This window comes from Coloeus monedula (genome assembly GCF_965178545.1).
Source record: "Coloeus monedula genome assembly, chromosome: 1".
NCBI lineage: Eukaryota > Metazoa > Chordata > Aves > Passeriformes > Corvidae > Coloeus > Coloeus monedula.
In genome coordinates, this window is record NC_138781.1 from 46,016,386 (window position 1) to 46,140,915 (window position 124,530).

Genomic DNA, 124,530 nt, shown 5'->3' on the forward strand with positions numbered 1-124,530 from the left:
TACTAGTCACACACACTTAAAACATTTGGCTTATTTTGCTCCCTTCTACCAACTGTCAGCCTTCAAATGATACAGAACCAAGAGGAATGTCCAGCATTTAGACAACATATAACTTTCAGATGATCTGCATCTCAAGATCTGGAAATCTGGGATTTGGTGGAAAGGTAAAAACTTTCATGAAGTTCCACAGTGTATGCAAATTCCCTCCAGAGTCTAAAAATACAAGGGAGTTTTTCCTTGGAGATGACTGCTTCAGGGCAGGAGGATTTCTCCTGTAGACTGATGGAGTAATCCAGGACCTTCTAGCTATAGCCTGAGGGCCTCTTATTTTATTCGCATGCAAAATTCCCTTTGATTTTTATGTGGCAAAGAGAACATGCAGCATGAAACCCTTACTGGAGCGACCTCATTACTTTTGGTTGAAATACAATGGCCAAAAAAAAAAGTAAAACTGGAAGGAATCTGTGGAAAACCCCTGGTGCAATTGTAAACATGCAAAAGTCTCTGTTAGAAGAGATCTCTCACAAACGCTTTGTAGAGAATTTATAGGGATTGCCTCTTCTTTGGGCAACCCACAGCTCACCCTTGACCAGCTGTAGAAGGATCAGCCAGGCTATGGATTCAGCACCTCTGTTCATGAGGTCACACACTGGCCACTCAGACCAGGCTCTACCCTTCCTGAAACCCTGCTGCTGGGCAAAGAAAATTTCAGGGTTTGGAGCCAAAGAGAGCACACAGCTCTGGCATCTCTGGCATCTCCGGCATCTCCAGCTATAATCTCTGCATGTGATGAGATGAAGTTTCTGGTGTTAGGACTGGTTCTGTGTTTTAGCGAGTGACCCTTTAATGAAGAAGAATAGGTACAGGAGCAGGACACAAGGTACTGTGCTCTGTGATGGTAGAGCCACTTCTGAGTAAGAGCCAGATGTCCCTGGGCTGTCACAGGCCAAAAGCCAGATGCTGCTAGAAACGGGCTGAAATCACACAGGGAGGGCTGAGCAGAGGGAAGTCTGACGTGGGGGATTTAATGGCAAAGCTCAAAGGGTCTGCTCCAAAATGAGCTGAAGACATGGGGAATATTTCCACCGGTGTCTTTGGGTTAAGATTTGGGAGATATTTCAGGAAAATGCATCAGCACACAATAAATCCAACTGAAGTTGATGAAATTTAACCACATCCTTAATTCTGACTTCACGCTTACATACATACTTGTATAGGAGGTCAATAGCAGGGTTCTCACTAACTTTCACTTTTCAAACTTTCCAGATGATCAGATCCTTTACATTGCCAGGATTGCCTAATGGGGCTGAACAACACACAGGTTGCCTGTCTAGACATAAATCTATTCCATGAAATAAAAAAGGGAAAAAAAGAGGGGGAGAGAGGCAAAAAATGAAATTCTTTTAAGTAATTTTCACATTCTTTTTCATACCCTTAAATAATGTAATTTCACAGCTGATTTCGGGTTCCGGTTTTGGTTTTGCCAACAAAGCAGATATATGATATTTAAAGCCATTTAAAGGGCCCCTCTGAAGCAAAACTCGAACTGCCATGCTGGGCTGCCATCCTGGAGGATCGGGCTCGCCAGCGGAGCAGGTGGTGTGGGGGTCATCCATGTCTGTGTGACAAACTGTGATAATTGGATTGTTTGAGGAGCGGGGAGGGATGTGACCACTGTGTACAAACCTCGGAAGGGAATTAAAAGCAAGTCTGCATCCCAGTTAATAGTGCTCTATAAAAATGCAAAGTGGCTAATGATAAGCAAAGGAAGTTCCATTAAGCCATGTGCCTGGCGTAAAGGGGCATCATTGACCCCGCAAAGGATATTTGCTGGGAACAGTCAGGCAGCAGAAACAGGTGCAGAAATAAAAGCAAACTAATGGCTTGTTTTAAACTCCCCAATCTGCAATGTTAATGAACGTGAAACCAGGGACAGCCAAAGAGTCTAAAGCGGCCAAAGCATGATTTTTTGTACCCATTAAAGTCACAGGCATGCTCAAAACCAGAGGAAAACTGGGAAATGGCTTTCCTAGCACTAGTCATTCATTAGCCTTCCACAGCAGTATGCTGTACCAAGAGCTTACTGAGGTCATTCGGGATGGAGTAGGATGGAGGGCAGGGAAGGAACACAGGGAAAAAAGTTCCCCTCAGCGCCAAGCACCGTCAAGCTGCGATGTGGTCAGTGGGGAAAGGAACTCTCGTTGGGCCGATAATGAGCTGTCCTCATTATAAGCTTAGATGCCAGAGTGAACAACACCCTCTTAATAATGCACACATCACTATGACAACCACAGAGTTTGATACCTGAGGACAACTTTATTGTGCTTGTGAAATTTCCTTATTTTAAAAACAGTATTTATAGTTATCAGACATTGAGTCGCCATATACAGCCTCCTCCTCATCTCTTTGCCTTCCTTATTTCCGAGGCAGGATCAGCCAAAGTGTTTATGTGCAGCTCCTAAGGTTAGCAAACTGCTGTCAAGTATCAGCGCGGGAGTCTGCTGACATAATTATCCTGCTAGCCCATACATAATTAGTAAAGCTAAGCCCAAACTATATTAATACCAGGATTAATTACGGTGGAAGCATAAACAAGGATATTAATGCTATGAAAGTAGCAGTACGGCTATTCGACAGCCCATATGCTTGTCTGTAGGACCACTAGGGATTGTGTTGAATCGGGAGCTGTGCGGTGCCCTGACTGTAATGAGAAATGAGAAAACTGCTGAAAAATTGATGCCGCCTGCAGATTGCACAATCCGCTGAACAGCAGGGGGTCGGCTTCTTACATCTCCCACTCTCGGTACAATATGCTAATTTCTGCATGCATACGAGTGTAAAAGGAAAGAAGAAAAGATTTCACAAAAGGAAAAAAATGCAAATGACAACCACAAAGATCACTGCAGAGAAATCCATGAGCTTTATATGGATTAACTGTGTTGGAGCTAGTGCTCGTCTGAGTTTAACTCTTTCTGTCCTAGACCCGTTGGCAGGTCCTTTTTGTGGTGCAGAGGAATACTTGCAGCTCCTTTGTGGGAAGGGGGGCGGGGGGAAAGGCAGCAGGGAGCTGAAAGGATGGAAAGGATCTTTTTTTCTCTTTTCCATGCTCTTTTCCACTCCTCTTGCTTTAACATTGACAAAGAGATAAGGGTCTGGAAGCGGAGAAAAGTGGACTGGGAGGGGAGTTGAGACAAGGAGACTAACGAAATGTTGGTAGTGTTTGAGAGAAGACCACTACAGCCCAGTTTTATCCAGCTTTGAATGTGGGGAACAACTGGTAACAGACCCTCCCTAGTCCTTCAAGAGCTCCTCTAACTCCCAGTGCCCCTCAGAGTGTGACTTTGCAGCATGTGGCCAGGAAGGTCTTCCTGAAAACGTGCTACAAAATCCTTGTCAAGACAATAGTTTCCCCGTGATTATTTTCAACTCTGGATTTACCACCTCTTCCTCCCAGGTGAAAGAAGCAGACATGTTGTCTGCATGAGGAGCCCATCCCTCCGCTGGAGACAGCCGATGTGCTGGTGGTCCTGTGGTTCCCTGGCGTGCCCAGAACATGCAGCATGCCTGCAGACAAGCAGGCTCCAGCGGTGCCCAGACAATCCTGCAGCCATTTGCATTTGCCTTGCTCCTAGAGAGATCCTAACCCTGCCCTCAGCCTGTCCCCTTTGCTGCCCATGGGACCCAAAGGAATTGACTCTACCACAGTTCCAGGGAGAAAACTGGCCCCTCTGTCTTGCATGTAGTGGTGACATTGTGGGATAAAACCCACGGGTGCCAATCCTCATATAGATAATGGAATGGTGGGTGTCCATACAGTCCTACTCTTCCTTTGGGTGCTGCCGCTGGAGGTCACCCACCCAATGGTTTAAGCCCCTCACTCATGCAGCAGAACAGGAAGAGCATCTTCTCCCCTGCCTGCAGGGGGGAAAAATAGCTATGTTTCTGCAATAAGATAAATCAAAGCCTTAAACCTTTTCTGATAATTAAAGAGATTAGTTGCTCTCTCTTTAGTAGCAGCAGGAGCAGCAGCAGGTGCTGTTACGCTCGGTCCAGTGTGTGCATAATGCAGCTTCTGTATGCAATTGCTGTGTCCAAGCATGAACAGAAACCTCGGGAAATACTTGTCATTAAAAAGTTGGCACTGGCCCTGTGTAATACAGTAAGAGCTTGGCAAAAAGAAATTGTTTGTTTATTTGTTTTAAATAGTTCTGGCAAGAATTTAGCACTCCTGGAAAAAATATTACTGCTCTGGCAGCCCAGAACACAAAGACCAAAATGTCCATCCCACATCCAGCAGGAAGAGAGATGTGCATCTTAAGATGCTCCAACCTGGACAGATGTTTGTAGTGAAAAGGAGACGTGATAGAGAAGAAAAATATGAAGAAGCTCATCCCCTCTCTATCTGAACATGGCAGAGACTGTGAGACAGAAGGAGGACAAATATTTTGGGGGCTTTTTTTGTGGCATAAATTTACCACCCAAAAGTGGGACAACAACCAGTGAACACCCTGCAGATTTCAGTACCTATCTGAATCTTCAAGTGAAAGATGTTTCTACCCCACTGGAAAGTCTCAATCACCTTCTGAGTGTACTTCCATCCACTAACCTTCAATATATCAACTCCCTTTCTCCTCCAAGCCTATTTAACCCCAGCACTGCTTACATTAATTGCTGGTTTGTTTTCCCCATTGAGACTTATCAGCTTGATTTTAGCATTTGTATCTGTGATTGCTTGTACATGCTCTTCTTCCTGTATTGAGTATTCCTGTCACCGAATGATATTGAGTCTCTTTACTGGTCTAATGCTGGAACCTGTAAAAGCAGGGGAGTTCTCACCTGGGAAACCTTCACAGCAGATCCTTGTTCCCATAGGGTCGTACAAGGCCTTGTAGATCCTACTGCTGACTTGCAGAGTTAGATCACCTAACTTGGCAAGTCAGAATAGCCCTCACCCAGGTCACACAGTAATTGTGCCTTATCTGAGACCTTCTGACTCTGTAGCAATAGGAGTAATAACAATAATGGATGAAAAACAGCAGTTGGAAAGCAATGAGGACATGCATTTCTTGTCTTTTCTGAAATACTTTTGCTTGAAACTGAACAGGGCATTGGTACAAAGAACAGGCATTCCCCTAGTATTTGTGCAAGAGAAGTCTCTTTAGGTAGATGTTCAAATAGCAAACAAATAAGTAAATAAAGTATGAGTTGTTGCTGAACAGTCATCAGTTGGAAAGCAATAAATATTTAAAAACAACATTTCTACTGTATTTGATCAGCTTTGCCATTACAATAACCATTCAGAAGTCACACAGAAAATCTAGGATGGCACTAAAATTTCTTCTTTTTCTTTTGCTCTGTTTGCAGCAGCCTGACAGACAAAGAATATGAATGCCAGGCTTTAACCTTGTTGGAGCTAAAAGGTGTTTGGGGAAAGAAGGAAGCACTGGGACAGCAGAAAGTCTGTCCCCCTAAATGACAGAGTAGCACAAGAAGACACTACTGTGAATATCATAGGAGGGAAAACCCACGACAAAAAACCCAGGCTGGCAGTAATTTAGAGCTGCTACGTTTCAGGAAACAAAAGCTGCCCATTCCTGAGACCCCCTCAGACAAAGCTGTTAGTCAGACTGAGCCAGCTGAAGAAAATGTGGGGAGTGGAAAGAGTAGAGAAAAATACCAAGTCAAATGGGGCAAGTGAGAACCCACCAGCCAGGTGTGCTTGCAACATCCACGGGGCACACACCCACACACGACATCAGCACCAGGGGCACACGGGTTCTGCGGGGGACAACAGCACACAGCAGATCTCATCCCCCACACAGCACAGCAGCGCCTGTGCCAAAGCCACCACAATCAGTTGAACTACGTCAGATTAAACCAGCTCATTAAAGTGGCCTCTCAGATTTATAATGAAGGTTTCTCCTTTATATGAGCTAAACTGGCACTCCTGGACTATACACCCATTTGATTTGAAACAGAAACAATGCCTAATTCTCCTGTCTGCACTGGTGTGGTTGACAAGGAGTTTAATTTCGGCTCCTACTGCAATTTAATACTGTGGCGGCAAATTTCATTTAAAATCATTTTTACCCCTCTTCTGCTATTTTCCATCCCTGCATCATCTATGGGTAAAATTGTTTGCACTCTAAAACCAACCCTGCCTTTTTTTATTATTTCAACTTGGATCAGGTCATTAACATAGTTAAAAGCTCAGCACCACAAGCAATCAGGTTGAAGGAGAAGCACAGATGCAGGGACAGAAGGCCTGAAAATAAACATCACTTTAACAGGGACTGAGAAGAAAGTAGGAGGAGCCACACATCATCAGAGTGTTCTAGAAACACCAAATACTGTTTCCACTGGGGAAAGTAGTATTTTAAAATCTGCAGCAGGGCAATGAAGGACTTACTTTCATGAGGGCATGTCCATTTGAATTTGTGCTGAGCTCAGGAGGACCAGGTGAGTTTGCATAATTAACAACCTGACTGTGCAACCTGAATGCAAATGCAGATCCCAGTGAAGTCAACAGGAAATTGTTGTGTGTGAAGAAACTGAGGATCACATATGAGCTTCACATGTGGCAGTGATTAATTCAGCCATAAAAATATTTATGGGGTGGTGATAGTTCTTTCTTTTTTCCTTTTTTTAAAGCTGCTGAGAAATTTGTGATGGTAATCAAGTACAGAAAGTCAGTGACCATTCCTATGACAACACCTTGCTGCTGATGCAAAAACCACTCATAACTAAGACTTTGAAGAGCATTTGTGCTGCCACGAGCCCCAGTGAAGGTTTCAAAGGAGAAAAAGAGTGAGAAAATGGCAAGATCCCCTTCTGGAGGCTGTGGCAAACAACTTGAGCCACGTGGAGACACGAGCCCTACCTCAGATGTGCTAATGTTCTGGCTGCCATCCAGGGAAGCTATGGTACCACCGAGGCTCCCCTGCCCTCCCTCTTGCCCAGAAAGTTGTGTAGTGCTGCTGCACGAGCTGTCAGACAGATGCCCCTTGCTGCTCCAGCCCAGGGAAGCCCTGCATGGCATGGGGATGCATGGATGTGCACAATATGCTTCTGCCTGTGGCTTGGCTGTGGTGGTGCTTTGAGTTCTGGAGGGTGTTTTCTGGATAAAAGGAGCTCTGTGAGCATAAGTCCTGGTTGCTACCCTGGGTTGCGTGCAAGCCCTCTGAGCGGGACTGATCTGTCATAGTGGGCAGTTCTCAGTCTGATGTGACCCGAAGTAATTAAAAGTGGCCCAGCAGGCTGGTGCCTCCCTCCCCCATCTCTCCTCTCTCTTCTCTCGCTCTGTTTGCTGGCATTTACCCAAAACAACAGTGACTGATGGCTCTGAGAGGGCTGTCACTGTTTTCCCTGCCATGATACAGCCATTGATCCGGCAGCATCTGCCAACTCATCAGCGCTTACTCTAATTCCCTGCCTCCAGGTTTGGGGGTTTGTTTCTTCCATTTCCCTCCCCTCCCCCAGACAATAATTGCTGAGAAGTAGAACTCCCTTTTCACCAGCCCAGTGAGATCCAATTACCACCATGTCAGCACTCAGCCTTGGGAGCGCTTGTAACCACACACACTGACCTTAATAGAGGATGTTCAGCAGAGGGGCAGTCATTTAGCTCAACCCCTGACTGCCCCTCTACTTTGGGTCCAACACCAGGAACCCGCCTTGATGTTAATTCATGGTGTTACTATAAATATCTAATTTCTCCCCACATACAAGGCAAGGGGGAGAACCACATCTACCACCAAGATGGAGTTATACTCTGGCATTGCAACAGTTGCACCAAAATCTATTATCAAGAGATTGGGCATGGCCTTTTTTCAATGCATGAGTGAATGCCAGGGCAAGAAGCACCTGCTGTAGCTTCAGAGATGTGAAGTGGGTCTGCCCTGAGTCAGCTCAGTGTGAGAAAACAAGTGTGAGCCACTGCCCACAGATTTCCCTGGCAGCAAAGTAATCGTCACCATTGGAGCCAAAAGAACAACCACAACCATGGACATGCTGCCTTTCACATGGTCAGTTTATTACAAATGAAGCCTTAGACCTGCAAGTTACATAAGCAGTACAAAAACTGTGATATGAATTGGCCTGGCACCAAAGGACTCATTACAGCATTGGGAAGCATTGTGGATCAAGAGCAGCCAGGGGGGAGCGTACAGACACCACCAGTAGGGAAGCCAGCATGTTTTTGAATGTCCAAGAGTACCTTTTTTCCTCTCTTCTCTGTTAATGCATGATATAAATATTACTGCCCACAAATAAAGAATATTTCACTATGGTTTTGAATTCATCACTGGGCCAGACTAACCAGAATCCTCATAACATTCTCATTTTTCCTTTTTTTCTTCCTATTATTTTTGTTCCTCTTGGCTCCTATTTTCAGGCGGAGGCATGCGTGCACCAAGTGATATCGCTTTCATGTCATGTAAGTGCATGGGTGACTGCTCCAGCAGGCACCTCACTGGGTCCTTGTGCATCCTGGGATGGAACCTATAGGCCTGCTAGCAGCCCGATGCTCTCCCTGGGAGGGGCAGTCAGGGGTTGAGCTAAGGGATTGCAGCATGCCAGGCTGCCCAGACTAGGCTCATACACTGCCATGCACCCACCACTGGTAATCACATCCATAAGCTGCTCTGCCCTAGGGAGAGGGAATGACTTTTATCTTCTCACTAAACACCTAGAAAAGTATTCTGGTCCAGGTCTTCCTTTTTCAGTCTCCATTCATCCATATGACCAGCCTACCAACTTCAGCTGAAAATATCTGATCTTCCTGATGACAGGCATTTAAATATTGTCAACTGGATACTCAGCTATCTTGAGAGCATCTTAAACATGCTGGGATTTGGGAGGAATATTGCAGCAGGAGTTTTCTGCCAATAGGAAGCTCTGTTTTCCAGTGGGGAGGAGAATCAGGGTGCTTGGTGATGTGTCCTCTGCTGCTTTTGGCTCTTCCTCCTGTGCCATGATGCCATATGGAGCAGAGGGAAGGAGGCGAGGACACATCTGGCTGTCACGCTTCAGCTGCACTGGGGGTTTTCAGCAAGCACCATGTGCAGCAGCAGCAGATGCACTCAGGAGCTGCATGTGGCCCATCAGCTGCACTTTTGTCACCCTGCATGGTGGCTTGTGTTGAAAGGAACAGTGAGCCACGCCGTTATCTTTGGGCTGAGAATGCTCCATCAAATCTGAAACTCACGTTTCCTCCAGATGCTCCACTGCTGCTACTGAGGCAGGCATGGCAGATGTGGCCCCAGGAGGCTGGTGTAGCCCCACAGGCATCCTGAAGGCTCCACGCTGGCAGACCCAAACTGCAGCTCACCCTCTGGACCCAGAGAGTGGGCTGAGCAGAGATGAGCTGGAAACACAGACTGTCTTGCCTTTAAGGGCCACATGGAGGCCTCGGACAGCAGTCAGGAGGACTCCTGACCAGCACCACTCTCTGATGAACTTTCTGATGAAAATTTGAATTTTGAAGCAAGTATATAGAGATATACTTAGAGGGGATGCAGGAGAGAAATAGATTTTCTTGCCCTCTCCTCACATAGTGTTTTGGCTCTTAGACTAAGCTGACCCACATGCAGAGAGCCCCCAAAAGAAGTGGAGGGTCCTACCCTCAGCCCAGTATCTGTATTGCTTCCCTTCTACTAGTGTGTGTGTTAGTGAGGTCACACAGAGCAAGGACCTAATCTACCTGGACACTACTCCTACCATAAAGTAATGATGGCTCTTCTACTGGGTCAGTCCTGACAGCAACATGTGTCCCTCATCCCAAATGAATGTTGCTGTAGAGGTGTAGAGACAGGGAGAGTAGAACAAAATCTTCCACATGCACAACTTGGAAGAGGAAGCAAAGAGCTTTTAAAGAAATCAAGCCATACTTATCCAAATATTTCCTTTTTTAGTTTCCGCCCTTTCACAGTCTAACAACTCAAGTGGTAAATGTTTCTTAGGATTGCTTGTGTGATCCCCTTATCTAGGGATCACAAGTGTCCTAAGATGGTATCAGTTTCACCTGAGGGGAAAAAAACCTTCAATTTATTTTCTATAGCTGAGGCAGAGGCTGCATTTTTTATAAAATTCCCAAAGAGTATTTGGAGACATCCCCAGTCTGGTTAGATTACAAGACAAACACTTTGTTCAGAGCCAGAAGAAGAACTCTGCTGACTCTCAAAAAATAATACAGTAATAATGAATAGCAAATGTGGGTCAGATGCTCAGCTAATAAAAATGATCATTGCTTGTTAGCCCTTTGCAGAGCTCAGGTGGTTTACACCAGAAAAGACCAGGGTTTCTCACTCTATCTGAGGATATCTGTAGAGGTTTTCCTATTTGCTGGGGTGGCATAAAGCTGTTATTGACATGAATTTGGGATGCCTGCTCCACTCATGATTAATGAGGCCACAAGTGAGTTACATTAGTCACCCTGGCATGACTGACACTGGATTTTTACTGTGCCATACCACTGCCTCTTGTTTATGCCAAGGAATTTACAGGCACAAACCCTAAATCTGATACTTTATTAAAGTTTGCTTTTTTAATGTCCTGACCTATACTGCTAATTTGTCTTTGCAGAGACCTGGAAGGGAAAATAAATATAAATGGTGCATTTTAAAATGTCTAAGCAACTCCCTAAAGCAGCAGTTCTTTCAGTCATTATGACTTTAAAATCTTGTTTATTCCAGCCTGCTACAATTTGAAACACTTGCTGAGTTCCTCTGGAAATCCTCAGCCACCCAGTAACAGAAAGCCTTCTTTTCAAGCACTCATAATGATATATATTGATAATTGTTTCTTACAAATGTCACTTTTCAGGAGATTTCATATTGTACATACAGCAAAACCAGCAGACAAACTAATTGACTGATTGGATGGTTGATTTTTGAGTGGAAGCAGGATTTTGTATTTGAAAAGGAAATTTTTGCTCTTAGCCACTGTGCAGAAGCTTAAAGGAAATTGTCTGAGGTATGAAATCTCAGATATATGTTCACATTTACAAGTAGATAAATTTGTTCTAATTAGAGTTGAGATTTCCAGCTATGTAATGCCAGGGGAATTCACAACCAAAAAGTTGTTCTCGAAGAAAAGTCATCTCAAGCAACCAGGGCTAAGGACTGAGGTGATCAGAGGTGAAAAGTTAGATTAAGCACCATTTAGCACCTGCTTGGGCAGCTTACCACATGGGTATATGAGGGTATAAGTATGTGCATGTGTGCATATCAAATACAGATATAAATCTGAGAATCAATTCAATTGGACATTTAAAAGCTTGGGTCTACAGGAAAATTCCACTGCTGTAAACCTAAGTGTGAATCTAAACACTTACAAGCACTCAGGCACTGTCCTCTGTGGATATGCTTGCTCGGGGGTTGGCTGTGTGCTGCAGTGTGAGTAGCTGCTAAGATTTTGCTGCCACAGTCAGTTCTTAACTGTCTACCTCAACTCTAAAAGACAGTTTAAGTGATCTAAACCGCAGGCCCAAAACATCTATTTATTTACACTGGCTGCTTCATTTCCACCATGACATGGAGTTAGTTAGGGCTGAATTGAAAAAGTGACCACAAGTACCTCTGGAGATAGCTCAATAAATGTATATCACACTCACAGCCACAAACCCATTTTCACTCAGAAGGTGAATGTGCCCAGGAGAGTGGGTCTGAGAACACTCTTGACATTTTCATTCTGCTGGCTAAAGGGAGAGGCTGAAAAGAGAGGCTGAAAAGCCTGAGGAGATGGAAGTCATGTAAAAGCTGCTTCCAACTGTGTGTAAAATGTTTAGTGACTCTGGTGTCATAACAATTCCACACTGAGCCGGCAGCATATGCCTGTGTGCCAGTTTCACAAGAGGCAAAGGACAGCTTTCCTTGAATTGCCAAGCCTGCTCCAGTGATCAGATATTATTGAAGAGGTGACAGGGGCTGGGACAGCGGGGCTGGTTTGTTTTCAGAGGTAGTAGAGCTGTTTTACTCAGTTCCAAGTTAGTGACATCTGCTTGGACTTGGATCTTCATGAGGCTTTTACTTCTGTATATTATTTACAGTGTGCTTCTTTTCCAGGGGCAAATGTCTAAAGATTTTGTAGTTGGTTTTTTTATAGAGAAACAGCTCTAGCATGTAGAATAATCTCAGTGAAATGAAGGATGGAAATAGAGGCGAGAAGGGTTAGAAGAAGAGGAGATAGGAAAATATCAAACATAGCTAATAATAAAGCAAAGTGTCCAGATGATTTATTTTCTTTCTTTCACTGATGCCTTTTGACAGCACTTAAATATCAAAAAAGGAGATAGACCAAAACTTCTGATACAAACAGTTCCTTCCTGCTCCTCTAACAAACTCCAGGGAAGTTCAGCTCCAAATTTTGTGGCTTTCTCCTTTTTGATATTAAATAAAAAATCCTAGCATTTGCCAACAGTTACATTCCTCAGCAAATCCATCTGCCTCTGTGCTGTTTCCATGGAGGTTGAGCTCATCAGCTTTTGCACTATTTTGATGCCCATGCACGTTTTCAGCAACCTGAAGGTATACCTGAGAAACTGTAATGACCCTCTCTTCAGAAAATCTTGTGCAGCTTGGTACCTGCACCCTATGAGGCACCCTGCAATGCTGAGTCTCAAATCAGTCACTTCAGCTAGAGAAGGGCCGTGGCAAGGTGAAAGGAGTTTAGCTAAGGAACTTAGCTTTTGTTAACACGCAAGCACAAAATGAATGTAGAAATGAACTTCTAAATCTGTATACTTCCCATCTACTCTCATTATCAGGAGAGGACAAAAGCCTCAAGATGCTAAAAAGCTGATGTGGGCTGTCCCTCCTCCCCAGGTTTGTTTACTGTGTGCTGTAGGGAATGGTCAGCCTGCTGTCATGGCCACTGGCACCCCTGTCCTGCTCCGCTCAGCCCCCTCCGGAGCTCACTTCCCCCTCAATTTTGTCAGCATAACTGCACATGAAAGGGCTCTCTAACCCAACTGCTGAAGTGATGAGAGCTACAAAAATAAACATAGTACTGGAAGTGTTGAGGCTGACCCAGATTACTGTGACAGAACTGGGTTAGGGAGCACCTCCAACCTGCAGCTATAGTGGCAGATACAAAGCAGGGATGATGTTTAGCAGGAAAGGAAAAGGACAGCTGGGACATGGGACTGCCCTGAAACCGGGTTCATCTGAGGCCAGAAAAGCACATTAACCCCTGCTTTAAACAGCACCTGCTGTCAAGACAGCATCTCATTTCTTAGCTCTGTGAACCCTTCCCTATGGCACAAGCATTCAAAGAGGCTTTTCAGCGATAATGGCAGTGAAGCTAAAACAAGCAATGAAGAGAAAGGGGGACAGTGAAAAGCTGGTTAGAAGTGAAGGCTGTCCTTGTTTTATTTTCTAGTCAAAAGACCCTTCCGAATTATTTACAAGTAAGAGAAAATTTCTCTTCTTCTGCCAAAACTTTAGAAGAAGATGAGTTGTTTTTTTCAAACCAACAGAAGCTCCAGGCTAGTGATGAACTCTGCCATCTCAGCAAACACCTCTGAACTGAAGTCCATCCCTCACTCCACATTAGCATTTTCCCCTCTCCTTGCACTTGTTATAGCAGCCACTTGAGTCAGTGAATGTTATACCAATTCACATCTCTACACCTGTCTCTGGTCATGTGTTAAAATATATTATTAGAAAGACAGGAACAATTATTACAAATAAAATAAGCTTTCTGTTTCTTGGAAACCCACTTCTGTGACAGGTTGTAAATCAAATGGTATCAGAAGTAATCGGTTTTTCACAGAAAGGGAGAAAAGGACAAAGCCTTTGCACTTTCTTATTTGGATTAGGGCTGGGTGGAAGAGCAGGAAAACTGGGACTGGAAAATAAGCAGCCACCCACCAAGAGGAAACTACATGTCTTTGTGGAGAGAGGGCATATGTCAGATCCATCCCAGAGGTCAAGGTTGGGAGAGGAAAAGAAGATATGGAAGACAAGGCAGAAATACTAGCTCTGTTTTTCAAGAGCATCTGAAGCTTTCCTGGAAGGGTGCCTCTGATGAGAGAAGCATCCTGCTCAGACAGCGCCATTCAAGGGAAGTCACCACAGGCAGGAAATGTGGTTAGGAAAAAATCTTCATCAGCACTGGAACACAATCAAGACATTATATTAAGGGGAAGCTATTTGCATTTGGTAAACAGGTTGTATTAGTGTAACAAAACCCTGCAATTAGGCTAAATGTTCTGGACATCACCCAGTGATGACCTCTCTGCTGTTCCTCATGAGTAATGAGTACACATGGTCATACAAAGCACTCGTTTAACAACAGCTTCAGACCAGTTCGAGGGTGTTGGTTCTGTAGTCACCCCTAGAAAGACTAGGCTCGGAGTCATATCATAACAGGATCACTATGCTGTAACTGGTTAAAAGCACCTCTCATTCTTAGCAGCACTCCCTCGGGTCTCGACTTTATGATTCAGGTCATGAGAGCAAGGTGATCAGAGATATTAATAGACATCACATCTGGCTGGAAGATGGAAAGCTGACTGCACACATGAACGTCTCCCTTGAGTGAGTTTTGTCTGTGAGCTTGGTGAAAGGACTGAAGTGCAAGGGAGAGAAAGTCATTCTCATTCCCAGTAATATTTTGTTGATTTACTTCATATAATGCAGTTCAATAACTCATCCCCCAAACAGATGAAACTCCAACTCCATATAAATAGGTATTAATCTCATGTAAATTTCTGACAAGCCTTAATTAAGCAGTAAGATGGAACAGCCCATATAGTCTGATTAATGGCACACCTAGGACATGCACCAGGGCACAGGGAGGCAGAGGGCTTCCAGTCCACTCGTGGAATGAAATCAATCAGCAGAACAGTAAACCCAAACACATCCTCAGGGTATTGTCATAGTCAAGGGCTTGACTGTTACTCTAGCCTTGACCATGCAACTTCCAGCAGTTTGTTTAAAAGAAAACATGGCAGAAACTGAGTCTCTCAGATTCTTCCAAAGCAGCAGGCTATGTGATTGCATTGCTGTTTGTATCTTTCTTACCCATCCAAATAAAACGTGCCAGTAATAGCAGCAGAAGCATGAGAGAAGGTTTATAATGCAAGAAACTCACCGAGAAGGGAGATGCCTTTGCAAATCCCTGGCATAGGCCATGCTCCTCAGTGCAAGCCGAAAACAATTCTGCACATTTGAGGGGGCATCATTCCAATTTTGTTTATGGCGCTGTAAATTAGGAGGGACTCCATGGAGGTCAACAGAACTAAAAGACTGTGAAATTGATGTGAGGGAAAGAAAGCGGGAAAAAAAGCTCCATATGTTTCTCTCCCTGCACACTAGTGTCAGAGTCTGCTTCCTGGTTTATCAAAGCATGCTATAGCCCTTTCTATTTCCCACTAGAGGAGTAGACTATTAGCATACAGCTGCACCTCTTGGGAGAGCAAAAACAGAAAGAACCAGAGTTTTGGTGGAGTGGGGGGTTTCTGTTGTTTTGTGGGGTTTTTTTCACAACGGGCAATACAAAGTCCCCACAGAAGAGGGAGACGTGACAAAGCCAGTTCTCACTACAGTAATTCAGTTCATTTAGTCAGTGGAATTACACTGACTTACTGTAGATGATCAATTCACCTCAGTCTGCTCCCAGTCCTCTTTCTCTCTGGGTCCAGAGAGGTTGAAAGCAAGCATTGAAAAAAACATAGAAGGCCAAAGAAACTCAAGTGGCAGACAACTTCGTGGAAAGAGAATGCAATGCAAAGACTATGTGCCAGAAAGGGAAAAGGAAGACAGAGGACATTCCCATAAAACTGGGAAAACTTTCCAGTTAAAAAGGCATTGCAGCTGAGCGGTCCTGAACTGAAGGGGAAAACGTAGGTTTAAGTGAGTAAATGAGGGAGTCCCACTCTACATGCTGAGATGATGGATTCATAATCATGTGAGGTCATTGATCACAGGTTCCTATTCCCGCCTTGCTCAGGGTCTTCCTAGTCTCCTGTATCCTGGGGCTCTGCATGCCTCCATTCCCACTGTTGTCCTTCTGGCTCAACAGGATCCCTCCCTCCCACCACCGCCACAGGGGCTGTCTGGCACCTCCTTTTGGATTTTTTTCCTTTCTTCCTATGTCCCTTCACCACTGATTTTGTGGGCTGTGCTTTATTAAGGCAGGAGGAAGAAAAGAGCCATTGGCCATTGATTATTGTCACTAAGGACTTCAGCCCCAAGGATAACAGTCCTTGCTGATTAAAGTACAGACTGTGGCCATCAAATCACTTTCTAGCTTAATAGTACTCTTCCTGTGTGCTCTGTCCACCCTTCTAATCCATTTGAAAAAGTCCAGAGCAGGCAGGAAGCTTTGACATTGAAAATCAGATCTTTTACAGGACTGTTAATGAATAAAGCATTTGCTGGAAACAATTTCTGTGAATCAAATATGGTTGGTTGTTACTTGGGGCAGCTGGAGGAACAACCAGGTCAGTTGTTCCATCGCAGCCTGCCTCGGAGAGCAGTAAGCTCTGGCTGAGGTCAGGTGAGCAGGCAGAAGTCAGCAACCTCTTCAGCCACCTCCACCAAATCCAACACACAGCACAAGTCAGTGGGTCTTGGACATGTCAGGATGCCCTGCTAATTTTTCTCCTAACTTCAGCACTTTGGGGGTTTTCACCCAAACACCAGAATAATTAGACCTATCTTTTTCTTTCACTATTCACTCTGAATTTCAGCTAACCTCCCTGCACACATGCAGGCACACCACACCCCCACTCCCCATCTGAGCTACTGGCAGCCCAGCTACACCCATCCTAGCAAAGCCCTCTAGGGCAGATGTAAGTAAAACCAGCCAAAAGTGCTCTGGGTAGTGCACCTTTTAGTCTGGTTCACTGATATATGTATGACCTCTGTCAGGAAAAAAAAAGTGTTTGTTTCTATGTTTCATGTTGGTTTAACTGCAGTTACCATAAAAACATAGCTGAAAATGTCACAACAGAATCACACCCTGACTGACAATGAAATACCAGCCAATGTCTCTAGCATCACTCTTGCATAAACTACCAAGGTTTAATTTCCAGGGCAAAGGGAAGCAAGCAGATCTGGCAGGCAAGAATTTAAAGGAAGAGAAAGAAGAAAGGCACCTTAAAGAGACAACAATTCTGTTACTAAATAGATATTCATTCATGTACATTAGCAGATAGTGCTGCATCCCATTACCAGTCACTCCTAAAACAGTAAGAATTTTTCTGTTTAAGGTCTCTGGATAAAGCTGCCAAATGTTGAATGGAAAAAGCTACAATGAAAATATTTTATTTTGGCAGAGACAAGGCCACCTATGAGGCTTTCCGTTTCCCTTCTTTCTCCTCATTCTCCCTCTTCCAACCCCCTTGCAGCCATTAATTTACTAGCAGCAGTTATGATTGTCTTGAGATATGCAGAGAAGCATAAGACCATCCTGTGCCTCATGCCAATGCTGTTAGTTCAGGAATATTATGGGATTTTTTTTTTAAGATGTTCCTCCTCTTGTACGCAAGGCTGGAATTGAAAAAAAAAGGAACTTAAGAGGATTTTCACGCAGTGTGTTTGTTATTCATTTTGTTGTTGCCACAGCATGTGGGATTTGTGTGCATTTAAGATATCAACTTAACTGTGTTCCCTTCATTTCATTACTTGTGTTTGCCAGCTGATGGGATGCCAAGGTGAAGCAACAGAATCAAAGAAGATTTAAAGTAAATACCATTTAGAATCTGGGGCAAACAGCATAATACTAGTGAGGTGGCTAGGGAAGGAGGAGAGGAGAGAAGGAAAAGGATATAATGTGCTGTTTTAATAGAGGGTGCCTCTACAAAAGACTAATGCTTGGAGAAACCAGCTGTCCTGAAAAAATCATCACAAATGTTGCCAGAGACTTTTGCTGTCATCAGTCTCTCCTTTCAAAGGACTGCTGCACTCAGGTTTTATTTGGTAATATCTTTTACTATGTTCTGAAAGACATTCCAATCATTAGTTTTCCTTAGGAGGATTACTAAAATAAACTACTGCATTGTGCCGTAGATTTTATTTTTTGTCCCAATTGCTTTGTCTCTTTACTGGATAGGCCTCATCAGTGCACGACCTTGAGATTTTGCCTTTCATCTTCTCAGATTTTTGTCTTTACAGGTACAAGGGATGCAAAGACTAAAAACAGATACTAGGTGTATAAGCACTGTCTGCACACTCTGTGCCCTTACCTCCTTGTTTTGGAGAGCCCTAGTAAGACCATTTGTTACTCACAAGGGGCAGGCATGTGACATTACTGTTTTCTAGCCACGTAGGTAAAACCTACTATCACACACCTATCTAAAACTTCATTATTCGAGGAGAGTGCTCAGTAGTAAAAGTTTTAGAGAAAAGGAGGAGATACCCTGTTCCAAATAATATTGAAATAATTTGGATCTTGAAGAGGCCACTTCTATCAGGAATTGTCACTAAGTGCATTTTAGGCACTTCAAGGCTACAGTCTATTATTTTCACTCTTTTAAAAAATAAAACAATATTTTGTCTGGGAAACACACTATTGTGGAGAATTCAGAAAAATTATCTCTTTATAGCTCCCTCCTTCCTCCATCCAGATTTTGAAAATAAGATTACTTATTAACAGTGGCAAATGGGAAAAGATACAGCCCGGTGAAGGGGAAAAGTCATTGCTACTCCTTGCAAAAATCTTTTTTGAACACTTTCAAAACTCATGGGCCTGCCAAGATAGCCTTAATTTGAAAGCAAAGGAGCTGCAGCTTCTGGAATCAGATGAATGTCCTGTAAAGCATGAAGAGCTGAGACACCATGCAAAGGCCTGATTTCAAAATGGCTCACTCAGTGCTCTCCAAACCTTGCTGCCCTCTGAGTCGCTGCTTCTGATACTGGGTTTAGCCTTAAAATGGCATCAGAGAGCTGTGACCCCCATTTTACAGATGGGGGGGGGGGGGGGGCAGCATGAAGGCTGAGAGCAGGGAGGAGATGGATGCAGATCTCCTAAGTGCTAAGTTGGTGTCTCAACCATGAGTAAAACCCCACCTCCAAGATCCCTCCAAGCAGCATGTGCCACCTGATAGTCCCAGCTGTCACCATGCCAGCGTGCCACCGGCTGTGCCCAGACTGCAGCTGTGCCAGTGTGCCTGCCCCTCTGCCAGCAAGAGAAACCACAGCAGGGAAAACGGGGGCAGGAGGGGCTTCGGCACATCATAGGAGTCAAAGCACATAACCAGGATCCCCGGAGTGTTTGTATGTTGGTTGCTAGCAAATGTTTGAGTCCCGGCAGTGACACAGGCACAGCTGCTGTCGCCCACACTGCTCAGAGTAACGTAGGCCATGACACAACCACACCTGTGTTCTTCTTTGAGGCTTCTGCCCATCGCTCTTGAGTCATAGCCCAGGGGCACTGGACAACATGTTGGGAGATCTGGCTGCACGTGGCTTGAGACACTTCCGTGCTTCTATTTTTCAAGCTTTTACAGCTCTAATAATTATTCGTACATTATCATTGGATCTTTCTGTTCTCCTGATTTGCAGTACAGCTTACAAGGATGCTGTGTATCGCTCTCAAGTAGTTTTACTTTTTTAACCTCTACTGTTTACAAAACCCCACATAAAAGGCTGAAAATAAAATTTCTTTATTGATTTCTTTTCTTTTTCCATGTGGTGAACATTGATTTTTTTCCTTGTGTTTTTAATGGAGCTTGAAATTAACATGAATCTGTTTGTTCAGATCCCTGTTTGAATTAGTGCAGTTTTAGTAATAAAGTTAGGTAGCTGTTACCTTGGAAACAGAGCTCTCTTTTAGCAAACACTTTTAACTAGCTTTAGGCCCTACACAAACAGAAGTAGTAAAACCAAATTCCTCAGTAAGAGATTGCTGGATGTTGGTATCAGTATTTACCTCCAGCCCAGAACATGCCACCTGCCTGATGGTGATTGTATAAAGAAAGCATTAACTCAGGGGCTTTGGCTGTTTCACAATGTTCAAGTTTTTGCAAGTGCTTCTTTTCCCTTCCCATCAACTAGTGCCATGTTGTCAGTCAGCATTAAGGATTCCCTGCTTCTCACTATCCCTTAATTGCCAAGCTAATCTGAACTACTTGGCTTAGCCGTGTGATCCTGTAAAGGTGCAGGCATACTGTGTGTACCTCTGATTCCACAGCAGTACAATATCCAAGGTACTGGGCACGATTGACACGGTAAGATGGCCACAGGGAGCTGATGATTAGTTGCAGGGATATACTGTGCTACTACAAACACGCAGGTTTGAATAGTAGCCCACATACTCAGAAACGTATTAGGCCTCATCTTCTGCAGAAGTGCAGGAGGGAGGCTCAAGACAAAGATACTGAAATGTATGTGACAGATCAGAGAGCAGTGGTACAAACACAGAGGCAGAATACGTCCCACAGCCAAAACTCAAAAGCAGTTGTCCATCTACAACTTAATTGGACAAGAGATAGAGCAGACTGAGCCAGCTGTGTTAGGCTTTATTGCTGGAAAATTGCTATTTACACCAATTAGATAACATTCAGTTTTCTCAATTTCTTCAGTTTCCAGTAACATCCAATTGGTGCACCAGGATAGGACTACTCCTCTTCCTTCTCTCTCCCGAAAGAATTATTTAACAAAGAATAAAAATCCTCTGGAAGAGCAGAATTGTTTCAACACCTCCTTCAGAGGTATGATTCATGTACATGTGACTTTCTTTGACCATGAGGCTAAAGGTGTCTCAGCCATGCTTGCTCAGATTCCAATTAAAAAGAAATAAAAATAAAATGCTGAATGAGAGATGACATGCTGTTCTGCTGAGGTTTGTTGTTTTATGATCGTTTCTGGCTTCCAGTAGCACCTTCAAAAAATCCAAAACTTCTAGCTTTGCAAAAACACCAACTGACAGGTTAGTTATTTAGCTCCATGCATCTCTCGTGGACAGGCAGCAGAACAATGAAGAGGAAAAGATAATGCTTAGTGTAACCTCAGCATTAACATATGCAGCATAATAGATGAGTAGCCACCACATTTGAAGAGCAGTTCATGAAGCAAAGTAGAAATGGTGTGTGTGCAGGATATAATTACAGCAGTAATGTAATAACATTCCATGTTGGATTATTAGGGGTCCATTCTGCCCTTGACATGCCTACATAACTCTCATTAATGTTAATTGAGGTTATGCACGTGAATCAGCAACTGAGCAAATCACTAAATTAATTACATGTAAAGTACCTGTTTCATTTTTTTAAAGCTGCTGATACGTTTGGTTGGTGCAAATGCTTATAGTCCAGAAATGAACTACCATAGTGTGGAGGAGAAGGGATGTGGGAAAGACTAGCCAGATTTTAAAAACCCCAATAAATAAAATTAAATTTTGAAAAATAGGCAAGGGATAGTGGGAATACTAATTCCTAGACAGGCCTTCCTGTACGTTCGTCAGAAACCCTGGGACTCTGAATAAGCCAGGAGAGACTCCTGCTTTTCTGTAGCACCTCCTGCAGAGAACTGGAGCTTTGGTTATTTGGAGCTCTGGTAAAACAAAGGTGTTAAATACTGGCTCTGCAGGAAAGGGGGCAGCTTTTGTGAGTGCAGCCATAAGAGCAATGACAGACTTGGATAAGGCATACAGCTACTATTTTTCTTTCTGCCTGGCAGTCACAACCCCCACTTTCTGTCCAGGAACGCTTTGATCAAACAGATGTGATGACAAGGATCTGTGTGATGACAAAGTCTTTGCATATGGTGGGAGAAGTTTGGGCTTGAAATTCAAAGCGGGTGTTTCACTGAAGGGTCTCATTCTGCAAACATTTATCCCAGAGTTTGAAGGCTGGAGATTGTTATACAAGAAACTGAATCAACCTTCTCTCATTCTTTCTTCGTTTCATTCTTGGTTTAAGCACCAGGAGCTCTTCAAATTTCAGTACTCTTGAGCTGCAAACTGGGTGCAAAGAACAGAAGAGGCTTCCGGGAGAAAGGGAGGGGGAGTATACATACCCCCCATCATCTGCACCTCTAGTACTGCCCCCTTCTGATGCTGCAATTAGAGCAGAGCTGGGTCGTAAGCCTTTTCCACAGCAGGAACCCCCTGGAATCCCCTTCTCAGCTGGGCAAGATCTAGAAGGGATTCCCCCACCCATTTAGCAACCTGAGAAGGCCCGGATGGTCATAAAACTCTGCCACCTGTTTGTGGTCTCCCACTGGGAGGGGGGACAACTGCCCCACACTCAGACTTCCTGAAATAGAGCAATATCCACAACACAACCAAGAGAGCCCCCCTCGCTCTAGATTAGAAAGGATGCCTGAGCTTTTAAACCTCTGTTTCATATGAAGTAAACAGCCTCTCTGGTTTCATCTGGACCTCTCTGAAAGCGCAACTTCTGGAGTGGCTTTAGTTACTGGGAGCTCCACTGCCCCCCCAGATAGCTTATGGCCCAGCTCCCTGTGTGTACAGAGTGGCACTGGAGCATGTTGGACGTGCTTAGCCATGTAAAGAGGCCTGCCTTCAAAGAGCTACGCTTTACAGGATCACTGCCTGCCAGACAGGCAAAGAGGAACTTAAGTTTCACCTCAAGACAGTGTGTGGACTCAGCTGCCGAAGTAGAGTAAAGCTAACCCTGGTCAGCTGCACAGCAGATGGGGTTGCCAAGTTAATTACAAGTAGCATTACTTTCTGTAATTCTCAATAGATATTTATGCCCATTTATTTGCAATAATTTGCACTTAGGAGTACCTTGTCATCACCAGGAGTATAAAGAGGGCCAGTCAGAGGAATACGTGACATGAGCAGTCACCCAAGGAGAGCAGTCACCTTGGCAGAGAAAACAGAGTGGTAAAATTCCAGCTTTAAGGGAGATCTCACCTCAGTGGCCATGGCATCATCCCTGGCCTGCACTGGTTCAGTGGCAATGGCATAGCTATTCCCACAAGTCTGATTCTTTGTGAGCTGTGAGGAGCAGTGATGGCTCTGCTGTCTTGGTGTCTTACCACTGTCTCCCCCACTCACAGCTGAAGACAACAGCCTATACAGAAATTATGCTTCCCAGTGGCAGGCAAATAAAGGTGGAACAGAATAAAGGTGTCTAGAGACAAGACCATGTTTCCTCCCCCTCTCTCCCTGCTCTTTGGTAGGTGTCTCAATGTTGTGTGTGTGAGAACCCATCAGCAGGACTGTAGCAGCCAACTGTGGGGCTGGACAACCTGTGCTCAATGCCTCAAAACGCTCAAGAGACATGGTGCTTAAAGAAAGTGCTCTGCTGAAGCAATTGGAGGCTGTCATGGAGAAAGGACTGGTCTTTGCCATGGGAAGCTAAAAAGCGAGTACCTAAAACACCAATGAGAGTACAGAGAACAGATACTCAGATGCCAAAAAAAGATTTTTGATGCTTAATTTCAGACATTCATGTTTAATAATACAGATGTATTTATTTGCCTGAGAAACAAAATGGCTTGTTCATCCCTTGCTTTCATTCAGTTAAGTCTACAGATATCTCCAGAAAGCATTCAAGGTTATGGGACTGATATTTTAAGAAGGAAAGGTGGACCTTGTGGACATAGGACTGGCTATCCATCTATGTCTACATTCCTAAGTGTTCGGCTCAAAATCTCAGTGGCTGCTCACTTCTATTTAAAAATACAATTACAAAACAAAGAGAAAATAGCATGTGAAAATGCTCACTGGCAGGTTTCATCATGTTTTGCAAAGGACAGCTATCTTACTGTTCTCATTTCAAAAAGGACAGGACTGGCACTCAAGAGAAGCAGTGAGTAGTCAGGCAGCCACCAAATGGCCGACTCATTTAAATGAGCTCCTGTTCCATATCATGTTGTACAAGTTTCATCACCCGATGCGTGCATGGAACCTATTCCCATAAGAGGTCAGATTCAGAGATATCAGAAAGCCTTATGACCTCCAGAATGATTTTATGTGCACGACTCTGTGTCTCCAGCAGGAGTTTATGTCTCCAGAACATACTGCCTTTTTAAGACAGTGCCTAGGCATACAGGCTCAGTAAGTATACATGTTCTAATTATTAAATACCCAGGTATCAAACATCCAGTAGTTGGAAATTTTACTCTGCAATTCCACAAATACTGATTAACTGACCTGAACTCTTCTGCACTTTATAGCATATTAGAAATCACATCATACCAGGGCCACTGCCTTTGCATTACCAATTGCACTTCAGCCTAAATATTCAACTACAGCTTGTTCTGTTTAATAATATTCTGGGCACATCTGTGCCAGGAGATAAGTGATAAATAATGTGTACAGATAACAGGTCAAGGCACTGCAAACAGAGCCAGCCAAATCAAAGAGAACTTGGAAGATTCAGATATTGATGATACTTGAGCTTCAACAGTAGCACACAGAATTGCACTATGGCTCCCTCATACCCATAAGGCTGTTGTGGAGGCTCCCGCTGAAGCCAATGGAGACTTTTCACTTGACTTTCCAACTGTGTGTATAATAATTGCAAGATACAGCCTATAACCAGTACCCTACATCAGAAAGGAATCTCTGTTCCACTATGGCTTTTCTTCACTGAATTTTAAGGCTGTCTCGCTCAGCTCCATTTTTGGTCTTTTTCCTGGGTGCTCCACAGACAGTCCCCCATACTCTTTGCAGTTAATCTCCCACCCATCCCTAACCAACACGATGGGCCTGACTCTGCCTTACCCATCACCTAGGTCACTAACCCTGAGTCATGGTGGTCAGCAGCCAGAGCAGTGTGCAAGCCGTGGTGTGCCTCATCCCCATCCCCATCCTCACCCTGGGATTCACCAGCCTTAAGGCCTTGACACACTAAGCTGGGCACCCTGGGCTCCAGCTCCCAATCACCTGTGGTGGCATAGTGCATGGCAAGAGCCAACAAAGGTAGAACAGTGGGAACTGGGAGTGCAGCAGGTGTCTCACGGTGCAGCCCTCAACAAGCAGCCACTGCTGGCAACCAGTGACAGGACCTGAGGGAATGGCCTGAAGTTGTCAGGAGAGGTTTAGGTTGGCTATTAGAAAAAAATTCTTCAGAGGGTGGGTGGGGGCTGGAACAGACTCCCCAGGGAAGTGGTCACAGCACCAAACCTGGCAGAGTTCAAGAAGAGATTGGACAACGCTCTGGGGCACATGGTGTCATTCTTGGGGTGTCCTGTGCAGGGCCAGGAGCTGGACTCGATGGTCCTTCCAACCCAGAATGTTCTGTGCTTCTGTGATTCTGTGCACCCAAGAACACAGCTTTCTCACCAGAGGAAAGCATCACTCTAACTTGACCCCCGCAGCACTTTGCTCCTCACTCATCCCAAATCAAATACAAACCCGAGTGGCAGATGTTACCCTAGATACGTAGGAGAGAGAGAGAGGAGGGAAGGAGAAAAAGGCAAGACAGGGGGAAACAGAGAAACCCAAAATAATAACCCTGCCAACCCCAGCCCCGCGCCGTGTGCTGGCTGGGCAGGGCAGGGCAGGGCAGGGCAGTGCGGGCCAGGGCAGGCCCGGGCAGTGCGGCGGGCGCGGTACCGCGGGCGGGCAGCGCCGCCGAGCGCTCCCGGAGCCGCCACAGCCCCGCGGGACCGGCCCGGCCCCGCTCCCGAGCCTGAGGCGCGGCCGCCACCTGCTGCCGGCCGGAGGGAGCGCCGCGAAGGAGCGGCCCGGCTGCGCGGGAAGCGGGCTCGCCCGGGGCGGCTGCGCGGCCTCCTGCCTCGCAACGTGGCGTGGCCTTGGCGAACCCTCGGGAAGGGTTTGCAAAATCCGTCTCTGACGCTCTGCTCGCCCCCGACTCATTTCAGGCTTAAATGAAGGCAGAATCTGGCTACAAGCGAACGCAAATCTCCTGGGTGTCTCTGGGCAGGGAAAACCTGAAACACCCCAAATGGCACCAATGATTGGTCAGGAGCAGCAGCTGGAACTGGACAGTGGAAAAGGCCAGGAACAGAGCAAACTCCACCACTTTTTGCTATTCTTTCCTCTTTCCTTTGCTTTTTACATGCTAATAATACTCGTTCTGCAGAACAGACCCCAGGCTGAAGCAAATGACACCACATCATCGTAATATCCCATTACATTCTCTCTCTTAAACACTGTAGTTGCAGACTACTGTCTGCTATTCCCAAGGAGACATCAAGGCTCTTCAAGAAGGGATTTCTTTCTTCTCCACTGTGTTCACTGTGTTGGAGTAATAAACTGATGACGGACTGTTGGAGCGAAAGCTCCTCTAGACTCAGGCCCAGAGGGAAGCCAAAGCACAGGGATTGAATTAAAACCTTTAGACAAGCTTGAGATACATGAAGCCACACCAAAGTGAAATAGAAATATAGATTTTTAACTTTAGTAGAAATATATGCTAAGTGCCTTAAAAATTAAAAAGCTGTAGCAGAGACCTTAAACACAGTTCTTGCAGCAGCAGTGTTACCTTTTCACAGAATTCTTTACTTTAGGCAAAATATAGATAGAACTATACTGTTCACATTTTTTAGATAGAGTGTTCACATAAACAATAAGAGCTGATAGAAACTGTATACTCAAATCTGTGTAATACCTATGTAACACTTGTGTAAGACTTATGACTGTTAGAATTAGACCAGGATAGGTTAAGAAAAGGAAAACTAGAATCGTGTGTTAATCTTACTGGTCAGTTAACAAATATAATCCACACTTCAGTGAGAAAAAATATATGGAGCATATAGAACATATAGAAGAAGCTGGTTTTGCCTGCTGTTGCTGCTGTTGTTTGGCTTTATCATGTAACCCCCTTCGAACTCTGCCTTCAAGAAAGCTGTGAGACTATGAAATAAAGAACTTAGTAGAACAGCAGCCTCCTCTGCTCTTTTACCCTGGTCCAAGAAGGAAGGGTATCCCGTCAAAAGCTCAACAACGGACAAATAGTTATCACCATTGCAGTCAAAGAGTAAACAGAGGCTGTTATAAGTGACTGACTGATGAGGTGGAGTATGGGAAGAGCCAAGACCAGCAGAGAAGTTTCTCCTGATCCTCCTTTAGTAACAAGATGTAAATGCTGTTGCCCCTCACTGCTTTGTTCACAGGATACAGTCTTGTGGGGCTTAGAAAAATGAAATAAGGCTGGAGAGGATGCTTACTTGGTTAGAAAATATTTATTCCTCTGTACCGGTATTGATTACCTTTAGGTATGAATAGCAATGGCATTCTTATCCTCCAAATGTTCATTCCAGTCAATAACAAAATTAATTTGTATACCAACAAATCCACAGCTCTCCAGGAGGCAAATGAGCTCAGTACATAATAGAGAGGAGAGTTTTGGCAAAAGGGAGAGAGTAGAAAGAAGACTGCTCATAAGGATTATTGATAAAAGAATTATATGTTTAGAGAATCCAATTCTCTATCTTGAAGCACTTTATATGTTCAGTCCTCAGCGATAACTGCAACCATTTCAATAATCACTGTTTGCTGAAGAAAATTGATTTTAAAATCTCCCTGATTCATTTACAAATTGCTATTATATTTTTGTACTAAAGTAGCACCCCAGAGTCTGTGGCTCAGATTAGGGCTCCCCTAGGGAAGGTGCCATGCAAACTTGTGATGCACCTCCAAGAAACTGGCTTTCTAAACCTCACAGTTCAACAAGATTCATGGGTATGTACTTGTGCATGTGGTACTGAATGACTGCACTGAAGTCAACATCTGAGACAAAAGCATTTCTTTATTAGAACCTACACAGGCTCTTAAGCACTGAAAGGTGCCTTAAATAAGCTTGCATCCACACATAAAAGTCTTTAACTCACTCAAACCCCAAATTCAGCTGGTGTTGCAGCCACCATGGACTCTCCAAACTCCCTAGAGGTGCAGAGCAGTTGGGGAAATTGGTAGTGTGCAACTCACAGGCACATTTGGCCTCTGTCTGTGCTAACCCAAAGCTGAGGGCAAAGAGGGCAACACAGGAGGTTTGCAGACATACAACAGGATGTAAACACCTTAGACTGGTGAGTTAGAGAAGCAGCCTCACATTGCAAATGCTCCCTCACACTGGTTCTGCTCAGGAGGTGCAGTGAACAGGCCTCTTCACTCCTTGCAAGGCAGATTTGCTGGATGACGTGTTAGCCTCCGTGCTGGGGAAGCTGTAGGAGGTTAGAAGAACTAAAGAACAAACAGCCCAAGAGGTACATGAAAAAATATATTGGGGCACTCACAATTCAAATACGTTGCCACCAAAAAGTGCCAATATGGAAAAACAAGACATTAAGAAGCACTGTTGCACAGGAAACATCTGAAAGGAGCAGGAAAGGATCACAGTTGCTGTGTCTAAATAACAAGATTTACCTTCCTCTCAATTTCAGTATTATCTAGTGGGCAAAATGAGTGAAACTGCACTTCAGGGTCAACTCATCCCTTGCCACAGACTGTACCCACAGGGAAGAGAAAAGGAGTGTTTTGAGCAATGCAAAGCACGAAGTAGAAGCAAGTGATGTGGGGGAAATCTGCTCTCAGACAAAAGCCTTTGCTGAGCCAATACACCTCAAGTTGAAACTCTGGGGGCACATAGGTTCTGGAGCACTGACCTGGACGTGCACTTTATCCCCCACATATACAACCACAGCAGAAGCTGGGGAATACACACATAGAATGCACAACAAGCACAGGAACATAGCCATGTGACCTGGATGCACCAGGAGTATCTGTGTTGTTTGTCCATCTACCTCCAAAACATGTGAAGGACAAGTCTTGAGCCAAAGAGATGAACAAACATGGCAAAAGTTACTCTGGACTCTGATCCAAAGCTCAAGGCAGTCAAGGGAAGTCCTCTAGGACAAACCACAGGCGGTACCCACAGCTACAGGGCATATGATCATTGGTAACAAGGAAATATCAAAGATACATACAGCAGTGGGTGTCTTAAAGCATCCTGACAGGCATTTCACCACTAGGAAAAACAACTGATAGCATCTTTCTCTCTGAAGGATGCAGTAAAACAATTTAATGGCCAAATATCCAGTAATATTTCATGGTACAAGCTGAAGTTTTTCACATCTCAGCTTCTGGAAGCATTATGTGAGTATGCAAAAAGCCCAGCTTTATTCTGGTTTTTATTTTTACTTCAGTTTTTAATCTCCATATAGCTGTAGAGAAAAACTCAAAAGCCATGAATGCTGAAATGCCAAATTCAAACTCAAATATATAGTATATGCTTATATATATCTATATATCTATGTCACACACACATGTATACATACTACTTCATGGTTTGACAAGGAATTTTTTAGAATCCAAGGGCTTGGCAATACTGTGATCATCAATGGCCAGGCATGGCCTTTGGGGATAAAAACACATATGGTTTTTTAGCTGAACATGAAGGTACTACCAGTCACAAAAGTGACAGCAACAAATTCTTGGCTGCTAGAAACTGACATAGTTCCACAGAGTTTCATAGATCAGCAGCTGGTTCACAAACTAAATCCAGAAATCAGGGAAAATAGAAAATCCTGGGAATGCAGACTTTTCAGTTTGCTTCACACCCCTCCATCTTTTGTTAAGCTTTTTTTTTTTTTTTTTTTTTGGCATTTGCACAGAAAACATGTCAGTGTGTCTTTTACAGCACTCCAAGGAATAAAATTCAAGCTGCTCTGACTGATATTAAAAGATGTGGCATTTGGTAATATTTGGATGCAATCCAACTGCTAAACTGCTGAACTGCAGTTTGTAACGCAAGCACATCTTGAAGGGAAAGCAGCAAAAGAGATGAAAATGGAATTTATCAACAGGAATAAAAGAACATGTGAGCAGAAAGCAGCAGGAGGGATATCCAGTGTCTGAGGATGGAAAGAAGGATAACAAGCACATTAACTGTGGCATTAGCTTATTTAAACACAGCCACATAATGAAGCTGAGCATTAGCGTCATGATAAATTGGAGCAGAGGAATGCGCTTTGAGGGAGTGAGTGGAAACATAGGATATGGCCAAATGTGTCATAGCATGTGGAATGAGAGTGACCCACCTGGAACATCTTAGATGCTGAATAGCACTGCCTGCTACTTACTCAAGTGACAAAAACGAAGTTGCAATATATAGGATTAACGCACATTACAAGAAACAAATTCTTATGCTATTAAAAAGATGATAGTATGGTCACTAAAAACTCATAGTAGTGTAACCCACAAGTATTTAGCTGTTGAACAAGTCCATTTGCATTTCATATATTCAAGTGTTAGTAATTAAGGGTGGGATATCAACCTTAAGCTGATACATTTTCCCAGATACTGTCAGTTTAAATCTGACTCTTGCCATCGCTATAGCTTGGTTTTGCTTTTGAAAGGAATGGTGAGATCCTAGGAGTATGACATCAGCCTTCCTAATGAGAGAACCACAGAAAGTAGGGCTGGAAGGGACCTTGCAAGGTCATCTGGTCCAGCCCTCTGCCCTAAGGCAGGATCAATTATACCCAAATCACTCCTGACAGAAGTTTGTCTAACCTGTTCTTGAAAATGTCTGGCAATGATGATCCCACAACCTCCCCAGGCAATCTGTTTCAATATTTCACTACTGTTACAGATGGAAAGCCTGTCCTAATGTCTTCCTTAAATCTCCTTGGCTACAATTTAAATCCATTAGTTCTTTCTGTATTCCCAGTGGACACAGAGAACAATTTACAACTTCCCTCTTTGCAGCAAGCTTTATATGTCTGAACACTGGTATCACATTCCTATTCCTTTCCCTGCATCTGCTTTCTCTAGATGTACTACCCACTTCTTTCAGTCTTTCAGTTCATGCTTTCTAGACTCCTGATCAATACCACTACTTTCTGTTGGAATTTCCAATTGGACAGTATCTTTCTTTTTTGAAGTATAGTGCACAACAGTAGACACATCACTCCAGCTAAAGTCTGAAGCAGAGAATAATTAGGGTAAGATTATTTCACATTTCTTCTCCATGACACATTAATTTATAGAGCTGAAATTGCATTAGCTTTCCTCACACCACGGCCTGTGTTCAGTGCTTAATTCACAGCAGTCACAAATCCCCTCCTGCAGAATAATGACCTCTGAGTAAGAAGCTCCCATTATCTATGTATATTGTTGGCTATAGGAATTCAGTGGCAAGATCCTGGAGTATCCCACACTTAAATTCTCTGAATTTAAACCCACTCACCTCAGACTACCTTGTTCAGGTTTACTAACAAGCTCACATATCTACCAGTGTCATTTCACTTAGAGCAATGACGTAATATCAGTAAATAATTTATCCCAAGTTGCCTATCCAGTATAGAGGAATTCAGCAATGGATCTTCCCTTTAGTACCATGTTTAGTATATTCTGTGTGAAATAATCTGAAACACAAGGCTGTCAGTGTAGAGGAATTGGAGCAGCTTAAAATATGGAAAATTATATATGAAACATTATAGTTCAGAGGTGTCCCAATCAGATGAAAGGCCTCCAACCTACCTGTATCCTGATGACCATAATGCCCAGGGAGTGCAAGGCTCTTTCATTCACCAGTAATACCCAAATTAGGATTAAATGGGAAATGCATCCTATCAGGTTTCTAGTTACTTGTCCAGAAGGGAAGTTCAATCTCTATTCATATCTGTAATGTATGGAATTATATTTGTCCTATTATATAATCTTGAAATGTGCTAAAGGAACCAGCTACAGTTTCTCTTTCTGCTCTACAGGCAGATCCTTCTCTTTAGCAGCTGGAGAAATTTGCAGATACACTGTGAAGCAGACAGAACAAGGTTCTTCAGTAAAGGAGGCCTAAACAACAACCCAAAAATACACTGTCGTAAGAAAAGGCTTAACTCTGCAAGTGCCAAATTGGTTTGTCACTTGAAGTAGAATTACAGGTTACCCATACACTGTTTAAAAGCATATGAAGCATTTAAATGAAATTTCAGAATTGCTCTGAATTTGACCCTCCTCTAATTTTGATTTTTACCAAGTATTTTAATCAATTTGGAATGATTAAAATTTTATATTGGAATACTAAGTAGCTCAAAGGAAGAAGTCTTCTAATTCCCATCAAACTCAGATACATAATTCCCACAAGTGACTTTGAAAATCTCTGTTTTCAGTGTTGTTGTCCATTGGATAAACAGCTCAAACATCACTGGCTTTTTGCACAAACTTCATCTGCCTGAAATAATTTATGAAAATCATAAAACTGATTTAAGCTCTTCTCAGTGCTCCATAAATTTTATGTAGCCCTTAAATTATAAAGCTGCTGCTGCTGCTGCTGCTGGGGCACTCATCAGAACAATGCTTAATCTCTTCTCTCAAGATAGTTGGCATGTCAGAGGAGAAAAGAAGGGACTCAGGCAGCTGAATTGTTTGTTTCAATTTAACAGGGCAGAATAAAACAGCCTAGATGCCAGGGCTCTAGTCTCAGTGAAACTGTGTGCATCAAGGTTTTATTGCAAAACTAAGTTGTTCTAACCATTCCCTGCTTTTCCTTGGTTTAAAACCAGAAAATAGCTTTCATTGATTTCACAGGGACTCTTTTTGCACACATCATCAGGTTTGTGATACTTGAGACGTTCCCTGCCTAATTTATAATCAGTGTATTCTTGTTCTGATATACAACAATAAAATTCTGCATCTGTCCAATTACCCATCAACGTGAAAATACTGTGCAAACCTCACTTCATCCTTATCAGATAGTCCCTCTCACAGCCCAAAGCTGTATCAGAACAGGTAGGGTTTTTTCTTTTACTAGGGTTTTATGTAGGGATTTTACTTTTACTAAAATCAGAGGTTTTATGACTGTTCGGTTTCTTTTTTAAATCTCTTACCTTCTTCAGCAAAGACTGAAAGCATTTTTGGAACTGTATATAACACAAGGTGAAAATAAAGTCTGAGCATAGAATAACTATGATTGAATGTACTCCTTTACCCTTAAATTTGGCCTGGTAACATATTAAAAATGCAGACTGATTTATGGCTTGTGCTAGCTAACTCATTAAAAGTAAGCTGCTTTTTCTGGTTAAGTCTCCTCTGGAGTAGCCCCGTCTTCAGAGGCAGAGTGTTCTGGACTTTATTAGACTCATTCTTTTCAGTGTTTCATCATGGGGATCCAAAGTCAGCAGCTGCTATAATCTTTTCCTCAGCCCTGACTTTCCAGCTCTCTCCACTCTACTGGTAGCATTCCCTAGTCTGTCATTCAGACAGTCGTCATCTTTAAGGGATGTGTTTCAACCTCTCTATACTCACGCTTTTCTCCCACGTAACCCTGTGAGTTTCATCCTTCCTCGTAGGCTGTTTTTGCTCAGAGGTATACAAACCATCTGTGCCTCTAATACAATGTTCTTAAATAGCCTCCAGGCAGATCTCTATGGTTTTTAAGTACTTCTCTTTGCCCTTCAGCCTGCTGTTAACCATTTTCCTCAGAGTTTTATAATCTGCTCTTTTAAAGTTCGTTGTTACTGTGCTGTCCCTAAGGGAACAACTCTTTCATGATATCAAAACTAAAAGTGTGCAGTGATCACCGTTATCCTACAGAGGCTTGACAACACCTACCTCTAATAACTTCTGCCTCTTACAAGCTAGCTCCCTCTTGCCCATGGCCTCAACTAATCAGGCATGGCACTGAGGACTGCCACCGGAGTCAAGGAAAAGGAATTCTTTGCCATATGGATTGGAATGGCACCAAAGCCACTTGTCCTGATAAGAGGGAAAGAACTGCTTTTACCAGCTGTTGCTTTACCTTCAACAAAAAATATGTTAACAGAGAGGTAAATAACAGTAAAATTCAATCTTGTGTAATTTTCCTGACTGGTCCCATTCATTTTCTCCAGGAGGAAGTAAATTCCCAGAGGCTGGCTCTGAGATTTTATAGGTTCTCAAAATCTTGAGGAAGTCTACAGGAGGTTGCAGTCACATAAAACCCTGTGGTGTGTCTCCCCTGGTTTTAATGGCTATCTTTGTGACTGCTGCCTGTGAAATGCTCTCAAGGAAGTGGGGTAGAAGGGAAGGTCTACGACATGAAAAATGTCTTTGCAGATTAGTACCTTGCTCTAGGAATGGGAATAAAGGGATGATACTGAAGAGGCAGCTGATACACCAGCCTTTCTGTTTGCTGAATGCACAAACAATTGATTTATGGCATCTTGCCACAGGAGAGGCCTATAGGTTATTAACCAACTTCAATGGACAAACACTTGCTGAGACTGCACATCATACCTCTTGTGCTGCACAAAAGGTAATGACTCATCTGCAGGCAAGCCTGATGTCCTTGAGAATGCAGTTGGCTCTGCACAGCCAAGTGAAGCATTACTTAGTTAATACATCACACCATAAGGGAAACAATCAGCTGAAACAATGACATTGCTGCTTCCTAACAGGATTATATACTGAAGTACTGTAAAAAAGGACATTAAGTCCTGTGATGAAACTTTAAAAATGTGTAATTAAAACTGCTAAATACAGGCTTCTTGTGCTCAGTGTCTGCAAAACACAGCTTTTGATTCTGCAAATGATATTTCTTGGGAAAGCGCTGGACAAAAAAATCAGAACAGAATTATCAGAATAGAATTCTGACTCACCCCTTCCTCTTTAGGCCAATGAAATGAACATTTGCAGTACAACAAATTTCATTTATTTCAGAAATACAACAGCATCTATTGCTGCAATGCTACTACAGTTCACCGGATTTGTTGCACCTCACTGCTCAGCTAACGCCATCAATAAATGTTCTAGTCTTAATGAACTGGGAAATTTCAAGTACTTTGTTAATAAAAACTGTACAAGATTCCCATACGAGGTAACAGGCCACATCTGACCAAGATTCCTGTATTGACTAACAAGCCTCAGCTACTCTCACCTTGCTCCTCCAGCACTTCTCTCACATTTAACTGGGCAAACTCCATGAGAAAATAAATGCATATACATTCTCTACTGCTGGAGGGGTTAAAAGACTAGGAAGGGAGGCAAGGAAGAGCAAGAGAAGGAAAACCCAGGAAAATTATCCTTTTCTGTCCTAGCCTCATGTTCCACGTGCTTAACTTTGGCTTCCCCTTTATAAGAAAGTTGTGATTATCTTCCTATGGCCCATTAAGACAGGTGATTGCTTAAGAGTTTTACCTTTCTTTCCTAAATGAACAAGTAATTGTTTTCTTTAGTCACAGGTTTCATAGGGAGTTGGTAAGTGTGTGTGATTTTCCTGGTGTGTCATAGTAAAAACACTGAATTTTCACATGACTACCTAATTAAAATGCTTTTGAGCATCACTCACACCTCTTAATAACTCTATTCAATCAGTTATTGTTAGGTGAACTGGGAGTGAAATACAATGAATACAGAAGTCTTCTCCTGGTCAGAGCACTATAAATCAGTCAGAATAAAGCAAAGAAGCTGGGCTTCCATATCCACCTTTCTTTTCCCTGCTGTGTTGCCTGAAGAACAACATACCTTTTAATTTATTATTTCCAAGTAAACACAATCAATTGATTTGCATTCCAAACATCTATCATAAAGTTGTAGGGCAAGAAGCACGATTAAGCAAAAGTACTGCACTCGATACTTCAAGGTAACCCTCCTTTTACTGGACTTCAGTGTCCCGTCTTTCACTAAAAATAGTAACTTTTGTTTAAATGCAATTACTAACCAGATTCAAACAAGATCCCACTCTTATTTTGAACAGACCAGATCACCTGCATATTTGTGAGGGTTTCTCTAATTTTAAGGTAAAACCAAATTCCCTCTGGTCCTTGGCAAGCACTTATCTTGATAGCCATGTCTCCTAAACAGCCTCACGGCTCAAGTCAAGAGCTTCCAGGTTGTGCAAGAAAAATGTAAGCAAACATATTTCTGTGCTGATGAACAGAACCAGAAAACTTAAAGTAAGCAGCCAATGGTTAATTCATTCTTTTAGATGAGTCTCAGCAAGTCAGAGTTTTTACTCCATTGTTGACATATGCCCAAATATTCCTTTTGTATGCTGGAAATATACAAGATTACTCATGGCTGTGTATGTGTATATATATATACATATACACACATACACATATGTGTATTTAATGGATTCAAAGAAGTTTTAAGCATACAAAATAAATGGAAATACTAAGCCCTGGGAACCTTTGGTTTTGTGCTTCTTTATAAATTTGTTCTTCTTTTATATATAGAGAATACAGACAAATTATGTATCTACAAATGTAGCATGTCCTCATGGGAATAATCAGGTTGCCACACAGTACCTCTCTCACTATTCTAATATGAGACCAGTGCAACAAGACTTTAATACCCATTTACAGGTCTGGTTTCAATTTTCTGAAAGGACAACAGATCTATTCATTTTCAAACTCAGGGTAACACAGACTCACACAAAAGGTGTGAAACAGTGTGCAGACTTGCATCTGATGTTATGCTGCAGGAAGCTGGTATGTAGAGAGATAGGCAACAGGTACAGGAGGCTCCAATATCAGGCAGCAAAAAAAAATCTCATTTCATGTACTGCAATTTTTATTAAAATATCTTTGATCCACTTAAAAGAAAACATAATTTATTGTTTAATACCAGATGAACAAACTAAAACCAGCTGTTTCACACAGCAACTTGAAATTTGCTCCTCAACGAAGCTTTACAGGCCGAATAATTTTGACTGTTCTGTCACACAGCAGAACTGGTTTCATATGGTTACAGAACACACCATACATCCAAATAATTTCGAAGTCACTAGTCACATTTCCATCACCGTGTTCTCCCAAATCCCATCAGCTCTCAGTGTCGTTTTGAATTTCAGCACATCCTGTTACAGAAAAGGTGCTGAAATGGTCGCTTTCTTTCTACATCCACCTGCCAAGATTGTTACTCTCCCTTTACGACCTGGGGGTCAGAAGCAGAACCTGAGGGTCTTGCTCCAGGTTCGTGGAGGCAGGAGGTGCCAGGATCCCTTTAAAAGTAGGACAACACTCACACAGGCCTCTCTTTCGTTCTGCTAGCTACTGAGAAGCTGAGGCAGCACAAGGCAGAAGCTCCCCTTTGTTTTGGTCTCTGGGCCAACAAGGATGTTTTCTTCAGACCTTTTTTCCTTCCTTTCTCTTTCATTGTTGTCACCCAGGATGGCCAGCCATGGCACCACAGTGGGAAAAACAGAACAGCTCCTGCTCCATACAGTCACTCCAGCCCACCAGCAGCACTCAGTTGAAGCGGGAGGGCACAGAGTCCAGGTTGCCCCAGCCATCTGCCTGTCATCTTCTGCTGAGGAGGAGGCCAAGTCCCTCCACGAGTTCCAGCTGCTGACCAGTTCCAGCTGCCACTGCTGATGGAGCTGCTGCCGCTGCCGGGAGAGAGACCCTGTTGGGTGATGTGGAGCAAACAGATCAGCAGCATTTGATTGGTTTTGGAGTCCAGGTTTCCTTTTGTTTTGTCCTTGTTCCTCATTGGCTGTTGTTTGGGGGAAGAGGGACTTTTATAATCACAGAGTGTCAGATGCTGTGGGGCTTTTTTCCCTTGTTCTCTCTCCACCACATGGTCAGGAGAAGGGGCTGCTCCACCAGCTTGTCTCTGTCCCCTGGACCACATGGTCTTTTATGAAGGCCAACATTTTTGGGGACGGACTTCTCTGCTACCTTGTTTTCTTGGTTCCTGGATAGTCCATGGGATTCAGCACCTTTGTATCTAGTGATGATTACTGTTATTCTGCCTGTTGCTAATTCATTTCTTAATAAACTTATTTTTTCACTTATATGTTCTTGCTTTCATCTCTGGTAATTGGTGAAAGGGGAGCAGTTACAACTAAAAGGGGCAGTAACTCATTTTGGAGTGTCTGCCCCAGAAACTGTCTTAAACCAAGACACACAACAGCTAGTGTTTCTTGACTTAAATTCCCTGTTTACAACTTCCCCCCTACTTGAAGAAAACTAAGTTAATGCTTTTCCACAGTTTAAAGATGAAATACATTTTTTTAAACAAGCTGAGATCCCAAATAATTATGAAACATAAGTAGCCAACTGGAACAAATATAATTAAAAAAAAAAAAAACAAAACACCACCAAACCACTGAGCCCATCAGTGTCAAAACCAAATTGCACAATCTCTAATGGTTTAGGCTTCTTTTGTATTAGTTGATACCATCAACTAGAATCAAAATCTTTATACCTTGCTATCACAACCAATTCAAACTAATTTGATGTTTCTCAGACTGAATGCACCAAAGACAGGATCAAGACTACATGACTTCAGCAACTGCAGCGTCATTTACTGCAAGGCTCTGCAAAGAGCTGATCTTGCAAATCACAAATGCAAAGGTTGTGCGAACCTTAACAAAAGTTAAGCTACGAGACAGAAAACTTCAGTCTCTGTTCCACAGCAATGAGGTGTCTCTCTTGAATGTCAATAATAACAGGTAAAAACCACACAACTGTCAACTAAGGCTATTCGGAAATACTTTTTAGTAATGGAGGGCATTTTAAAATGGATTGATTGAAAATCTATAAGCTGAATATATACAGGTATATCTTGCTACTCATTGTGACCTCAAATAGCTTTTACATACATGGTTAAATTCTCTTTTAAAATAAAGACATGACATACAGTTCCAACTAACTGCAAAGACTTAGCTCTTGCTAATTTTATACTGTATTTCTCTAGTTGGACAATAACAAAGTAAGAGAAAACTCAGACACCATGCTTCAATTTCTATGAAAGCCCTCAATGTTATTTAGGTCTCTAGAAGGGCAAGTAAAAGGTAAAAAAATACAACCCCTAATCATCATTTTCCTCATCATCAAATGAGAGGAGACTGCTGTTTTTGACTTGCTTAGCTGTACTCTGAGAAGTAGTTGCTTCCCTCTTAGTTTTCTTTGCTTCTTTCATCTTCTTACTTGAGCTTACATTGAAGTCCAAACACTTCTCTGATGAACGTTTGGCTGGTTTCCTGAACATAATTTTTCCATCAGCAGGTTCTGGTTCATCATCTGTAATAAAGAGAGTAAAGTCAGAACTCATCTGCACATGTTCACAAACAGACTTTCACTATTATCCTGAACCACTATGATCTTGGACCAAGATCAGTGAGACCTCTGAGAGAATACAACTATCATGAAAATGTACTTTTCGGCCATAAATTCTGTATCAATGAATGTCCTTTATGAACACACACCTGCTCCATGGCAGCCAGCCCTTGAAGATCATCCTCCTGCAGTTCCTATTAGAAATGGGGTTTCACTAACCAGAGCTCTAACTTAGAAGAGCCTGTGTGCAGTAGAGCTTTTCCCACACATTCCATTCACATCCGCTTACCAAAATGGAGAGGATAACTTCATAGGATCCTCTCACTCTGGTAGAATTCATGACAACAAATGCATGGCATCTCTGTAAATAACAAAATGGCACACGTACAAGAAAAACCATTTTTTCCCTAATATATTCTGTTCTGCTGAGACAGCTGAAAAGATCACATGGTAATAAACCTCCCCTTTATTATCATAAGGGATAAAAGTTTCAGGGTTTCTTTGTATCTGCAAAATCACCCAACTATTCCAACTGACTGATTTTGCTCTAGTACATGCAGAGGAGCAGACAACGATCCTGAAAACAGGAGAAGTCCCTTCCATGATTATCAGGCAGTGGGAAAGCTACTGCATAAGTAACAGCATCAGGGCAGTATTTCTGGAAGATAAAGTGTAATTGTAAAGTCGTGAATCAGACACAAAGGCTCATGCTGCAGTAGTTTGCAATTTTTGTAATGTATATGTGACAGAATGTTAAGGAGCCATAGGTTCTGTGCAAGATATTTTTCCTAAATTACTTTTGTGAAATTCATTACTCAACAGAAATGTGTTTGACAAGATTATGTGCTATTTAATTATAACCAATAAATAACTTTTCCCTTTAGCACAAATTCATTCCTCAGTATATCAGCACTATGGCAGAAGACTTAACATTTCAGTGTTATCTACACAGCACTGGCTGAAACTCTTTTCAGTGCCTTCTCAAAACAATACAACTAATAAATCTGGTATCTTAAGGGTTGTGTGGTACAAATGAAGACATCAACTTCAGCAGGAAATTTCACTTAGAATTCCTTAAGTTTCAGAGCCCCTTTTTAAGAAGAAACTGAGCTTGAAAAACTAAGCATCAATTCTGTCAGTGGCTCCTATAGAATTAATACTCCCAAGAGGTGCATAAGATGATGAGCTGGAGCACACGTCCTATTGAGGAGCAGCAGGGACCTGGGGTTGTCCAGTCTGGAGAAAAGGAGCTTAAGTGAGACCTTATCTCTATCTGCAACTACCTGGAAGGAGGTTGTAGTGAGGTAGGCAGCAGTCTCTTCTCCCAAGTAACAAGCAATAGGACGAGAAATGGCCGCATGGGGAAATTTAGATTGCATACCAGGAAAAATTTCTTCACTGTGAGAGTTGTCAGGGTTGGAACAAGTTGTCCAGGGAAGCAATGGAAACACCATCCCTTGCACTGTTCAAAAAACATGTGGTACCTGGGGGACATGGTTTAGTGGCAACAAAGCAGTGCAAGTTTAATAAGTGGAACTCAGTGGATCTTAGAGGTCTTTTCCAAACCAAACAATTCCTTGATTCTATGATTCTATACTAGTTTATGAGAAAATACTACTATGCAGAAAATAACTAACCAGCTTTGGGGAAAAATATTTCAGTCTTGGCACATTAGAAAAGCATTATAGTTACAAGGAATTACCAGCAATAATAAACTGTAGATATGAAAAGAATACTTCTCAATGGATCCATTGAGAACTGTGCGTAGAAAGCTTTGGTGTTTACATGCTGTACATGTGACACAGAAGTTTAGGAAGGGCCTACAGTAAATTCTGGGAGGGAAATAGAACTCCTGAAAGCATATTACACCTAGTGAATCAGAATACGCTATGCATCATTTTTCTCAGAAGCTGGACCTCCATTTTTGGGCTCAGAAGTTTAATAGCAAATTATTCCCCTTACTAACTGCTGCATAACTACAATGTTTATTTGGAAACACAGATCTTCTAATTTAAATAAGGTCTGAGACACAATATAAGCCAAATTCTGGGGAAAAAAAAGTCGACCTATAAGAAAAACTTCCCTTATGTGCAGACACAACTGTCTATGTACTGGAGCCAGTCTGAGTGCCAACTGTATATAGTACCCATACTGCTGTGGAAATGATACAACCAGCTACTGGATAAGCATGAGGAGCAAAACAATCAAACCTCACTGGACACTCTCTAACAAACTGATTACTACATTTTCTTAGAGTGGTAAATTTAAAAACCTAACCCCTAAAAATGTAGTTCAAAGCATATCCACAAAAGAAAACAGATAAACAGTCTGTGTTTGGAATCCATGGAAAAATAGAGGACAGAAATTTTAATTTTACACACAACTGTCCTGCTGCCCACATTGTGAACTGCACAAAATAATTTCATTTTGCCAACCAGATGGAGAAACTGGTAAATACCTTTGCAATATGAATTTAAATATGAAATAAGCTAAGGGCACAAACAGCAAAGCTCAAAAACTCCACCAAAATGGCAACTAGCTCAGCCCTGACCTCCAGCGCCACAATACTATTTGCAGGTTATTCTGCATCAAAGGAAATTATTTTAGCTCTTGGCCTGGTTAAACACTGTCAAAATTTCATTATATGCTCAAGGACATTCCCTTCAGCAAGAAGACCAGGCCAGCTTCAGAGAGCAATGTGTGTTGGCAGTGCTTGGCAAACAATGAAGCAGATGAGGAAACACCATAGGCCTGGCCTTACCAACAAGTGCAGACAGTGAAGACACACTACACTTTTTGAAAGAATTTGATGTAGCAGTTCAAGAAATTTGTGTTGATTTGTTAAGATTGTCTTTTCCAGCTGGTAAAACAACTTCACTTTATCCTTTGTAATTTCACCAGGTTCTTACGTATCAGCTATCTTTTTTGTTTGCATCAAAGACCTACAAAAAACTGACTTGTATTAAGCAATGCAAAAAAAAAAAAACCAACCTAAAGAAACAATCTCAGTGTTGGTAGCTTTTAAAACAGAGTCCTAATAGAAGATTCTGTTAGTATTACAAATTATGGAAAGCGGGATTTCTGGTAAGCAAACTGAAATACACAAAGTAAAATACATAAAAGCACTACAGGAGAAATAATAAAATCCACTTCTGAAAAATGAGTCAAAAACTACACTAGTAGTTCAAATTCCCACTGTTCTTAGTCATTGCTGCTTTTTACTTGGATCACAAACTTTTACACTCCTTGACCAACAGTCAGATGTTGAGCTGAAAACTCACTTCACAAGTGACATCAATTTAAGAAGTCACAAAGTCAGAAATCTCTTCTTTTCTTTTAATTTCAAGTTATATATTACAATAAAAGTAGAAATGAGCGTCTGAAAAAGAAATATTGCTCTTCAGTTTACAGGGTTTTTCTATTTAGTAGTCATTTGTGTAGTTAGCAATGTCCACATGGGTCAATGAGGCAACAACAGGAAACAAATGCCACTAAACTGTCAGGAACAGCAGGAGGAACACTGGAAACCATATACATCTACCCAAAGACAGGGGTTTGGGAAAAAATTTACAATAATCTGGCAAATTTGTTAATGGTTTCTAAGGCTAGAAGTTCAGGTCAGCCATTTCAGATGCCCCTTCCAGTGCTTTCTGGCCACCCATTCTCTCTGTACGCCTTTGGAAGCATTTACTCCAGGAATTTGGCACACTGGTGGTTTGAAGATAAGAAGGCCAGTCTTGCTCCAGCAGTCAGTCTCAACTGTATATGAGAACACTTGGAAAGTTTTTCTTACTTAAATACTGCAAAGTTAGCTTTGATTTAGGTTCCTGCTACTTCACATGATGAACAACACCATTAACTCTGTGAGACGTATTGGATAGAACAGCTGTTTAATCAGAGCAGCCTGTGCCTATTCAGAAAGAGCTCCAATAGCCAAAACAGCACGGACTGTTTTCTCCTCATCTTCTTTCTCTACTGTCCTTCCTCAGAACCCAGCATACAGAATGAAACAAGAAAAATATTATATGGCTTTGAACATGAAAGGATACCTTTTCCCAAATTTGGTCATCTGCATAAATTAGTGTCCCAGAGGCCATATGAAGTAGAAAAGCACTAGGGAAAAAAAATTGATTTAATAGATTATAACGAATGCTGGGATAAACTATCTTGCAGTAATTGACATATTTTCTTTCGTGCAAATTTAATTTTTCATAAGACCATTTTTCTTTGTCTCTGAACCAACAGTGACAATTTATAAAATGATGCATAAAACATTAAGCAAAATCACTGCCGATAGACAAACTACTTATTTTTAAAAAGCTTCTAAGTCTCTGCTCCATGGAGAAAAATATTTCAATATAGAAGGGCTTCTTCTCATATAAGAAAAGTTTGGTCCTAAATAAAAAAGATCCCTGTGACTCTCTACTTGCAGAAGCCGAGAGAAAATCTTCACTAGGATTTGCTCTGCCTTAGGAGGCAACTAAGTGCAGCTAGGACATTAATCAGCTGGTTTTACCACATTAATGCAAAAGTGTTTAACACAAAAGGTATTATTCATCTATAAAAGAAAATGCAAGTCATGGGAACATCTGGTGTCTAAAGTTAAAAAAAAAAAAAAATACCAACACAAAACCACCAAAAACTGTAGCCATGTCAAAAAGGTTATAGAAGAAAACAAAGGAGAAAGTATGTAAATGAAATACGGAAATTCTAGAGTAAAATCACAATCCTAAATATGAAGACAAGGTCCTTCAAATTAAGACAATCACTACAGATCTAAAAGAGGAGAGGGCAGAACTTTAAAACTGAGTACTTTTCATGTTTTGAAAAATTGCATTCACAACAGATAGTTAGTAACACATTTCTTAGGAGCTATCAAAGTGCCTCAACATGGATGCATGCTGGAAAGGAAGATTATCAGCTGGAAAATTTACTTTCCTATTACCTTTACAGCTTCATGTAATTTCACTAATGATCTAAGTTGGGGCTATATAGTATGGTCCACTATTAGCCATTAAATTAATTTGACTTTCAACTCTGGGATAAAAATCAAAGCAACATGAAATGCAACCAAGTCATGCGGCACCAAACTTTCTTTATACTTCCCATTTTCAGACAAAAAAAATAAAAGAAATTCACGTTACTCAACATTCTTTTTATTAAACTGGAAGTAAACAGATGTCTAAACACCTGCCTCAGACTAGAAAGCAGAATTTAAAGCTAGAGGTCAGACTGACAGTGCAAAAATGGCCCAAAAGGCAAAAAAGCCTTCAGCAAGCTGTAGCATAGTCACACACACCTTCCTTCATTGAAAATTTCACACTGGGTTCTCTCCATAGCAGAGGAACACAGTAGCACTTACCCTGTTTATTCCCATAAGCCATAAAAAGGAAAAGGACACGAAGACCTCATATTAACTGCAAAGGCAGATGAATGAATAGTAACACAATAATGCAGAACAGAGGGCAGCAGTCCCCAACACTCCTGCTACCTACTTCTGTGGATTTTTTCCTCCAAATGCAAGTTATTACTGAAGGGCTGAAGGGGTAATAAGCAGAGGTGACAAAGTCCTACAGGGACTCAATACTGCCATCCTCACTACATACAATTATGTCTTAGGAAGGTCTTTTTCCACCAAATAAGTTCAGTCACTCTATTCAAATACACTTCCATTTCACACTGTATTCAGCTTCGTAGCTGTTTTGGACTTTTTTCACAGCATGGACTCCACCTCAATAGATTCTCATGGACGACTACTTCTTTTTGCGCAGCCTTACAAAATCATTTTTCCTCCTACTGTGATCATTCAAAGTTCAAGTTGCTTATATGAAAAGGAAGCCAATGCTCAGAAAGAACCATGACGTTTCTTTCCAATAAGTTGAAACTTCTCCCAATACTAGGAGGGTGAAAAGAAATTGTGTGATGACTTTAGCAACTGCAACACGAAGCATCTATATGCATTACACTTCAGTAAGAAGACACCAGGAAGTAAGGCCAAAGCTGAACATATATTCTCAGAGGAGTTCAAGTCATATACCTGCTTAGACCTAACAAATACATATCTACCTGCAGAAACAAATAGGACGCAGTTCTATTCAGTTTCAAGCTAACCTACGTTATTAAAACTTAAAGATTTCTCATCAATCTGCTTTTCAAAAAATGTAAGATTCTCAACATATTTTCTCCCACTGCTGTTACTGACTTGGCCATTTATACCATTTAAACTTTAACACATACATCTACACAGAGGCAGCACAAACTTGAATTTTCAAATCCGAATGGCATACAGAGAAGCTAAGGATGTCATATTGATAGCCATGTGCTAGGCCTCACAGTGGGCTCTAAATTCAATTGGCAGCTTTTGTAAGTAGCCATAATGGCTAACCACAGAAGACATCCAGTTTCTATGATTCACCTATTTTATACTTGTGAGGTTCCAGTCCTATATTCTTAATTGTCAAGACATTTCCACTAGAGACAGTAGTAGCTACATTCAATCTGTCAAGTCTTCTGTCAGCAAAAGATAAAGCTACATTTCATCACACCCTGTGTGATGATTGAAGTTTCTGGACACTCAAAGCACTTAATCATATCTGAATGATGAATACTGAGAGAAATTCTTAACATAACCATATCCATCAGGTGCAGTTTCACATCATTATTGTCAAACTTTAGCAGTCCCTCCCACACGGCTTCCATCTTTCCATTCTGGGTAGTTCTTTTAGCAAAGAAACATTTTTTTCTGGACCTTGCTGGTTTTTGGCACTATTGTACCATCTGTTTAGTTTTGCTTAATATGTTTGCAAGTCACAACACATACTGGGGTTGATTTTAAGCAAGTAATAACATGGACCAGTCAGCTAATATGTTCCCAAGCCAAACATTTGCCATTCTTTCCACTGAAGACAGACCTGAATCCCTCTGCCCTGACACTCTCTTTTATGAACTCACACAATTACCTTTAAAACATCCACTCCACTGTCAAATTTGGCTGAACTAGTCAATGAGTTAAAAAATTATCACAGGTGATGTCAAAAGACTGTGCACTGGAATAATACAACAAAAAAAATTAATTTAAGGGGGTATTTAGAGGGAGGATGGTGCACAATCAAGAAGTACCCAACTACATAATTATAAAAAGCCAGACATCCTGAATATGTACTTAATGACTTAAGATTAGGAGCCACAAGTACAAATTATTTAGGTGAAAAATTCAGAACTAATCAAAGACAGTATTAAATGGTAGAAAACCGAGCAAATATCAGGCCCCCTTTTATGGGTTATCTCTTTGACTACACAAAGCAAGAAATTAGTAGTTTGAAATTCACCTGATTCATTTGACTTTAAGGCCTCTTTGATTTGCTGTTTAATTTTCATTGCTTCTTCAGCAGTCAAGTCCCCTTTCTTCAGTGTCACCACTTGAGGTTGCTCATCTTCCCTGTCACTGCCATTGTCACTGTCATCATCCGCAAGGGGAAGCTGTTCTCTCTGGACAAGAGAGAAATAAAAGCCATTCAGATAATCACTCCAGTTGTGGGCCAGTCCTCTTTGGTTTCACTTTTGCAGAAGGGTTATTGAGGAGACTTGGCTGCCAGCGCCGGGCCCTCCCAACACACGTTGTCCAAAGGACACTCCAATTCTATCACTGAGACATGGCTTCCCATTGAAAAAGCCAGCATGGGATTATGGGCTCCTTCAATTAAGACACTGGAACAGCAAGGACATGGAAAGTGAGAAATCATTCCTTTTGTTCACCATCTTGACTATACAGGCACTGTCTGCCATGCAGCACTAAGAAAAACTTTAAATGCATGGGTCCATATTTGAACCCTCTATGCTGCACTCAAAACAGCACAAAGGGAAATGTGGTCCATGGTGGCTGGGTTATCAAACCTGCCTAAGCAAATCACTGTAAGCAGCACTGACACAAGGAAGATCATACTCCTGTTTCTACTCTCTCAAACTTGTGCACTGAGACGGGAGAATCATTTGGGATAATTTTTTTTTTTAAATAAACCTTCTGCCATGTAAACCTCAGTGCAGCAACCTGAAGTTTGGCAATATTAGAGGAACTGAGAACTTCATTTTGTAAGGAAACATATAGGCAGTATTATTTTAATCCACTGAATTTACCAAGAGATAAGACAAAATGTAGTCTTTCTTATGAAGTGAAACAGTTTGCACTAGATTTATTAACGGCACACTTTATCTGAAATTCCAGCTTGTGAAGTGTGTTTTGTTTAACAAATCATTGTGACTATTACTTTACTGACCACCCTGGAGAGGTCAGGTGGTCATGGCTTTCTTAGCTCAAGATCCACAGTATACTTGAAATGAACCTTAAAAGGCAATACAGGCACATGGAGCCAGTGGTGAAATTCAATACATTGTTTGCAGTAAAAGGTATTTTCCTAAGTAGCTTGTAAATTCACAGTGGCACAAGTACAACTCAAATCCCTCCACTGGGAAAGGGAGAGGTTTTTTCACTAAGTTAATTTTTGGCAACATAAAGTTCGAGCTGGGATCATCCAAACATTTGTACAAGTAAGACTAGGTAACAACATAACTGCACAAACAGCGCTACAGCTCAAGTTTTCCTAGTCATCAAAAAGAACAGTTTTACACGAGCTATACCACAATAATGATGGGCTCATTCTTAAGGTAATCTGTAAAACCCTACTTAGAGGGAAACACATGCAAAAGCATATTGGAAGCAGAAAAAAACTGTGCCTCAGGAAAGGCTGCCGTTTAATAAGCTAGTTCAGACCCTACTGCCCCTGCCCTGCCTTTCCGGCCATCACACCGCAGGTCGTGACCACGGACCTACAGCAAGATGGTCTGGGTTGGGCGGGACCTTAAAGATCATCCAGTTCCAACCCTCCTGCCGTGGGCAGGGACATCTCCCACTAGACCAGGTTGCTCAGAGCCCTATCCAGCCGAGCCTTGAACAGTTCCAGGGATGGGGCATCCATCATTTCCCTAGGCAACCTGTCTCACCACCCTCACTGTCAAGAATTTTTTTCCATATATCTAACCTAAATTTTCCCTCTTTCAGTTAGAGCCCATGTTAACTCCTTTCCAAAAAAAAAAAAAATTACTGTATTTTTGGAACACTTTTTCCACACCGCCCCCCTCCTTCCTGGGCTTTTTAAAGGCCAGCTCAAGGTGGGACACACCGCTGTTCCCCCGGTGCCTCCACAGCCCGGTCGGGCACGGAGAGGCTGAAGCGGCTGCTCCGCAAGGCCAGCACAGCAGCCTTGCTCAGACCTGTCGCAGTTGTTTTGATCCGCCAACACAGAAGAAAAAACAAGTTAGACAGACGATTTCGGCCAGTTTTAAGCGGGTAACTACGGCTCCCCCTTGCACTACAAAGCCCTGGAATGCTGCTTCCCCACCGCCCGCTACGGGAGAAGGAAGGGGGCGGGGATGGGCGGGCATCGAAGCTTGGAAAGCGCCATGAAGCGGGCGCTGCCCCTTCCCACCCCCGGGCCAGGGCGTTACCTTGGTGTCCACCGTGGGGCCCTCCCGATACCCGACCCGCCGCTTGAAGCGGCTGAGGAAGGCGGGCTCGGCCGGCCGCACGTAGGAGACCTGGTTCCTCTTGCTCATGGCGACCGCGACCGCCCCCGCGCCCCTCGCCTCGCGCGCTTCCGGGCGGCACGCGACAGGCCCGCCCTCCCTTCCGGAACGCCTCCGGCACGTGACGGGGGCGCGGGCGCTCCCGGCCAATGGCGGGGAAAGAGGGCGCGGAGGAAAATGGCGGCGGCCGCGCTGGCCCCGGGCAGGGGGCGGGGCCGCGCCGCTGAGCGCCAAATTCAAAGGCGCCGCCATTTTGAAGCGGCGGGTGGGTGGGGGTTGTTGGGGCTGCAGTGGCCATGGCTCCCGGCGTGAGAGGTGAGTGGGGGCGGTCGGGAAGGGGCTTGGGGATGTGCCCGCCGTTCGGAGAGCAGAGGGGGACCGGGGGACGGCTCTGCCCAGGGGGGTGGCTTTGCCCGGGGGGCCGCCCCGCCCCGTCCCGTCCCCTGGAGGGGCATCACCCGTGTGTAAGAACCAGCGGGGCCAGGTGCGACCGTGTGGAGGGTGCTCGGTGCCCCACGGGCGGCTGATGCCCTGGGGGTTCTGCCCTGCGGTGCCTGCGCGGCAGAGCGCTGCCCCCGGTGGTGTCGGGGTACCTGGGAGCCGGCCCTTTCCCAGAATCACGGAATAAGCTGAGTCCGAAGGGACCCACAAGGATCATCGAGTCCCACTCCTGGCCCTGCATAGCACCATCCCCAAGAGTCACACCATGTGCCTGAGAGCGTTGTCCAAACACTTCTTGAACTTTGTCAGGCTCAGTGCTGTGACCGCTTCCCTGGGGAGCCTGTTCCAGTGCCCGACCACCCTCTGGGTGAGGAACCTCTTCCTAATATCCAACCTAAACCTCCCCTGACACAACTTCAGGCTATTCCCAGGGCTGTGCAAGTACCTATTGGTCTGATTTCAGTTTTAAAATGCACTCCTTTCGTTGATAACTTATGAAATTGAAGAATAAATTACTGAATTGGAAGCTAAATTATTTCTCAGATGTTGGATAAGTCAAAACAGCACGCAAAAAGCTCATGCAGCAGCAGGATATTTAGGTAGTATGAATGTCAAAGAGAAGGTTAGCACCTTTGCACACCATTGTTCATTCTGCTTTTAAAGACGATCCTCCTACAAAAACCCCTGTGTTCTTCTAAAGATTTTATAGAAACTTTGTTATTGGAATATTTTGATGCATTATCTTTCATTGTTATTGTGCTTATTTTCTAAATGCAATTTTTTTACTTAGTTAATATTTTGACTATATTTTGTACTTCCATGTCAGATTCACCCTTATGTAAAAAATAAGTCACTTTATCTACCTATGGGGTAATATCTCCTTGAAATCTGAAACTGTGCAAAATGAGGCTTGTATCACAGTGAGGTTGGAAGAGATCTCTGAGATCATGGAGTCCAACCTGTGGCTGATCAACACCTTGTCAACCAGGCCATGGCACTGAGTGCCACTCCAAACAGCTCGAAGTATGGTGACTCCAGCACCTCCCTGGGCAGCCCATTCCAAAGTCTGTTCATCCTTTCAGTGAAGACATTCCTCCTGATGTCCAGCCTGAACCTCCCCTGGCACAGCTTGAGGCTGTGTCCTCTTGTCCTGTTACCTGGGAGAAGAGTCTGACCCCAACCTGACTACAACCATCTTCTGGGCAGTTGTAGAATGATAAGGTCTCCCCAGAGCCTCCTTTTGTCCAGGTTAAGCAACCCCAGCTCCCTCAGCTGCTCCTCATAAGACTTGTGCTCCAGATATGTACAAGATATCTTTATTCATTACAGGGTGACTAATTTTCACAGAAGTAAAAGTAATACAGCTGCTCAGTTGTGCTGGTTTAGGATAGTGAGGTTTTGCAGTCACATCAGGAAAGTTAAATCGTGCTTTAATGGTGTATCTGCATTAAGTTTGCTATTTTTAAAGTATAATAGAATATGTAATACTATCAGCATTTATGTTTTTAATTCTCCAAAACACTTGCAAAATCTTATATACATTGACTTAGGAGCCTACTGATTGCACACACGTTGACAAGTGTGTGCCTGTTCACGTTACAGGACTGGAGATTTCTCTACCTCTCTTCTTTTTGCCAAAAGAAGATAATTACCAAATATATTCATGCATTTCTGTCTGCATTTATAAGGCTCTCCAGTTATTTCCCTCTGTACTGCTTACAGGATTTTGTATTTAGATGGGGGGTTTTGAGCAGTAATTTTATTTTAATTTTTGTATGTCTCCCTTTTCTTTTATAGGAGATTTGCGTGACTCTTCAATATCGTTGTTGAACTCACCTAGGTAAAATAATATTGGCCAGTTCCCATATATTATCAATCACATTGCACAGAAGGTGCAAACAAAACCTAGCATAACTTTGTAAAATAGTTTAAAGGTTTTTCTTTCAATCTTTTCCTGCCTAAGATTTCTGCCTTTCTCTCCTAACATCCTTACAGATTTTAAAAAAAAGTTCTCATAATAAAATTGTTGTGCTGACATATTGGGTTCCTCTTGGAATGCTGCCATGCAATAAATTCTCATTTGTCCACTAATTCTGCAGCTGGACTCTAGAGTTTATCTGAAGAAATATTCCACTAGGAACTTCAATCCTGTGAGGAAGCCCTAAACTAAAACAAAAACTAAGAGGCCCTCCTCCAAGTGTAAACTGTGCCACAACTCAGAATAATGTCACACAACAAAAGCACATTTAGCAAATTAATTTTGTGTGTCTTAAATACAGTATAACATCTTCCCTTTCTCAGCTGCTGCTTGTGTCCTTAGCCCTTTCCTCTGCCACTACCCAACTGCACACTTCATTCATGGAGACCCTTCTCCACTTTTAAAACTGTTCTCTTCCTTGCTCTTGTATACCAAAAGTAAAAATAACAGTTAGAACACCCTCCTGCTAAAACTTCTCAAAAAGAGAAGTAAAGCAAATCCAAGCTTGCTACCACTTCATGTAAGAATTTAATTCTTTAATATTTTATGGGTGTATTGGAATTTATGGCGGAATTTCTCAGAGTCTTAATGTAAGTCATGTACAGTTACGTATTAAAACTGATAAATGTGATGAAATTGGTTAGGGATGTTTTAGATGCAGGCACTTGCTATGCTTTATTTGATTCATTGTTCAAGAATTGATTCTTCTTTCCCTTCTTGTGAGCACCAAAGAAAAATTATAACTTTTTTGCTGGACTCTAGCATTATCTGCTTCATTTGTCCATTAAAACTTCCAGGAGTAAGAAGGACATCTCAAGTTTACTGTGCAATGTGTTCTTTTAGAGCTAAAGTTAGGTGCCACAGCAATAAATTGCATGTAACTGCATGTTCTTTGTTTTTTCAATCTGCCACATTTTCACCTTTAACTGGTCTTGTAGTGAATTGATGATGTTCCTGTACAAGTAGTATGGTTTCAGGACAGACTTTTCTAAGACTTCACATGCTTAATCTGATTGCTGTGATTTAATTTTATCAGACAGCTGCTAGATCTATTTGAAAGTAATCTAATGCATAAATATTTATTTAGTGTTGAAGGTGATGTTATCAAAGTTTTTGTAAGGGTACGTCCCCCTTCAGACAGACCTGCATTAACCGATGGAGATCAAGGCCTGTGTTTATCTGTTCTTTCATCAAATACCATCCGCCTGCATTCAAAGCCTGAACCAAAGATCTTCACTTTTGATTATGTTGCAAATATGGAAACAACACAGGTAATCATTTCCAGAATCTCATAACCACTGCAGTTTCTGCCCAAGTTTTGGCAATTATTATGCTAAGCTTTTCTAAAGGTGTAGTGCATTAGATCTAATTTTTTGCCGTGGTCAGATTGGAAATACATAGTTATAGTACAGAAATGCTGCATTAAATTCTGCTCTCTAACAATTTTGATGTAATATTTTTTAGCTGTTAATTTCTTTAATTGGAGTTTGAATTAAAATTGAAGTTTTTGTTTGTAAACATTGTATCTATCACCATAGACAGAAAATAAATCTTCCTATTGAGACAAACATATAAAAATAACTGGCAGTCAGTAGCTGATATTAAGCTGATATAAGCTGTGATTTCACAGAATATGCTGAGTTGGAAGGGACTCACAGGGGTCACCAAGTTCAACTCCTAGCCCTGCACATTAGTTTAAGGAACTTAAACTGCACATTTAAGGAACTTCAGTGTTTCTATTCCATTTACTATATTTCCTTCTTATACTTTTGCCTTTTAAATGGATGCAGTGCTCATCTGGGGCAAGTAATACTGGAAATAAAATCCTTCAACTTAATTTCTGTAATACTGTGTTCGACATTCTGAACATAATTTTAATTCTGCTAAGACTTCCATTCCATTTCATTTCTGTTAAAAAAACAAAACAAAACCTCCGAAAAACGTCATCTGCTGTAGGCTGTTATTTGTAGCTAGGCTTGCCTTGCAGATCTAAGAGAAAAATGTGGAAGTAGATGAGACTTAAGTTGTGCAGGTCTGTTGAATGTGCCATTGTGCAGAGGCAAATGTTGAAAGCTAACTAGATTTCATAAGTGTCACAGGCATCTGACCTACTGATGGTATAAAGTGCATAACGTAATCAAGACCACTGGATCAAAATTAGTATTATATTTTTGGGAGCTGTTACTGTGATGCTGAATTTTATTATTTCTCTTTGAGTTTATCAAGGAATACAATTTTTTGAGAGTGTGATTTATGTCACAAAGACTTAGGATGTATTGTTTTGCTATGAGAATTCCAGGGGTCATGGTACATGTCTAACCTTAAGGAATGCATCTGTTTATATACACTATAAAGTTATGGCATAGGAAACACCAATATAAAAGATACTTAAAGAGGTGGTGCCACGTGCCTTCTCTTTCCCTTGTCCCCAGGAGTCTGTGTTCTCAAGCGTGGCTAAAAACATTGTTGAATCTTGTATGAATGGCTACAACGGAACCATCTTTGCATAGTAAGTAATTCCATAGCAATTAAAGTCATTTCATTGCAATGGCAACATTTAAGGAGATTGTGCTAATAAGCAGTTGTGGTTTTAAGAGCCAGAGCCTGCCTAATGTTACAGTAAGCTTTAAAAGTTTTTACTGCAGCACAGCATAAGGAATATTCTTGCAATATTGGGTGGTACTCCTTGCTCCTCTTTTGGAGGAATCTATATGTAGATGTTATACTTTCAATAATGCATATGTAAACTCATTTCAATCTTACTATTATTTGCTTAAAAAGTAGGAGTTACATTGTACTGTTAAAGAGAAGGCTAGTGGTTTTCAGTATGTCCATAGTAAAATGGAATGAAAATTGCTTTAACTTGATACTTGGCTAGCTCAACTCTTCGGTGACTCTTGGCTGCCTGTGGGAAAACTCATGAATGATAATTTTAACTTTTAGGATATTTTCAAGGTAGAAATATGTCCATGACTAGTAGTATGAATATCATTATATTAACTCAGTATTTTTTCATTTTGAAAACTGAGGAAGCGCTTTAGTCAGAAAATGCTTACTTAAAGGGGTAATCTAATCAAAACCTTACTGGGTTTTTTTCAGTGTAGCACACCTTTTGTAAAACTATGAAGTCCACTTTGTTTCAGTATACAAATGTGGAAAAATAAAATGCAATTGCCCTGAAGTTTCTCTAGCATGAGCAATAACTACATTAGAAAAAATAAACTGTAAAAGAAAAAAATACTTTTATGTCAGATATATCCTAATGTGCACTACTGAGTGACATAAAACTCAAAAGATTGACCCAAAAATTAGTTTAATGTATATATTTGAAAGCCTTCATTTTAATGCTAACTTCCCTTTCCAACAGAAATTAGGAAGAAAGTGGTGGGTGGTAGGGGAGACAAAAGGGGATTTATCGGTAAAATTTGTTGTTCTATTTTTATACCTTTTTAGCTGACTGATTTCTCAGCTTGCTCCTATCTCCTGATCTTCTGTTCTGAAAAGTTTTTGTTTGTTTGTTTTAAGTTTTGACTTCTCCTTAAGAGATGCAGATTAATGAAAAATTCAGAGCCAGAATAAAGTTTAATCTCAATTTTCTTTCTTTTTGTTAGTGGCCAGACTGGGTCAGGAAAAACCTTTACTATGATGGGTGAGTGCATGAGAGATTAATCTTTCAGTGGTTTCTTAATTTTTTTTTTTTTTGGTCTTGAGATGTATTCCTCATGTCAACCGCTAATCTTGAGTAGTACTAATTAATTTTTTTTTCCATTAAAAATCTCTTTAGGACCATCTGATTCTGATAATTTCACTCACAGTCTGAGAGGTGTAATTCCACGGAGCTTTGAATACTTATTTTTTCTAATTGAGCGGGAAAAGGAAAAGGTACATTTATTTTATAGTTACCATTGCAGTGAAAGTAATGTTGCACAGTAAAGATTAGCTAGGGTTGGTAAACTGGGTGTGCAGCCATTAAGTTACCAAGATTATTGCCATCTTGCATCAAATTTGTTAATGAGAAATGCTTGCATCTAGTACTCTACCAAATTATAGTAACTGTTTCTTCAGACACCAGTGTGTTTATATTTTGAGTCTGAAAATGCATCTAGGTTTCTGGATGTTGGTTGTCACCCGGGCATCAGAAATGTATAGTATGCAGAATATACATGCAATCTAATAGCTTTAGGTATGTGTGAAAAGAGACTTGCTGCCATACAATGACAGACTTAATAAAACCCAACTGTTTATAGTGTAAATTACTGTGTTTTTCAGGCTGGCAGTGGAAAGAGTTTTCTCTGCAAATGCTCATTTATTGAAATTTACAACGAACAGATATTTGACTTGCTAGATTCTGCTTCAGCTGGACTCTTTCTCAGAGAACACATCAAGAAGGGAGTCTTTGTTGATGGTGCTGTTGAACAGGTGTTGTCATCTGCTGCTGAAGCATACCAGGTATTTTTTGGCACTTTTAATGTCTGGACTATACATCTTAAATCTTATTTGGTAAATATTCCTCTTGGATTAAAGCACATTTTTTGCCTGTGATGCCTTCTCCCTCTATCTTCATGCTTCAAAACACAGTGTAAAAAAGTTTAAGGCAATGCTTCCTAACTATCCCATACCTGTAAGAAATCAAGGAAGTTCTGGAGTTTGGAATACCTAAATGGCAATTACAGAAATCATTCCCTAATGCTTGCCCTACACATCTCTGAAATACCAACAGAAAACTACATTTCCTGCTGAGTGGGCACCATGTGTTCCAGAATTGTCAGGTTTATTTCTCCATGAATAATACACATACACATAGTATTTGTATCACTTTAGGTTTTTTGTGTGTGTGTGTGTGTGTGTGTACTGCTAACATACACTAGTATGGGGTATGTTATGCTTTCAAACAGCAATGGCACTTTTGGAGAAAAGTAGTGGATATTATAACAAGTTCTGCTGTTAAGATTGACTGTAGCTGTATCTTTTTCACTTTTAAGATACTTCTATTGGAAAACAGTAAAAAAGTTCTTATCCTTGAGATTTTTAAAAGCTGTTGCATGGAATGGTACCTGTATGTAAAGTACAGTCTGACCCAGTTGAAATTGTGATGTCTTTTTCATGCTTAGGTATTAACTACAGGCTGGAGAAACCGTCGTGTAGCCTCGACCTCAATGAACAGAGAATCCTCCAGATCACATGCAGTTTTCACTATCACAGTGGAATCCATGGAGAAAAACAACGAGGTTGTTAACATTCGGTCTTCCCTGCTCAACCTGGTAGACTTGGCAGGATCTGAGAGACAGAAAGACACCCATACAGAAGGACTGAGGTTAAAGGTTAGTTCTGTAGTATCTGTGACATCTTTCTCCTTTCAGATGCAGGGCCCTGTCCCATCCATCAAATCCATTTGCTTTGTTCCCTCCTCTTTTTTTAGGAAGCAGGTAACATAAATCGATCACTAAGCTGCCTGGGCCAAGTAATCACAGCGCTTGTTGATGTGGGCAATGGCAAACAGAGACACATTTGTTACCGGGATTCCAAGCTCACTTTTCTGCTACGGGTAATATATATCCTCTGGATTTTATCTGCTACCTGGGATGTAGAAAAAAATATTTGGTTGGGCTTTTTTACTATAAAAAGCTGAACTCCAGTGCATTAAAGTTGTTTCAATATTGGGCAAGTGGAAGAAAGATTGAAAGATATCTTTTTAACCTAAACAGATTTCTAATCAATCTCTTGCTTTTGACTGAAGACAAATCTATTTATACTTATAAGCTCCTACTACATATTTGGAAGTTTTAATTTTAAAAAGCACACATTTTCATCCTTATAATTTGGGAAATAATGTGTATCAAAGTGTAATATTTAGAGATGTGTTGAAACATTTGACATGCTTTCCAGAATTAGCTTATGTGTGCTTGTTGAATGTCAGCACTCACCAAAATTCTGTGAAGAGTACGTGAATATCTGTAGTATATTTTTGTATTACAGTATTTGTACGCAATACAGTATTTGTATTACAACACAGTATTGTGATCACAGCAGACTTTTTCGGTGTTCCATCCCAGTTCTATATAGATTGATGAGACTCTGAGGAATTACGTTCTTCCAATGTAACCCAAAATACATAGAAATTGGAAGAGAATTACAACTTTGTGAGCTGTTACTTTAAATGGTTATTTTTTGAGGTGTCTGTACTGCAAAGATGTCCACAAACATGATCTTCTCTACTAGAGAGGGAGAGAGAGAATGCCATTGAGGCTTGTGGACTATTTTGTAGTACCAGACTTTCAGTCTTTAGGTATTACTGCTGCCTCCTCCTGAGATTTGAGAGCTACTTATGTAACAGCACAGAAATAGCTGAAGATACACATGTAAAAGGGAGATGATCCTTTTACATTCTTGGTCAAGAATCTGTTGGTTTGTGATTTTGTTCATTTGACAGCTGCAACCAGAAGGTTGGAACAATCAACAGATGATGTTGAAAGTAGTGTGAACATTAATCTGCTAATTACCAAAATTATTTTCTGTTTAGAATTTTTTCCTCTTTTTGCTGTTCAGATGAAGAAAGCATCTCACTTTGTTCAGTAATATAGTCAGGATTTTGAAGACCTAAATAGAGTCTTTATTTACAGTTGCATCCTTTATACCCACATTTGAAATAAAATTTAAGAAACTTGCCTTCTGTGTGGATATTTGCTAAACGAAATTCTTTCTGCAATTTGTTCAAAATTATACACAGTATCTTTTAGGTGATGGCTTCTTATTGTCAGCAAAAACATGCAAATAAAACTAACTTCCATGTTTTCAAATAGGATTCTCTTGGTGGTAATGCAAAAACGTGTATAATTGCAAATGTTCACCCAGGATCCAAGTGTTTTGGTGAAACACTGTCCACTCTTAATTTTGCGCAGCGAGCAAAGTTGATTAAAAACAAGGTAAGAGTTAATAGCATATATTCTTTGCTTGTTCTCAGAGCTTGTTTTCATTAGAAAAGTAAAAAGTAAATCTTTATTAAAAATATAAATTGTCATAAAAATTTCTGATTTAATGTTATTTCTGTTAACTAGTTCTATATAAATCCTAGTGCCCAAAATGTAATTTCTCATGAGGGGGTTTTTAAAAGCATGTTGGCATTTAGCTGAAATTGTTGCTGGTATATATTGCTTTGTTGGTGAAAAAGGTCCAGACAAAATTCTGCAGAAAACGTTACATGTTTTAACCTCTAATTCTCTCTGAAGTACAACTTGCTGGTTTCTCAGCAAATGGAATTCTGCTTTTCCCATGAGTTCTTCCTTTCCTAAGATGGAAAGAGTTCTCAGTAATTTTACTGGTTTGCATTCTTTGAGTTTTCTCTTATCATGTAAGTTTTTTATTTACACCTTTTCCTAATTTTCTTCTATTTATAAAAGGCTGTAGTAAATGAAGACACACAAGGAAATGTGAGCCAGCTGCAAGCTGAGGTCAAGAAGTTGAAAGAGCAGCTTGCTCAACTTACTTCAGTGCCATCTGTGTGCAGTATTTCTGTATCACAAGGTAAGAGCTGGAGGTGAGGGAGAGAGAATTTGCTACTTCTGTAGCCTAGAAGGTTGAGGGCCTTAATTAAGTTTCTGAACAATTAATATTTTTGTAGGAACTGACCTGTAGGGGTCACATTTTCCTTATGGATCCCATTTCCTGTACCTGTATCTGATACCTTGTAGAATTTGTTAACGTGGTTTTGTTTTCTTCCTCATAAGTTCGGGTACTGGACTATGGTTTTATTATGATACCTAGATATTCTTCCACTTCAGAAGAGATATGCTGCCTAATCCTTTAAGTGACCAAAAGTTTGCATGTGATTCCTTGTCCATTTAGGTCAGAGGGAAGGCACAATGTTGCATTCTTTTTAAGCTTGGAACTGGATTTTTTTTTCCGCCTCTTCCCTTTTTTTTGCCCGTTCCATAAGAACCTAAGAGGGATGCTTACTTTCAGTAGATGTTTGATTTCAGTGTAAGATGGAAATAGAGTTTTTAGGTGATTTTCAATAAGCTTCTCACTGGGCTATTTTATCTGCAATACAAATCCCAGCAGAGCTTCCTAGTATGTATGTTTCTCACTGAAATGTGCTGCTTCATAATGTTTGATTGCAAGGTGGTAAACTTTGTAACTCTTACTGTTCTCGTGAGTCAACTCTTTCCTGACCTTGCCAAGAAATAGAAGATACAGCAAGAGAAGTTACAACAGAAAATAGAAAGCCTTGTCTAATATAATATAAGCATCTGGGGTTGAGTTTTCCTAAGGAAAAACTACTTCTGTGTTAGCATACATGTTTAACCGGTAAAAACAAGTCAGTGATGAGGTAGGACACTGACTCATGGTTCATGAATACATGAATATTGACAGAGGGCTCAATGTTTAGACCCGTGATAGAGTTCTGAGGGAGAACAAGTATGATGCTTAAACACTAAGGAGGAGTTTTGAGCAGAACCTAATGTATCAGAGCTGTGTTTGTTCTGTGCATTTAAATTGTTTGTAATACTCAATCACACAAACATAAAATCTGCTTTCTAGCTACTTCAGAAACATGATGGCATTTTAAAATATATTAAATTATGATAACGTAGTTATGCACCTAGATACTAGTGATTAGTATTCCATAAATAAGTAGACTTGTCTGCATTAGAATATTCAGAAATGCTATTTTGAATTAATTTCTAAATGGATTATTAAACCCTCTTAATCCCTTGTGTGGACACTTTCCTTCCAGATTAAGCCACTAATTGTCCACATAATTCAAGCTTATTTTCCTAAATTTCCTTCTCATAAACGAGTCAGTCCACTTCTAATATGTACAAACTGTACTAATAATGCTAATAATGGGTTAGTGTCATCAAATTAATTTCGGAGGGAATTTGCATTTTATAGATATGCTTAGCTGAACAGACTGATTCTTTTATTTTAATAAAAGTTCATTGCAAGTCGGTTTAATGCTTGAACAACTTTGTTAATTATACAATTATGTATATTAGCTCTGTTCTTTATCAGCACTTGCAGGTGACTAGGAATTACTGTCCAAACAGTGTGCTCTGGGTATGCCACATGATCTTTGTGGAAGAATTACACTGTTCAAAGAATTATTCAAATTTTCTTTACACAATTGTCGTGTTATGTATGTAGAAAAACCTGGCTAAGTGGTATTTTAATAAATATGGCATTTGTTTCTTTGACTTCCCCTACAGATGCTGTTGAAAAAGGCAAGAACAACATAAATTACATGAGCAGCTTTCTCGAAGCAATGTTGTTTTGGGAGAAATCAGAAGGTGAGAAGAAGGTAAGAAAGAACTGATATTTCTAAGTGCATTCAGTGTACTTTCTGGTGAGAGCATATTGAAACTGACTCTCTTAATGATTTTCCTTGGTTTTGAATAAAAATACTCTGTCAAAAGATAATAAGGTTTGCTAACAAGGGAACTTAGTCAAATGACATTTGAGATAAAATCTGTAGTGCTCAGGAGGACTACAAGAAAACTAGCAGGGCCAAAGCCTAAATCGAACTTAAACTGGCCACTGCCATAAAATGTTTCTATAAATATATTAGCAACAAAAGGAGGGCTAAAGAGAAAATCCAGCTGTAACTGGATCCAGGGGAAAGATAGTGACAAAGGATGAGAAAAAGGCTGATGTACTTAATGCTGCCTTGGCCTTAGTCTTCAACAGAATAAGAACAGTGATTCTTGGAGTACCCAGCCCCCTGAACTGTAAGATATCGGATGGGGAGCAGAATGAAACCCCCACAACCCAAGGGGAAGTAGTCAGTGTTCTGCTCCACCACTTAGACACAAAAGTCTGGATATTAGGGAAAAACTCTTCACTGGAAAGGTTGTCAAGCACTGGAACATGCTGCCAGGGGAAGTGGTTGAGTTGGTGTTCCCTGAAGGTATTTTAAAGAGATGTAAATGTGGCACTTAAGGGCATGGCTTAGTGGGGGACTTGGCAGTGCTGGATTAGTGGTTGGGCTTGATGATGATAAAAGTCTTTTCCAACCAAAATAATTCTGTTTCTATTTTGTCTTTCAAATTCCGTCAAACCATAGGGATAGCTTTCATAGTATGTTTAATTTTAGGGGGTGGGAAGTTTTACTGGGGTTTTCTAGTTTTAAAAAATTGAACAGAACAACAAGGCTTCTCTGTTTTACTTAATTTTGAGTGTGGTTTTGAGTGTTTGGATCAGTAATGTGTTTTTTGAAGCAAATCTCCCATTCATTCTCATTTTATTGTTCTTTGGTCATGGTGTAGTATTGAAACAGCCAAATGGATTTTGGTTTTTTTTTCTAAAGAAAATTAACTGAAACAGGCACTCTATAGTGATGTGCATCTGAGGTGTTTAACTGAATACTTACTCTACCAGATCATATTGGAGTTTCTAAGTACAGTTTTTGCAACGTTGTTTAATTTGGGTTCTTGGTATGAGCTGTTGCTCTCTACAAATCTGCTGCAAATGATAGTCTGTATATACACAAAATTACTGTTAACTGAGATTTTGCATGATTTGTCTGCCTGTGCATATGTGTGTTAGATGGGCACCTTAAAAATTCACTAATCTCTATTTGTACTTTCTAAGAATTTATTAGAAAAAGTTGCTCAGCTAGAAGAACTGTGTGCCAAGAAGGAAAAATTTGTTCAGTCCAATAAAATGATAGTTAAATTCCGGGAAGACCATATTGTTCGCTTGGAGAGATTACATAAAGAGGCTGGTGGAATTTTATTGCCAAAAGAGCAAGGTGATCTCCTCAATGACTTGAGAGAGGAAGTGCAGATACTCAGAGAACAGGTAAAGTCTGGTTTTTCTTTCCTGGAACAATATTGTTTTGTGAGAATAGCTCATGTGTTGTAGTCCTGTGGTGGGTGAATAAAGGCTTTTTAGGAAAGACAGGCAGAGAAGAGGTTGGGTGGTGGGTTCCTTTATAGAAGCATTCAAATGCATGGAGTTTCCCTATGGAAGAGACAATGGCTGGATTTAGAGCTTGAATTTTAAGAGGAGAGTTTAATGAGGGTGATGTCATGATGGGAGCTTGCCACAGGCAACCTGATCTGGGTTAGGCAGAGGACCAAGTCTCTTTTCAGCAAATTAAGGAAGTCTCCAAATCACAAATCCTCATTCATATGGCAGACTTCAAGCTCTGACATCAACTGAAAGGGAAAGAGCAGGATGCAAATAATGCAAGGGTTTCTGAGGGATAACACACATGCCAGATGGACATGTAAGGGGTGTCATGGTCCTGGAGCTGTTTGAAGAACAGCTTTGGGTTATTCGGGTGTCTGGATAGGTGTGGTATCATTTGTGAGGCAGTTTTGAAGAACAAAGAAACTCAAGAGAGAAGGCAAATTCTTGAAAAACAATTTCCTCCAAGCACAAGTAGGGAAAAAGAGGAAATGTCTTGGCAGGGTAGCATGAATCTGTAGCTCATAATTGAGCTTCAAAGGAAAGGAAGGAGGAGAGGAAATGAAGTTCAGGACAGTCCTTTATTGTCTACAGAAACATTACTATGGCATGTAAGGATAGTGTTAAGAAAGCCAAAGTTCAAAATTGAAACTGAAAAGGGTATCAAGAGCATCAAGAAAAGCATCCTACTGCTTTAATACAAGTAAAAGAGTAAACACATAAGATGTAAATTCGCTGTCTTGTGCGTAGATTCCAAGGCAGTAAGAAAGTTAACCAAAAAATGAGTAGCTTTAACCACTGTAGGGAACACCTCTTTTCCTTTTATATTACAGTTTAATCCTTATTAAAGGTAGTAGAGTAACAGCTAGGTAGGTATAGCATCGTCTGGAAAATCAAGACTGTTGAATAAAATATTGATTACCACAGATGGAACAACACCCACGAATTGCAAAGTACGCCATGGAGAACCATAATCTCAGAGAGGAGAATAAAAAACTTCGTTCTTTACAGTCAGTTAAAAAGGCCCAAGAAATTGATGCTCAGACCATTGCAGAGCTAGAAAAAGCTTTTTTGGAAGCTTCAGCCACAGAGAAAAGTACTGGAGGTAAAAACATGCTAATGTTTTCCAGCTAAATATGCTTATTGTGTTTCTTTTGTGTGCAGTATAGTGTTGAAAATGTCTTGATGTATTTTTGCCTTCCTCAAAGTGGGTACCTGAAGACTGCTAAAACAATTTTACTTAATTGTATTCATGTTGGCCTTCAAGCAATAGGGAATTTGGATTTGCATCTTGTGAAACCCATCTATAATCTCATTTTGTGGTCCTTACTTATCATGAAGACTGCAGTAATATTATTTTACTGGTTTTCATGTTGGGCTGTTTCTAATACCTATTTTGGTCAATCTCAATTGCTACTATGCTGTTCAAAAGCTCACAAACATTTTCATTTTAGTAAAACTTTGGGTATCAGCTCTGTGATTTCAGAGGGTCTATGTTTGTTCTTTAGGTCACCGCTTATATTCCACCACCATGTCAGCGGAAGGCAACTCGCTGGCATCTGTTGAAAGGCTGAAAGCTCGTCTGCTACAGACCCAAGCTGAACTGGCAACTTCAAAGCAAGAATATGAAGAATTTAAAGAGCTAACCAAGTGAGACAAAACAGTATTGAAATATCTGTAATTAAATGTTTTTAAGTCATTATTCATATTGATTTTTGAAAGACTCAGATCCTGATTATACTGACTAGGTTTGTTCTTTGCATGTAAGAGAGGGCCAGGTTAAGAATAATGGCATGCACACAGAGTATGTTCCTGTTGAACTGGGTTATTCCCAGACTAGGGCACAACCACCATTAAATCTGAAGGTATGTCTGCGCTGTTGGAGGTTTCTTTGTCTTTCCCAAAGCCACTCTTGATAGTTAGGTGCAAAAAAATGCTTCACAATATGCAGGAGATGGACATACCCTTTAATTCTGGTAGTTACCTGCTTAACAGCACTGGGAGAGTTTGGCTTAGTTTCCATGTAGAGCAAAGGTTTTGCAGTAACTGAAATATTACAGGTGGAAGCACTGACAGGAAGTAAGAGTTGATGGGGGTGGGGGAGAATGAGAGGGGTATTTTGGGGGTTTGTTTTTGTGCAACAGTAGTTTTTAATATAATCACTTAAAGTCTGCAGGTTTGAGTCACCATAAACGTAGAATCCAAGCACTCCAGAAAATTCTGGCTGACCTGTTGGTTAATTTTTAACCTCAATTTCAAAGATTATAATACTGTTACCTTGTTAGGGGAACAAAGGTTTAATTCAAATCAGAGCAAAGACATGGTGTCAGTAGTACATTTATGTCCATTTGCTTTGGCATCTAAACGTGAGATAAGGGTCTACTATGCCCTTATTAAAGTAGTAAAGAATTTACTGTTGTTATTCTCCTGGAGGGCAGCACAGGATAATGGGAATGGCCTCACTAATACCTTCAGTGTTCATATGCACGTGAATAATACATGACTTCACTTGATTAACTGCATTTCTGAAAAATTGCAATCTTGTTACTGCAGATACAAGAAAAATAGCATTTCCAGCAAATGTAATACAAACCTGGAAAGCAAAAGGGACCTGATTTTTTTTTTTTAAATTTATTTTAATTGTACCTTACACTGTTGCTTTCTATTGATTTCAGTGAAATTAGAGTGTAATTCTAAAAGCATCAGGCACAATTTTGGCTCCCCACTTCTTTGTTTTCAAAGTAGCTTTTAATATCCTTTTTGTTTAGTCAGGCAATTGTACAAATCTGTATTTTTACTGTTAGATTTCTGTGTAGCAAATCCTATGAACTTTATAAATAGTAGTAGTATGATCTGAGGTTAGCAATTCAGCAATCCATCAGTTGTCCCATATCATTAGTTGCAATAGTCTATTTGTATTTTTATATATTGATTACTTTATTTTTTTGCCCACTAAGTGTATTTTTATTTTATGTATTCCATGTTTTGTGAATGTCTTGCTTTCTTGGTAGTATGTGTGCATTTTATTGTCAATTACCAACATTTTCTTAGTGGAGTGAAGTCAAACAGATATGTGCTTTTCAGCCTCTGGAGTCATTAAATTTCACTAAACTTTAAACATGTTTCCAGTTTCAGAGTAACTGGATACTTAATTTTACATGCAGGTGTAACTATATGCTGTAACTGAACAAAAGTAGAGTAAAATAGCAAATTCACAAAAACAACATATGCTAATTTTTCTGCTGTCCAATTGCAGTCAATACTAACGTTCTACTCTGTTCCCTAAGTTTTGTTGTAGATGCCAAGAGCATGAGAGAAAATGATTGCATTAAACTGCCAAGAGATGAAATAGTATATTTCCATTTGTGTATAGACTTTGACCCTGCCATTATGCCAATAATGGCAACTATCACAGTAACAGTGTGTAGCTCTGCAAAATACCTAGTGAAAATTATTCCTAAATTTATGCTCAACTGTTGGATTTCAGTTAAAGTACTCTTAGAGGGCAAAATAATCTTAACAGAGCAGCACTTTCAAAAAAAAAAAAAAAAAAAAAAAAGGGTCTTTAAAGGACTAAAGAAAATCCTGGCAAGCTCCAGTTCAGACTTCTCATATAACTGGATAACATTTTTAAAGCTTAAAACCATATTGGTATGGGTGATACCACTTTCTCATAAAAGGAACTGCAGAGCTCTCAGCTTATTTCTTACCATGTAATGGATTTTTTTTTTCTGACATGTTTAGTTATCCATCTGCTTGCTTCATTATGCAGGCACAAATAAGCTGCTTAGCTTTTTAATTTTTTATACGTTTTTTTAACTTTTGAATACAGCAGTGATGCCTTTCTTCTCAAAATAATGCATTTCTGTGTTTGGGTGAAAGTTCAGCTGCAGTTCGCTCATTGGCAGTACTGCAGCATATTCTTACTGATAGGAAGACATACTCATGGAGTAGTTTTGACAGTAGTAAAATACTTCCTAAACAGGAAAAAACAGATGGAACTGGAATCAGAACTTCAATCCCTTCAGAAAGCAAACCAGCACCTTGAAAATATTCTGGAGGCAACCAAAGCACACAAGCGCCGAGAAGTCTCTCAGCTACATAAGCTACATAGAGAAAGTCTTAAGGTATGAGCATAAGTTTATTTAAGTCCACACATACTTACTCCTGAGTTGTACAAGAGTACAGACAGTCATTTTTGTGATCCCTTAGCCTAACTAGTTTTCTGGAGTGTTCTCCATATGTGATAAACCAAATAGCCTACTTTTTGTTCTGGAGTATTAACTAAACGACTGGTATTGTCATCAGATGACAAATCTGAAAAAGTGGTAGTGGTTCAGAGCTAGCCACTTTGAGCATTTTATTTCATCATTCTGCTTATAGAATTAAGAAATACAATACCAGACAAAGTCTTAATTTCATTTTACAGTTAAAATAAAGACTGCTTTGTAATCTTTGTAACAGAACATAACCACTCCAACTAAAGCGTACCAGCTAAGGTCTCGCCTTGTTCCGCGAATTAGCCCAGATTATAATTTTGAAGATTTTCAGCGTTCTGAAGAGATGATGGATGACATTCTGAAAGAGCCAATTCCTCCAGAGATGAGTGAACAAGCATGTGAAGCTATTGCTGAGGAGCTCAAAGTGGCACAGGTGAATGTTTTGAATAAAAACTGAAGTGTATGTGCAACTTTATTATAAAGTGGGCTTTGCCATGAAGTGCTTTCCCCTCATCAAGTGCATTCTAATTTGCATGGGAAACTGAAGCCCCTCATGAATACTTAACAATAAACAGTTCTCTATACCTTGTACTTGCAAGAGGATTTCCAACAAAAATACTGAAAGTGATTTGAGAGTTGGATATCATAACTAGTTTAATCAGGGTGTTTGTACTTTTTTCTATTTAAACCTGTTAACTTGTCTCTGAGGAGTCCTTTGTAAGTTGATAGCTACATTTGGAACAATACACAAGCTTAATATTTAATACTGCATTATTTGAAGAAACCTGCCAAACAATGCTTGTCCACCATTATACATTGCCTTGTATCTTTTCTAGTGGGCAGGAAAAGTCTTTTGTCACATAGAAGAGCACTACAGATTTATCTGAACTACTCTCTAGAAGCTGGAACTAACTTTCAGTGCATGTAAAACCCTGGCACAACAGCCAAAACCCCTCTTTGATGCTTACCATAGTGGAGAGATTCAGTAAGGAGTTTAACTAGTGCATGTTTTGAATAATTCCTTTTTAAAGCCTTATTTTTCCAAGATAAACATGTGTCTGAAAACTAAGTGTTTATTGGATTCAGTCCTTGTATACAGTGATGGATTTTCTTGTGTTTCGGCAGTTTAGTTAGAAATAGGAGAAATCAGCTACTTAAGATACCAGTTTATTTTTGAGTGTTCTGTTTTCTGTTGGTTCAGGTCATAAAAATAGAAACTTGTTGACGTTTTTATATTTAATATGCACAGACTGCCATATGGCATGTGAAAATAAGTGCAAGATGGGTGCTCTAATTTTGAGTGTCTGTTGTGTCACAGGAGCAACTGAGCACAATGCAGACAAAGCTGGATGAAGAGGAAAGCAAGAATATAAAACTCCAGCAGCATATTAATAAACTGGAGCATCACTCTGCACAAATACAGGAGGTGAGAGAACAATGCAATATAAGGCTCAAGTAACTATAATACAGTCATACTGCTGTGTTGTCTGGTGAGGTCTTGCAATGTTACTTTCATTTTGACAAATTTACATAGCATCATAACTCATGGCTGTGCAGGAAGACAAGGACTTAAAATCATGGAATAGTTTGGTTTAAAGGTCATCTAATCCAACCCCTCTGGAGCTGGAGTGAGCAGAGAAGGTTCATTTAACATAACAATGCAGTTTGGAGTTTGGTTTTGTTGGTTTAAATCTTGTGCATCTGAGCCTGCTTGGTCTTAAATATAAGCAAATAAACACTGTTGTGGTTGGGTTTGGCCAACTTCATGATTTCTGGAAAACAACAATAGTGACAAGGAAATTTTAAACTTTGGAATGCTGAAAATACTCTTTTCAGTTGGAAATACCCATCAAATATTTGCAAGTCTTGCTTAATTGCTAGGGTTGATTTATGATAGAAAAGGAAATAAGGCCTGGATTATTTCCAGATCAGTCTTATTTCTCATATCTGTGATATCAACTCCTAAGCTCTGGGTTCCTTTTAAATGAACATTTTAGATAAGGTAATGTCTTCAGTTATACAAATTATTTTTTTCCTTGGACTTCTGGGGATTTCAGAGTCACCAAATATTGAATTTAAAGAAAAATGTGTTTATAATCAGTTGATAAAATGCTTTAATACATCATTATCTTATTGTTACAGTCTGTGACTTAGCCACTCCTACACTTCCTTTCTACTTAAAAAATTTTACTTTGCTTTTCAAGCTTCTTTCATCTGAAAGGAATGACTGGAGTAAAGAGCGCCAGGAGCTCCTTGAACAGATAAAATCACTTGAAAAGCAGCTTCAAGACAGTCAAAGCAAGGCTGATAGTAAGTCTTTGTAATACTGAAATTTCATAAAATTTTGAGGTGTCTTTCTGTTTTAAATCAACAATAGCACATGTTGAGTAACTATTTGCATTGTTAGACGTACTGGTTTGATTTTTTTTTTTTTTTTTTTTTAATAAAGAAAGCAGAAATTTTAATACTCGCAGATCATCTTTGCCTAGTCTTGCACAGTATACAATATTCAAAATCGTTCTGTCTTTACTCTGAATGTGAAGGAGGTACAAGAAACAGTATTTTAAAAGAAAATATTAAATAAAAATAAAGGATAAAACCTCTATTGTCTATGGAAATTACAGTGATATTCTCCGGAATATTTTTGATTCACCTTTACTTAAAGTCAGTGTTTCATTGACCTTTTCCATTCACAAAGCCTTTTTGTGTGTGACTTTCGAGAGTAATTCCACTGAAAACGGGCAGAGGTTTGTGAGACTTTCCCAGCAGGTTCTGTAGCATTGTGTGTCCCATATCTAGCACAGTTTTCCAAATAACATGTAAATTATTTTGGGGTTTTTTGACAGTATTAAAAAGTGAAGTCCATGACTTGCGCATTGTCCTGCAGTCTGCAGACAAGGAGCTGTCTTCTGTAAAATTGGAATATAATGCCTTTAGGGAAAAGCAAGAGAAGGAAATAAGTCAGCTTTCTGGTAGACATATGGATGTACAGTTCCAGCTGGACAGTGTCAGGTATGTTGGCAGTTCAGTACAATGCCTTGTCATCCCTTCTGGATACATCTGGTGATTCAGTCATCTTCTCCTGTGTGTGAACTTACACTTTACATGTTTTCTTTAAAGTTGTTGTTCTGTGTTCGTCCTTTGCTGGGATTTGTTTGTTTGTTGCAGGGGGTTGTTTGTTTGTTTGGGTTTTTTGTGTTTGTTTTTTTTTTCTCAGTTCTTTCATGCCTATTTCAGGCAACATGGTGGAATTATTAGAAAGAAAACAAAATGTGGCTACCTTAATTTTGCTTTGCTGTATCATTTTCTCATTAAATAGGATATATCTATAAACTTGCTGCCCTCCAAAAGTTAAGTGACTGAAGAGACAGTTTGTTAGTCTGGTCACATGAACTAGATGACATAATGATGCTACTCTAAAAATACAAGCAAAAAGAAATAATAAAAAATAACTGAAGTTTGAGTATCAAAGCCAGAAAAGGTCATTGCCTTGTCTGCAATAACTGCCATTATTATCAGGAGATGATAATCAGTATGGTTTTTAATTATTTACATGACTTAGTTATGTTGGGTTTCATTGCAGTTTTTGTTTAGTTTGTTGTGCTTTGGTTTTATGTTTTGGGTTTGGTTTTTATTCCTGGAAAACGTAACTACATCTTGCATTATAGCAGATCATGTCTTAGCTGAAGTAATTTTTTGAGGCATTGTAACACCAGGAACCTGGAATTGAAATTAAATGCTGTGGTTTCACTGGTGTGTTCTGTGTTAGCAGAAATACTGTTGGAAGAGTATTCCTCATTTAGTAACATGATTCATAACACTTATGTAGCAGCTCTTTTGCCCCTCTTTGCTTTTCACTTTTGTAAAAAATTAAATTAATTTTCAGTGCCACAGTTTAGAGGAGACTAACTCAAACTTGTCCAGAATACATAAAGATTTTATATAGGATAAATAACCTAAATATCAACTAAGCATGTGTAGATACTGAGGATCCTTCTAGCAGAGTCCTTTGTCCAACAGCTGGCTAAAGACCAAATTTTTTAAATTATTAACTCCATTATCAGGACACAGGACATTTCTACTGAAATTTCAGTAGAATTTTGTAAGAAGTAAATTATTTCTAGAGATCAGAAAAAGTATTCTCTGCCTTCTCAGCCAATGCCACTTCAAGTTCCCATGCACTTCATAAATTTGGTGTCTCTGTTTTAAAAAAAGTCAACATTTATGTCAGTCACTTCTTTCTGTAATAACTGTACTCTGTATATTATCTTAATATTTTAATATACATTTGATTGGAGTATTTTTATAAGGACACAAACCCTTACTAGAGTATTTGTTTTGGGTTTTTTATAAAGGCTAGAACATGAAAAGATTCTTGAAGAAAAGGCAAGCCTGCAGGATGACTATGACAATTTGCAGGAGGTAGCGAAGTTTGAGACGGACCAGCTGAAGCAACAACTTGAGGACAGGAAGCAAGAAGCAGAAGCAATGAAAACTGAGCTTTGTGTAAGACAGTCAAGGATTTTAAAGGACTTAATCATACAGAACCCAGATTGCTTAATTCCTATTATTGTATCACTGATAACATTCCACAATAGTAATAGGTTTCTTGGTGATTTCATTTGGAAGATGTACTCAAATTCTTTTTCCAAATTTAGATTTTTGCAACCACAGGCTATCAGAAATCTCCAACAGCATCATGAATAGTAAGTTTTTAGGCTGGAGAAATTGCTCTGGAAATGCTGAGGGAGATGGGTTAATTAGTAAAGGAATAAGAAACTTCTTTGGAAAAGAATCCTGACATTGAAAGGCTGATACGACCTTTTATCTCAGGGCTAGCCAAGACTAGCCTAATTATTCTATCTTTACAAAGCAGTTTCTTAAAAATTTTTGTAGTAGATGTGATCTTGTTAAAATGATCTATGGCTTGTGGTGGATCACTGTCCTGCAATTTAGTTGATACTGTCCTTGAAAGCCTGTCAGACTGCAGTGACTGCAAAACAGCAGTAAGGTTGCTCAAGGGCTTTTGCAAATGATTTTGCCTGTGTTTCTGCAGGGTGCATGGTGCCTGCTCAGGAAGTTTGATATAAATTTTCCTTATTCATGTTTAAAAGAATGCTGACAGATTGAATGTTATTGGTTTAAATTTCATATATTTTAGTATTTTGAACAAATACAGTATTTTAAAATGCCCCCAAATTAATCTACAATTGAAAATTCTAATTTTTCCCTTCACAGCCTTGAATATTGAGGAACATCATAGCTATATGAAATTATTATTAATGGCAGGTGAAAAAATCTGATTACTTAATATAAATAAGGGTTTACTTCTGAACTTCTTCAGGACCAACTAAAGATCTTCCAGTTTCCAATTAAGGTTTTGTGGGGTGGTTGGTTTTTTTTCAGTCATCTTAGAGATTTGTTTAGATTTTTATTTCGTTTTAGATTGCTCTAGAGACCTTATGTTGTAACTTTGTATAGCAAACATATGTTTTGATATTCTAGAACCTTTTGCAGCTTCTGAAAACAGAAAAAGAACATAATGAAAAACTAACGTTACAATTACAGGAAGACAAAGAAAACAATTCAAAGTAAGTTTAAATTAGCAGTGGGGTTCATTTTCGTCTGACCTCATTGGTGCTATATGTTGTTCAGATGGGGCTACCACTTGCAGAGGTGTTTTCCCCCAGACGGGTTTTTTATTTTATCCAAATCAGAGCAGCACTTCATTTTAATGTAAAGTAATTTCATTGTATAGTTTTTCATGTCAAAGATAAAGTTCTGCCACTGATAGCAGTGTAAGGCTATTAACTAAACCATTAGTCTTTTGTATAGCACTGAGAATATGATAACTGAAGAACTCTTAAAAAATTAAGCGCAAATAGAGAAACTCATATCACTTTTTTCTTGTTAAAGTTCTCATACGTTTTGATCATATTTCTCACTAGAAATGTGGTTTTTTTCACCAGGGAGCTCTTGAAAGTACTTGAAAAAGCACAGGTGGAGAAGCCATTTTCAGAAATGGTAACACAGTGTGAGCAGCAGGTACAACAGCAGATTTGAATACCTAAATGTTGTGTTCATGGCTTTGCTTGGGCATTAATAATAATTTTATTGGTGTACTGACTGTTAGGTTGATTACCAGCAAAATAAATGTAGAGTGCTTGGGCTACGTATTGTTTTGTTAAGCTACTGGTTAATTTTTTGGGTACGGTTAACGACTTAGTTCCTTGGGCTTTTTTCATGACTTAGTGCTTTATAAAACATACTTCAAAGGTAGTGAAGACACTCCTTCACAAATATTATTTCCTCTAGGAAGCAAAACTGAGGACATTGGAACAGGAACTGACTGCTGCTGAAGAGACTATTGCTTCTTTGAAGAAGACAAACGATACAGATAAGGTTTGGGCTTATTTCTGTTACTGATACAGTCTTGTGGATAACTATGTTCTGTAGTAGAGATGAAAGACCAGAGCCTTCCTTTGCTGCTTAGTAATTTTGTGCTTTTAGGCAATCCTGGCTATATAGCTAGGTAAAATAAATCTTACCTTTTCCTAGCATGAGTTTGCAGGGAGGTAGGAAACTGATATGCATTTAGAGAAAACACAAGTTAACTGATGTTAACAAAACCTGAAGTTTAACAAAAAAATTGAAGGTAAAGCCGTCTACTGGACAAAAAAGCATTCAATGCCTAAACAACGCATAATTCCCCAGATGATTAATAGAGCCTTCCAGTCAGGGCTTTGTTGTAATGGGCAGATGGAAAAGGTAAGAAAGGTGTTGTAAGAATGTGACTGTGTATCTTTATTAATAAAATCAAAGCACTTCTTTATGTAAAGACTGATGCAGTATGAAAGCTTAAATAGCCAGAGTTCCCCTAGTGCAAGCATATGTGCTGTCTGTAAAACAGGCATAAGAAAACACATGGTGCCTTTACTACCCAGCATGATGCAATGGTAAGTATTTCTTTTTCCATCATAAACCCAAAAATCTGACATGCATAAGGTCAGAATCATCTAGCATTGTTAGTGCAGTGGTGTTTCTTGAATGTGCCTTTTTCCATTACAATCAAATGTAGCCTTAAATTATAATAGTTCTGTTCTCCTATTAGAAACCCATTACAGACTAAGACTATATCAGCAGGCCAGTCTTCTCTTCTAATGAACACTGCAGGTTATTTAGTTGTTTGTTAAAGTGCTTAGAACAAAAGCCAGTGATTTAGCAACAAATTTTCTGTTTATTCTTTACATGTGCATTTTAAGGACTCGTTTTCACATGATTGATTGAAATTTGGGATTGACAAATTATATACCAAAAAAAGCCCAGTAATACATTATATAGATTTTTTATGTATTTTATCAGGATTAACTTTTTTTATGTTGCAGGAAGTTGTAACTGACTTGATGAGACAGATCCAGGAGCTGAGGTCTTCAATTAATCATAAAACTGAGTCCATAGATGGGCTGACAAGAGAGCTCGAGGATATAAATGTATGTTCTGTCATTTTGAAGGACATGGTATCATTCTGTAGAAATGGGAGGCAATGACATGTCTTATCATGGGTCTCAAACAGTATAACTTGCTGTAGTGTTTTAGAAGGAAACTTCTTTGTTTTGACATGTTGAAATCTTCTGAACATTTTATGCCTAAGGCTGTCTCAAAAACTGAACCCTCTCCACATGGTGGGTAAAAAGCCATGTCTCTAAAGGGACCTGCTCACATCCTGTAAACTCCACTCAGCTGACAGTTGCATTTAGAGTTTCTCAGAAATTGGCAATTTAAGACCTCAACAATTGAAGCTGAATTGTAAATTCATTTTTGATGGAGTGAATTTTTATGTTGCTGGTATTACGATGCTCTACATCTGAAAACAAGTATAAAGAACTAACTGTGTATTTGAATAACTATAAATATGATGCCTCTGCTTTATTAAAATAGGTCTGGTTTGCAAACTGACAGAGCAATCAACAGAATGCTTTAGATAATATATTATGTGTGAACTACTAATTCAAAAGGTTCTATAGAAAAGTGTTGATGAGACAGATTTCTGATTATGGCTATCTCTTTAACAGTGGTTTTAGTGGGTAATATTTATTGTGGTGGCTAATTTACGTTAATAATCTTTTTGTATCATTCTGACAACTAATCTCTAAAAACAGTTTGTATAATTCAGCAAGTACAATATATCATTCTGGTTTTAGTCACTGACCCTGATTTCTAAATGTATTGTCATCATAAGATTGGTGATGTACATTTGTTTGTCTTCTGTTGCTAACTTTACCTGATAACATGTTTTTCTAAAATATTTTAAAATTTAATTTAATGCTTTTTGTAGTACAAGTATAATATTGTTCTGGCTGCAAAAGAAGAAAGCAAGGGAATCATAGAGGATCAGGAGAAGAAAATTGAAGAACTGAAGGAAGCCTTGGAAGGAAGAGAAATAGCTGATAACATTGAGGTAAAAACACTAATATTGGTGTATTATGATTGTTTGTTCAGCTAGACCAATTGGATGTGGTTTTGCTTAAAATGCTCGTGTAAAACTTTAACTCATTTTAGTTCAAACTATAGCCAGTTAAGCTGCTCTCAAAAGAATTTTTTATGAGATACCTGACAAATTCTGTTAAATTATCATGTTACTTGACATAAATATTTTATAAGCTACTTCATAAAAGCCTATGCTAAGAGCCTGGTTTAATTTTGTTAAGGCCACTAAGGAATCATCAGCTGAATTTAATGGCAGCTTTAGATGATGCAGCTGAGAAATTAAAATAGGTAGAAGAATATATTCTGTTTTACATTATCACTTCCCCCACTGCACTATATTCAGTAATAGCTTTTCTTTACTCATAATTTTAACTAAAAGCTCCACCTGCTGGCAACAGATCTAGGGTACAGTTTTGATTCAACTGTGGTTTTGCTTTTTAATACTGTATCTTTCTTTAACTCTGCCTTTTCTATTACTGCTGTCACCATTATTTATTGAACATGTCCATCAGTCAAAAACACTAGCACCTCCTTACATGTAATTTCTAGAAGATCATCTGTGATTAGGTTTGCTAGTCCAATCATATAGCACCAATAAAGTCTTCTGGGGAGGTGTATGTTTCTCAAAGCACATTAAACATAGTGGAAATCTGTTTAAAAATAAGCAGACTATGTTCATTAATAATCGTACCTAAAAGTGACGTTCTGAAACCCAAAGCTGAGTTGTCTGGCAAATGGATCGCTTTGGGGTTTTTTCGTTTTTTTAACTGATGTGCCCATTCCTGTTTCAGTGTTATCCTTGGGTATATCTGGCTCCTGATAAAATTACAGTGTTTCTCCTTTACTTTATACTTCAGTTACTGATTTCTTCATGCTTTCTTAACTGGACAAGAGGAACTAATCTGAGGTGGCATTTAAAGTACTAAACACAGTTTATCCTTATGGGTTAACTCACCTTGTTGTAGGTATGATGCCCCATCAGATAGGGTGGGAGTATAGATCCTAGAATAAATCCAGAGGTATCTACAGAATATCAGTGCACTAAAAAAGCTGTAATCACTTCAGCATGAATTAAAATCTATAAATTTTTTTCTTATTTAGAGAACTCTATCTCTTTTTAAGTACACATTATACTTTAAAACAGTGGTTGATTCCAAAGATCTTCCACAGGAATCTTAAGCTGACTATGTGGTGGCAAAGCTCTCATTTTGGTTCTGCAAACAAGACCAAGAATAAGAAAACATGCTAAAATAAGAACTTTATAGATGAATGCTTGGTATAATTCATGATGAGAAAGTAGAAGGAAAAGGGAGATGCTTGTAGCTGGTAGCAATCTTGGCATCAATGACAAAACATCTTGAAACAACTGACTTAGAGCAATAACTTTAACGCTTCTTTCTTTACTCATCCAATGACTGGAAATAGAGGGACCTTCTGTGTGAAGAATTGCGTCATACCACTGATCAGCTGATAAGTCTGACAGAGGCCTCTAAGAAACATGATGCATTGCTCCAGTGTGCACAGGAAGACATAGCAAAGAAAGAAGCTGTAATCCAGGAACTCAGGGAGCAGGTAAAACAAAGAAATTTTCACAGTTACGTTGTTGAGAGGGAGCTGTGGTTAACTGTAGCTTCTGAAAAAGGTTTCACTTGTCATTTTAGAGCATCTTGTACATAGGATTCTTGGTGAAGAGCATTGCTCCTTCTTGTCAAAGCAAAGTAGTAAGAGTCTAGCTAAAAAACTTCTGAACAAAGATTAGGTAACTTTTAATGTTTTGGAAATGTTGTCTAGAGATCACAAAAATGTTTATTGTGATAGCAGAGTAAAATTATCAGTACCTTTAAGAACAGAGTAACCTGAGGTTATCAGCAGTGTAACTTAGGGGATTACTTTTTCCTCTGCTTAACACTTATCCACAAATGGTATCATTATGCAATCGAGATAGCTGTTTAGTCTGCAGAAGCTCCAAACTACCACATCATTTTTAGAGCTCAACAGTTATGTTAAACCTTTGTCCAAATTTTAGCTCTAGTTGTCACAACTATCATACTGCTAACTAACACTTGTGTTGGTGAAGACTCTGATAAGTTATTTTTTGAAAGAGGAGGGTTTTTGTCAAGTTAGCATATTCTCTTGGGGAAACTGATCAAATCTATACCACTAAAGTCTTTGTATCAAATCATACTTCGACCAGTGATGTTTGCCAGCCAAGTTCATAATAGGTTTTTTCTGTGTTAGCAAGCCCTTTGAAAGGTAGATTGTGTTAGCAAGGCAAGAAAATCAAATACTAACTAGAACAAAATTCAGATGAACTACACAATAGATGTATAGATGCTTTCAATGCTTGTTGCATAAAACTATTGAAAGTTTACAGTGATTGGCTAAATATAGAAGAGTTATGAAAGTGAAGTCTTTGTTAATTTAAAATAACTTGTGGTGTACTTAAGCTTGCTCAAAATAAAGAACTGAGTGCTGTTTTGTTTCTTATTTTGCGTGTATTATGAGCTACTTTAATTCTGTGTTTCTAATAGTTGGACAAAATGACAGAGGAACTGGAGAACAGGAAGAATGAATATGAACTGAAAATGAAGCAAATAGATTGCTTTGTGGACTCATCTTCAGTAACATTTCCTCAGGTATGGCATTTGTGAGAGAAACGCTTCCACATAGTTTGTAATTATTGATGATTTGTCTGCCAGGAATTTATTAATACATGTCTCCAATGAGCATTAAAACATGTAACCAATACATAGGGGAAAGAGTCCTTTGTTAACAGTTTGTGTGGTTTGGTTTTTTTGACTTGCCAGTGTCCAAAAACTCCTCCTAATTTTGATGTGAATTTGGCCAAGCTTTTGGAAACTCATGAGCAAGAAATAGCTGATCGAAGGGCCTCTGCAATAAATCTGGAGCACCTCGTGCATGAACTGAATGAAGAACGAAGAGCAAAAAATGATGAAATTCTAAGGCTGAAGGTACTATGAGTTAATCTCTGCTGGCAATTTGTAAGGTTAAAATGAGACAGGCTGCGGAGTGCACTTCTTTTAATGAGCTCTGCTTAGCAGTATGTTGATTAAAGCAGAAAGGCAGTTTTTGGTTTTCCCTTTACCTAGGCTGGGAACAAGTGGTGACAACTTGCTTGAGATGTCTATAAATCTCATTTTCCCAAGGACTGTGCTGTTTTGTGTTCATGAATGTCAGATGGTAAAATCATTTTTGTTGCTGAAACAGTTCTAATCTATTCTCAAAGTTTCTAATGCAACTGTAGATGGAGGGGCGATGCAGGTACTTGCCAGAGAACCAGGCTTTTTTTCTGATAAATAATTTTTGTCTTCTATTTTACTCAAAAACATGTTCAACTGGAAATGAAAACAAGAATTGCAATTTGGTCTTCAAATAAAATGTTTCAAATTTCACTTGCTTAGGAACAATTAAATGAGTTGGAGAACTTGCGTCTGGAAATGCAGATATTGGTGGAGAACAACAGGAGTTTACAGAGCATTGTAGAAGCTCAGAGACCAAGCAAGAACAGGTAAAGTAAAATAAAACATAAAAAATTTCTCTTAACTTGAAATAATTAAGATAAAATTTACATGTCTTATTTGAAATACAGTCTTACATTGCTTGTATATTTAGAGATTGACTCAAACTTTTCTATGAAAATTGTTTACTGGCTTGTAAACTTTATGGCCCTTAAATCACAAGTTCTTAAATGCAACTAAGTTTTATAAAGGGAAATAGAATGTAAAATCATTATATGCATAGTAATTCCTGGCTATTATATGTCATTTGTGTAGTTGTGGATCCAGTAGATAAGGAATGTCCAAACAAATGCAACACATGTTTTAATATAGGCATAAATTAACTTTTAAAGCCTCCAATATACAATTAGCCTTTGGTCTATTCAAACCACAGCTCGTATCAACTAAAAGAAGCAGGGAGTTCTTAGTGCATATCCAAATTATATCCCAAAGTCCCAAGTCAGGAATCCAACAAGTGAGGAATGTAAAAGTAATGCTTTTTTGTGGAATAATTTGGTCTAGAAAACCTACACAAACTGTGAGAAACAAAGCCACAGAACCAGTGTTCCATGGCAACATAACCATTGTTGTTTTCCTGTGATTTCCATTTCAATTCACAACACACTTTCAAGTGTCTGTTGAAAACTAAGCAGAAAGCCTTAGAAACAGTATCACTGTTCAGTAACTTTCCTCATCTGTTCACAAGATTTTAAGTTACTGAAAATAACTTTTATTGTACTTGATGCAATTATAAAACTCCTAACCAATTAAGTTTTTCTCCTATGGCACACAACAAGGACGAAGTTGTTTTGAGTTATTTGAATTGTATGTGTTTTCTTACTTCCATCCAATGTCATGTTGATTAAAAACTAACAAAATAAAAATTAGTGAAGTCTTCTGAATAGAAGAATCTTTTATGTACTTAACTTGGCAAAACCACTGAGCAGTGATCTTCTAGGAAGTCCTTCTGCAGTCTCCATATGCATGAGCATAGTGAACTAATAAATCATGTACCTCCATGCCAAAGCTGCTCTTGTGGTTTAACCCCAGCCAGCAGCCAAGCCCCACGTAGCCACTGGCTCAGTCTCCCACCAGTGGGATCAGGGAGAGAATCAGGAGAGCAAAACCCAGAAAACTTGTGGGTTGAGATAAAGGTTGAGATAGGGAAAGCAAAAGTCATGCACACACACAAGCAAAGCAAAACAAGGGATTAATTCAGTGCTTCCCATGGGCAGGCAGGTGTTCGGCCATCTCCAAGAGAGCAGGGCCTCATCACACACATTGACTACTTGGGGAGACAAACACCATCACTCCAAACATCCCCCTATTCCTCCTTCTTTCCCCCACTTTGTTATATGCTGAGCATGGTGTCCCATGGTCTGGAATGTCCCTTTGGTCAGTTTGGGCCACCTGTCCTGGCGGTGTTTCCTCCCAACCTCCCACGCACCCCCAGCTTCCCAGCCAGTGTGGCAGTATGGAAAGCAGAGAAGTCCTTGCCTTGGCTCTTTGTAAGTCCTGCTCAGTAACCACAAAAAGATCTCTACATTAACAACCCTGTGTTCAACACAAATCCAAAACACAGCCTCATAATGGCTGCTATGAAGATGATTAATTCTACCCCAGCCAAAACCAGCACAGCTGTCTAACAAATGGTTACATATTTATTACATTTGTAATTGTTTCCATTAAAACATTAATTTCTCTATACTCTGAAAGAAAATGTGTATAGAAGTTTAAACCCTTCCATTGTTGTTTCATGATGTTCAGTATTTTGAGTATGAACACATGTGAAAACAACTGCACACATTTACTGGTTTAATCTGGATAACATATTTTTACAACTGGTTTCCTCTGTTTGTGAGAAACTTTTTTTTCCTCATTCTTTAATTTCCTAGCGATCAGAAACATTCTGATGTTCAGTACCTCAAGGAGAAAGAGGAGGAGATAGCTGAAGAGCGACTTGCCAAGGTATGTTATCCTTCTCATGTCAGTTGGTGTTGACCTGTTGTGAAGTATTAATGTGATTTTTTTGTTGTTGTTGGTTTGATTTGATTTTTTTGTTTTCATGGCAGCAAAACAAACACCAAATTCTAGTGAATTTTAACATGCACAGCCTGACACTTAGCTCTCGGTCTAACGCCAGTGAACTGGATGTCAGATTGCACAATTAGCAAAAACAGATTCAGATTGCTAAATCTGATTCATGCCAAGAGTGGGAAAGTGAATATTGCATCACTTGCTAATGTCAAGGCTCTGTCAAAGGGAAGTTAATGTCACAGCAGAGGCTGCCATGGATGTCCCAGACAGAAGAGCCCCTTGTTAAAGCTCTGCTGTGTGTGAGTGGGCAGAGAAACGCTGCTGTGGGTCAGCTGTGCTGGCATGAAATGGGAAATAAGTGCCTACAGCAGAGATGAACTTATAGTGAACATTAGAGATGTGAACTACTAGATAGTAGGATGATCTGGAATTAGATATGTAGCATCAATTAAGTGACAAATATTTTTAAACATATATGTTTATATTAAACATTAAGACTGCATCTAATGCTTTTGAACTTTTACAGAATAAAGCAGTGGAAGAAATGCTGAAAATCAAAGCAGAGTAAGTCTGACTATTGTTTCTTGAACTGGAAACTAGTATTAAACTAATTAATGGCAAAAAAAGGTATATTTAAGCAATAGAAGTCCAAGATCTGACATGATAAAAGGCCTAATTTGGAAGTATTTACACTTCTATATGATACCTTGAGTTCTTACTCCTTCTCATCAGTAGGTGGTAGTAGCACCTATTACTACATAGCATTATATCAAGACAATACTTTAATGGGTAGAACCATAGAAACTTAAATTGGACAGGATGTTTTTAATTGTTTAGTTATTTATATGCAGAGAATTCTAATCACATTCCTTTTCAAATTAAATTGAAACACTGATTCATTTCTTTATTAATATTGTAAATGTTTTATAATTTTTAAACATAATGTAATTATTTGCTTTTTATGGTTTTTGTTTAAATTTTTTGCAGTTCAGCTTGAAAAATGAAAAATTATTAGAGGATTTCTAAATTGTGTTTGCACTATTGGGCAAGTAGTCCTCAAAATTCAAGTGCTTTGTACCTTGGATGGATAATAGTGAAGAAAGAAAATACTGAATTAGTAGATAAAATTAGTTTGAAAATTTTGCTTCTGCTGTTCTTTTCTTAATCTGTATTGCTTCAGGATTCATATTGACTGAATCTCCTAATATGTGTTATTTACATGTGATAGAATGCTTTCTATGTAAGTAACTTCTTTTAAGGAAGAAGATAGTTTTTATGCACACAGTCATTTAAAAAGTAATTTACATTAAATTTTCCAGAAACCCTCATCTGGAAATTAGGGATTATTTTGCTATTTGATGCATTGATTTTTCATTCCTCTCTGGTGTCTGAAACACACTGTACAACAGTGCTACAATGTCTCATACCAGCAAATACTGCACAAAGAGGGAAAAGGTCCTTTTCTCATCGAGTAAATGTCTTGACAAAGGCAGCAAATGAATACTGTTTTCACAGAGCAGGTCTGAAACATCAGGCTTCAGTAAAACAAACCTGATGACAAAAATGTCGTGTATACAATATTTGAATTGGTCTGCAAAATTACTCAAGTTCCTAAAAACAGTAGACAGGCTGCTAAGTTTGATGGCATAGTTTAATATCCTGTGACCTTACCTGCTGAAAATGTTTTAATTTTATCCAAAGTGGCAGTCCTTCTGTTACCAGGCCAAACAGGCTCAGACCATCTGAGCTGCTCAGAGATGTTTCTGAGCAATAAGGCTGTTGGGGGAAAAGCCACAGACAAACAAGCAATTTGGGGGAAACTTGAAGAGCAGCTGAGTTTAGCTGGAAAATTTACATTCCTTAGGTGAATTACTTCAAGGTATTCTTGTAGGTGAAGCTTCTGTTTTCAATCACGAGTGGAGTTGTATATCCTGGATTGCAAACAGCACAGTTCCCAAAGAGAAGAGCAGCTTTAAAACACTGCCTCTAGTTGATAGTACCAAACATAAGAACTGTGAAGCAGAATGAAGTTTTTCCCTTCCCTTAGCACTAAATTCCAAGGAACATATCTCAAAAGAATGCTTTTAAAGGAGCCTCCCTCCATGTCCAAGACTGACTTAGTAATTCAGTTATATGGCATTCATGTTGGTTTTAATGTTTTATGATTCTTTTACACTGGCAGATTAGAAGAGACCAAAAATATCCTCAGAATCCAAGAGAAGACCTGTCGTGAAATGACTCTGGAGATGGAACGAACAAGAACTTTGGAGCTCAAAGCATTTAATGAGAAAGAAGAAATTAGATCAAAACTGGAGGAAGCATATGAAGAAAGAGACAGAATTGAAAAGGTTACACATGTATAATTTTTTTTGTCATCTTCACAGTAGGATCTCATTTAGCAGAGGTACAGCTGTTTTGCAGCTTAGTTCTATTTGTGATGTTGTTCTCTGCGCTAATGAAAGCCTGGGTTCAGAAATCAGTGTTGCAATTTGTAGTAGTACAAATCTAATGGTGCTCCTTTTTTTGCTCTTTAGAGGGATCTAACAGTATCTAAGGAGACATAAGACAAATATGTGTTTCGTGAATGAACCAACTGTTGCATCATATGTTACAAACTTAAATGTTAGTATGTTAATAGTTCTAAGAAGCTATTGCTTCTGAAAAGAGGAGGAGAGGCTACTGCTAAGAGGTACACAATGTATTTGTTATTACAGGAAATAGAATTGCTGAGAAAGCAAGTTGACTCGCTTGCTGAGGAGAATGGGAAATTACTTGGTCATCAAAACCTAAACCAGAAGATTCAGTATCTTGTGAAACTGAAGAAAGATAATGCTAAACTCACTGAGGTAAGTTGCAGAGTAGATTACAGATGAAGTAATGGCCTGACACAGAAAAGAGCTAAGCTTTGAGAATGAAAATTAAAATTCCTGCTCCTCTGTTGGAGAGGAACAGAGATACCTGTGATTTTATGCAGCTGACTATGTCATGGCTGGTCTGTCTCCTCACAGGCCCCAGACAAGGATCTTCATTTTATTTCCTCAAGTATATAGGGTATAAAACACTTGAACAACTCTAGATACCACTTGTGTAAAAATACAAAAAAAAAAAAAAGTGAGGATAACTTCCTTAATATACGCATGTTTTTTTTTCTCTGTTTTACAGGAGACTGAAAAACTACGAGTTGAAAATGCTTTTTTGAAAGAATCAAAAAAATGTGATATTTGTAGACATTATGATCAGCTGTAATGACCCAAATAAAACTGCAGAGGCATATTTTTGAAGTCTACAGAATAAGCAAAAGCCAATTTTCAAACCTGACTTTTGCTGTGGTTCTGGAATAATCAAGTATTTTAGTTTGTAGATTTTTTTTGCTGGTAATAACTCTAGGTAAAGATTGTTATTCCAGCTCTGTGGGCAGCTTTCAGTGACATTTTAACACCTTTTTGTAATTTTTCAATTTCAAAAACTGATTTTGTATAGGTGCTGGCAGATGCTTCCTTGAAACTTTTGTAACCTTGCCAAGGAAAAGCTTTCTCACTGGGAACACACCTGGATTTTTGTTTTCTTTTGTGCTCTTCTTCAGGTTCCTACCTCTTCTGAAATGCTACATTTTCCACCAGAGCCAAAACTGAAAAAGCACAATTTCTTTGTGATTATTTCTTTAGTTAAACTTAAACATAGGATGACTTTCCTGGGTTGCTTAAAAATAATTTTCATATTGGACTATCTTCAATAAAGCATAAATGTGAATTTAGTAACAGGCTTGTAAATAGTACTATAAATATATTTTTGGGTTCTGTTCTTTCTTTATTTGCAAATAAAATGTTTTTCAAACCTTTCTTCTGTTAGTATAGACTTAGAGTTCTGTATTAGCACTGTAGGAAATTCTAAGTATTTTGCAACCATTTTCTTATCAAAGAAGTGAAAAATGTTAGGAAAGAAGATGTGAAAATATGCAGAACATTTTAGGAGTACAGCGTAAGTTCATGTAATTGCACTTAAGATTTATTGCAAATAACTGAAATGTTTATTAGTGGAACACAAAACATTGATTTCTATAGCAATATCAGACTAGGTTTTCTGAGTACTTCAGATTTGTTCCCACTTGAGCTGTGATGTGACATACAGAAATAAAAAGCTGACCTTAAAACGGGGGAGGTGTTGGGGTATGAGTCGAGGTCAGACGGATGAGGAGCACTCAGACCAAGAGGCATTTGTCAAGGGTCATTTTATTTGTGACTGCCATATTCTAGGTTTATAAATGTTCCTTTCTTGTCTGTTTCTGGACTATTTCCATGTAGGCAGAGGTTTCTGCCCTTTTTCTGTGTTGTATGTGGCTACAGCAGGAGCTGCGTTGTTCTCCTCCTCCATCCTGTCCTGTTTGTTTCAATAAAGCTTTTTTGTACATAAGCGAACACGGCCCACGTGCCCTCCCTTCCATCCCCTTCCATCCCCTCCCCTCCCATCGCGCCCCGGGTGCGGGCCCGCCCGTGCGGGGGCCGGCGCTGGCGCTGCGCGGGGCTGTGAGGGGCGGCCTGGGCCGTGCGGGCCATGCGGGCGGGGGCCGGGGCGGCGGCGGCGGCCGCGGGGGGCCTGGGGGCGGCGGCGGCGGCCGCGGCGAAGCTGGCGCTGGGCCCGGGCGGGGAGGCGGCCGGCGGCCCGGTAAGGAAGCAGCAGGCGGTGCTTGCTGGGCGCTCCGAGTGCCCGTGCGGCCGCCCCGCAGGCGGTGCTCGGCGCCAGGGCTTATCGCGGCGGTGGGGGGAAGGAGTGCGCTGATTCTTCCTCCGGCGCTTCCAGGGGCTGCCCTGGATTTGCAGGGAAAGGGGGGCGGTTTCGGAGAGCGGAGCCGTGACTCACCCCTGGGGGAGCCCAGCCTTGCAGGGCTGACTGATGCGCGGTGCCGACGTAAACAGCGGGGAGAGCGCAGCGAGGCTGCCGGGCGTGAAGAGAATGAGCGTGGTACGGGAATGCCCCGAACCAAGCCCAACTCTGGGAGCCCATTTGCGGTGCTTCTACGTCAGTGTTACTTTAAAAGCAGGATGTTAATATGACTGAGCATCAAACGCTTGTCGTTAGCCCACTGTTTTGCTGATAGCAGCGCCCTTTTATTCTATCTCTGCTCGGCCGTGACCAGAAGAGAGAGGTGGAGCCCTTGATTTCCATTGTGCTGCTCACCTGATCCTTGGGTATTCGTTGGAGATGATCTTTATCTCGGCCGTGTTTCTCAGGCTTCCGTGTGCTTGAGGTTATATGGGACTGCTGGCCCTTCACTTCAGAGGTAATGTCCTTACCTCCAGGAGTGACCTCAGGCACAGCCACGGCAGAGGTGAAGAGGGGCACGAGGTTGTGAGAGAGTGGGGAGAGGAGGAAGGCAGCATACGTGTATCCTAAAAGTGCTTTGGGGAGATCCATTCACGTATATGTTGTTATTCACATGGGAAATGTACATTTGGATTTGAAATCCAAAAGGGAACCCACAAGGGAAACTAGATCTGAAACAAATCCAGCCTTGCACCAGGAAAAAAAAAAAAAAAGAAAATTGACCTGTGTGATTATTAGAGAGGGTTTAAAAGGCAAAACCTCAATACCTGCTAATCCTGTTAATCCTTTCTGATATCTCAGAAATGGTGACAGAAAGGAGAATTTTTAAAAAAATTAAATCCTGATACTCTTTTCCTTGCCCCAGAAAACCCCAAATTGTGCTCTGCACTGACCTAATGGCAGAGCATGGAATTACTCAAAATGTTGACAGCATCTTTTCTGAGTATTATTCTGTGTTGAAATTTATAAAAATATTGCCCGTTTGTTTAGGGGACTTTTTTTTTTCTTTTTTTTTTTTTTTCTTTTTTTTTTTTTTTTTTGAAGCGCTATGACAAAGTGTCATGTCATTGATGTGGAGTGTTGCCAGAAGGTCAAGGATGATGATCCTTCCCCTCTATTCAGCCCTAATGAGGCCAAACCTGGAGTTTTGGGTCCAGTTCTGAGCTCCCCACTGCAAAAAAGAGGTAGAGGTACTGGAGAGTCCAGCAAAGGTTCATAAAGATGATGAAGAGACCAGAGCATCTCATCTGTGAGGAGAGGCTGAGAGAGGTGGGACTGTTCCTCCTGGAAAAGAGAAGGTTCAGGGGGATCTTTTTGATGTGTAGAAATACCTGCAGGGAGGGCGCACAAAGGATGGAGCCAGGCTCATTCCAGTGGTGCCCAGTAACAGGACCAGAGGCAATGGGCACACACTGAAGCACAGGCGGTTCCCTCTGAACATCCAGAAACACCTTTTCACTGTGAGAGTGACCAGGCACTGGCCCAGGTTGCCCGGGGATGTGGTGGAGTCTACATCCTTGGAGATAGTCAAATACTGTCTGGACATGGACCTGGGCAATCTGCTGGAGTGACAAGGTTGGACCAGATGAACTCCAGAGGCCCCTTTCAAGCTCAACCATGCTGTGATTCTGACTGTTTCTTTTTTCTGGCCATATTGGTTTCTTTCAGTTTTCAGGTCCATGCTAGGTGACAGTTATTAATTGAATTAATCAGCTTAGCTGTAAAACTAGCCAAATTTTATGTAAATGCCATGATCTTCCTAGTAGCTTAAATTGCACAGGACCTGTAGATGCATAAGTGTTTCAGTGCACGCATGTGGCAAAGGCATTTCTGCAGAGCCTCCACGAGGGGACAGAGATTCAAGGGGTTTTGTGTTGGGAGGAAGAGCTACAGAAATCCCAAAATAAGTATAATAGCAGCCATCACTTGTGCAGCGTGGAACATGGCAGCAAAAAGTGTATTGACACTTCTAAGAGCTGATGATGCAGGGTAGCAGGATACTCCACGGCAGCACAGGGATGGACTTCCTGGCTAGAAGGATGCATTGTGGTGGCCCAGCCTGAGAGTGACCTGATCAGGAAGGGTCAGTGCACTTGAACAAAAGTTCTTTGCTTTTTCCGCTCCCCTGCCAGTCTTCATCTAAAATTACTTCTGCCACTTCAGGAGTGATTCTGGATTATCTGAAATGTACACTGAAATTAATCTTTGCTTAGAAAAGCAATCAGAACAGTAATCCTTGACTCACTGGGGTGGCTCAGCTGAGCCCTAAGCAGTGGAATTTATCTCCCTCCTTCCTTGTGGAGAACACGTGGGGATGTTCCTATCTCTCTGTCTGCGTACCATTGCGATGACCACTCCACTGCCCTGGGCACAGAGGAACTTGACCTTTCTCTGATAAACCTTCCTAATGGGCATGTGCCACCTGCAGCTGATTTTCCTGGCTCTGCATTAGGAGATCAGAAGAAGCCATGGGTTCAGAGTCACTTTTGAAGGTGGCATAGTGGCTGTGATGGTGGGAGCCAGCTTTGCTTCACTACTGGTAGTCTCAGACTAGTTCAAGTCAGGCAAGACCTCTGCAGATCTCTACTCCAACCTCTGCTTACACATGACCTTCTCCAGATAAGTTTTACATACTTAGAAGGCTGGACAGCCCATGACTTCTGTTCCAGTGCTTCATCACCTTTGCTGTTTCTCGTGACAGATCAAAATTTCACTTGTTCCAGACTTTACTTGTTACCTCTTGTCATATCCAAATGGACCTTGGAGAAGAGCCTGAGCTCCATCCTGCTACACCCTCAGGCTATTGGTTGAAGGCAGTAACAAGATCTCATTTTCTTAAGGGTTTTTTTTTTTTACCTCCAGCAGCATGGTCTCTTTCTGATCCAGAAATACACTGAATTTAGGTGAAACACAGAGAATTGGGTTCCCCTCTCACCTCTACTCCCAGGTCTGCCTACTCACTGGAAGTGTGTGGATGTACATAACTGCCTGAGGAAAGTAAAACTGCCTGGTCATGCAGGCAGAGGGTGAAACTGGGAGGCAAACCCCATCCTGTGGGGAGCCATAACACAGCTGTTTTCTTCCTCAGAGGAGTGGTAGTAACTGGACATGGTTGTCCCTCTTACCCATCCACACAGGGTTTGCCAGGGCGTCAGTAGGAAAACAGAGTGCTTCACTGGTGGGAATCATTCTGAATCTTTAATGTTGCCCTGATCAGTTGCAAAACTTGGAGACCTTTGCCACAAGTGGGGCAAAATGAGGACACACACCTGCACCATCCCTCACAGGAGTGGGATTAGCCTCGGAGAGCTTGCGCCAGCCATCAAGCATGGATTTGCTTTGCGTTATTTTCCTTTTAACTTTGTACTTGCTGTATCACTTGCTTCAGAAAACTGTGAGCTCCCCCATTGCTTGCAATTAGTACTTTCTTCTTCTGAGTGGGAGCAGGACACAATTGGTGGACCCTGTTGATTTGGGCAGCTGGCAGGAGGACACAGTGCAGCCATTCCCACAAGGCAGGTGCCACCTCTGAGCTGTGCTTGTTGGTGGCTTCACACCTGCATTTCTATCTGCTTCAAGATGGATCCCACCATGGACTGAAAGGTGATAGGCTATGAAGCTGTGATTGCTACAGGCTTAGACAAAGCTTTGCTTTCACTTGTCACTGTTTGTGAGAGTTGTGATCTGCCTGCCTGTGATCTCCCTTGGTGTCTTCACATCAACTACATGGTACCCAGGGTCTGGGGAGATGGCCTCATCTGCTTAAACTAGGAAGGGATGGGGGACACTGAATAGTAAAAGCTTTTTAGGTGCAACTGTGCCTTTTTTCAGACTGAGGCTGTTACACATCTGGTCAGGTTGTCTAAGAAGGGAGATCTTTCTTGAGGCCCCTGAATTCAGAGGTGATTTTGTTGCTGCTAAATGCTAGAGCAGAGACCTCTCAGTAAATCTACTCTCCAGTGAGTGTGTAAAACAAGGCATGAAGCCAGTCAGCTTTTCCTTTCCGCCCAGAGATCCTGCTCTGCTCTCCCTGCAGCAGTAAGGCAGGCCAGGTCCTGGGAGCTCATAAGGACCAGTGTTTTGGGACCACCCGTGTCTTGGCTCAGATTCACAACAGTTGGGTTCTGGAGCACACTCAGTGCCAGCATGTGCATCTCTGGTGTTTGTCAGACTGAATTTGACCCTTTTCCATACATCAAGTGATAAGTGAAGGGCATTTATGGGCATTGCATGTGGCACCACATTGTGAGCTGGAGAGCTTTCTGGAAGTTGGCTTCTGGCATGGCAGCTGCTGCATATTATCACAGGACTTCTCAGCTTATAGTATGAGGCTGGGCTTGCAGCAGGACATGGCAGGCTCACAGTCTATCCAGGGCTGTTCCCTCGTTTCCATTTCCTTCTGTGATCTAATATATTCATGTTCATGTAATACTAGCTGTAGTTCAGTTTTAATACTAGCTGTAGTTCAGTTTTTTTTTTCACACCATTGGGTTTGGCTCCAAAGTGGACATGAATTATTGAGGTTGAATGAGTGGAAGGTGAAAATACACAGTTTTCCATTTTGTCCTGCAGCTGCCAGTGCTGCTTCACCTCAGCTGTGTTGGCCTGGTGTTTGTGTGCAACGCAGTGATGTGGACAGTCTTCACAAAAGCCTTACGACTCTCCTCCTCCTCAGCTGCTACCTCTGTGACAACAACAGCGTCCAACTTCATCTCTTCGGTGAGTAGACCCCTTCCCCAGGCACTGAAGCCTGAGCACAGCAAGGTGGGAATGCCCATGCTGGTTGTAGCTCATCTCCCAGTGCAACCAGCATTGCTGGCCACAAAGGGAGAGTTACAGGAAATTGTGAAACGATAGTGTCAGGCCTCAGCTGCTCTGATAGTTGTTCACGGCACAGGTGGTGGAACTTTCCTGGGTGGTACAGGAGGAAGCATGCTGCTGCCCAACATGATGCCTTGCAGCAGCAACACAGTTTACTGAACTTTTCTAATTACCAGTGGGAGCTGCAGCCGGGAGCTTTGCTTCATTTTGCTTTTCCTTTGCAGCACCTCACTTGTGCCAAGCCAGTCACCCTAGCTGGGTATGAAGATGCATCACCTCTAGTGACAGCAAGAGCATCTTTGACCCGCAGGTTTTTTCTGCTTGCTTCTCACTCTTGGCAGCTGTCCACCTTGTTTCTGTGCTCCTGCTGGCAGACAGCTCATGGTGGTGTCCAATAATCAAGTGTAGTTACCCAGTGGGAGATTTGGCTCCTTAGAAGTGCCGGGAAGGCAGAAAAGCACATGTGCACCTGCCACACCCTGCTTTTGGGACCACAATATGGCTGTGCTTCCAGGCTGCTGGTGGAGTTGGTCATCTCCAGCATCATCTTCAGCATTCCTGTTGGTCATCCAAGTAGGAGTTTCCTCAACCAAGTTTTTTCCAGGGCTGTCTCTCCCAGAAGTCCTCACAGCTCTGGCAACACAAGAGGCCTTGGGGAAGCTCAGCCCAGGAAAGCTTTCTGTCTCTCTTTTCCTTCAGGCTATCCTAGGAAAATTGCTCTTTGGGGAGACGTGGACGCCTCTGTGGTGGGTCGGCCTCGCCGTGACGGTCTGCGGGCTCACGCTGCTGCACACAGCTGCACCCCAGCTGGTGCAAGTCCCAGTGGAGAAGAAAGAATGATAGCTGCTGGAGGGGTCACGGTGCCATGCTGCCCCTCTCCAGCCTGTCTCATGATGCCATCCCCAGTCCCCACCAGCCTCTGAAGACATCGGCCACGGAGGTGCTAACACCTGCTCACTGCTGATCTGCTGACTTGCAAAATCACATTGGTCTTTCCTAGTGGTGGTGTGGTGGCAGTGACAGTCTCGGAGGGAGCTGGTCAACTCTGAGTCAGTATTGTGAAAATCAGGGGCAGAGGCTTATCAGCTGCTCCTCCTCTTCACACCCTGTGGCTGTGGAGCTTTCCCGGTTTGGGGAATGCTGAAAGTAAACATGGTGGCTGTGGAAGGTGCTTGTGCATCAGTATTTTTCCATAAAAGGACCTATCCCAAAATAGAAAAGCAATCAGAATTAGATGCTGAGGGCAGCTGATATTTCTGCTCTGCTGTTTCTGACTTTCTGTCTTGAAATGGCTCTATGCCTGCTGCTACCTGTAAGGCTATGGAGCCTTTCATTAATTTTTTCAGCTTCCTCTGTCAGTCACATACGCCTTTTAACTTTCCATTTGTATCTGACATCTTTAATTTTCACTTACCCATTCCTGACATGTTACTCACTGTACGGTTGCTGCTCTTTCCTTTAAACCCTTACCCAGAATAGGATTTTATCACCATTCCTGCTTTGTGTAGGTCAAACTGTACTTTCAGGACAATGCAACAGGCAGCATGTGAACAGTCAGCTGTTCACTAAGAGTGTCCGTCTTCAACATGTCCCCCATGCCCACTCAAGTTGACAATTGCTTTAATGTTTGGTAAAATGGAGTTTCTCAAGCCATGTTTTTTCTACACCTCTGGATGATGCTTATTCCCATTCATGTTACATGATCAACCAGATCACTGGTATCCAGGTATCTGGTAAATTTTGCCTCAGTGATTACTCCCTATTCAGGTGTCAATTTGGTGAATGTGTCACAAATCATCATTTGTAAGGTATCGGCTTCATTCCCCTGCCCACATCTTTTTTTTCTTGGAAATTCTTCAATTGGAATCCTAATTAAGAAATACAATGATGCCTATAAACATATGCATCATGCTAGTGATATCACTTGTTTGCTCTGGGCTTGCCAGGTTGTCTCTGTCATCTTGTAATGACAGAAGGTGAGTCATGGTTGTGGCATGTGCAGAAAACCTAAGGACATATGTCCGTGAGTGTCTGTATCGGAACCTGCCAGGTCTGTCATGACTGGCAGATCTGCACTGTGTCAAGTGTGAAATAGACTTGTGGATGGAAATGCCCCTGGAGTTGTGTTCATGCCATTTTCTTTGAATCAGAAAGAAGAAGAGTCATTGTCCCCCAGAAGAGGCCAAGAGCTGTTTGCTCCATTCCCTGCCATTCTAGCTCACCACATCTGGCAGCCATGTCCCAAGAGGGGCAAAGCCTTTGCCTCTCCCCTCAGTGTGCTCTCAAGTCTTCCCCTCAAAGAGGGGAGCTGCATATGTGGTGGAGGAGAGGGCAGAGTTCTCTGAGTGTCTTTCCTCCCTGCCACCATGGGGTTTTGCTCCTGGGGAGCTCTCTGGGTGGCAGCAGTGGTAGTGGGACACATCCAGTTGCCTGGAATGCTGGGACCTGATACAGGGACCCAGCATCCCTCATAGGTCTGCAGACATGACAGCCAGGAACTATGCATTTCTAAGTACATCAGGTCTCCTTAGATCTTCATACATGATGGAAAATTAATGAAGCCTGATTTATTTGCCCTTGTTATTAACCCTCAGCCAGCTGTAAGCCATGGCTGCCTTCATGCAAACAGCAGTAGAAGGACCAGGTTCTCTGGTTAATTTGGCTGTTGCCCATCTCCTAATAAACCATTTGGAAAGCTTTTTAACCTGGAGTGTCTCAAAACTGACATTTCTTTATTACCATCATTGTAGGTCAAGGTTTAGGATGTGTTAGTTTGTGTGTAGAAGGTGTGAGCAGCACTTTACTTGGTGATGCTCACTTTAAGGCGGATGAATATAATTTATTTTATTACATTTATGACAGGGCTGTAAATTCTGTCATAAATGCTTGAAGGTGGGAACGGAAGCAAGTTTTCCTCCAATTCCCATGGGAAGAAAATATTGCCAAGCAGAACTCATTTTACAGCAGAATTCCGCTCCTCTTGTGTACACAGGGTTTGGCCCATGTCTGCCAGTGGGGCCAGGGCTGCAAGAAAGGCTGCAATCAGTGCATGGCAAAGCAGTGCACCTCTGGTAAACAGTTCCTGTGTGATCATCAAAATGTGGCTGAAGGTAATAAAAAAAAAAGGATGCTAGCATTTCCAAAATAAAAGTGTCCAAAGCTCAGTGGCTGAAATTCTTTTTTTACAGGCATTTTAGACACCACACACGCACACAAAAAGCAATGTGAGACTAACAAATGAGCAGTGCTTGACAAGTCAGTGGTTCAGATGTGGTGGACCTGGTAAGGTTGCTGAAGATCATGACCAACTCCAAGACCTTAGTTTACCAGGGCAGAAGGTGGTTTACCATTATGTGGGAACTACAGCAGTGTGCTTGCATGGAGTTTTTGCTCAGTTGAGGCGAGGTGTTACTAGAGAAGAGTCTTGGGCATATGTTTCCACTCAGATTCCAGCAAAATACACTTCTGTGTACACAACTCACAAAAACACAGTTCTGTATCCACAGCACTGGTGGATAGGGGCAAAGCCATGGACATTGTCTACCTGGGCTTGTGCAAAGCATTAGACATTGTTCTGCACAGCATCCTTGTCTCTAAATTGGAGAGACATGGATTTGATCCCAGGCATACCTACAAGTTGGGCAGAGATGTGATTGACAGCAGCCCTGTGGAAGAAGGGCTTATGGGTGGTGGCTGGCCAGAAACTCAACATGAGCCAGCACTGTGGCTGCCAGCCCAGAAAGCCAAACAAATCCTGGGCTGCATCAGAAGGAGCGTGGCCAACAGGTGGAGGGAGGTGATTCGGTCCCTCTGCTCTTGCAAGACCCCACCTGTGGTGCTGCATCCAGCTCTGGAAGAACATCCAGCACAGGAAGAACATGCAACTGTTGGAGCAAGTCCAGGAGGTCACAAAATTGATAAGGCGACTTGAGCACCTCCCCTATGAAGACAGGCTGAGAAAGATGGGGCTGTTCAGCCTGGAGAAGGTTGTGTGGAGACCTCATACCAACCTTCCAATATCTGAAAGGGGCCTACAGGGGAACCAGAGGGCTCTTCATCAGGAACTGCAGTGATAGGACAAGGAATAATGGGTACAAACTGTAAGAAGGGAAATTCAGGTTAGATAGATGGAAAGAAATCTTTACTGGAACAGGTTGCTCAGAGAAGCTGTGGATGCCCCATCCCTGGTACTATTCAAGGCCAGGTTGGATGGAGCTCTCAGCAACCTGGTCTAGTGGAAGGTGTCCCTGCTCCTGGCAGGGGTTTTGGAACTAGATGATCTTTAAGGTCCCTTTCAACACAAACTATTCCATGATTCTCTCACCTCCCAAGTGCTGGTTGTAACGAGTCTTTCCTGCACCTACCTCTCATTCTCAAACTCAACACTTAGTTTTTCAGCATCTTGTTCATCATCAAGCGTGGCCATACCATGTTATACTTTTAAAGAGTAGAAGAAGCAGGTGCATGGTTAACAGGAAGGCTCACAATGACACTTGGGAATATTCAAATAAGTACACTTGTATTAATGGTGAGAAGCATTAGAAAAATCTGTTGTATAAACAAGGTCCAGGAGTATTGTATTCTAAGGTAAACAGTGTCTCATATACCTTTACAAGGAACAAAGCCAGATGAAATTATAGTTTCAGTTGAACCTCAAACCATAATTTGACTGATTAGATAAGGAAATATACATAAAAACTTTTAAATGTCCCTGTTGTCATTGACAAGGAGTCTCTGAAACTTGGAAAGTTTGTACAGTGTCTCAGTCACAGCTTATATTGAAATCACTTGAAGGATGGTATGTTTGCCCAGGTGATAAGTATTTGAAGTAGATGTGATAAATAAGTTTGGTAGATTGTTCTGCTGAGTTTGGTATTTTTAAAATTTTCAAGGAATTTGATTCAGTGCCCTCTGTTGACCCTTCAGAGACCTTAAATGATCACATTGCAAGAGTGTCCCACACGCACACATAATTACAGGATCTTGCAAGCAGTGGGGTGTTTTCAAAGAAGGAAGTCCTGTGAGGCAACATGCCAGAAGAGTGGCTCTGACCTTGTCTGGCACAAAAAAACCATGAAATTAGGGATAAATGGGTACTAATCCTGACATGCTCAGAGTTCCAGGTGCTCTGCTTGCCTTCTGCGAAGAGCAGCTACAAACCTTCATTTTGGGGTCTGAGAGGTGCAAAGGGAAGTCACACAAGATGGGCACTTATCCTTAGCAAGCATTGTGGTGCCTGCAGCTCACTTGGTCTTGGAGAAAAATCTGGGGTGAGCTCAGGTCAGTGGTAAAAGCTTTCCAGGAGAACCAGGGCTTTGCCCCTAAAATTCAAGGGTGTGGAGTGTTGTACAAGGTAACTTTCTAATGGAAAGGATCGAAGAAGACAATATTCCTGAAAATGTTGTTCTTCCTTAGGAAGGAACAAAGTACTTTAGACTATAAAACCACACATTCTAGCTTTAGGCAGATGGTTGTTGGGCTGGGTGTTTCAGTGCCCTTTCTAAGGCAAGTCTCTTTCTAGATACCTTAACACCAAAAAAAAAAGGTCAGCAACTTGCTTGTAAAATCTGAAATGGGGTCCTGGGCCATGGGCAGGGAGGAGGGGAAAGTCCTGTGGGTTGGGCAGGGGCAGCCAGTCCCAGTGGTGCTCTCAAAGTCCTGACACTGTCAATGGTTCTACCTGGAGTGTTTTTTCCAGTGCTGGAACCCCAAGTTCAAGAGGAGTGTAGGAAACTGGTCTGGCTCAAGGATTCCAAGATGGCAGGGGCCTAGAAGGAGAGGCTGAGGGATGTGGGCTGGTTAGAGACAAGGAAGGCTCAGGCTGACCCAGTCAGCCTTGGAAAAGAGTTGCAGAGGCAACGTAGAAATCGCCAGTACTATACAAGGCAACAGGCACAGGTTCTGTCTTAGGGCTTTCAAGCTGGCCATCAGGGGAAAAAATGTCATTAGGAGGTTAGTTGCCAGTACAGGCAGCAGAGTCTCTGCCCATGGAGGTTTTCAAGACTCAGCTAGACAAAACCTCAAGTGACTCAATCTAGCGTTGGTGACCATCCCATCTGGGCAGACAGTTGGATTTCCTGTGACCTAGGGGCCAATTTAATGACCAATGCTATCTATAATTGGAAACTGGTTTGACCTTCTGCCTCCATGTTTAGCAGTTCCCATTAAATCCTTCTGTGTCAGAGAAAGAAGGTTCCTCCTTGAGGCACCATGCAGACCTAGGCTGCCAGAGGCTTGTACTCTAACCACAGAAACCATAATGGACACTTGCATGTGCATTTATAGTCTGAAAACAAATTTATCAAAGGAGAAGGACTCGACCATTGTGAAGTGCTTCGTGAATTTGAGCCTTTGCTGGTTGAGAGGACAGCCAGGTGGGTGCAATGTTAGCAATGGCTCCCAGGGCTGGGCATTGCTGACCAGCTGCAGCACCCCAACGTGGCGTGCCCAGAGGGATAAGCCTGGATCTTGTGGTACTCCATCCTGTGGCTGTCTGCAGCACCACAGTGACCCATGGCCAGCAGCACCACTTGGCATACACAGGAGGGTGTTTGCCTGGGAGCAGCCAACCAGCCATGCCATTCACTCTCCAAGGAAAAGTTTTGGTTTCTGACTGTTTAAAAACGGTATTAGTTGTTTCAATTTTTCCTTGAGGTTTAAGGAAGGGTGTCTGTGAGTGGCTGTACAAATTGCCAAGACTTCCTAAGCAGCTCCCTTCATGCCCTTGAAGTCCTGAGGGATTGCTGGTGCTGGGTTAAAGCTTGGGGAGCTCCTGGGTGGGGCCTCCCACTCCCATTTTGCTGGGGGGAGATGATGCACACCTTGCTTAGCCCTGCACAGGTTTTGCATGACACATAGGCTCCACTGCACCCTGAGGGCATAAATCCATGACACTGGAAATAAGCGACAGGGAAGGGCTGCAAAGAGTGGTAGGGGGTGGGGCGCGGTAGATGGTACAAGCTCAGTCTCGCTTGGCTCAGAGGTCACTACGAGCCGTGGTTTCATCCTGCCTGTGAGAGTTGGGGCTAGGGCTTGGCCATGTGAGCAGCTCAGGTCCTCCCTTGGCACAAGCAGAGCATCTCTGGTTTTGCAGCAAGAGGTGAGAGTTGGACAGCTCTGCTTGGCACTGTGACCTGCAGTGTGCAATGTCTGAACAGCAGCCGCAGCTTCGATCTTAACTGCTTTCAGTAAGTGAAGGCAACACTTAGGGGAAAATGAGTAGTGCCCCAGGGACAGATGAGGCATTACAAATATCACATTTTCTGCTGCCAGTCGACTGTTTCCTCACCCAGATAGGAGGTATTTTAAGTGATTTGTTCCCTTCAGGACACGCCAGAGTTAGGCAATCACGAGCATGATTCTGCCAGGAACTAGTGTTGCATGAAAGTGCTTCCTAGAAAACCCTCGTGGGCATGGAGCGAGAGCATCGAGAGCTGCTGTGAAGGACAACAGCCTGAATGCCGTGATAAGGGCTGGGTAGGAGTATGTTGGCTTGGTTGCTTTTCAGGGCAGATAGCCCCAGATCCCTGGGCTCAGTCGGTCCCACCATACCTAGAGACTGCCACTTGACAGATATATTCAGGGGTGGGACAAAACCTTTGCATCTGCTGTGCTTTTGGTCTGCTCGGGTGCAGCACATGAGCCAGACGCCCAGCACTGTGCGGGATCGCCGCCTCCCTGGAAACCTTGTTCTAGGAAGTTTCTCCCTTCCCACCACGTGACAATTTCAGTTGCAGTGCTGGCTGGCGGGAATGCGGCACGGCACAATGGGACCTGTAGTCTGTAGACCGTGTACATCTCGATCTATAGAGACACACACACCCACCCACACAGACAGGTAGGAGAAGCTGCTACACCTCCCCTGCCCAGAAAAATGTTACTCGAAGACACTGGCATGCAAGTTTCTGTTTTCTCACTTAGACATTTGCAACCAAACACATATCCTGTAGGTGGGAAGGTATTCTTTCAGTATTTTCCTTGTTCGCTGGAGCTGTTTTTAATACATGGATGAACTATTTTATCCCTGATTCAATATTTGCGCTGTTGATTTCCTTGCCCCTACCATTTATTTTTTGCAGCCCTCTTTTGCTTTATTTTTCCTCGTACCTTTTCATATTGTTTGCTTTAGGTGTAGGCTGTGGGTATGTGTTCACAGTGCAATCAGTCAGTGTGGTCATACATGCAAGCAAGTTCATGGGTCAGTGGCAGTAGGGTGGATACAGCCCTGGAATAACTACACCCACCGTGTTGGATCCTTTCCAAACACACACTGTAGGTTTTGGGATGGCATGGTGAGGGGGGTCCTTCTCCCCATTTCAAATCTCTTGATGGCGTGGACAAAGGTGTGAGGATGGAGCTAGCAGGCTGGTGCCATTCAGAGTGGAAAAGAGACCGTGGTGGTTTGTAATAGGGGCCGAGAAGACCCTGAGTTGCATGGAGAAAGTAAGCTGAAATAATGGAGAAAGTAGCATGTCAATTGTCTCCTCTGCCACAAGGATGGAGGGCCACAAGGGAAGCCAGTAAGCATCAAAGCCAGAGGAGCTTCCTCTTCTTGTAGTGTGTCATTTGGCTGAGGAACTCCTGCCTGCAGGAAACAGCAGAGGCTAGCTGGCTCATCAGGTTCAAAAAGTGGGCAATTATTTTTAAAATCTACTGTCTGGAAAAGTTGACATGATGGAGATCTTTCTTTGTAATTTATTGCACAAAATTCTCAAGTATTTTGCTGAGAAGCAGAAGTGCCTCATGTTGAGTTATTTTAGACTAATACATAATGTCTCAGCATTGGAGCTGAGTTTCCAGTGCAACAGTTGTACTAGAGCTGAGGGTCAAGAAGTCATAGTACTGAAATTCCAAGTTCAAACGTCACACATTGTTGGTCCATATATCTAGACTGATACTGCAATTTTGCCTTTTGCACTCCAGCCAGGAAAGGGATATTAAAAAATACTTTAACATCATATCATTTTGGCTTCCTCTTAAAGCAGCTTTCTGTTTTTTTAATGGCCTAAAACCTCCGTTTCCTGTGATGCCCACAGAACTTCTCTTTCAGGGCACGGAGAGTGCTACACTAGAGTGTTTTGCCTGAGTAGCCATTAAGTCTATGCTTGATACATGTGTAGGTATGGTGGCTGTTTGGTCTCTGTCTTATTCAGGAGCAGAGCCCTTGGGTGGCACTGGGTTGGGCACAGGTTGATACAGTTTTCATTCCTTCTGTAAGGAAATGCCCAAAGCCACTCACCTATATCCCTAACTTAGGTCCAAAAATCCTCTTTCAATGTTCAGTGAGAAGGAAGGAGTTGGACTTCAAAGACCCTAGTGGGTCCCTTACAACTCAGGATATTCTATGATTTCATGATTCTATGAAACAGTGGAATTTCCGTAATAATTATACTGGTATCAATCACTTCTCTGGTATTTGCCTGTGAGAAACTCATTACCAGGTATCTGGGGCCAGATGACTGAAATCAGTTAAGATCTGGGCTTGGCCATCTTGCATCAACCCCTGACGTCCAAATGCCTGCCACAAGTTGGCTCATGTTGGATAGAAGAGAATCTGCCTGCTGGATACATGGGATGCCCTGTGGGCAAAGGCCACTGTCATGGTCCGTGGTCGGTGTACATGAGTGAGAAGTGATCAAATCAATGCTCCTTTCAGAGTAACAGCAACACTGGCATGCCAGGATCATTGTGTGAATATGATGTGTCTTGATACCAGGACATTCCTAAAGACTGAGGTACAGCTTAATGAGAATGTGAGAACAGGACCAACATAGCACCTCAAATCCAGCTCAAAGAGATGGACCAGATCCTCTGCAGTTCTCCATCTGTGATTTTTTTTGTCTTTGACACCCCCAAGATTTCTTACTACTTATCATTTCCTAGGCTGTGATTCAGGAAGGACTCAACATGTACTAGGTGGTACACATGGGAGCAGTCGTGCTGTGGTCAGTGGAGGACATCTCCTTGCCGTGGTGCCCCTCAGGACCCAGACAGGGGCTGTGTCCTTGTGTACTGCGCCGGATGCACTGCTCACCCTCTGACACCTCAGAGCAACTCCATGGGAAGGCTGAGAGGATGAGTTCACCTTTCCAGAGTGCCCAAAAGGAAACCTGTACTGCTTTTGATCTGTTATTTATTTTGAGTATTACTCTGACTGGACATGGAAAAACACCCCGACAAAACAAAAGGATCTTGAAGCCTCAGGTGTTTATAAAAAAAGTAGCTCAGTAAATTGCTGTTACAAAAGGCAATTTCTCATGGGGTTACAAATGAATGAAAATGTAAAGCTAAGGATTTGTCTTTCCTACTTGGCATCAATAACTGTGGTCATGCTCTGGAAGCTTGACTTGTTTTGTCAGTTTAGATACACAAAATAAACAAAACCTGAGACAAAGGGCAAGCTTGTAAATAGGGGAGCAGCCACTGGGGAATTTTATTTTATTTGTTTGCATTTTATTACCTTCTTATGCCAGCTAATAAGGTGACCTTGCAACAGACAGATGCAGATAAGGCTGACCACATCTGTTGTCTTATTTTGCAAGTTGGGAAGTAAGTTGCTGAAATTATTGGGAATAGGGAGATTGCCTGCAAAAAAAAAAAAAAAAAAAATTCCCGGTACTCTTAATTAAAAGAATACAGTTTCATGAGACAGATTGAAGTGATTTACTGTTGTAACTGTTTGGGGGGAAAAAAAAGAAATTAAAATGGACTGGTATTTTTCATTGCTTCACCAAGAAGAAAAAAGCCGTGGTGAACCATAGCCGAACCATAGCCAGCCACTCTGACCAGCAAAGACAGAAGGAGGTTTGTCTGTAAAAAGACAGAGATCACCTGCCTTGCAACATGAAAGAATTTGAAACCACATCTTTTAAAATCATTCCTGTAGTTTAAGCCAAAATTCCTCTTCTCGGACCTTGCCAACAACTCTTGGAGAGTATGAGAGTTTAATGGCTTTTCCTGGCACAGCAACTCGTATGAGCCAGGGGTGGAAGGTTGTGTTGGGAGCGTGGCACCATGTGCCAAGTTCAGTTCTGTTGAATTGAGATACTACCAGTGTGTAGAGAAAGATAATGGGAACAGGCTAGACCAGCAGCTGCACAAAGCGAAAGGAGAACTGAAGCCATGCCCCAATGGCCAAAACCCACTCCCCAAAAAGGTCAGCCACCTTCGAAGATGGAGTAGGTTCATGGCAGGGCAGAACCCGTATCCATGTAACTTTTACAATCATTCCTCAGACTCAGGTTTAAAGTGAGGGTCAGAACACGCACACTGTTGAAATCAAGGTTTTGCAAAACCCCACAGGACTGAAAGTATGACTGTCCCTGGTGAATACATGCCCTGCTTCCCTTGTTCACCCTCCAGCACACATCTAGAAATGTTTTTTCAGAAGCAAAGTGTTACCAACATCAATCTGTTCCTGTTTGCAAAAATCTGTAATTTTGCTGCAGGACTTTTGTGTCAACACAATTTGAGATGCCTCCAACCAAGCATAGAATGATGTATAAAACAGCTTGAGACAGCTTGGATTAGGAAGGTACTGTCAGTGACTTCAGATGATGTGGATTACTCAGTTGCTGCATTTAAGTGGAAACCAGTAAGATACATCATAAATGTTCAGATTATGTTCAGACTAGTTATGTTGTTGTACTGACATTCCATGTACACTTTACTTCATCCCATACTGCTTCTAAACAAAAATGTCTTTCACCCTTTAGGAGGAAGGAAGTGCAGAATAAAAGCCACGCTGAAAGCTAAATCAGGGTTGCAGTGTTTTTGTCAATAGTGAAATACGTAGTTGTCAGCACATTGTCTGGTGCTGAATGGTGAGTGATGCTCCATCTGCTAAGAACTTTGCTGGTTCAGATATTCTTGCAGATGTCCTGCGGGATTATGGATGTGCGCTGAACCCTCAGCGCCCTGTGGTGCCCTAGTCACGCTCTCAAGTAAGGACACCCAACATCCACCTGCCAGCAAGCAGTGACATGCTCAGAGGGTGGCATCTGCTAACTCAGCTCCTCATTTGCACCAAGGGAAACAGTCCTCCTAAAGTAAATACCTAGTTACCTAAATCAATGGAGAAAAGCTGGTGCCTTTGAAGGCTTCCACAGGGCAATCCTGTCTAGGGAGAACCTACATTTAGATGTGATAGCCTTGCAAACAGCCTTGGTGAACCCTGGGCTGCTGCCATTGAGGGAGGCATCAGAGGGCTAGGGCTGCTCCAACAGCTGAGCCACTTCTACATTTCTGGGTGCCTGGAGACGTTTGTATCTCTTTCTGGACACTGCCCATGTCACTGGTGGCCTTTATACCACCAGCTCTCCCCTCTGTAGGGTAGAGTCATCTATCTTTGGTCACCCTGAGGACCAGGGTGGCAGTGGGGCATATGGGGTCCAACCATGTCCTGCAGAGCTGTCAGCAAAGAGCAGCCAACAAAGAGCTCCTGTTCCACCACGTTTCTTTCTCCTCCTGGACATAGCCTGATTCTCCTCTTTCCCACTTAGTGCTCCCACTGGGGTATCTCCCTTGACATCTACCTCACCCCGTGGGGAGAGGGCCAGTGCTAGGATCCTTCAGCTTTCCAACCCACATGTGTAAATGCTGGATTTTAGCCCACAGCTCCAAGTATTTCTGTCCCAAATGTGATGACAAAAATCTCACTAACTTAAAAGAAAGTTAGACTGGTCCTAATGGGCAACTGTTCTCCTAAGGATTAAATGTTTGTGGGCTTCCTTGTAAAGTTAGCCCTGGAGTTGCAGTCCTGGTGACCTGGATATTAGGTCATAGGTGAATTCTTGTTACTCACCTAGCCCGTGATTTTACTGTTTGTCAGTGAAGGGTCTGTCCACTTGTCATCCGATTGTGCAAATTCACCTTCCATGTGAGTCGAGATTTAAGTTTCGCTGTTTTTCAGGGGCTGACTATGTGCAGAGGGAGTTGTAGTAATTTTTTTTTTCCACAGGAACTTCCTTTCTTGAAACACCACCCCTTGGCAGTGGACCTGCTGACACCTCAGAGCAAGACACAGATAAAAAGGGCAGCCTGTCTTCCTTCTCCACACTCAGAAGCAAGTGGCATAGACTACTCAGGAGCTTGGAAGCTGCTGGCATCACAGGCATCTCGGGTAGAAGCTCTGAAAGAACCATGTTCGGCAACACTGGTGAGTTTTAATGCTTGATATGATATGTTAGGTGTGAAGTTTGGCAAGTCTCCTGCAGGGAGGATGGCAGCTCCAGAGGTCCTCATCCCTCTGATTGCCATGGGTGACACCTTGGGGAAAGAAGTTGTGGTACCAGTGCTGCTCACAGGGGATCAGTTTGCTCTGGCTGTGCAAATTGTGCTTTTGACGGATTGGTAATCTAACTGCAAGATGCAACTCATTTTTCATCACTGTTCTTCAACCTGTAGACATCTGGTTCTGTCAGTGTGAAGGAAATGCAGCTCTTTTAAACTCATTCCACATCAATGTTAAAAGAATTTCTTTCTTTCAGGCTACTTAATCATGTAGATTATTGCTCTTTAGTGATGCCTGATAGCATCTGATGGAAGTTTCAAAATAACTGAAAGGAGGATTTATATGGGCTTGAGCTCTGTCCCATGGCTGTCCTGTCTGCCCTGTTGTCAGGAGATCCTGAACCTACCTAGAATGGTGCCTGGGTCACTCCTGCAGCAGCTGCTGAACCACCACCACGGGCCAGCCCAGCCCCAAGATGACCAAAACCCCAGGGGTTTGGCATGTAGCTGGGTAGGTGCACACGTGGGCTGGGTGGTGCCTGCAGCAGAGTTGGGAACAGGTCTCCACGGCCCTCAGGAGGTGAGGGGTGTTTTGACACCACTCCAAGTCCCCCAATTTCAAACCTCTGTACTTTGAGCGTGGATGAGCTGAAATTTTCCAGGAAGTCTTGGACAGCAGCATCCTTGGGATGTGATCTCACATCTCTGGGATGTGCATGAGGGTTTGCCTGGAGGCTGGGCAAAAATCAGGAGTAAATGCAGGTATCCAAATTATGTTGTCTCTTGAAAAACTACAGTTCTCATCCCACTTCCCTTCTGACCTTCTGAGCAGCCCTTGTTCCCAGTGAAGCCAGACATATAGAAAGTCTGCTCCATATTAATAGGTTTTTTAAACCCCATCACCTCCTCATCATCAGGGAAAAAAGGCCCCAGATACTTACCAGTGCCAAGCCCTCATGTCCCCATTTTTGGTCTGGGTGGTCACTGTGTTCTTGAAGCTCTGAACATCTCTCCAGGCAGGTAGCAATGCAATGGGGCTTGTGGGTTAGCATAGGAAGGGGCTCTGTAAGTGATAAATCATGGAACTAGGAGGCAAAATACTGCCTTGAATTTTTTTCTATTTAAAAAGGAAAAGAAATCTGCCAGCATTTAAGATTTGGGTTTGCTTCTGGCCTGGCCCAGGAGCGAGCACAGACAGGACTGCATCTCACAGTCTGAGCCTCCGTCCTGTGGGCAGATGCATTCTTGGTATACTCAGCTCTTCTATAAATCACTAATTTCCCTGTTGGCAAACCGAGGTGCCTGCAGGCAGCCAGACACAGGGTGTGTGGGGGCCCAGCTCCGTGCCCAGGGCAGGAAGCAGAGCAGGAAGACAAAAGCAGCAGGTGAGGGTAGATGGGCTGCAGCCAAGCCACCTCGGATGTGGTGGTGGGTGCGCCACTGGCTTGCTCTGAGGCATTCCTTTGCACAGGACACCGTGCCAGTCAGATCACAGGGCATCACAAGTGTCTTTGCACAGGACTCAATGCAGCACGATTGACAGGCAGCGCTGAGTGGAGACAGGTCTTTGGCACTGTGCTCAGCACGGTCAGGCTGTGTTCCAGGGCAGCTGTTGTCAGTGAATTTTCCCTGTGCATCCTCAAGAGAGGTTGACAAAACTGGTGATGTCCAGAAATGGGATGGCTATGCAGTCCCTAAGTTAAGAAATGCTGGAAGGATGGATTTCCTAGGGCCCTTTCCTACAGCCATCCTATGTGTTCAATTCCCATGTCTCTTTTCGGCCCTCTCCCACGACCAGGGCTCTTTTCTGCTATCTTCTCAGCCCAGCACCAGAGTTTTCCATAAAGAACAAGGTTGAGCCGCTTTAGTGTTTGGAGATTTCTTAATGCTGAGGAAGATGCACTTCCTTTTTGTCCTCAAGAGGGTTAAGCAGCTAGTTCCAGATGAAATTTTTTGGCATAAATGCACATACACCCCATTGCGTAGAACTTCATCCCGAGTTTGGCAACTGACATGCAGCAAGCAAACAAAAAGCACTCAAAGATTAAACTGGTTAACAAAAGGTGCTGGTCAATTTTAAGTCTATTTGTTGTGCCACTTATATCTGTTATGTAATTAATATAAATATGGTTTATATATTTACTTAGAAGAAACACTCAGAGGTAATAGTCTGGTGGGGATCCATGGGTGGTCAGTTCAGTTTACTTAAGGCTGCAGTTGCTGCCCAGCACAGGTCTCACTAGGAGGCATGTCACTGATTTCAGCCTGCCCTGGGACCAGCCCTGCATGTGGCATCTCTCACGCCACAGCAGCTACCAGCCGATTCCTGCCTCTTCAGTGTTCGGCATGTCTCTTGTTGATACTGAGATTAACATGGTTGCCTGGTACCATGCAAATCTGTCAAGACATTTAGTAAATTAATCTCTTCAACCATTATGCTTCTGACTTGCTAATTTCAAAGTTACCGTAACCTGTTTTTGCCTCTCCCATGTCTTCATCTGAATCACTCAAGAGAAGAGTGCTTATGAGGTATTGTAACTCCCTACTGTTCACACGAATTCATCCTTTGAGGATATTTAATGGGCAGGTACAAGACCTACAATGCTCCCGAAGAAATACGGCTCAGCCGCATTCCTGCATGCTCTGGCTTTTCCTGTCACAACTGGGCAGCCTGCCAAAGCCTGATGCAGTAACCCCCAAATCTCCATCATCAAGAAAGCTGAGGGCTTTCTTTTTGCTCAAGTGTATCACTGGGTTGTGCCTCTTGCAGCTCCACTCCTATGCCACAGCCCTGAGCCACGAGCCACTGGGCACAGAGATGCTGAGGCTTGTCCTGGCCCTGCTCCCATCCAGAGTTGCAGGAGTAAAGGGCAGTTGAGGAGGCAGTCATTTTAAATGCTGTGTCTTAATGGGAAAAGCAGCAGTTGGCACGAAGGGGGCAGTGCTCTGTGGTGAGGGTGCTACAGCAATCCACCCAGAGCAGGGACAAGCTCCTGCCTTGCCCTCTGACTGTTCATCTCTGCAGCATGATTCTGCCTCCTCCTCTCTCCATCTCTTCCCAGGGAGTCTGAGGTTTGCCTCTGGGTATTTATTTTATTTTATTATCATATTATTTTATATTGTCTTACGCTAGATTGCTTGTTACTCTAGATATTTTGATGACTCACAGAGCTGCATTAAGAAGAGAACTGTCTTTACTGTGCAATTTGCCATCAATCTCTTCTTTTTCCTTTCTACTTTTCTCCTAATGTCTTTCCAGAGAGCAATCTGGAGGTCACTGGTATTGACTTTCTGAAGAGCCAGAACACCCAGCAGCACCACACGGATGGGTACAACATCAAGAACCTGGTGGTGCGGCGCGGGCAGGCCTTCCATGTGCAGGTCAGCCTCAACAGGGAGCTGAGGGCTGCCGACAAGCTGGCCCTGCGCTTTGGCATCGGTAAGCAGGATTCCCACTGTGGCCACCAGGCAAAGCCAGAGAGCCCCAGGAGCATCCAGCTTCCTCCTCCTGGCACTGCACAGGCATTGCAGACCCGTGCAACCCTCACACACACTGCCTTGGGTTTGTTTCTAGGTGAAAATCCAGTGAAAGACAAGGGGACCCTGCTGTCACTGAAACCAGAGCGGGAGGATTTCAATGGGTGGAAAATCTCCGTTGTCAAGAAGAACGGCAAAGAGGTAGAGCCTGTGGGCAAGGGGCCCAATGCCCAATACCAAGCCCATCAGAAGCTACAGAGCGAAGCATCCTCATACCCGTGCTTTCCCTTAGTCATATGATTTTAGATGGGCAGCAGCCTTGTCCTGCTGGGTTCATTGCTCCCCCCATACACAGGCAGGCTTTGCCCTATCCCGCTGCCTTCCCCTCTTTCCCTCCAGGGACCTCCATGGCCCCCAGCTTTGCCACTTGTCCCAGTTCTGTGGCACTGTATTTGTGCTATGCCTGTGGCCATGGTGGGGTATCCCTCATGCCATCTCTCCTTGTTGCCTCCTCAGTGCCTGCTGTCTGTCACCAGCTCACCCAATGCCGTTGTGGGCAAATACAACCTGCATGTGAAGACTGGTGCTAACATGTACAAGCCTGAAAATGGTGTCATCTACCTTTTGTTCAATCCTTGGTGTGAAGGTGAGTGGTCCTGCAACTGGGAGTGATAATTACTGCTACCAGGGATTGTCCCAGGTGGAACTTTGCCTCGTATTTTCCCTCCTCTGTTTCTCACATACATTGCTTTTTCCCCATAAAACACTGCAAGCAGCATCCTCATGGAGCCAGTGGGAAGCTGGGCAATAGCAGTGAACCAGCTCCTCATTGGATATTCTCCAGTGCCAGGCCATAGAGAGACATCTATCTGTCACATCTGTTTGTACCTCTGTATCATCCCTCTCTGTTTCCCTGAGCCAGCCAAAGATTAACTGAGAGAACTGGGTTGGCTTACACTCCAGACAAAAAATAACCAGAACAAAAAATTGTGTGGCTGGGTGGCATCAGTTCCCTAGTTCTCTCTGCTGTCTACCTGGTCCAGTGTTCAGAAATAAGCTTTTTTCTGTAATAAAGGAGTGGTCACGTAGCAATGGACCTACAGAGGGAAACTAAAGATTAGTCTTAGAGGAAATTCTTTCATGAAAGGAGCAAAAAAATGGGAGTGCTGCATGGTCATCAATTGGTGTGAATGTTGCACACCCTTGGTTACCCCAGTTTAGCTTTCCACGGAAAATTTCATATCATGTGTGCAAACCACCTGACATCTGAGGGTTTGGGGTTTTTTCTCCAGATGACGTGGTCTACATGGCCAATGAGGCACAGAGGAAGGAGTATGTGCTCAACGACACCGGCTACATCTATGTTGGGTCTGCCCACAGCATCTACGACAGGCCCTGGAATTACGGGCAGGTAAAACACAGCTGTCTTGTCAGCCCTATTACCCTTCTTCATCCCTTCAGCATTAAGCCCATGAGTAGCTCAAAGTGCTGGAATGACCCTGCCAGCTTCACTGAGAGGGCTCACCTACTCAAGAGTAATCTATGTGCCTACATGTTTTCCCCACCCACAGCTGGAGAATGGGATTTAGTGGCACATTTATAGTCAGATCATGTGACCCCCTGGCAAAGGATGTGGAAACCAGGGACAGGGTATTTCTGATTGAAAAAATTCCCATAAAGGAATTCTTGCTGTCATGCAACTGTAGTTGTTGGTAATCAGGTAATGAGACATGGAGAGGGCTGATGGGGAAAAAAATCTGATTTATCTCTTGCGTCATAGTCGGGAATAAAAAAGGTAAAATTACTGGCAGAGGTTATCACATTTCAAGTGGTGCCTTCACTGACAGCTGTGTGCAGGACACAATCAGCCACTCTCTCAGGGTGTTCCTGCACGCTGCCTCTGAGATAACTCCAGAGGAGCAGAATGTCAAATTGGCTTGGGCTAGAGATAAGAGGTGGATGCCAGAGCAGATTTATTTGCACCCTATAGAAAGCACACAGGCACCCAAGCAGAATATCCTGCACCCTATCCAGACAGAATTCCCCACCAAAAAGTGTTCAAATCTGGGGGGGGGGGGGGGGGGGGGGTCTGTTTCTTTTGTTTTGTTTTGCTTTATAAGTCTGCAATTTTGCAGGATATCTTCAGAATGTATATCTGCAAGACACACACAGCCCAACAAAGGTGCTCATACTGATGTCTTTACAGAAAAGGGGCCAAAGGGCATCATCTGTAGGGCTGTTCCTATCCTAATATTTGTTCTGCTGTTAAGCAATGACAATTGATATTGATATTCTGACAAGCTTCATTGGATCGAATGTTTGTCATCTCTCTGAACCTGACCTCAGGGAGCTTTATCAGCAATTGCTAATTAGGAATCTTTGCTGTAATAATTAGCATTTACATACCTTTCTCTTCTCCAAGGTTCATTTTGTACCTATGTCAATAGACTAAATATCTGCAGACATCTTAAATTTTCATTACTCTTGTGAGTAATTTGCAGGGTTGAAGGGAAGTGATGTCGGTAACTTTCTGCTACTCACAGGAGTAAAGATTGCTGGGTCAGGTTCCAACTGTATTTGCAAGACATGTGACAGAGGCTTTTGTCTTCCAAGGCTGGGTTTCACTTTAGCCCTTCTTTGGAGAGAACAGCTTTGGAAAGCCCCACAGCCTTGGAAATTCAATATCATAAAGGAAGTTTAGAAGTTAGAGCTATTCAGGCATTTTCCTCCAAGTGCATGCTTTACAATGACAAGCAAATTCTGTTTTAGAGTGGCACATAAAAGTGTCTCCATTTTCTCCCCAAAACAGTTTGAGGAATTTGTCTTGGATGCCTGCATGTATCTGCTGGACAAAAGCAAACTCAGTCTGACTGATAGAAGGGATCCTGCAAATGTGTCCAGAGCCATGTCTGCTTTGGTAAGCCTCTCTCAGTGAAGTGCTTTGCCCCTCCAGCACTCCCTCCACCTTCATTCTTTCCCTGGGACCATGAACACCATTTCAGGATGCATATGAAATTGATTCCTTACTGCAAGCAAAGAGACAGAGGCATTACTGGGTGGAGGGACAAGTGAACAAAATACAGCAAGTCCCCATCTCCAAAGCTTGCAGCTGCCCCAGTGGTTATCCTTCCTCATCAGTCGTGTTGGCAGGGCCAACACAGGGGGTTGTGTTTTGGGGGGGTAACTGCTCTCTGTGGTGGGACCTTTTTGGAGCCCTATGGTTTAAGATACAAGATGCAGAGTTAATTTTTACTGCCCTGAGCAGAGGTGCCACCTCCCTCTAGATATCCAGGTGGAGGCTTTCCAACAAGGGGAGCCCCCAGCCAGCACCAGCAGCCTTGGTGGGTTGCACAGGGCTGTGGAGCACCTGGGAAGACACAGACTAGGCAGAGACCTTGCGGTTTAAGCCTCATTCAGTCTCGTCCCTTTATTTTTCTCCTTTGCGTGTGTGGCCACAGGTTAATGCCAACGATGACAGCGGTGTCCTGCTGGGGAACTGGTCAGGGAATTACATCAGTGGAACATCCCCTATGGATTGGATTGGGAGTGTCACAATTTTGCAGAAGTACTACAAAACAAAGAAGCCGGTCCGTTACGGCCAGTGCTGGGTCTTCGCAGGGGTCCTCAATACAGGTGAGCAGTGAACTGCCTCCTTTCTCTGACACCCCACTTGCTGTGCCTCTGAGCAGCAGATGTGCCAGGGTCTCTCTGTAAGGAGAGGCTGAGGGAGCCAGGACTGCTCAACCAGGAGAAGAGAAGGCTTTGTGTGTAAATACCTGATGGAAAGGAGTGGGGCACAGACAGGCTCTTCTCAGTGATGCCCCACAAGACCAGAGGTGATAGGCACAGGCTGAAACATGGGAGGTTCTGTGTGAACCTGGGAAAACAGCTTTTTTCACTGTGAGGGTGACCAAGCACTGGCACAGGGTGCCCAGAGAGGTTATGGAGTCTACATCCTGAACGTGTTCAAAAGTCATCGGGACACGGTCCTGAACACCTGCTCTAGAGGACCCTGGGTGGGCAGAGGGGTCAGATGACAGGATCCCCAGAGATGCCCACCAGTCTGAGGGATTTTGTGACCCTGTGCTTTGTCTGTCTGTGCTGCAGTCATGCGTTGCCTGGGAGTGCCATGCCGCTGTGTGAGTACCTTCGACGCGGCCCACGATACCGAGGAGAACCTGAGAGTTGACGTCTACCTGAACGAAAGAGGAGAAAAGCTGAACTCGTTGTCCTTAGACTCTGTCTGGTACGGCCAAATGGGGCTAATGCTTCCTAGCCCCTGTGCTGCCTTGCAGTGCCCCATTTCCCAGCCCCAGCAATTCCTTTGAGAACTTCCATACTCCTGGGGTTTGTTGCCCAGGAGAGAGAGAGAAAGCCTGGGGTTTCACAGGGTTACATGCAAATGCCCATTAAATCTGCCCTTACTAAAGGATTAAGGGAGGAGATCGTGACTCTTCAGGCTGTAACAGCTCACTCCTTTTCTTTCCAACCCAAATGCATGCAGGAACTTCCACGTGTGGAATGATGCCTGGATGAAGAGAACAGACCTGCCAGAAGGGTTTCATGGCTGGCAGGCAATTGATTCAACCCCTCAGGAGCAAAGTCAAGGTAGGATTTGCCTAGAAAGCCTCTTCTGCAACTCCTGAGGGAGGCAGGGACATTTTGTGTGAAAAACATCTTTGCCAGTCAGCAAAGCAGGTACTCCCTATGCACATCTTCACATGCTGGGGCAGTGACACTCTAAAGCAGGAGGTCTCACTGCTGCCACCTCAGCCCAGGATGGAAGGAACAGCATTTCTTGACAGGCAGAAAAACTGCCTTGTGGGGACATGATTGTTGTTTCAGAGGTTAGAGCACATCTACGTCACTGGGGTCATGAGGCTGTTCATTGGTAGTGAGAGGAGTGACCACCAAAATTGGTGACTACACTCCCTGCAAATGTTCAGGGAATTCAAAGGTGGGAAAAAACCAAAAGGTTAATCCTCAGGGAAGTGCAGAAAGTGGAATTGGCCTAGAGATCAAACACAGGTGTCTGGATGCAGTTGACTTCATAACCTGACACTGAAATTGGCTAAGGAAGAAACTTTCTAACACAATTTTGAAGCATTAGAAAGCAGGTATTCATTATCGCTGGACACCTGGAGGATATTTCCTCTAGCTGGGTGTATCACAGAATTTTACAACAAGGTATTTAGTCCATCATGATCATACATATTCATTAGAGTGTACTTCTTGGCTAACACATAAAAATCACTTCTCCTAGAACTAATTTGCGTGCATCTGCCTCTTACTGGAAGGCCTTTTATGGTCCTGGAGGGTCATCTGAAGGGGTTGTACTCACTAAGTAACCCCCAGCATTACAGATGACCTTGCCTTGAACTTCTTGTAGGGCATGTGCTGTTGCTTCTTGTCATATAATTCTTCCACAAAAGCCACTACATTCTTTATTATCTGTTTATCCACTGGTCCCAGCTATGTTTCGCATTCTGTGTGGCTACTTTTACATACTTTTATCTACTTCTTGAAAACACATTGTTCCCTTTTTTGGACAAGGCATTGTTATGTTCTGTTTCTTTTATCAAACCAAGCTGTGGCTTTCTAACCTTAAAATTATCTAAGTGAGGGGAAACATGCAAAAGCTCCTACCAGACCTTGGTCATCTACAAAAAATTCCCAAGCAGCTGTGGGATAAATGAGAGGTTCTGGAGTTCATTATTGAATTGGAGGACTATTTACTGCTAGGTGTCAACTGCCATGGCCACAGATTCCTGCTTGAGTGTGTCTGAGAGTGGAGCAAAAGTTGGAGTCACTGCTCACGTTTGGAAAATCAGCTGCTATTGAATGCCCTCTCTAGGTCGTTTCCAGTGTGGCCCATGCCCGGTGAAGGCTGTCCGGGAAGGAGATGTGTATTTGCCCTACGACAGCAAGTTTGTGTATGCGGAAGTGAACGCTGACAGAGTCTACTGGGTCGTCAAGAAGGTGAACGGCAAGGACAAGTACTTCAAGGTTGGCACAGAGACCCAAGCCATCGGCAAGAAGATCAGCACAAAAGCCGTGGGGCAGAACAGGCGGGAAGACATCACCCGGGAGTACAAGTACCCCGAAGGTAACAGCGCCCATCCTCTAAGGCAGTGCCAAAGAGGAGGCCCCTGACCGTGCAGGTCACCCCACAGCACGTGTTGTTTCCAGGAGAAAACTGCAGGAGTAGCTGCAGCGGTAAACCCAGTGTAAGGCCTGGAGACCCTCGGGAGGCAGCACTGCTGCCGGGTATCCTCATGCCCGCAGTGACACCTATAGGCTGCTCTTCAGGGCCACGAGCAAGCTTGCAGGCAGTGAAAGAAACAGGCTGAGTGATGAACCTAGTCGTCACACTGACCTTTGCTTTATTTCTTCATTCTTCTTCTTTTTGTCTTTCCATTCCCCAAACCATATTGGAAAAAAATCCCACATTTCTTCTCCACAGTTCTCAAGACCCAGCCATGTTGTCCTAGACTGTTAAACCCTTCTCAGTGAGGAGGGCAAAAAAATCAGGCTGAAAAATTTAAGAGTATCCAACCTCTAAATTGTCTCTTCCAGGAAATTCTTCCTGTCCAGAATGCTACAGTTAGATTTGGTGGTAGCATAAACCAAGAAGTAGTCCTGAGCAGAGGCTGGAGGTGCTCTGACATCCTCTCTGCTTATCAGCAAAAGCATAAATAAAGGGAAGATAGCTCTGGGCGAGGAGACCGAGATACAGCTGTCACATGTATTTTTCTTCATCCAGGCTCCAAAGAGGAAAGGATGTCTATGCAAAGAGCTTATAGCTTCATACGCCCTTCGGGAATGGTGCCTCGTTCGGGCTACGCTTCGACCATACAGACACTAAGCGGGAGCACCCAGCCTTTGGTCCCGAAGGAGCCCGTCACCAAGACTGGGCTCCACCTTGAGATAACCAACACAGAGCCTTTGCATCCTGGCAATCCCCTTGAAATGGCCATCACAGTCAAGACCTCTACCCCTGGGAACTGGACCGTTGACCTTACTGGCTCCTGCCAGCTGCAGTACTATACTGGAAAAGTTCAGGCCAATCTTGGAACTATCAAGGAGACTGTCAAGCTTGAAGGCACATCTGGTAAGCACAGAAAGCTTACTGTGTTCTGTAGACTAATTTACTGCGGCAGTCTGGGGTTTGGAGTGGCTCCACTATAGATCAGTGTATGGCTCTGTACTTTGTGAAGAGCAGAAATTGCCTGCCTAAAACCTACCTCCCTCATTACTGAATTTGGAAGTCTCAGTTACAGACTGGGATCCCTCTGTAGCAGGGACCAAAATGTGAAGGCCCTGCTGCAGCTTCAAGGAGGTGTTTAGAAACACATCAGTGAGGGCAGACAGAGGTTTTCGTGGCATGTGTGAGGTATGCTGGAGCACCTCCCTCCTGTCTTCACTGTGTAAACACCAAAGATGTCACCACAGGCTTTGTGTGCATCCGTGTGGATCAGATCCCTCACAGGATTTAGATGGCTGGAAATTTCAGCCTTTTTTTGTTCTTGTGTTTGCCACTCTAATTTGGGTGGTGGACATGCTGGTGAGTATTATTTTCTGAATTCTTTGCCCAATTCCCAGTTCACGACTGCCTGCCTGGCTGATCCCCAGAGCTGTTTGCTGCTGTGCTTTGCATATCTTTGAGTAACCTGGGTTGCATTTTTGATGCCCAGCAATGTAACTGAAATTTGCTAAACAAGAGACTAGTGAGAGATGAATTATAACAATAAACAACACTTGCTGATTCCAAGCATGAGTCACTCACCAAAAAAATAAAAGTAGAAAAAAAATCTTTGCTGTTGATGAGTGCTGAGTGTTTTCACTCATATACTGTTGCTGTAAAAATGCAGCAGGGCAGGAGACAAAGGTAGCCACATATATACCTGCATACATATATACATACGTACATACACTTAGGGAAAAGAAAAGGCTTTTTTTTTTTTATTCCCAGAAGCCAGGAAGCTTTGCAGCTAAATCAGTGCTCAAGCACCAGCACTGCTGACTTCTTGGCTTTTCTGAGCCACTGGAAGGTTGTCCAGGCAATTAAAGATAAAATCTGAAGTGAAAGGAAAGCCAGCAACTTTATACCAGGCAGAGAAACCCGAGGCAGGCTTAGATGTACCCAGCATCCTGCTCCTCTGCCTCCTTCTGAGTGCCTTCTGAGGGCAGCCAGGGACAAGGGCGGCTGAGGTGCTGGATGTGAGCCCAAGCCAGTGCTTGTCTGAGCAGGGACAGTGGGACTCAGCCACCCTTCCCACGGGCTGCATGTGCCAGGTACCACCCAGCCAGCCAGGGCTTCTCCCCACAGGGACTAGGCCCGAAGGGAAAGCAGGATGGTCTCAGCAAATATGGCTCATGCCACACCCTGGGACACCAGCCACCAGAGCTGACTTTGCCACCCAATTCCTGGGCGTGTGATGAAGCATCGAGTTGTGTTTTCTTTCCTGCAGAGATGCAGATCCCCATGAAAATAGCACCTGACGCGTACATGAAGACGCTGTCCTCCCTGGAAGATGAAGTGCTCATCCTTGTCACTGCCATTGCCGAGGTCAAGGAAACAAATGACAAACTCACCAAGGAGACCTCAATGAGATTCCAGTACCCCCCCATCACTGTCCAGGTGAGGCAGCCACCAGCCAGGCTCCTGGGAGACAAGGGTTAAAGCCCTGCTCACTGCAGCACCATGGTGGTTTTAGCATTCCAAGGGGGATCTCCCAAACAGCTGCCTCCTGGGATGCTCAGTTCTTGGCACCTTACTTGGCTATTCAACCTTCATTTGAATGTTGAAAGCAGCCATGAAATGAAAGTTTTATTATTGCCCCATCTAAAAGGGGAAGGAAGGGGCTGCTGGAGGGAAGGGGATGGGAGAAGAGGGTTTGTACAGGGCTCATCTCCAATCCCAGAGCTCTCCCTCCTGAAGGAAAAATGTGTTGAGAAACCAGCTGGGAAAACACGGTGCTTCAAGGGGGATGGAAAGGATACAAAGGGGTTGTCCCCCACCATGCTGGTGGTCAGGAGCAAACCTGCAGCAGCTCTGGCATCTTTATTACCCCTCTGATTCCTAGCCTTTGAGTTTGTTTCTCTCTTTCCTCCTCTGCCAGATGCCAGAAACAGCCAAACTGTACAATGACTTCAGCTGTGCATTCATCTTCAAGAACAAGCTGAATGTGACCCTGGAAAACTGCAAGCTGCTGGTGGAGGGCTTGGGCATATTTAAGATGACAACATTTGATCAGGGGTAAGGAGATGAGCCAATGAAATGACCATGGCAGGACTCTGCTCTGTTTATTGGGTTTTTTTTTAACATCCTTGAAGAAGCGGTTAGGGGATTTGGAGTAAGAGGGACCTTTGCCAGCTGTGTTTGAAATGGCACCACATTTGGGCACAAGGACCCACACAGCAGGTGACAGGCTCAGGGCAGATGGGCATGACAGGGGCTCCCCCCGTGCTCCTGCTGTGCTGCCCAACAAGTGTGAACACAGCTGCTTCCTTCAGAGCTCAGTTTGGTGTTTCAGCAGTATGGGGAACTCTGGGGAAGGTCCCCAGGACCACCAGGCAGTATCACAGTGCCAGGCCCCACTTGCTGCACATTGGTCATGGGGAAAGGGAAACACCCACCCTAAACACATGCAGTGACTATTTCTTTAAGTGAAATTACTCAAAAAGTGGGAAATAACCCAAATTCATGCTGAGACTGTTTTTTTTCCTTTGTCCTTAGGGATATAATGCCTGGCAGGATCATGAAGTCTGAAATAATATGCACTCCAACAAAACTAGGAGAGAAGAAAATCATAGCCAAGCTGATATCAAACCAGATCAAAGGGATCTCTACAGAGAAGGCCATCACCATCACCGAGTAGGATCGGTGCCTTGTCGGCATGCAAATGTTGTCCTTGCTAAATGTATCGCATCCCTGGGCACTTCTCTTCTCCCTGATTGCTGCACAGTACTTTTAAAGTAAAGAGCAAAATGCCATAAAGCTAAGGGAATTAAACTGGCTTAAGGGCACAGTTGCATTGATTGCAGTTAACTGTGATTCAATAAAGATTGTTAAAATTCACTGTGTGATTGGGTTTGATGATATCGTCACGTTGGGATGGCTCTGAATCCACAAGGGGATGTTCCCATCACAGACCAGGGATCGGAGCTCGTGTCGGTGCCAGCTTCAGCCAGCGATGGGTGTGAGCCTGGGAGAGGCCAGCAGTGCTGTGGTCCTACCTGGAAGGACACACAGGGACCTCCCTGCACGAAGGGCTGCTGTGCAGCTCAAGCAACATTTCAACCAAATCCTTCCTGGGCAATTCCCAATTCCTCCCAGCTTGCCATCTGGGGAATGTACCACCATGTGCCTTTCCTTGTCTTTAGAGCACAGAAAGAGCAAACCCAGCATAGTCTCCCCAAACACCATTTTTCATACAGCTTCCTATCCCACTTCTTTTGGGGGTTTTCAGGCGTTTTTGGAGGGGGAGCCATCTCCAGCAGCATTAGAAATGTACAGCATCTATTCTTCCCCTGCCACCCTGAATGTTGCTGGGCAGGAAAAACCTCGATGGCAGTGTACATCAGGAGCTCTTCCAGCCACAGTCACACTGGAGAAGACAACAGCTGTGCACAGCTGGAGCCCACCGCTGCACTGCACACCCCAGCAACTCTTGAGCACACCTTTAGCAAGGTCCCACAGCGTGGCCAGCAGCAGAGTGGCACTGGGGTTTCCAGCGTTTCCACAGGTAAAGATGAAATCAGGTCACAAAGTAGTATAGGGGGTAATTTATTTGTTTATTTAAAAGGCAAATGCTCAAGCATTAATGCAGTAAGGTGGAAAAAAGAAATGGTGACTACATCTGGTTATGTGCCAGCCCATAAAAAGAGAAGAGGAAAAAAACTAGGAAGGACATAAAAAGGCAAAAAGGTTTTAACCACTCTCTTGTGTTTCAAAGATTTGGGGAACTCCCAGAGGAGCACACAGGTGGCTGCCAGGCCATGGACAGGGGTCAAGGCTGCCCTGCCCCTGCTGCCCCTCTGCCTATGGGGTTCTGTTGCTCCACAGCAGCACAGGGTCCCCAAAAAGCCACCTCCTACACCTCCTGTGGTGGCATAGCAGGGAGTGGGAGCTCCTCTCCACAGGCAGAGTGGGTGCAGGGTCCGTGTGCATCCTGTCCACAGGGTAGGGAGGAGCAGGTGGTCCTTGGCAGATGAAGTATTAGCTCTTTAGTAAGTACAACAGGGACTGAAGGCACAAAAAGGAGTTACAAACAGCAAAAAATGTGTTTTTTCAAGAGATGTAAATTCTCTATTTGCATAGAAAACCTGCTGTAGAAGACACCAGGTAAGAAGTACGAGAACACTTTCCACATTTGCCATGACCCTGCCCATCACATATGAACTTCATCAGAGCATCACCTCATGTCAGAGCAGTGATGGGATCTCCAGCAAACCACGTCCCACTGTGCAGTGCAGGGGGAGCATCCTCCCCGGCCCCATAGACTTAGGGCGCCACAAGCAGGCTCTCCAGGATGTCTTTCCTGGGACCTGGCAGGCCAGCCAGGACCATAGCAGCATGGTCTGAACATGAAGGCATGCTCTAACAAAGGGCAAGAAGTGTGTAGAGGGAAGGGAAAGTAAACAGTGAGTTTCATTTCAATTCCATGAAAATTATGTTTGGTCTCAAGCTACCAGTCAATCATTAAAGAAGGAGGTTTATACAAAAGCTGTGGATAAAACAGATTTTTCCAACTTGTGAAAATGTGGGATTTCTGAGAGTTGTCACACTACATTGAGACAGAAAGGAGATACACCAAGGGGTACTGGGACTTTGGAAGGGGACAAGGGAGACTGACAGACAAGAAACACCAGAACTGATTTCCTGGGTATAGGAAGTCACCCTGCCACATCTTGGGGGCACCACAGCTGGAGCTGTCTGTCCAGGCTCTGTGTAAGGCACAGCGACACGGCCCTGTCTCTCACTCAGACTGTAACTGGAGGAGGGGAGATGACTGTTCTGGCTCTCACCCTCCTCTTCACACTACTTTTCTGTTTCCTCTATTTAAAAAAAAAACAAACCCAGAAACGCCAGCACCTGAGGAACAATAGGAGTGGTGGGAAACAGAAGCAAATGACCACTGTTCTCCTGATGAAGTGAGCCAGGTTTGAGAGTGCAGGAGAAATCAGGCTGCCTCCATCCACGCCTACCCAAAGCCATGTCCCAGAGTGGGGTCCCCGTTCTGAGAAGCATCCCTGGAACGTAGCATATGGGGGTCTCTCCCAAGCTGACATCCCTATATGCCTGCCTCAAGGTGATGTTCAGCCATGAACTAGTTTCTCCCTGTAGCACCATTCCCACTGCAGACACAGCACCAGAGGCAGGGATGTTAACTGGATGCAGAGGTGGAGCAGCAAGCCAAAATTAGAAAATGTGAGCTAAAAAGGGCACTCTTATTCTTCCTCCTTCAACATCCCCATTGCTCCCTACAGGAAATTCGTTTTAGATCTGTATGTCCCTGACATCCATTTCCAGCGGGATGCTGACAGAGATAAACAGTCTAGCACAGAAGGAGGAGAGTTTCTTCCCTCAACACCACACAGCTGCACAGGGCAAAGACATTCAAGACCTCGTGTCTAAATGACATGAGAGGATACCTTGCTTCCCCTCCAATGTGGGGCGTTTCCCTTTATCCCAAAGGTTATAAATATACAGTTCCTAATGATGTTTTCTAGATCTATTTTGCACTGACAAAGAGAAGAGATATCCAGAGGGAACAGAGGATGGGACAACTACTTGGAAATACCCTCTGGATTTTGGTCAAGCTGTGCTCCTAACAGTCAAGGCACTCTATTTGTTCCCAGTACCTTTGCCAGAAAATGGGACTGCTGTGGCAGAGGACAAGTCCAGGAGAGAATCCCATCCCTCCACAGTAGTCCTGAATGTCACACCATTAATGTACACCAAGATGCTTTCTGAGGAGTTAAAAAAAAAACAGGAAAAAAATCTTGCACAAATTCCATTTGATATTACTCCTTTAAATAATAAAAACTTCATGTAGGTCTTTCACAATACCATGCTTTCATCCCAAAAACTCCTTTCTCTTATTTTTGAGAGGAAGCAGTTATCTTTGGTCCATGTTACAGGGGAGGGGGAGATAAAAGCAAGCATGTTCGGGGGGGGGGGGGAAGCCAGGAGCACATCTCTAGTCTCTTGCGAATTTAATGACAATTAATCTAAGGGATATGACAGAAGAAAAAAAAAGCAATTGAAAAACAGTCTAAATTAAAAGTACCCTGACATCTGGAGGATGCCAAGTGTTTGCAGCGTATCTGAATTCAGAGGCTGGCAACATCTCTGCATGACTTTGCTACCACTACTGCCACCTGCAGTGATGCCCTCTTCAAGGGACGAGTGTTCCTTCTACAGGTTCACCAGCATTCCCCAGGAGCTGGCTGCAAAATTAATGTAAGGAAACCCTGCATAATGGCACGTACTAGTAGGACAGTGTTAAACCCCAGTAAGATTAGGAGGCACTGTTCATTCTCTACCAACTCTAGCTACCAAGAAAAGAAGAAAAGAGAGACATCTAAATTAGACAAGTCAGAGAGAGGCAGTACCTCCATCACAGGGTGTTCACATCACCCTCTCTTTGACAGCAGAAATAGCCCTGGTACCTGGCCTAGACCACTTCCATGCTCCCTGGGCTGCAGAGCTCAGCCAGGCAGTTCCTGTTTCACACATCTCACATGTGAATGAACCACAGCCCCGGGGCAAAAGCTTCCCCCCACCAGCACCTCGAAAACCTGGCCAACATTTGCCCATTCTTAGCTGCACTGGCCATGGGTGAATGCTCCCACCAGCCTGGCACCATCACAAGCCCACCACCTCCAACATGCACCACCAGTCCTGGGCAGTCCCACAAGCACAGAGGGTAAAAATTAACCCCTGGAGATATTTCAGAGCCCAAAGGAATTACACCCAGGGTGAGCTCATCCAAGTGCTGCATCCATAGCCCTGTATCCCACCTAGGCTAAGATCAGTGTGGCAGCAGCTTTCATAACCTAGAGGCAGCACCCATGGGATGGGATGGGCTAGTGGATGCGTTTTTCCAGAAAACCTTCAGAGCTGGCCTAATCTTGCCATCACACATTTAGTCCTCCAAAGGGCTGTAAGAACAAAGATTAACCAGACTCCCTAGGATGGCACATTTCTGAGAACTGGAACCAATCTATCTGACAATTATAAACTGTCCTTTAAGGCCATCTAAGAAAAGCTCAGTAAAGCAGTTGACACAGGTCTGAAAAGGAGCTTATGAACCCCATCACTTACAAAGTTCTCTCTGGAGATTTGCATTGCTAGTGCTGTAGGGCCTGTTCCAGACAAATATTCCTGAATTTTTAAATGCACCAGAAAATATGCTAAAAAGCAACCCTTAAATCTCCAGCACAAGTAATTATTAAAAGGAACACCTGAAAGCTTCTCCTGGCATTGTGGAGGATGCTTTGCTTATTCACGCAACATTTGGATGGCAACATCTCGAGCCAGAAACTGCTCGATTTCTTCTTGGGTCATAATTTCAGATGCAGGAGCTGCTGCCACTGCTTCAGCCAGCACTGGGCTCTTGCAGTTCAGGTTTGAGAAAGGGTTGAACCAACCCAGGGAGAAGGCACCGCCAAACGCCAGCTTCATTCCTTCCCAGCCGCTGATCTTCTCCCAGGTTGGCTTCTGGTTTTTAAGTCGCTCAATACCCTGCAAGAAGAGAAGAGTTTATGGTTGTCTCACGCATACGGCAGGTATTTGGGCACCAAGCACTGTAGCACATGCAGAACTGCCTACCTATAGCCAGGTTGATGCTATTCCAGTTTGAGTTAACAATGAAGACAGACACCCTGCATTACAGTTTCATCTCCAAATTTAACAGCAAACCCCTCACACGAGATCAAATTAATGGACAATCTGAATCTTGCTGATGTATTTTGGCATCCGTTGCTATTGATTTTTAGGGTACAGAGATGGCTTCTGAAAAGCCAGCCTTTTTGGAAACACGGACCTCTTCTCATGTGGCTTTTTTAATCCTTCCAAGGAGTGACAAAATACAACTTAAGAGTTTCACCTTGTTTGGGCATTTTTTTGCAATAGTTCAGGCACAGCCAAAATACTGCACTTTTTTCCAGCAATCAGGAATTTACCACTGCCACACCTAGGTTTGTCAATAGAAGCTCACTCCATGCCAGTTAAGAGCAAATATTTAAGAACAGAACTTCCATTTACCAAATTGTCAAAGACAAATCACAATGCAAGCCAGATAACCTGCTGGGAGGTGAGAAAATCTGTACAGGTGAAAGTGGAGGCTTCAAAATGGGACCGCAGCCTTGGTCAATCAGTATTCTGACTCATTCTCTCTTCAAGAACGTCACTTTCAGTAAAGCAAACATTTCGATTGTACTTAAAGAACAGATCTATTGAATTTAGGCAGTGACTTTTTTTTCCTGGTAGTCTTCTCCATGTAGGAATAAGGAACTAAAATTTATTTTCTTAATGATTTTTTTTAAGGCTGCCACTGTGTGAAATAGGGCACAATTTTTTATGCCCATTTTCTGTATCGTTTAAGAAAGGAGTCAGATCTGCAGCTGTGTATGATCCACTCGTAATGATATACAAGTGACCACACAGAAAGTTTGTTCTTAGAGAAGCAAGAATACTGGATCCAAGTTTTGAGAAGCTCAAGGAAATGAAAAAAATGTGCAAATTCAGTTAAAACTGTAAGAAAGAAGAGTTTTGGAAGTGCTGGATGAACAGTACATTTGTCACGTACTAATTCTACAGATTATTCTTGACAACACACAGAACATTCAAAGCTCTGCAGTGAGAGGAAAGGAATACAGGCAGCAGCTCAGCAGCACCACAGCTGCACTCACTGTCAGCCTCACAAATAACACAGCAGCAGCAGCTCAGTTTGCAAGAACATTGAGTCAGCACGAGCAGACCCAGGAGAAAACACATCAGAAACCGCAGCACTGCGTGCAAAGCTTTTGTGAACTTCATTCCTTCATTCATGCCCTGTTTCTCGTGCTGACTTAGGAGAAACCCAGCAGTGAAGGTGCAGAAAGGAATGATGCAGCACCAAATTGGAATTCCTCAGGGTTGTAATTTGGGAAAAATTCAAGCCCTGAAGGACTTTGAATGCTAAGCACACGCCTGCAGCACCTCACCCTGCTCCCAAGCTTGCAAATGTACCGTTTTAAGTGCTCCAGGGAAAATCCCTTGCAGCCCCTGGTCCCTTGGGATGCCACACTTGGTGTGCCACAGCCAGGGCTCGACCTTACCTCCCTGCCGGGCAAGCTGGAGAGGAGCAGAGTTTGTGCAAAGCAGACCCTTGGCAAAGCGTTCTAGCACTACTATGAGCTTTTCCTCTGGGATACTGCACTTCCAGCACCCAGTGGCTGTGCAACCAGGAGGCAGAGGCTTTGGCAGCTTAAAGCAAGAGACCACCTTTGGTTGCGCAATGTTCCTTAGCAAACTGCAGAGCTTTCCCATGTGTCAGTAACAAACTGGCTGGAGCACGGCTGGAGCACTTACTGTGTGAGCATCTAGGGAAAAGGAAAACAAGTAGCACAGAGCAGGAGGAGAGACAGACACCAGGCATTTAAACCCCTCTCTGCAAGCACAAGCTTTAACCCTGCCCTCACTCATTTCTGTAATCCCTTTCAATCCTTGCTGCCATCTAGACTGGGAATACAGATTTGGAACAGTTCTGGGCAGAAACCCATCCTTTCCTGCCAAAAAAACATTGCTCACCTGCTCCTATAAGCATCTGCTAACCAAGGCAATAAGCAAGGTCAGGCTGAGGTCGTGCTAATGCCAATTAGGGAGTAGTTCATCAGAGCAACTAGAGGCGTACTTTCTCTCTCCCAACCTGACCTCACTAATCCCTTCACAGCATGGTTTCAAAATAAACAGAAGTTTTATAATTGTATCTTGATCTATTTTTGGCTGCCAGCCACATGGTCAGTAGGGCATGAGGTTATGCCTTAAAAAGAATCTAAGGGAGATGGAAGGAATGCACAGCTGTTGGACAATTCATTACTGTTTAATGAAACTTTAAAAAAAAAATACTTGCATAAATCTCTCACCATTATTAAAGAAAGTGAGAATTTTCTGTATTGAATTAAACCAACACCTGTTTCTCCTTCCCATCATGCAGCTATTCCACTTAATAAAAGAAAAAAAGTGCTTAGAAAGCATCATCTTTCCCTATTTCAAATTACATAATTTTGAGCCAATACTGAAAAGAGAAGATATACACTGAGGAAATACAAAATACTGGACACTCCTCTTTAAGTAAGAGGCACAACATTGCAAACATGGGGACAGTAAGACAAGGTTAACCTGTGACCACTGCGATGCTGTAGGATATACTCTCTTTCTCCAACTACTGCCCTCGGTATCTGCTCCTGCCCAGAGCCAGAGAAGGACGGTGGGCTGCATGGTCTGACCCAGAAGCAATCTGCAGGACAGCTCTTGAATGTTAGAAGAAATGCATTAATTTCCTTCAATCCACTTTTAAGACATGAAAGGAAAGAGCAAACCAGAAAGACAAGCATTGAGACAAATTGATGGTTACAGAGAAGACACAGGAAGCACCGCCATTGGAAATCATGATTAAGGCAGACTTTTCTTACAGCAGCTCCTTGCACTCGTTTCTGCTTGGAGCACCACTTAGTTTTCCAGAAGTACCCTGTTTGATTTTCTTTCAATTTCTCTTGGCCACACTAAAACAGAACTAGCACTTGAAATGGGGTAGTCCTGACCAAGAAAATACTTTCCATCAGCTAACCAGTAAGTTTGCCTTTCTCCTATTAGTACTGTCCTACTTTTAGTACCTATTCAAATTGCACCGAACGGCACCACCGAGCCGTGCAGCGCAAGGAAAGCTGAAGGCCATGGTTATCGCCACACACACACGACAGGTACCGGTGGCACTTCTGGGATGGTGCCTCGTTTAAAAAACAAAACACACAGTTTGACTGAAAATATCAGTACTATGTAACGCTGTTTAACAATTTGCATTTGGTTTGAAGCAAGAAAACTCAGTAGCTAGGCATTTTTCCACAATAGTCAAAATGCCAGAAAAATG

The 124,530-nt window shown here is 42.4% G+C and overlaps 4 protein-coding genes across 4 annotated transcripts; 3 read left to right on the forward strand and 1 right to left on the reverse strand.

Moving 5' to 3' along the window:
- Nucleotides 1-36,363: 36,363 nt before the first annotated feature.
- Nucleotides 36,364-48,495, reverse strand: KIAA1143. The gene is made up of 3 exons (XM_082297143.1): nt 48,375-48,495; nt 46,202-46,361; nt 36,364-38,837 (listed from the first exon to the last, which is right to left on the reverse strand). The coding sequence occupies exons 1-3, from the start codon at nt 48,480-48,482 to the stop codon at nt 38,626-38,628; spliced, it is 480 nt and encodes a 159-aa protein (XP_082153269.1). The 5' UTR covers nt 48,483-48,495; the 3' UTR covers nt 36,364-38,625.
- On the forward strand, nt 48,481-83,287 carry KIF15 (kinesin family member 15; the record flags this gene model as incomplete). Its single annotated transcript, XM_082276722.1, has 35 exons — nt 48,481-48,721; nt 50,691-50,733; nt 51,959-52,142; nt 53,304-53,380; nt 54,483-54,520; nt 54,656-54,753; nt 55,141-55,320; nt 55,983-56,192; nt 56,291-56,416; nt 57,672-57,794; nt 58,269-58,392; nt 60,078-60,169; nt 61,459-61,668; nt 62,707-62,884; nt 63,288-63,429; nt 65,765-65,906; nt 66,244-66,432; nt 67,318-67,425; nt 68,204-68,309; nt 68,846-69,011; nt 70,355-70,505; nt 71,505-71,590; nt 71,969-72,044; nt 72,315-72,401; nt 73,385-73,489; nt 74,335-74,457; nt 75,912-76,058; nt 77,018-77,122; nt 77,294-77,458; nt 77,909-78,015; nt 79,900-79,972; nt 80,568-80,605; nt 82,224-82,389; nt 82,756-82,887; nt 83,204-83,287. 35 exons carry the CDS (start codon nt 48,481-48,483, stop codon nt 83,285-83,287), a joined length of 4,422 nt encoding a protein of 1,473 aa, XP_082132848.1.
- A 1,305-nt stretch (nt 83,288-84,592) lies between these two features.
- On the forward strand, nt 84,593-90,857 carry TMEM42 (transmembrane protein 42; the record flags this gene model as incomplete). The annotated part of the gene is made up of 3 exons (XM_082302611.1): nt 84,593-84,703; nt 89,435-89,581; nt 90,383-90,857. The coding sequence occupies 3 exons, from the start codon at nt 84,593-84,595 to the stop codon at nt 90,521-90,523; spliced, it is 399 nt and encodes a 132-aa protein (XP_082158737.1). The 3' UTR covers nt 90,524-90,857.
- An 11,966-nt stretch (nt 90,858-102,823) lies between these two features.
- Nucleotides 102,824-116,271, forward strand: TGM4 (transglutaminase 4; the record flags this gene model as incomplete). The annotated part of the gene is made up of 14 exons (XM_082276835.1): nt 102,824-102,839; nt 106,173-106,352; nt 106,488-106,591; nt 106,907-107,036; nt 107,683-107,801; nt 109,200-109,307; nt 109,849-110,023; nt 110,498-110,636; nt 110,895-110,998; nt 112,245-112,496; nt 113,154-113,501; nt 114,862-115,031; nt 115,513-115,649; nt 116,130-116,271. 14 exons carry the CDS (start codon nt 102,824-102,826, stop codon nt 116,269-116,271), a joined length of 2,124 nt encoding a protein of 707 aa, XP_082132961.1.
- Between the last annotated feature and the right edge of the window lie 8,259 nt (nt 116,272-124,530).

What these genes read in the sequence shown, in the direction of transcription:
- KIAA1143 (XM_082297143.1), bottom strand. Translation starts at nt 48,482, where the DNA reads ATGAGCAAGAGGAACCAGGTCTCCTACGTGCGGCCGGCCGAGCCCGCC. An exon ending in GCCCCACGGTGGACACCAAG is followed by an intron (nt 46,362 to 48,374) that starts GTAACGCCCTGG and finishes TCTCTTGTCCAG; the next exon opens with AGAGAACAGCTTCCCCTTGC. An exon ending in CTTAAAGTCAAATGAATCAG is followed by an intron (nt 38,838 to 46,201) that starts GTGAATTTCAAA and finishes TCTTTATTACAG; the next exon opens with ATGATGAACCAGAACCTGCT.